This window comes from Rhipicephalus microplus, chromosome 4, assembly GCF_043290135.1.
Source record: "Rhipicephalus microplus isolate Deutch F79 chromosome 4, USDA_Rmic, whole genome shotgun sequence".
NCBI lineage: Eukaryota > Metazoa > Arthropoda > Arachnida > Ixodida > Ixodidae > Rhipicephalus > Rhipicephalus microplus.
The window spans coordinates 3,246,007-3,382,500 of record NC_134703.1 but is presented as its reverse complement, the minus strand read 5'-3'; the positions used below and the strand labels follow the sequence as shown (position 1 = coordinate 3,382,500).

Genomic DNA, 136,494 nt, shown 5'->3' with positions numbered 1-136,494 from the left:
TCGTCAGAGCCTAGAGAACACCGGTCGCATATTGTAAAGCTATGAGAACAGTTGATATGGCTCTACTTTTTCTTCTTCAGGGTGATAAAGAGAGCGAGAAATCGAGATACCGAATGAGTGTGACTGATCTTCAGTGAAACGACGTCAGATACGTTGACCAAGGAAGCTCAGTCTGCGACTTTTTCGTCCACTTCTCATTCATTTGTAATGGTCACGGCGCTCCAATGATGACCTGAAAGTCGTGGATTCGATGCGGGCAATGGAGATTGTGTGCATTTCGATAGTGGCGTAAAGCTAGATGTGCGTGTGCTGCGTAATGTACGCCTAATACGTTTCCCTCCTCTACGGGTCAAATATTCATATCGGGTTTTCGGCTTGTGTTATCTCGGATATTATTTCACTCGCTCATTTTCTAGGCTCCACAGCTGTGAAGAAAAAGAGGGACAAAGTTAAAATAATTTGTTATGATTACGTTAAATTTTCTACCAGTGGTATGTACACAATTTATCTGCGTGCTTTAGTTCTATACGACGAAAAATATTTTGACGATCATCCTGACGCACGACTTATTTCTGTTCATCACCAAACTTGCGAGTGGGCTTCTCGTGACGGCGTGCTATATTCCGTCTAGAGTAAAATGGGGTGCAATGCGACAAAAATGTGAAAATAGTGAATAAAGTTTTGAAAGGCAGAGCTCCCGAAAATGATAGTCACTATTTGCAAATTTTTGTCATGGTTCGTGACCATCTAGTTCGATGACTCACTCAACAGGTGTGGACGGACGGATGGACAGACAGACAGACAGACAGACAGACAGACAGACAGACAGACAGATAGATAGATAGATAGATAGATAGATAGATAGATAGATAGATAGATAGATAGATAGATAGATAGATAGATAGATAGATAGATAGATAGACAGACAGACAGACAGACAGACAGACAGACAGACAGACAGACAGACAGATAGATAGATAGATAGATAGATAGATAGATAGATAGATAGATAGATAGATAGATAGATAGATAGATAGATAGATAGATAGATAGATAGATAGATAGATAGATAGATAGATAGATAGATAGATAGATAGATAGATAGATAGATAGATAGATAGATAGATAGATAGATAGATAGATAGATAGATTAGATAGATAGATAGACGATTCATGGTTTACCGATAAAACGCTGCAAAGTTTCGCCCCATTCATCATCGTTCACTTCGTAGATACACTGTGATATTTCACTTTTTACTATTAAATATCCATGCAGAAACTTCTCTTTCGGTACAAAGTATGTGCTGCATAAATATGACCATGTGGCCATAGTTGAAATGGGTGTTTTGAAAATAAATAATAAAATCACCAGATATTTTGTTTTGCCCCAACCGGTGAGGCAAAATGAGAAACAGCATGAGACAAAACGAGACCGCGTAAAAAAGTTTAATCCCTTCATATTTTGCAGTAGAAATACCTGAATTTCACTCCGTGGGACCCCACCCTGTCTTCCCGAGCCCACTCCTTGCACTCCACAGAACCAGGCGTGGTGTAGCTCCAGAACTTCTAGCAGATCAAGTGATCCCAGTCTTTATTTTCGCTAATGGTGTATTTTGTTGAAAGCTTGCACTTCTCCGTTATTCATTGATTACGGGCTAGATATGTTCTCATGCATCTTCGTCGCCTTCTTTTTTCTTTTTTTCTTTTTTTTGGCTGTTTGATGCAGAGTATCACGGACATTTGTGGCTTTCAACTTCGTCAGCCGGGCTTTGTGAGGCGACAGATTTCGGATATCGCTTGTTATCTTTTAAAACTTGGGTATGAAAAAAAAATCTCATTAAAACCTGATTCCAAGACATGTTTGTGCACTTGGAGATTCTTTCAGTTTTTTCATGTACCCTTGGGAGCATAGAATATACTTTTACAGCGCAAACATAAAACGATCCACAAAGAAAGCGACGACACACACCAGCGCTGACTAACAACTGACTTTATTTCGGGATATGTCAATGCATAAATACCTCCTGGGCAACCTCACCGCACATGCGCCACACATCTCGACAGATAACAGACACTCAGAGGAACAATCAGAGTTGACAAAAGAAATGAAACCGTGTATTACATACGTGATGAAATGAACTGAAACTCAGATGGGAGCAGCGTCAGAGACGTGTCGCTTATACAAAGCTGAGCCCTTTTTCTGATATGATAGGCTTCCAAAGCCAGCAGCGCATGTTCATTGTTACTCCTGCCAAGGATCGACGTCCCTTCAAAACGTGGCTCACAATTGCAGCAAGAATTAATATGAGCCACAAGATGGGCTCCTTTATCTTCGTTCTTGTTAACTTTTTGAGCGTGTTCCCTGAGCCGCTCGTTGATACATCTTCCAGTTTTTCCGACGTAGAACTTGCCACACGAGAGCGGGATGGCATAAACCACGCCGACGGCACACGGGACATAAGTCACACCGTGTCGGATTTTGCAACCTCCTCTGTTCATACCGCAAGTGCGGGAGCACAGCTTGGAAAGCTTGTTCGGGGCAGACAGCGCCATAGCGACCCCATGTCTGCCTGCCACTTTCTTGAGCTGATGGGATATCCCATGCATATACGGGACCACCACAGGCCTCGCTTTGTCCTGTACGGCGTCCGCCCGCTTGGCAGTTTTCTTTTTCTGGAAGAGCGTTTCCGCCACTGCAATCAAAAGCGACCTTGGGAACCCCGCAGCCAAAAGTCGGCTGATCTGATTTGCGAAACTATCGTGCATCTTGTGAGTGCATGATTTTCTAAGCGCCGCTTCCATGGCCCCCATCGCAATACCTCTTTTCACAATTTTCGAATGCGCCGACTTAAAAGGTAACAAGTCCTTAGTTGCGCGTGGATGATAGGACCAACACACATGACGTTCACAAAACTCGAGCCTTAATTCTAAAAACTGTAAAACACCATTCTGTGGGAGCTCAAAAGTAAACACCAGACCTCGTCCTTCTCTGCTAAAATCACCTAAAATCTTAGTCACCGAGTCCTGGTAGGAGGAGTCTATAGATAATAAAACCAAAAAATCATCGACGTACCTAAAAACCTTTACAATCTTTCTCGCGCTAAAACCTATGCTTAAAGAGCAATCCACATTTGCTAAAAAAATATCTACAAGCAGAGGCGCCAGACAGGAACCAATACATATGCCATTACGCTGCAAATATGGCTGGTCATTAAAAACGATAAAAGTGACCTTAAGATAAAACTCTAAAAGGCTCAAGAAATTGCTCAAAGAAACACCGGCAAAATTCTGAAAAGGCACAGCCCCATAGGCCTCAATGCACGCTTGCACAGAAGACATAAGCTCATGCTGGGGTACAGAATAAAACAAATCTTCTATGTCAACTGAGAATCCATAACCCACATTGGTATTCCTACTCAAGAAGTGCACTACATCATCTGCATTTTTTGTACGAAAGGGATCATTGTACACCAGTGACTTCAATTTTTCCTGCAAAAACAGGCTGACATTGTGTTGCCAGCACCCCTTTTCACTGACGATGGTTCTAAAGGGTACCTCTGCCTTATGAGTCTTCGCCGTGAAAAACACAGTCAAAGAGTTCCCTCTGCTATTCTGGATGCTCTTCGCAAGCAATGTTAATTCCAGTTTCTTACAAAAATCCACGAATTTTGTTTTCACACGCACCTCCCGCTTCCCAACAGGAGCAAAGTTTTTTGACACAGCCTGCAGCGCTTTTTCGCTAAAAATGCCTTTTTCCACAACAACAAAACCACCCTCTTTATCCGCCTGCATGAGGCAAAGGTCGTTAGCCCTCAGAAAGGACACCGCGCGTCGGACACAACGATCTGAATGCCGGGGTGGGCCTTTTGGCACCGACTTTTCTAAACTTACTACGCCCTCAAGTAGGCATTGATCGCGGGAATCTTGCTTCGCTTTAGACGCGATGTTTCTATTCATTGCAATCAGATCATGCGCAGGAACATGCGAAGGTATACAGAATTTTGGGCCTTTCGCCAGCAATTGTTCTACGTCATCAGGCAGGTTAGCATTTCCAATCACCTTCACCTTTTTCTTTACAACCGGGGCAGATTTTTCACCAGAGCGGCACAAAATTCTCACCATACTGTTCCAATTAGCTTCCGTTAGTTGAGCCGCTAGTCGAACACAAGAGCGGAACTTCTTCAGAGCCAGCCAATCAGGATCAGTTGAATGACAAAGCACCCAAATCCAGTCCCTGAATAGTCGCACTTGCCGCCATAATTCTGAACGTAATAATTTGCATAGCCTCTTGACATGGGACCATGACGGGGTCACAGGGCCGAAAAACGCTCTCACATCTGTCGGCACAAGCCCCTTACGCAGGCAGAATCCATACAGTCTAGATCGGCACGTCGAAAGTACGATGTGGCTGAGGAGTGCATCGACGACAGCAGAGGAAGAAACACAAGTAGAGGACACACAGAAAGAGGGACCCACTGTACTAGAAAGGAACTTAAGTAAAACTTCTTTTGGGCCTAGTTGGTTCATAGCCATAGAATATACTTTTACAGCGCAAACATAAAACGATCCACAAAGAAAGCGACGACACACACCAGCGCTGACTAACAACTGACTTTATTTCGGGATATGTCAATGCATAAATACCTCCTGGGCAACCTCACCGCACATGCGCCACACATCTCGACAGATAACAGACACTCAGAGGAACAATCAGAGTTGACAAAAGAAATGAAACCGTGTATTACATACGTGATGAAATGAACTGAAACTCAGATGGGAGCAGCGTCAGAGACGTGTCGCTTATACAAAGCTGAGCCCTTTTTCTGATATGATAGGCTTCCAAAGCCAGCAGCGCATGTTCATTGTTACTCCTGCCAAGGATCGACGTCCCTTCAAAACGTGGCTCACAATTGCAGCAAGAATTAATATGAGCCACAAGATGGGCTCCTTTATCTTCGTTCTTGTTAACTTTTTGAGCGTGTTCCCTGAGCCGCTCGTTGATACATCTTCCAGTTTTTCCGACGTAGAACTTGCCACACGAGAGCGGGATGGCATAAACCACGCCGACGGCACACGGGACATAAGTCACACCGTGTCGGATTTTGCAACCTCCTCTGTTCATACCGCAAGTGCGGGAGCACAGCTTGGAAAGCTTGTTCGGGGCAGACAGCGCCATAGCGACCCCATGTCTGCCTGCCACTTTCTTGAGCTGATGGGATATCCCATGCATATACGGGACCACCACAGGCCTCGCTTTGTCCTGTACGGCGTCCGCCCGCTTGGCAGTTTTCTTTTTCTGGAAGAGCGTTTCCGCCACTGCAATCAAAAGCGACCTTGGGAACCCCGCAGCCAAAAGTCGGCTGATCTGATTTGCGAAACTATCGTGCATCTTGTGAGTGCATGATTTTCTAAGCGCCGCTTCCATGGCCCCCATCGCAATACCTCTTTTCACAATTTTCGAATGCGCCGACTTAAAAGGTAACAAGTCCTTAGTTGCGCGTGGATGATAGGACCAACACACATGACGTTCACAAAACTCGAGCCTTAATTCTAAAAACTGTAAAACACCATTCTGTGGGAGCTCAAAAGTAAACACCAGACCTCGTCCTTCTCTGCTAAAATCACCTAAAATCTTAGTCACCGAGTCCTGGTAGGAGGAGTCTATAGATAATAAAACCAAAAAATCATCGACGTACCTAAAAACCTTTACAATCTTTCTCGCGCTAAAACCTATGCTTAAAGAGCAGGACAAAGCGAGGCCTGTGGTGGTCCCGTATATGCATGGGATATCCCATCAGCTCAAGAAAGTGGCAGGCAGACATGGGGTCGCTATGGCGCTGTCTGCCCCGAACAAGCTTTCCAAGCTGTGCTCCCGCACTTGCGGTATGAACAGAGGAGGTTGCAAAATCCGACACGGTGTGACTTATGTCCCGTGTGCCGTCGGCGTGGTTTATGCCATCCCGCTCTCGTGTGGCAAGTTCTACGTCGGAAAAACTGGAAGATGTATCAACGAGCGGCTCAGGGAACACGCTCAAAAAGTTAACAAGAACGAAGATAAAGGAGCCCATCTTGTGGCCCATATTAATTCTTGCTGCAATTGTGAGCCACGTTTTGAAGGGACGTCGATCCTTGGCAGGAGTAACAATGAACATGCGCTGCTGGCTTTGGAAGCCTATCATATCAGAAAAAGGGCTCAGCTTTGTATAAGCGACACGTCTCTGACGCTGCTCCCATCTGAGTTTCAGTTCATTTCATCACGTATGTAATACACGGTTTCATTTCTTTTGTCAACTCTGATTGTTCCTCTGAGTGTCTGTTATCTGTCGAGATGTGTGGCGCATGTGCGGTGAGGTTGCCCAGGAGGTATTTATGCATTGACATATCCCGAAATAAAGTCAGTTGTTAGTCAGCGCTGGTGTGTGTCGTCGCTTTCTTTGTGGATCGTTTTATGTTTGCGCTGTAAAAGTATATTCTATGGCTATGAACCAACTAGGCCCAAAAGAAGTTTTACTTAAGTTCCTTTCTAGTACAGTGGGTCCCTCTTTCTGTGTGTCCTCTACTTGTGTTTCTTCCTCTGCTGTCGTCGATGCACTCCTCAGCCACATCGTACTTTCGACGTGCCGATCTAGACTGTATGGATTCTGCCTGCGTAAGGGGCTTGTGCCGACAGATGTGAGAGCGTTTTTCGGCCCTGTGACCCCGTCATGGTTTCATGTCAAGAGGCTATGCAAATTATTACGTTCAGAATTATGGCGGCAAGTGCGACTATTCAGGGACTGGATTTGGGTGCTTTGTCATTCAACTGATCCTGATTGGCTGGCTCTGAAGAAGTTCCGCTCTTGTGTTCGACTAGCGGCTCAACTAACGGAAGCTAATTGGAACAGTATGGTGAGAATTTTGTGCCGCTCTGGTGAAAAATCTGCCCCGGTTGTAAAGAAAAAGGTGAAGGTGATTGGAAATGCTAACCTGCCTGATGACGTAGAACAATTGCTGGCGAAAGGCCCAAAATTCTGTATACCTTCGCATGTTCCTGCGCATGATCTGATTGCAATGAATAGAAACATCGCGTCTAAAGCGAAGCAAGATTCCCGCGATCAATGCCTACTTGAGGGCGTAGTAAGTTTAGAAAAGTCGGTGCCAAAAGGCCCACCCCGGCATTCAGATCGTTGTGTCCGACGCGCGGTGTCCTTTCTGAGGGCTAACGACCTTTGCCTCATGCAGGCGGATAAAGAGGGTGGTTTTGTTGTTGTGGAAAAAGGCATTTTTAGCGAAAAAGCGCTGCAGGCTGTGTCAAAAAACTTTGCTCCTGTTGGGAAGCGGGAGGTGCGTGTGAAAACAAAATTCGTGGATTTTTGTAAGAAACTGGAATTAACATTGCTTGCGAAGAGCATCCAGAATAGCAGAGGGAACTCTTTGACTGTGTTTTTCACGGCGAAGACTCATAAGGCAGAGGTACCCTTTAGAACCATCGTCAGTGAAAAGGGGTGCTGGCAACACAATGTCAGCCTGTTTTTGCAGGAAAAATTGAAGTCACTGGTGTACAATGATCCCTTTCGTACAAAAAATGCAGATGATGTAGTGCACTTCTTGAGTAGGAATACCAATGTGGGTTATGGATTCTCAGTTGACATAGAAGATTTGTTTTATTCTGTACCCCAGCATGAGCTTATGTCTTCTGTGCAAGCGTGCATTGAGGCCTATGGGGCTGTGCCTTTTCAGAATTTTGCCGGTGTTTCTTTGAGCAATTTCTTGAGCCTTTTAGAGTTTTATCTTAAGGTCACTTTTATCGTTTTTAATGACCAGCCATATTTGCAGCGTAATGGCATATGTATTGGTTCCTGTCTGGCGCCTCTGCTTGTAGATATTTTTTTAGCAAATGTGGATTGCTCTTTAAGCATAGGTTTTAGCGCGAGAAAGATTGTAAAGGTTTTTAGGTACGTCGATGATTTTTTGGTTTTATTATCTATAGACTCCTCCTACCAGGACTCGGTGACTAAGATTTTAGGTGATTTTAGCAGAGAAGGACGAGGTCTGGTGTTTACTTTTGAGCTCCCACAGAATGGTGTTTTACAGTTTTTAGAATTAAGGCTCGAGTTTTGTGAACGTCATGTGTGTTGGTCCTATCATCCACGCGCAACTAAGGACTTGTTACCTTTTAAGTCGGCGCATTCGAAAATTGTGAAAAGAGGTATTGCGATGGGGGCCATGGAAGCGGCGCTTAGAAAATCATGCACTCACAAGATGCACGATAGTTTCGCAAATCAGATCAGCCGACTTTTGGCTGCGGGGTTCCCAAGGTCGCTTTTGATTGCAGTGGCGGAAACGCTCTTCCAGAAAAAGAAAACTGCCAAGCGGGCGGACGCCGTACAGGACAAAGCGAGGCCTGTGGTGGTCCCGTATATGCATGGGATATCCCATCAGCTCAAGAAAGTGGCAGGCAGACATGGGGTCGCTATGGCGCTGTCTGCCCCGAACAAGCTTTCCAAGCTGTGCTCCCGCACTTGCGGTATGAACAGAGGAGGTTGCAAAATCCGACACGGTGTGACTTATGTCCCGTGTGCCGTCGGCGTGGTTTATGCCATCCCGCTCTCGTGTGGCAAGTTCTACGTCGGAAAAACTGGAAGATGTATCAACGAGCGGCTCAGGGAACACGCTCAAAAAGTTAACAAGAACGAAGATAAAGGAGCCCATCTTGTGGCTCATATTAATTCTTGCTGCAATTGTGAGCCACGTTTTGAAGGGACGTCGATCCTTGGCAGGAGTAACAATGAACATGCGCTGCTGGCTTTGGAAGCCTATCATATCAGAAAAAGGGCTCAGCTTTGTATAAGCGACACGTCTCTGACGCTGCTCCCATCTGAGTTTCAGTTCATTTCATCACGTATGTAATACACGGTTTCATTTCTTTTGTCAACTCTGATTGTTCCTCTGAGTGTCTGTTATCTGTCGAGATGTGTGGCGCATGTGCGGTGAGGTTGCCCAGGAGGTATTTATGCATTGACATATCCCGAAATAAAGTCAGTTGTTAGTCAGCGCTGGTGTGTGTCGTCGCTTTCTTTGTGGATCGTTTTATGTTTGCGCTGTAAAAGTATATTCTATGGCTATGAACCAACTAGGCCCAAAAGAAGTTTTACTTGGGAGCATACTTGATTGATTGATATGTGGGGTTTAACGTCCTACAACCGCCATATGATTATGAGAGATGCCGTAGTGGAGGGCTCCGGAAATTTCGACCATCTGGGGTTCTTTAACGTGAACCCAAATCTGAGCACGCGGGCCTACAACATTTCTGTCTCCATCGAAAATGCAGCCGCCGCAGCCTGGATTCGATCCCGCGACCTGTGGGTCAGCAGCCGAGTTCCTTAGCCACTAGGCCATCGTGGCGGGGCTGGGAGCATCCTTCGGAACGTGGAACAGCCTTGAGAACGAATTGAGAGGGTCCTGTCCGCAACAGCAGTCAGTGCTTTTTTCATGTTTTTCACCCATGAAGCTCCATTTATTACCCTCTTGTACGTCCTAACCCTCCCAAAGAAAATAAAACTATAATACATATTTACTAAAAGTAAATGGTTCACTTAATGCAACACTCTCTAAGACATTTCAATGCCTTTTTGTCATGTTTTGCTCCTCCCACATACCCCAAGGAGAAGAAGCAGAACTTTATTATTATAATGTCCAGCGAAGTTGATTTGTAGCGGGTCTCGGCCCCAGCGTAGCCATCGGCCACAAGCATTCGAAAAAGCTTACGCTTTGACCCCGTGCACCAAATGAAACAAACTTTTGGGGGTATGTAGCAAGTAGCATAAGGCAACAAGATAAACAGGCGAGTTGTACTGAAGTCGGAGTACCTTCATGCACGGATCAAAAAATTTTGCCAATTTGTGAGAAACCAGTAATTGAGATAAACCTTAATGAACCGTTGGGATTAACCAAGTCACAAACACCGGAATCACATGTTTGAGCTTCCCTGGCTAACAATTTGTGCGAATTGGTAAGGCTGCGTTTTTTTTTTCATTAATAGCATGGCTATATAGTTAGAGCTTACAATATATTAATGTTCAACTTTACTGTAGAGTTGCGCAGTTCTTATTATCATTTTCGGTCAAGCGGCCTGTGACGCTTTTCTAATTATCATGCTCTGTTTTACAATATAACTTCCGTAACAAATACTGAACAATATTATGAGTCGGCAATCCATGTCATCTTTAAAGGTGGAGCATCAGTAACAACAATTGGTAGTGCGGTATTAAAGCAATTATACCGGGTCGGTTGGTTGCGAAACTTTATTGCAAGCAATCACATCGGAGGAGGAGGAACAAGGGAAGAAATGAAAGGCAGGGAGGTCAACCAGACGCATGTCCTGTTTGCTACTCTGCACTGGGTGAAGGGGTGAGGGGATTAAAGGAGACAATTACATCGAGTCACACAAAAAAACATGGCCAGATGTGCACGCACACAAGTAACCGCCGGTTTAGATGGCCAATCTCCCGCAGTGGGTACGAGCCACATGCAAAGAGGCAAGCAAGTAAGCAATCAAGCTCGTGCTTCCCGTTACCACGCGGCTTTCCACAACGACCACGGCAGCTGGGCGCTCGTCATTCAAATCTCGCTGAGACGTGCCAGGTGGTCTATAGGGTGGTCCGTTTCTTCAAGGCCGACATTTCGCGATACCTCACGGAATGAAAGACAACGCTGAACACCGCGAGACTAGCGGGCATCGTGGTCCCCGGATTTCACCCGAGCGGCTGCCAGAGCTGTTCGGCGCCCAATTCTTTCGCTTCTTGCCGGGCCTGGAAGCGTCGGGTGCCTCTGTGACGCAGGAGCCATCTATGTCGACGGCAAGTAGTAGTAGTAGCAGTAGTAGTAGTAGTAGCAGCAGCAGTAGATGTAGTAGTAGCAGCAGTAGCAGTAGTAGTAGTAGCAGCAGTAGTAGTAGCAGTAGCAGTAGCAGTAGTAGTATCAGTAGCAGTAGTAGCAGCAGTAGCAGTAGTAGCAGCAGAAGCAGCAGTAGTAGCAGTAGTAGTAGCAGTAGCAATAGCAGTAGTAGTAGCCGTAGCAGTAGCGGTAGTATTAGTAGCAGTAGTAGTAGCAGTAGTAGCAGTAGTAGTAGTAGTAGTTAATGTTGTTGTTGTTGTTGTTGTTGTAGTACTAGTAGTACAAAACTTTATTATATACATAAACCAGACAGGCTAGAACTCCAGTGCCTGCAAGGAATATACAGGATAAAGAGCGTAGTCTGTTCGGCAGGTTGGTGCCCCTATTCTAGGGCCTCACTGGCACGAGCCATCCGTTCAGCCCTGTGGATCAGTCACAGCTGATCCACCAGGGCTGGGCTAGACATCAGGCAAGCGCTATTCTTTCCGGTTGACGTGCTGAATGGCGCTGTCGTGGTTGCAACAGGCTCGATGCCTTCAGCAACCGTTATTGGCAAGGACATGCATCACCATAAACCTTATCTTTCGAAGATCGCGCGAAGGATCTGATTGGTCAAAATGGCTGGCTGGGCGTGTTGGCGATTCGTAATTACCTGAAATGCGAGTGCGTGACGTGGATAAGGATCAAGTAAGACAAGGTACAAGCGCCTTTCCTTGTCTTGCTTAGTCCTTGTCTACGTTATTCGTATTTCGAGTAATCATAACTATTAGTACGGGGCAAGCTATCGCCCTCTCTCCACCTACCCTCCCATTTCCTTAGGTGATTGTGGTTTGGGTGCCACCCCTGCCTTCTCCTTGTACGCAGACCTGCGTCAATTGGTAAAGGGACCGACAGCCAAGTTTTGTGGCGCCCATTTTCTTTAACGCAACGGAAAAGTTATTGGTGGGTGTATAATCGCGGAACCACAACGTGAAAGACGCGTGAAACATTTGTGATCGGAATTTTTCTATCTGCGGAAAATATGAAGTCGTAAACACAAGTGAGAACACATGCTGCAAAGAGAGAGCGCTGAAGGTGGTCGAACGGGGTAGTCTGATGCGCGCATGCGCCGTGACTCTGTGAGTCCAACTGGCTACCACAATGTCAGCGTCGCTTCTCAACGTGCAACTCTTTTCACCTCGTAAGTTGCACAAAATAGAGCGAAGAGCGATTTCAATTCACATACTCTCATTTTCAGGATTATCACACACGTGATGGCATCAGACTACGTGACTACGCTTGAAACATTGATTGGCCCCATGTCCAGACTTAACGCTCTTCCGCTAGGTGGCGCGACATACCAGTCTTTGTAGTTTTTGTTAATTTAAAACACTGTTTCAAAATATAAATCCTACCCACAACACGAAAAAATGCTGCAACGTGTGACTTTATTTCACGGTCGTTTCATTTCAGCCACAATTTAATCCCACATTCTGGCCACTTGTGCGTCCCTTTAACAACTGTTATGATGGCTCGGGGCGGAAATATATATTTGCATTGCGGGCTGTAAAACAGCAATGCACTTTTCCTCTGCTGGCTCATTTCGTAGCCTATATATAACTTTAATAAATACATCAACCACTCATTAACCTAATTATTTATTAACTCACGAACATGTACACGCCGTAGTTAGTTACGCATGGTCAGGTTACGCATTTGTGAGTCAGTACCGGTTAATTAGTTGAACGTAATCGACCCCAACCTCTATTTAGGCGTCCAGTTTGTCTTTTACTTCGGAGCCATACACGACTTTAGCATAAACCACACAGTCAAGCCGATTAGCCTACTTTTCTATTTGGTGGCTCTGTTGTTTGTTGGCCTATATAAAAGGGCATGCCTTAGGTGTTCGGGTAGAGATAATGTTCAGATTATCCCGGAAAAGTTACCACCGAATTACATATCCCGAATGAGTACACTTAAAAGACAGCGGTGAATTGGAGCATGTGGTAAATTACAGTAGAACGGCACCAAGGTACGGTAGCTAGCAGAGGTACTAAAGTGATAGCGTTGAAGAGCTCGTTTCGCAAAAGTTCCGGTGTAGGTGATGGTGTCGCTGGTCGTGAGCGGGAATAATCCTGTCCGTGACCGAAAAATCGATAAATAAAGCAAATAAAACAAATTGAAAAATATGAGCTTCGAGAGAAGATCGACTGCAGGCAGTCTGCGTGGCAAGGAGGTGTTTTACCTCAGAGCCTTGCTATTTGACGAAACTTCTTCGTAAACCAACACTTTACGAATGCCGCGTAACGGAAGAAGTCTCCTAACGCATGCAGTATTGCGTGGCAGAAGCGTATAATCGCAGCAGGCGTGAAAACTTGTGAACTGTGCAACAAGTGGGTGGTTTATAACGGCCCGCCCATAACATGGTGTGCTGCTGTGAAGGAGCACGTAGCACCTTCGGCACAGCCAATTTAAAAAAAAAAGAATTATCGCGTTGTGAAAACTTTGCAACTGCACTTGCAGCAGGCATTTTAGGATAGTACGAAGCGGCCAATGTAACGCACGCATTCTTTAGGTTTCTTACGACATGGCTGAGGCACGCACTGAGAACAGAACTCTAGCAATTGAGATGAGACGCTCTACCTTTAAAGGCGAAGCTCAAACGTCCTCCAAGTTTTTCGATGCATCTTCATTTTTACTCGCAGCTCCACCGAAGTATGGACCCCATAGAACGACACAGCACCAGTAAAGATGTGCAGCACCTGCAGATCAACACTATGAGCAAGTGGAAGTGCGACGCACAAAATGTTGTACTTCGCCTCCTCTGCTAAGTCATAGAAATAGTTTATAGTTTGTCATGTGTTTTGCTCCAGATTCTTCTTGTGAATATGCCTCGTACCTTGCCTGCATTGGGCTTTTGTGATTGCAGACAGCGTCGTCTTCAGTGGGATCTGCCGAATCCAGGCAGCTGTACAGTGTCCAGCTTCCCTCGCTGACTTCGGCCTCCTCGGGGATGGCGGGAAGCGAAGAGGAAGCCCTGGCTGTCGACTCCGGCGGCGGTCGCCAACTTCTCAAGGTATACAGTATTCCAACACTCAGCAGAACGTGACAACGAAGGAATAGCTGCTACATATTCGCGCATTTTCAGTGCTTGAAGGAGGGTCGGCGCCAGGATTTTGTTTTACTGAGGGGGAGGGGGGTACCCATTACAGTGAGTTCTTTCAAGGGGGCAGGGAAACTGGGAACGTATGCATCGTTTCTTTTTTTTACTATGTTTGATTTTGGGGGAGGCGGGGGAAATTTAGGGGGGCGGGAGGTTTCCAGCCCCTCCCCATACCCCTCACTGGTGCCACCCCAGCTTGAAGGGAAATGAGAAGTGAATGAGAAAACAGGGCGGCATATTTAGGTACAGCGCGAAAACGACGAAGACTGAGTAAAGCAGAAGGGGCATGGGCGGGCGCTGACTCGCTACTGAAAATTAAATAATGTTATCTTACCAACCAGCTTAACTTTCAGTACTATTGCAAAAGACAGGACGCCGTCTGTTTTTTCTTTAATTTATTACGTATGTTTTATCTGGCGCTGGCCGTGCACGAAATGTAGACATCGCAGTCATCTAAGTTCTGCGCAGTAAGATTAATACGTTTGTAGCCGAGGTCTAAGCAAACATGAGGAGAAATGCAACATTCCGGGGGGGGGGGGGGGATGCTGACAAAATAGGGCACATCACAGTGAGCCCCACTTCACATGAGTAATCTCACAAAGCACTGCTATAGGCTGTTGCTTTGTAGTGATACCTTCTTCCGATTCGGTTTTACTGCGAAAGCCGTTATGAGATCACAACAAGGATCGCATGCGCCGGAGTGGTCCGCCGCCGCCGCCAATGCCCGTAACTATATTATATCGCGCGAAATGAGAAAATACGAAATAAGTTAATACCAAACACACAATTGCAAACTGACTCTAAGCAAGTTAGATGTCGGGAAAGTAATCTCGTTAATATGAATAATAAAGCGTTTTAAACTGCAAATGAACAACCAGGTGTCACGCTATGGGAATTTCGTAACGAGTGGGTCGTCGATTGCTCCGACCCGTTACAACAGTGCTAGGCATAATTCTTCATCGTCGTCAGCCACAGCATGAAGGACTTGCACGAAATGTTTTGAAAGTGCGTAGCGTGTACCGTGCCTCTCCGAGGAATGACAAAGGATGACATGGTGGATGCCTATCTACTACAGAAAAATCTTGATTTATGGCATAGCGGGTACCCTGCAAGTGTGCTTGTGGCATTTATCTAAATATATTGTTCAAGAAAGACTTTGAAAGGCCGCTCTTCCAGTGTTTGCTCTGACTGTGTTACGCATCCCGCGCAGACTCAGCAGTTTTTTTTTTTTCTCGTTCTCTTCTCGCTCCTTCAAGTCAAAGCGGCGCTCTGCCCGCGTTATCAGTAGAGTCAGCTATCCAGGACGAGTGAATAATAGGAGTGTCGTTAAATTCCGGTGATGAGAATTCGCTACGGAATTATGGTCTCGCATTCTTTTTCAAAGTTCAGGCGCAGTTTTGCCATGCGCAGTAATCGTTCAATAATTAACCCAAGTTAATTATTAGTACTACCTTGATGAACCCGATTAGTACTTACTACCTTGGTGTGACAGTAGGACGAAAGACGCATGTGTGAAGCATCTCGACACCGAGGCATCACGATTGGTCTAAGTGACGTGAGGAAGGAAGGGATTTTCTTCTTCTTAATTACCGCAAACGTATCGCTACCGGAGATAACACTTGCACCTCGCCTTCGGATGATCTTCTCAAGGTGACCGCTCCAAGTGCTTTTTCATTTAAGTTTGTATGTCGGATGACTAGATCATCAATATACTCGATAAAATCACGTAGCGAAGTCTCTTGTGGGGGTTAACGTATCGAATTTCCTCAATTTTCGCCCTAGGGCTACTCCGCGGGATCGGTGGCCAGCGGATCGGAGGCGGACACAATGGACTCCTCGACCCGGACCTTTCTGGCGTAAGTCTAAATGAGTGGCTTAAAATTTAAAGTCATTTGTGCTGTGCTGTGCCAGAAAAATTCACTATACAGATATGGCGTAGTTTCTAACCGTATGACCAGGGTATTTGTTCATTACCGCTGAAACCCCCTCATTAACACCCTCTCTCTCGCCTTTGTCCCCTTATGATCCTGATAGTGTCATCCAACTGAATATGTGTCCAATTTAAGCTGTATTGTCGCACTGTACGCAGAATTTCTTTGGCGAATTCATGAAAGTTGTGAGTGTGCAAATTTTGAGTGTGGCACGAAGTACGGCAACCTTAAATTTGCAATACTCAAAACTTTTGTCCTTTGTCTTCATGCATTTGTATGTGCATGGGCTACAGCGCGTATTGTTTTCACTCTCTTAAAACCTGAACGGTGTACAAGCCTGCAGCCGGGGAGTGTCCATTATAATTAGGCCTTAGTCCGGTCACTGTTTCATGAAGAGATTGTTGCATAACAAGTTCGAAATATGCACCATCTTGAAAATTTGTTGGCTTTGTTGTTGTTGTTGTCGTTGTCGTCGTCGTCGTCATTGTTGTTGTTGTTGTTGTTTTTGTCGTCGTCGTCGTCGTCGTCGTCGTCGTCGTCGTTGTTGTTGTTGTTGTTGTTGTTGTTGTTGTTGTTGTTGTTGTTGTTGTTGTTGTTGTTGTTGTTGTTGTTGTTGTTGTTGTTGTTGTTGACATTGTAGTCTTTTTTAAACGTAGGGTACGCCGGAGCCGTATCCTGGGCATGCCGATGACCTATTACGCGCTCCTCATGGCCAGCATGGTGCTGTGCGCCTTCTCCTATTCCTACGCATCCAGGACGAGTGAGTCGTCCAACGTTGCCCCCGTGCACGCGCACCGACGCAGCTACATGCATTGAGGCGTAACTCCAGTTTCTGATAACCTACAGCTATCAATGTGATTCACTAAGCAGATAACATCACCACCGATACAACAGCACGACATAGCCACATGCTGTGCATATCGTATACATTCCCCTTATACATTGTCGGCCTTGAGTTAATGGGGCATGCGCAGAGCTAGGTTTAGTATGGGTGATGCCGCTCTTCATCATATACTGATAATCTGCTTGGCATTGGAGTAATTGTAGCATATTAATTGATATGACACTTGTATTATACTTATTTAATATCAGTGCGTCGTATGCATTTTGACTTGCTGTAGTGCGTGAGAGGAGCGCCAACTTCGCAGGCCATGGTCACGGTGTCGCCAAGAAGGGGCAAGGTCTGTTGCTGCCTTCCTCTTTTTTTCTCTGAACACGAGTGCATGTTCGTGTGTGTTTGTGTGCATGTTTGCGCTCTTGTGCGAATCTGCCTGAATATCGAGTTCAAATTTTGGCAGCTGTACGAGGTGGTGATGGTCGTGGTAAAACTTTCTTTTACCAACGAATTCGGACACGTACAGTGTAAACTTTTATGAAAGAGAACACGGTGACGCGTTGCCTGCGTGCTCTGGCGGCTGCTGGCAGCGCGTTCAAGCGGGAGCGAGAGCAACCACAATCTCTTTTCGCGTCATCTCGCGGCGAACAAAACAATCTTTCGTTGCTGATAAAGAACGGCAAGATTGCAACCCCCCCCCCCCCCTCCTTCAAGGCGATCACTGACTCTCGCGTAATCGCCTTCAAGGGGAAGGGTGTTGTTGCAATCTTGCCGCTGGTTTCATGTCATCAACGAATGGTTGTGTCGCTCGCCACGAGATGACGCGAAAAGAGACTGTGGTTGCTCTCGCTCCCGCTTGAACGCGCTGCCAGCAGCCACCGGAGCACGCAGGCCACGCGTCACCGTGTTCCCTTTCATAAAAGTTTACACTGTACGTCCCAAGGTTCCCACACGACTTCACTGCGCTATGCATTTATGCTTTTCCGCTATATTCACTTGTCAGTTACCGAGTACTCTTCTTGATGACGTTAGTTACAATCAGGGCAAATTTGTTAGAATAAATGTTTAATTTGTTGCGTTTATTCTTAATCTATTTATAACGCTTTGGTGGTCCTCGGCAATGATAACCTTGACAGCTTGATGAATTAATAAGTGGAGAGCTTTGAGAATTCCGCCCATGGTATTGTTGCATAAAGCTGCTCAGCACTTGCGGTTTTTCTCTGGTAAAGCATATCAAATGTTGAAATGGCTTATTAGCTATTTTTACCCACTACAGTAGTCTAATAGTGGCTAAGATACTCGGCTGCTGACCTGCAGGTTGCGGGATCGAATCTCGGCTGCGAAAATGCTTGAGGCCCGTGAGCTTAAATTTAGGTGCTTCTTAAAGAACCCCAGGTCGTCGAAATTTCTGGAGCCCCCACCACGGCGTCTCTCATAATCATATGGTGGTTTTCGGGTGTTAAGCCTCAACAATTAATATAAACTGTTTTAGGATTTTGAATTAAAATGCCGAGCTTTAGCTAGCAAGCTAAAATGTACCACAGTATGTCAGTCTTATTAACATACTTTCGAGGGAAGCATTTCTGCCAGAAACCATATATCGTTAGAGATGGACACCTGACTTAATCCGAGCCAACGCGGAACAATCGGCACTAAACAATTTCGCATTCCTATATTGAAATAGGTATTATTCAAGTTTTCAAAGTGCAGTTAAGCTTAATATGTATGCTTGACGAGGGAGAAGGTTGAGAAAGACTTTGCATAGAGAAAGCTTGGAAGACCCCTGACGCTTTGGATATATTATAGCAAGAAGGCAGCAGACACATATTAGAAAAGCAAAAAAAAATAACGGCATTAAGAAAACGCACATAAGAAACACCGCAGATGCATGTACTTAGTGGTGCCTACATAGGCGCACTTTGGCTACTCATAAGACCCACGTATTTCATGCGTGCTTGGAGGTTTACTGCAAATTTTGTCTTACATTCATGAAAACTTATTGCAAGAGCACGATTAGGTAAATGGTGTACCAGTTCAACCCACGGTACCTATAGAGCGTGCCAAACAAAGTACCTAGGTGGTGCAGTTAGAAAAAAAAATAGAATATAATGACTCCAGAAATAGCAAAACTAACTTGGAAAATCAAAATTTACCATGGCCAGAATTCAAGTGAAAATGTTACGCTGAGCTACGCTTGACATTTTATATCACCACTCATTTATCTTTATATACTTGCCAAGTCGGAACTTTCAAAGGCAGCATTAATCTTGTCTCTTAAATATATATTTATTCTACTTCCGTTCGTACAATAATTTCACGTGTCTTCCTTGAGGCTATTTGTTATAGGTATTCATGTTAAAAGACTGGGCGTTCAAACACGTGCACAAGAGAGAAACCAAGACAACACAAACGCCGACTGACAGCTGAAAAAGGCGCACAGTGGTGGAAAAGGAAATAGGTGCACAAACTTATCTGAGCATGTTCGAGCGAGACGCGATACATACCGGTTCGGCACGCGTGACTGTCTGCGTGAAAGACTACACTGTTCCGGCATTTGATTTCTTCTTTGTGCAAGTCAATCGATGGTTGGCACATGCATGCACTATACCACTACTGTCGATCTGTCAGTAGTCAATCACTAAAAGAGTTCCTCTAATGTACGTTAGGTCCGATCAGGTTAGGCTTTAAAGTTATGTTAGGTCAGGTTAAGGTGGCAAAATCTTTGCCTGTATAAAGCTGCTTCACAAACCGCAGGTGCCTTGCTCAAAGCGCCGTTACCACAGTCCTCAACCAGGGGCCAGGACCTCGCGTACGTCACGCGGCATGAGCACCTACCTAGTGTTCGCGTCCACGGCGCACGTCGCCGCAGTCCTGCGAAGGGCCGCAAGAGCAAGAGGTTCGGGCGGCACACGCCGCCCGCCTCGTCCCCCGCCGCAACGACCACGGTTGCGGCGGACAACGTGGACTCGACGTGGGACTCTACGTCCGACAGCGTGTCACCGGCTACCCGGCTGCCACTTGTCGTGCAGACGACGCCCAGCACCGTTGAAGCCACGGCGGCGACAAGGTCTGCACCCGCTTCACTGCCGCCGGCAGTGACTCTGACCAGCGGCGACGTCCCGCAAAACGGAACGTTCAACTCATCGGCGAACCTCGATGAGTGAGTATACGACGGCGCATGTTTTGTTCGTGCTGCCTCAACAGCTAGGTGTCGTTCTTAACTGAATAAACCCTTTGCAACCTGACGCGGTAAGATACAATCAGGTGACTCTAAAAAAACAATAAGGGCAATGAAAGCATAGGAAATAATAACTGTTGTCTTTTACTGCAGTGCAGGGTGATGTGAAGTAAAGTGAATTAAATTGGGGCAAAAGAAAAACCCCTTTCGATCAGTGGGATCCAAACCCACAACTATGAGTGTGCGCACGATGCGAACAATAGCAACCCCCCCCCCCCCCCCCGCTGCCCTCAATAAGTGTGCCCCGTACCTTTACTCAGTCAGACGTATCTCGTAATTTTTCTAATGTGCGAGGTTATGACCATGCAGGTTTTTTGACGATAATGGTGGCCGAGGACAGCTGATGCGGCATTCCAAGAGCTGTTTCTGCCCATTTGCAACCCCAGAAAGCCGGACACCAATGGCAGGTTGATATGGGAAGCCCTTCATTGCTATGTTTCCCCCTTTGCAACTATCCTGAAGCCAGCAAGCTTTTCTTTCGAGCGCGACCAACAATAGGGTAGGGTAAGGTGGGGGAGGGGGGATGTTGCTGCAGTTAGTGTTAGCATACGCTTTCTCTGGTCTAGTTTTCTAATGAGTTTATTTAGCTTGGTCCAACGAAGAAACGAGCCTCTCGAAAAATATTTATCCTTTTTTTAGTTGACACTTCCGCCATGTGGTATATAGCGGTCGGGGTGTTCGGCTGTTGACCTGAAAGTTGTGGGTACGATCTCAGACGCGGCGGTCCCTTAACGGTACTCGATAAGGGACACCAGAGGGTCAGAATTTCTGGAGCCCTTTTCGTAGTAGGGCGCACCTACCTCATAATCATATCGTGGTTTTCGCACGTGAAACCCCAGATATTATTGCTGGTCTGGCACGGTGCCGCGTGAGATGGACTGACAAATGTGAAGGTTTCTTTACCACACACATGTGCAGTCGCAACGCGTTATCTGTTCCTTGTCATCGCCAACCAGTGATTTGCGCCCATGGTGGAGTGATTTTCACAAAATCATACCTCACATAACCCGCTTTTAGGGGCGAAGTTCTTTACACTGTGGGTCATATGTCCCGTGTCGTCGTAGTAGCCAGTTGCATTGAATTGCCTGTCAATTAAAAAGGTGTCACAGCGTATACACAGAGTGAATAATGATGAGTGGGGCAAAGCGTCCACCAGTCCGTCCATGCGAACATGCGTCCCTCCGCGCGTCCATCCATGTTTCCGTTTGTGCTTCCGTTCGTCCATGCGTCTGTGCTTCGCCCCACTCGTCGTCATTCACTTCATGTTTATTTATTTATTTATTTATTTATTTATTTATTTATTTATTTGCAAGTACAGCTGCCCAATAGGCTATCACAGGAGTGGGGCTTCTCAACACGATAATACAAACAGCAAGGCGATGCAACACTGGAATAGAAAAAAAATAAAAAACAGAGAAAAGACAGAAATAACGCCCTCAATAAACAAAGCGCGATTGCATACATTCATTCAAGAATTCATCTAAAGGCAATGATCTGGCTGACCCAGGAAAGATGTTCCATTTTTTATAGTGTGCGGAAAGAAGCTGAATTGAAATATTTTTTCATAATAAATAATTTAGAACGTGGACGGAATGGTGTCAGATTGAGTTTGTGGCAATTTCTCGTGGGCTTAACTTTATTGGGAGACAAATATTCGTTGATGTGTAGCGTGAGGCATTGACCAGAATATGTAGCAAATTTAGGCTTTCGAGATTGCGTCGCTCGGTCAGAGTTTGTAGACGTAACGTAGCAAGCTGAGAGGAGGGTGAGGAGTTCCAGTCGTAACGTCGGGAAATGAAACGGGTGGCTTTCTTTTGAACCGATTCTAGTGCGTCGATTTCGGATACTTTAGGAGGGTTCTATACAGGGTTGGCATATTATACGATGGGATGGATAAGCGCTTTATAAGTGAACAATTTTGTTTCGAGTGGAGCATCCTTTAATGTGCGATTTAGATAGCCCAGTTTTTTTTCAAAAGCTTTATTGAAAGTGTATTTTATACCAAGACATGTTGGCTGTGAATATGAGGCCTAGATACTTATAATTGGACACACGTTTCAGAAGGGAGCCATTGAAAGAGTAATCGAACAAAGAAACAGAGGTGCGTTTGCAGAAAGAAAGAGCGGCTGTTTTAACAAAATTTATGTTAATTTGCCAAGTGTGACACCATCTACAAAATTGTGCAAAAGAATCATCAAGTAAAATGTGGTCGTCATTGGTATTACTAACACTATACATTACAGAGTCGTCAGCGTAAATGCGGATTTCGGCAGAGACATACTTAGGCAAATCATTTATGTGTAGTAAAAACAAAGTAACCCCCGGACTGAGCCCTGGGGGACACCTGATGTCACAGTCACAACAGACGAGTTTGAGGAACTGAAAGAAACAAACTGAGTACAGTTGTTTAAAAAACTAGCGATCCAGTCAACCAACCACGCTGTTATTTTTTTCCGAATTGTTCTTCAGAGCCACAGTCGTTATAAAGAGCTGCAGCTATCTCATATTTGCAGTTTAAGTGTAGCATATGGCACATTGTTGTCATACGTGCACGCGATGTATTCGCTTTTGATTCAACTCAATTAGCATAGGACAAAAGTCACGCACAACCTGCAATAATGGCTGACTCTGAGAATTTCCACTCGCAAGCTCACCGTCGCAATCCTCTAGTGGCGTGCTATAGACGCTCCTACTAATGAGGCCGTAAGCGTTACGCCAACATTGGTCTCTCGATCACACGAACGTGCCCTGTGCCCCTCCAGGTCATTCCCAAGGACGTCCGCTGACAGGTGCACACTCGTACTGGTTGTGACGAAATCCAGTCGAGTCCGCCTCCTTCCTTACAAGCAGAGGCTCTGCAATGCAGTGCGTGTCTGCGCTGCCATCAGGATGTCTTTGCATATAGCGAGAGGTCACGCTAACGCATTTGTTTACCGCTGAGCTACCGGTTTGTTCCGTGGTTCGCCAACAAGCGCCTACGGTCTTCGCCGACTTGTAATTGAGCGAGCAAATAGCTGCTTCGTGTGTTGCGCCAGATCACTCAAGGAAAGAGAATTTCAGTGATGTTTTTAAAGAAGACAGGTCATTCAAGGCTTAAGCTGGCTAGATGTTAGCACACTGGGTCACGCAAGACATGCAATGCACGTGGGTGTTCGTCACTGAGAGTGTTGTCCAGACAATCCTCGCCTCGATAAAGCATGTCGTTCCTTCTGATTATTGTCGGAGAAGTCAAATGGAGACTTAACGATGCATTTTCGCAGCTCTTGGCTCGTAGCCTCGAAAGTTATGACTTGAGAAGAGCACCGGTAGGACGATTCCAGTGCATTTCAGTATCACAAATTCTGTAATCACTACTAACAGCTATAGACTTCGCAATGTTAGACGGCTTGACAACGAGAAGCGATGGAATGGGGTGGCCGAGGGCAAACTCAGTTCAATTTCCAACCCACGTGTGTGTGCGTGCTCTCGTCTTCGGACAAGAAGGGAAATCTGGGCTAGTTAGTGATGGTTCGTTTTCGATAACTCACAGCGCAAAAAGGACGCAGACGAAGTGCACGACAACACGAGTGCTGACTCTCAACTAAAGTTTATTAAAGGTAAGGCACAAATATATACACAGGTCAACCCGCTTCGACATGCGCAGTTGCTTTGTCGTAGTGGGCTAACCTGTGCAAACGTTCGCGCCTTTCCTTTAATAAACTTCAGTTGAGAGTCGGCGCTCGTGTTGTCTTGCACTTCGTCTGCGTCCTTCTTGTTCTGTGAGTTATCTAGAATGAGCGTCTTCTGACGCCTCGCGGTTGCGGTTGCCCGTCGGCACTGCGTCAGGCTTGTGGCCTTGAGGTGCTTTGATCGTTGCCTCGCGAAAGCCCTGTTTGCGGGTACGACGGCATCGCGAGTCTTCGGATTCGCTGGAGGCGTTTTTATTCGCGTGTATGCACCCGCCCTGACGACGGCACACTTCGGTCCAGCCGCGCGCCGCGTGCGCCAACGACCGACGGGTCGCAGACGGGGGCGTTGCCTTGTTTTCTCACCTTGCCTTGTAAATGGAACGAGTGGGCGATAGCGTCGAGGGAACGTTAATTGTTTTTCTCTCATAAGTTGCTCGGTTGTGACAGCATCGATTTGCTGGATCTTTCTGAACTGTTACAAAGTTGAGCGGATGCTTAGGTTACTACATTGAATGAAACTGGAATGTGGCGTTGGAGTTAAGTCATCGTCCGGTGGTGGAAGTCGCTTGGGCACGCTCCTTATTCTCGGACTAGCGCGGCAGCAGTACAAAGGAACACGCGAAAGAGTGCTCGTGCAGGTGTGGAAAAAAGGTAGTGGGTGAAACTACGTATACCTCTGAAGAAAATGGGGGCATGATACCATTGATGAGCCATAAGTTTGATGGGGCGAAGACATCTAAGGTAGTGACCTATGTTCAACTTCGCGTATATTCGTACAGATCACACCCCATATAATCACGATTTCGTCCCTGAGTGGGTGCGCTATGTGATTCCCCAAATACACGCTTCGATGGTATATCAAGGGAGACTTTTCGACATAACAAACAGTGCCCGTTTATAAACATTGTGGGAAGGCTGTGAGCACGACAACCCCTCGTCATCTTCACATATTACCTGTGCACCTTCATCATCTGTACATAATCGTCAGTGTATCATATCGCAAGCTCTGCTGAATAAATTGGTTGATCATATGTTCTGACTGTAAAGCCTAGGTATTTTGTTGTGGTCTACATAGATCATTTTACTACGCGACCGAAGAATATACCTGAAAAGGGTATTTATATCTCACGTCAAAGCACTACGTCCTGCGAAATTTGTGAAAATTCTATTGCTATTAGCCGGCCAAGCTGACCTAAATACGTTCAGCAGCACGATTGCGTGAAGTTTATTTCTTACTAGCATATTTTCCGTCAGATTTTTCAGTGAATACGGATGTTTTCGTGAATTTGCCTGTACAGGCGTCATTGTTTTGACGTTTAGAACAATTGTGCTCTCGATGCACCCACCGCGCTTAGTGACTTGTTTGAAGTCACGCTCAGTGATTGTTCTGATGAGTTGAGGTTACGCATATGACCACGAGAAGGAACGAAATGAAAAGCAGAGACATCAAAAAGTGGCGCCAGCCTTCCATTGTTTTTGTTGTCTACTTTCATCTTCCGTTTAACGATAATATTACTTGTAAGCCGACCTTAATAGATATCTAGCTTCAGGGGAAGAGTTTGTCGTCGCAAGCTCCCTCTTCATCCAGTACTGTAATGAAAATTATTACTTCACCTGCGTTAATTACATATGCTGCAGCATTCACTCCAGTAAACTTAACCTAACTTTGTTCTTACCTTGTTCGTGCATAGTTAATCAATCCAAAGCGCATGAGCCTATCGTCCACTATAGTTTCGAAGCACAGCCTATATGCATCTAGTGCAGAGATCTGTCGAAGTACACGGACCTTTACTTGGATAATTTTCATTGATGTATCGCAGGTACGAGGAAGTGGTCGAGTACTACTACATGTACGACGACAACGACACGTCGGCGTCCAGCATGCAGCGGCCGACACAATACGCCGAGCTTGCTATTCCAATAAACATCTGATGCTCGGTACACTGCTTAACTATTGTGTACTATCCATGGTATATATTTTACGTGCTACCTGACATGACCAATAGAAACGAGTTGAATTAGTCTTTAACGCACGCTTACGTATAACATTCAAGTACAGAGCAGCGGCCACGTGATTGTGCCATGAAATTCACATCTTACAAAGCCCACCGTATGGTAGTATACTGAATGAATGTTGAAATAATGCGTGTTATCAAAGATCCTATACCGGTCCCGAAACGTGCCATGTGTTTTTCACCTTGACTTGGTCCCTGACAGCAACATGTTACCTGACCAGACAAACTTTCCTCTAGCTCTTGACACGTTAACGGGAGCTTGTTTCAGAAGTAAAAGTAATAGTGTGATAGCTGCGCTATAGCACTCTATAACTTTATGGTTAAATTGTGCGAAGCGTGTTCTGGAGCTCATGTCTCCAAGTCATGACAATGCTTGACCTCAATGCCCGTGCTTACTGCGACCGTCATATTCGATCCTTTAATGTGTACTTCGTGTTTGTGTAGATCGTTCGCACGGTCGCGGAAGGAATCTTCCAGAGAGTCGACTCGCTTGGTAGCAGTTACGTAAGAGAAATGTTGTATTGCCTCACTGACTCGCAATTGCAACCTCCCCAATTTGATGCTGTACTTAAATCGCCAAACGCCTTCGTCTAATTGCTACTGTTCTCGAACGCAAGTTTCCGCGTTCGCCACGATCAATCTTAAAACTTCTCTCCGTGACACGACAAATCGGCGCTCTATTTTACAACCCCACGATAGGAGCAGTGTACCAACGCGGACCACTTCTCCCGCTATCCACGCTTCCAGCACGAAGTGAAATGACCGAAACGTGGGTCCCACTTCAGCAGCTAACAAATTTTTGTTTCATTTCCTTCCGCCATCCCGTCAAGGTTCATTTTCTTAGTTTCTTGGCCCTTCCACCTCCACCTGTCCTTCTCACTTCATTACCCTCTTCTTCATGGGTATGGCCTGAGGAGGAGAAGGGGGGGGGGGGGGGGTATGCTCCTCTGTAAACTGACCTCAACCGCGGACACAGTAGACGGGCGAAGAAGAAGAGGCCATCCTAAATGTGATTCATTTCTACCCGCGGAGGCCGGGGGTAGAAATTCGAGGGCACGTGGTGGTCAGTTCGTCCAGCGACCGGAAGTAATTTCACCCGGATGCTGGGCGAGCACGGAATTGTGGAGACAGGGAGCTGCGTGCGGAAGAAGTCCGGTCATCGGCAACTGTACGCACGTGGCCCTCATCTGCAGCGTTGATCTACAGCGCTCAGAGTGAGCGCCTGCGAATTCTCGGCGGGTCAAGCGTGTATCGCAGTCCTCCCGCTTTCTTCTGTACGGCGTATGTCCTTTCTCGTTGGTTTCCGTGGGCCCACGCCGAATAGCAATGACACGCTGTGGCGTACGTCCTGAAAAAAAAAAGTCTATTGCGTTTCGTGTCGGGCAATTTGCGGTGCCACGAGCGTCGTACTGTCGAGGCTATTGGTGAACCGAGCCGTTTCGTAGCTGTGTGACAGAGTTATAAGCGGATGCTCACAATCCGCTCCGAACGCTTGTCAAGGCACAAAGGCCACAGGAAAACGCGCTTAGAAGTGTCAGGATACGCAGTGACCAGCGTGCAGATTACGAGTCGCTAATCATCAACGATAACTTCAGTTGAGCTTTCTTTTATGAAAGTGGTGGTATTGCATCACGTAGTATTATGTAACCTGTCGCTTGGTTTGTACTAAACTAGGGGAATAGTACGAGAAAACCGTTTTATGTATTATACACAACTAATGATACTGCTCTGACACGATTACTAATACTTCCACTCATTAAAAGCGCATAAATACCCCACAAAAAAAGTGAACGGGAGAGAATCTACCACCGTAGCTTACATGGTGGAGCGCCGGACGCCTAATTCGAAGGTTGTGGGTCTGGATTTCGCCGACGGAATGGGCTTTCTCTCGGCCACTTTAACTTATTTCAATTTAAACGAGAGTTATTACAATATAGTTAAGAAACCCAAAATAATGTCTCCAAATATTTTCTTAACTTCGGTTGTATGAATAGCTTGATTTGGTATCACATAACTTTTTCTTGCTCCTTTTTTCTATCTCTTCTAATCCTAGCTTGTTATGCCAAACGATAATGTCGGATGTACTGTACGCTTCATTGTTAAAGGAAACACTCTAATGAGCACTTCGCATGTTATTGGTCCCCAAACTGCATAGGTAGGCAGAAACATGCATTGTGAACGGCATTAGTCTGAGACAAGGAGTTGGGACTGTCAACCACCAGCAGTGTTATGTGAATCTATGCCTCTATGCTTGTTACAGAGAGCGAAATCAGGACATGTACTGCACGCAAGCCTTCCCTTTGACTCTGTACCTGTCTGTTTTTTATGTGTGTCAGAACTTCCTCTGTTCTTATAGGTGAGCTCTCATGCGTAATGTAAGAGGTGTCCTTGCACCGGTGACGCTACGGGACCCGCTCCTGTATATTTTTCCTCATGTGTAATTCTGTAGGTTTAGATTCAATAAACTCGATCTCATCTGCTTTACGTAGAAGAATATGCATTTATAGTATAATATTTGCTAGTTCATGTTGTAAAACCTAACAAAAAACATAAAACATTGCAGTTTTTCTTAGAATATTATAGTATACCATGCAGCAACAATAATTGTACATCGCTCTTATCTTAAGCTACCCCTAAGTGTCTTCGTGAATTTCGTAAGAAATATGTGCTCGTATAGCAGTGTAACTTCAGGAAGGTTTGATAATAAGCTGTCGGGCTTCACAACAAAGAATAAATTATGGCTCGCAAAGTGAATGCTCCAAACTTCACTGGAGCCAACAACTCTTCTTCTCTTCGCTCATAACTTGAACCTCTTTCTGGTTTTGCAAGCGTGCCCGCGGTCGCTGAAGCAGCGCCATTACTATTGGAGTGATTTAGTTGGACCTTTGTCAGCAGGAATTCAACCTCGCGCTTATTACCCCTGCTATATATTGCAATGTTAACTAATGAAGGAAAGATATACAATTAAGGGCTCGTTTTCTTCGTTAGACACAATATTATTGAGATCTAGCAGACGATCATTCCAAGAAAAGTATAGGGTATCGTGTTACAAGTAATTGTAATGTAAATGTGAAGAAAGAAAAGTGGACGAATAAATAACGCCGTAGGCAAGGACCGAATCTGCAACCTTCGAGTAAAGCGTATGATGCTCTACCAACTGAGATCCAACGGTGGCTATCGCCCCGTCCACTTTATGGTGTATATGTGTGCTTTAAACGTGCGAGCGTCAGTCAACGCCATCTGTAGCCATGACGGTGAGTGTGGAACACTCGATATGTGTCTGTTTGGCGTCCCGTAGCACGTGAACTTATTACGAGCTGGCAGCTCACCAATAATCCCTCGTATACTACCTGAAGGCACCTATAGTGTCCTATAAACTCCTTATACATTCCTTGTCATGATTGTCTGTTAGATCTCATTAATGCTAACGAGTGGAATTGTACAGTACCATGCTTCTGCCAGGTGCAGTTGCTCGACTTTGTCAATCGTCTTTGAATGGTTTCTATACGAGTGTCTTACAAAAATACATCTTCGATCAGCTGTTTTTTGTTGTTGTTTTTTTTTGGCGCCCGGATGTTTTTATTGAGACACCTACCCTCCACTACGCTCTTCATGAGTATACTTGACATTATAAGTATCGTGCTAGCTCTCCCTCACTGTCCCGCCTCGGAGTTCAGCGGCCAAGAGCCATCCCGAAAAACCGCTCCTGCAGCTAAGCCGAGGGCGCCAAGCAAACGCGGAAAAGTAGCAACACACTGCTCTTTCGGTTAAATCATAGCAGAGGAGGGCACCAGTTATGAAAGCACTCCAGGCGTTTGTATAGGGATTAGCGGTCCGGTTCGTACTTCATACCGGGCCCTCGACGAGCCGCGAAAGGAGGTCTCTCTTGACGCAACGACGCACAGCGCAGATCTGCCTGGAGGCGCGAGATTTGTTTGGCGTTCGCTCCTCGGCAGCTTTCCGTCGAACCGGCGATAGTATACAGGCAGGTAGACGGCCTTGACACGGGAAAACGTACACACTAGCTTTGCGCATACTGCATGTTCCCGCCTGTAACCCGACACCACAGGTCACCCATCGTCGTTGTTGCTGCTGCTGATTTTGCATCCTGAAAGCTACGATGGGGAAAAGATTGGCGTTCGCGCGCACTCTGAAGGCGGCGTTTGTAATGTTTCGTTTGCGTTCAGTTTCTAAACTACGTAGCGCAGTTTAGTAAGCACTCGTACAATTTGCAGAATGAAGGGTCACTAACGTATCAATCATTTTACGCAATTGGGGCTATGTGCAATGTCTTATTTTATAATGTTGATTCGCACAAGTATGCGTGAACTGACAGATGCATTTAACAAAAAAAGCACATTGTTGTCCATGGTAGTTGGAAGTGCTGGTTCTGTTGCTGATAATCACGATATTTTCAAACAATGCCGTAAGTATGTTAAGCGACCGCAAGTATTGCATCCATTTCCTCCTAGAGAACAGGTCGGCGTTGTTCCCGTCTCAGCGACTGTTGTTAGACCGCTCCTCTTCTGTTTGCATCTTCATCTATTGCATATGTAATTTTGAAATCTGATAACAATTACAATGAAGTGGTACTTTTACACGATGCCTATTTTTACTCCGTTGATGGTCCAATACTCTTTTTAAAGTTCTGTACCTTAACTACCTTGGCTTTTCTAGTGCCTTTGAGACAGACTTATTACCTTGTATTATTACAGTCAGTTTTGTCATTACCACGTCTCTATGTGTGTTCAAACGATAAAAACGAAACTCCCCAAAAACACCAAAATGTAGCTCGCAGTGCTGTTGTCCAAACGAGGAAAACAAAACTCCCCAGAGACCCTGCAGAAACACCGAAAACGAGGGTGTTAGTGAAAACCTCATTTTTAAGGGCGCTTCCCTTATTACCTTTGGGATGCATGCTGCAGCACGAGCCAAAAACACCTTAAAATGCTGAAACGTGTATATCCGAAGAAAGCGTTTCGAATAATGGCGTCATCGTCTCACTTCTTTCAGGTGCAGTTATCACGTACACGGCATTATGAGTACACGCGCGAGGCGTTTTCATCGGCCAATGTTCTCATCGATTGGTCGCCACTGCGGCTTGCACTTCGACGGCACTGTATTTCGTTTGACGCTTGAAGAACAGCTGCATTCAAACATTTGTGCCATGGGATTTTTTAGAGTTTACAAGAGGCCGAAGCAGCAGCAGCTGTCAATGGCGAAACTAGAAGGTGTGTCGAAAAGGCGGAGTGGGCGAATGCCCCACTCGGAATGTTCAAATGTAGTCTAAGGTGTTTATATAGACGCACACAGAGGCGCAAGCACGAACATACGCAAAGAAATAAATCGCACCCCCCACCCCTATGGATGGATGTTATGAGCGTCCCCTTTATAGCGGGGTGGTCACATGTGTGCCACCATGCAGGCTCGAAAAAAAAAGGAACGAAAAGACAACTTCCTTTTTACATTGGCCTAATTCCTTATCTACTTCAATTAAATCAATTTTATTATAACCAAGAAAAAATATGAATTCACGATCAATCTCTCTTCCTCTTCAGGCAGAATGACTTCATTTTCCCACTATTGATGTCCTTTATCTCTACTTTTCTGCCATCGATACTCTAACCGTCTCTTACTTGCATCTATCGCGGACGTGTTCAGCTTTCCGTAGTTGTCGCTAATATCCGAGGGTCGCTAATATCCGAGGCCTGATGTAGACTCGTACCCACACATAAACCTGGGTGGATATCACCACATTCAATCAGAACATGTTCCACCGTTTTCTTAGCTCCCACTTTCCGCATGTACATTGTTCTTTTTTATGGAAACTGGCTTTATAACTACGCGTTCTAAGGCAACCCGACCTCGCTTCGAACAGTAAAGCACTTCCTCTTGAATAATCATAAAACGCCTCCCACCTTATTCCGTTTTCGCCTTTTCGGTAGTTACTGAGAGCCGGCTTCTTTTACATCGCTGTCAGCCAATAAATCCTATCGGCTTCTCTGACTTTTCCCTTAATGCTCCTTGTTGCCATATCGCCCACACTGCCAGTCATATACTTGCTGGTGAGCCTCCTAGTTCTTTTTCTCCACTTTGCGTCCACGCTCTTCCTATACAAATACCTGAACACCTTCCCTGCCCATCTCCTCTCCTTCATTTTCTTAAGCCTCTCTTCAAATCTCTTTGTGCTCTGAGCTTCCCTTACTTCAAAGCCTGTCCAGCCCATACAGGCTCATTCGTCGTCTTCCCGTGTGCGCCCAACGGAGGGCGTCCCACAGTTCCATGATTTACATCCACTTCCTATTGCACACCTGACTTCATGCACACCACTGTGTTCCCAAATGTAAGCCAAAAATATTTCTGACCATGCCCAGTTGCCTGCATGCTTACCACTGCCTATACGCACGGAAGACAACAACCAACGAGCTGACTCTCCGCCATGGTGGTGATGCGGTTGCGGTGCTCGGCTGCTAACCCAATGGTCATGGGTTCGATCCTGGCCGTGGTGGTGGCATTTAGATGGAGGCAGAATAACCGTGTACTGTGTGACGCAAGTGCACGTTAACGAACACCAGATGTCAAAATTTCCGGACCTCTTCAGTATACGGCGTCTCATAATCATATCGTGGTTCTGGTACAGGAAAAAGAAAAAAAAAATCCCGGGTTATATTCCTAACAGAAAGACAGTTTATGTGTGGGTTGCAGCATGCGGCGATTATAAAGCAGCTAGTCACCCCCAATAGAGCATCGTACGCCAAGGAGGTTTTATATTTTCCTAGACGTACGCTGGGGCTAAAAGGGCGAGTAACCAAAACGAAGTAGACAAAGGCACTAGTCATGTTTTCTTCCTTTCTTAGATTTCTTTACCTTAAATGCGTACTAAACATTGTGACGAAACAGCGAAAACGACGGGACGAATGATATGTAGGACACAGCGGTGACCCGAAGGTCATGGTGTTGTGCCCTGTATGTCATTCAACCCGTAGTTCGCGCTGTCCTGCCACCATGTTCACGAACCAACTAGCCCACATAAAAACCATTGTGCGAACTAAACATTTAAAGTGGCTGAGGAAGGCTAAATCTTGATGTTTAATGCAGGATATGTGAATGCCCGGAGGGGAAAAGCTCTGTGAAAAACTTCGTTTACAAAATCAAGAAGATCGCCATGTCAGCTTCAGCAGAAGGCTTGAACTTTCCACATTCTCAAGACCATGCACCGATTCTCATCTGACACAGCTGTATATAGAATCAGAGGATCAGCAGGATAATCTAGTCAGTGAAGCGTATACCTTTTCTTTTGGCGCTTTCAAATCGCGCGACATATACAAATACACACAATCACGTGCTCGGCCTTTGACGATGACATCCCGCATCATCATGTGACACCTCTTCAGAAGTCGTTACGCGTCGGTCGCATTTCCGTTTCGCAAGCTGTTGCGCAAATGTACTTGCAAGACATATGTGTAAGCGTACAAACAGATATGCGCAAGCATGCTGTGACAGCAAAATAAAAGAGAAGCTCCCACATGCCGGAAATGCGTCTATAGAGGCAATGCGGGTAGTGATTGCGCTTATTTTTCTACAGGAAGTCGATAGCCATTTTTTTGGAGCTGCCCATTTGTAAAGGCATTGAAGAGCGACCGGCGTTTTGCGGAACCAAGCAATCACGCGTGCCCCGACGACGGGTCTTCAAAGTCAATTGGGGGCCTCAGTCTTCAGCTGTTCAGACGGGCGTGCTATGCGAGCTCTCAAACGGCTTCGCAAATGCCCTCCCACGGAGCCAATCTGCTGACACCTTTGACAGGTGGTGCAACCACCGTTTGTATTGAGGTCACGGAAGTACTGCTGCCGCTGGACTTGGCCTACGCAGGGCAATGTGTATCGGACGTCGTCCTTTCTTTTTATAGTGTGTACGTTTGGTGCACCTAGCTTTGACATGCGGGTGTTCTCGCGTATCAATGTAGAACGCGAAACAAGAGTGAACGAGGTTCAGCTTCACGGTAAACTGCTTGCGTATATTTGGAAGACTTTGTTCGTGCTTTGTTCTTGCCTTTTTATTACGAGGCATAAGTACACAAGTTACGAAGCGAAATGCACAAAACGCCGTATTTTGTCTGACTCATATTCTTGGTGCTCCATAAGCCTCCAAGTCTATGCCAAAGGTCAGCTCTCTGTTCATTTAGAGTGCGCAACTAACGGATGATCGTTGATGATAATTTTCGCCGCTGATACAAGTCTGATCAATCTGGATAAGCTCGTGACACAGTGTGATTTACTTTCTTTTTGAAGCATCCCAGACAAAGAGTTTAATAAATCACCGTCTAATATGCTTAAAAAAAACATCGCATGCTGAAGAGAATGCCCGAGTCATACGGCCTGTGCTGAGTAGGAATCGCCGAGTATTATTCTGCAGCCGATTTGGGTTTATTGTATTAATGATTCTCACAGAAATTGTCACGTGCTGGCTTCTTCGCATTCTGCACTTCAATTCGCTTGTAAAATTGAGATCTTCTGGTATCATTATACCTTTTTATTTTTTTATTTACGTTCAGTCCTTACAAGATTAAGCGGCTATAAATACTCGACTTCAGAGCATTTAAGCTTTCGTCACGTATACATGTCCCGTCTATGCACCAAGTTGGACGACTCTGCCCACTGGCGTTTCGGGTCACCGCATAGTTTGAGGCGCTCTCAGTATTTTTATTGAGCTACTTCAACATAAGAAAAGCCCGTATGGTCTCTGGCGCTAGTCTCTATGGGAGCTGCTACGCACGGCTCTTCAGTCAGCATGAGAATGAGGGGCAATACAACAGTGCCTGAAACTCTAGGCACTATAATAGCACACAAACTTGTCTAACCTTCGTTCTTACGACTCCGTTTGGCTCCGTGTGGCATGAATCCGCCTTGCCGGCAGACGAAGCTCAGCAAAGTTTTGGTAGTTACGCTTCATCACCTCCACCTTTTTAGGCTGACCGATTCATATCGGCTCAGGAAATTCACAATGGTCCTTTATTTTTCTTTAAAGACGGTAGTCTTTCTTGGGGACCTTCGACGCAGAAATTTTGTTCTGTCTGTCTGTCTGTCTGTCTGTCTGTCTGTCTGTCTGTCTGTCTGTCTGTCTGTCTGTCTGTCTGTCTGTCTGTCTGTCTGTCTGTCTGTCTGTACATTTGTCTGTTTGTCCGATCTTAACAGCATGGGGGTATTTCAGACGGCTGACCCCATCCGCAGCGCCCACCTATGTTGCTCATGCACCAGCGTTCATACTTGTGCAATTATCGATTAAAAAGCAATTATTGCGCGTGTCTGGGGCACCATAACAACACTTATATATTCTGCATGTGCGCCTTTTACTAGAAAAGGCATACATAAGTAATTTTAAGGACCGTAGCGCTTATCACGCTGCGCTGACCATCCAACGCTTCCACGGAAAGGCGAATGTTTCCAACGCTTTGCAAAAACGAGACGGTGGTGGCACCTACCCGTCGCCTTGCGTTCTACAACTTTTCACCTATGATGTGGGCACGCACACCTGTATCAGAGCCACGCGCGTTGTTTTTGAAAAAAAAAAAAAAACTGCCAGATGGCGGTCGTGTCTCACGTGTGACGTGACTTGATGCGCTCGTTCGCCTCCGCTGCACGCTCGAGGCACTCTAACGCAACGCCTCCAGAATAACATTCACCGATTTTCTTGTGCCGAACATCAAATAAATGCTTTGTTCACTCTCTCCACACGCAAGACTATCGTCTTTCGACGACATTTGCAGAATAAATGCAGATACGGGCCATTTTTTTTTTTCAAAACAAAACCAATACACAGCAATAAACAAAGCTACAAGTGAGTTGGAAGCCACAAGCACAAAAACTAGGCGAATTTGTGTACTATACCCATCATTCTCATGGCGGCTGAACGATTACAGCGCCAGATTTCCCTCCCTCTAGTTAATTTTAGAAAACTGTGACGTTGACGGCGTCTACAGTCGATTTTCGCGTTTGATGAGGCTTATCTTAGGCTTTCGATTTTAAAAGGTTTCCTTATGCAGGAAGTGTTTCTCAAGATTGCGCGTACATGTTTGCGAGCGTTGAAAGTGTGAATAAACATATCACACAAGGTAAAACTAAAAGATCACCTCTTCGTTCACTTTTTCGAGAACTGAATTCCTCGTAATACAAAATTTTCACGTGCACGTTGCGCTGTTCAACCGTTCTAGGGCACGTCACATCCTAGCTCAAAATCGGTACACATATACCGAGGGTGGAGCTGAATTTGCGAGCCACTTATCAAGACAAGGCCCGAAAACAACGATTGATTTGTGTTACTCACGCCGTCCTCAGAGTCTTCTTCTACTTCATTTTTTTGTATTATCTCTAAAGCTCTAGAACTGCCACTTTCCCAGGCAGCCCGGAAGGAAGTACAACTCATTCGTGGGCATGCAGCGTCGGCGTACGCGATTTTCACGGACCTAATTCTTGGCGCGCGTCGAAAAGAAGGGCATTAACGTTTTCGACGCTAAATTCTCTTCCGTTCTCTCTCTCTCCAAACCTTCTCACTCTTTTTTTCAGCCCATTGAATTGACCCCGCGTGGTGGCTGCCCCAATAATTGCTTGTGAGTGCTGTAGCTCACGCGGGAGATGACCGGATGTGCCCATCGGCGAGGTTTCCGGAAGTGAAATACTCGTGTGAGCCCGTTCACGCAAAGGCCGCTATAATTGTTTCCGGACGCTCGGAGAGGACAGTGCGTCGGCTCGGACTCGAGTGGACAGTCAATCGTCCATTGCTTCTGACGGCACGAAGCACGACAGCCGCTGCATCGGACATCATGCGACAAACGACACACTGTTTGCAGAAAGAAGACCCTGTCATGCGATTCTCCCTGGTCAACACTAGTCAATAGATAACAGCGTGGGTGAATTATTCACCCATTCAGTGAATCGCATTTCTCTCGTTCCTCTCCTGACAACCGAGGGGCAGGTATGAGAGAAAGTTTAATCGCGAAGTTGTGTTGCTTCGACACTGACAATAAACAATTGAAAAGAAATATGTTGCGCTGTAAATGTGTTTGTTATATTGCTGACGAGCGTCAGTGTTTGCGTCTTCATATTCTATGATATTGTACGTCTAAAAAAATGGTGAGGCAGGCACTAAGTTTCGCAAAGCTCTAAAGAGCGAAGCTAAATGATTCTGAAGTCCCTGATCTGGTTGCTTTCATGTTGTTTCGGGGCTTTAGCAGGGTGATGTTAGGTTATTTCTAGGTTGCTTCCAAGTTTTTGCTGGGCTTCAGCGAGGTTATGCTAGAATGTTTCTAGGCTGTTTATCAGTGTAGAGACAAGGAGGAGTGGGGGGAGTAGGAGGAGGAATAAACGTTTATTGTTTGAAACGGTATCTATCGTCGTGCTAGCACCACTTGTACCCAAAGTGAAAGGTCTTATTCCAGGTAACACCTGACGTTCGCTGCTTCCTTTATAACAAACATAACGCTGCTTCACGCTTGATAGTTCCAGCTTTCAGCTCACTACTTCACCATTCTGCATAATTTTGAAAGAAATGTTTGCCTTATGCAGCACCATTTAACCACATCATCTTCATTCTCTGTGGTGGTGATGATGATGATGCCCGAAAGAATGGCACTACCCGCAACTGCGGGTAGTGCCATTCTCTGTGGACGTGGTTGATTTTAGGGTGCCTGGATGCACGTGCCCTAGCTCGGAAGAGCGAGCATCGAGGCACTCTGATTGATTTATCACTCGAGCGCCACGTTGTCTTTGCAGGGCATATGGTGTCAGCTCCCCAAAGCCACGCTTTCCTATACGAGCTATCCATAGTAGAATTTCGCGAGGTTAAATTAGTTTGTACTTCATAGATAACGTACTATTTACGTCTTATTTATGAATAAGCATGTCGTATACACACATAATTACCCGAAGAAGAAGAGAACAAGGTTCAGTGTTTGGGCACGCGCAATCCTCGGGCAAATTTTGCAAGTATCGGCGGATAACGACTCTTTCGATCATCGGGAGGTGTGAGTACTGATCATTTAACACTCTTTGCGGCGCATTTCTGAAGTGGGACCCCGTTGTTCATTAGAAAGGAGGTATGCGCGCTTTCGTGATGTATCATTTGCTGATAATGGGCTAGCATGCGGCTGAATGCGCCTAATTACCATCGACGTATACAGTGAATTGCCGGCGTAAGCGAACTCTCGTGTTCTTTGATAAACTCTACGTCTATCCGCGAAGCTTGATGGGGTAGTTTCGAGACTTTTGGCTTGCAAGCACCACATAGCTGCGTAAGCCAACGTGTTATGCGACTACTGGATGTATGATGTGTGACTGATCGAACGTTGGCGCTGTGAAACGCTAACTGCAGCATTCATGTTTGAGCCATGCATTGTGGTATGCACAGCTAATGCATTGACGACAAACAGAAGAGAATGTTAAACGGAAACAAACGCATGAATACTAAAATATAAACTGGTTTTGCAAGGTGTTAAGCATAAGCTTATGACGTTGAAAAAGATGCACAAATATATAGGGTATTACACACCCTTATAAAAACATATTACTTCTATGTTACAATATATTTGACCTTTATTGGCAGTTACTTAAATATGCAAAAATGATGATGAAGCAAAGAACACAATAGATGGTACTGGTAGAACAGAATAAAACAGATCTTAATATATTTATAATATAGGTTGTAAGTTGAACATGGCACACTCCGTGAGTTATCTGTGTCGTCACCTGACATATCTGTGTGGCATACGTGCCCTTGCAGCGGCGTGTCCGTCGGAGGCGCCAGGGCACGCCATGTGACGCGGAAATAGGACGGCTATTGGCGAACAACGTAAAACGGTTGGTGTGTTCCCATTCTGTCAGCCTGTAGCTCCATAGTGAGTGTGTGCCTTGTCTGGCGAAAAAAGCAGTGAGTGAGGGAGTGAGTTAGTGAGTGAGTGAGCGAGTGAGTGAGTGAGTGAGTGAGTGAGTGATTGATTGATTGATTGATTGATTGAGTGAGTGAGTGAGTGAGTGAGTGAGTGAGTCATTTGCAACATTGCTAGGAAATAGTGGTTTCTCTTAACCATCGCAGGGCTTCTGTTAATGTTTGTTTACCCATCGTTCGTATCTACATTGTTATAAACATTTTATCTACATTGTATCTACATTGCTATAAAGTTCGGATTAAACGGGAGGGATGAAGGGCACAGCACCTGTTACTTTCTTGCAACAAACAACACGATCATTATTAAAAAGGCAGTAACATGAAACAGATGAGCGGAATATTTTGGATGTTCAAAGGACAGGATATCAACGCGCGGGCGCTCATTCGGCTGTATGGCTACGCAGCAATCATGTCCATAGCCACGGACGATGACTCTGCTTCCGGTGGCAGCTCGAGCAGGGCTGCGGGAGGCTCGCACCGACGTAACGTCGGCGGCGGCCACGAGATCTCGTCGGCAGCCGCCTCGGGTGACAGCGGGGACGCCAAGGCGCCGTTCTCGCGGAAGGGAGCGACTGTGGCGGCTATCGTGTGCGTGGCCGGCCTGATCGTCCTCTGGCTCCTGATCATGGGCGGCACCAAGAAGCCCACCGAAAGGCCACCGGTGCATTCGCCTCCGCCGGCTATGATGCGCAAGCCGTTCATGCCGCACATGACCGACAGGAGAGGAGCGGCGTTGCCCGCGCCTCCTCCCAGGCTACCCCAGGTGCGCTCTTAGGAAGGCGAAAGCGTTCGATGCCTAATCGAACGCAACAACTGATTGTCTACCTCTACGGTGTCGGTGCCGTTAACAGGATTGATGCGAAAATAATCAACATGGGATGTCGCACCGTATAACGCAATTGTGAGTTCCCATATCTCGCGAATATTGTGAAGCCACTCTTACGCCATATAACATGATGTCATGAAAGAATGTCATTGCATGATGACGTCATCGTCGGCGTCAACACGAATCGAAGAAGTTATCACGTGATGACGTTCCCAAGTCCCCCCGGGGCGTGCCACCGATGCCATAATTTGGAACATCACTATGACGTCGCATCATGACACTCGGTCACTATTGGGCTGACTCCGGAGGCACTGTAAAAGCACGTTAGGTGCACAAACAGGTCGGGGAGAGCAAGGTTGATCAATATAATTCACTCAGAAGGCAAAGGAGAAGCAGAAGATGGTTATTTGTTTGTTTATTGTTTATTTGATACCCACAGTGCCATAAGGCATTACAGTGGGGGGAAGACAACATGATTACAAGACAGAACACAAGCTCAATTTGCAGCAAGTGCAGTATTTATTTATTTATTTATTTATTTATTTATTTATTTATTTATTTATTTATTTATTTATTTATTTATAGAATAGTGCGGACAAAAAGTCCAAGCAGGGTGAGCATACATACTACTAAATAACAGAATGAAACAAGGTTGCAAAGCGTTTTTTACACAATTTCTTTGCTATAAGACAGAGGGGTTATGACTTTAAAAAAAAGTAACAATTGAACAACAAGGTGATAATACAATTCAAGGAAGTCACGGAAGAAGAGTATTTACACAAATGGTCAAGGGCGTTGAGGAAATGCTTTGGTTAGTTTATTCCAATCATCTATTATTTGTGGGAAGGAGTACCGAAAAGTATCAATCCTTGCGAAGATTGGCGTTAGGGACAGTACAGCCTAACCAGATAGTAGGAAGTACACGAAGATTGGCGTTAGGGACATTACAGCCTAACCAGATTGTAGGAAGTACACTGAATACACGACCTAACGGAGATTGACAAAAATGTACGAAAAATGCCAGCGGATAGCATACAGTAAGACGAAAACAAATGCAATGTGTATACCGCACAACAAAACACCCGTCATCAACTCAACGATTCACTATGGGAAGAGGATTGGTTTAGCCTTTGGCTTGTCTTAGGCAAACGCGCAATAGAGCTCGCGGCTCTTTGAGGAAAGTACCCGCGACGTGGAGCTCTATATGACGCAGCCACGTGTTGGTCCGAAGCGGCAAGTATTTGGGAATTCGAGTTTTGCTTCTCTTCTTTCTCTCGCAGCCCAGGAAGCCGCCCTCCGAGAATCTCGTGCCGCCGTCCCTCGTGAAGCCTGCGCACCCGGCGGCGCGATTGCCGCAAAGTCCCAGGCCGAACGACGAGCGCAGCGTGCCACTCGCGTTCCCGGGGAGTCCGGCTGCAGCCACCGGTGTTCCGAACTCGCTGCCCGAGCGCCCCTACTCTCCCGACGACGACTACCTGCCGCCCCCGCGCTCCGACTTTCCCGAGAAACTGCCGCTCTACGTGGTTCCCCAACACTACGACCTCATGATCAAGGTTTGTCGCAAGCGCTCGCCTTCACGGCGGGGACCCGTCGAACGTTTCTCGCGTACAGTGTTTTCTCAGCTGCCTTATCGCCAGCGCAGTACAAAAAGCATGTTCAAGGCGAACCGTCTTCATGAAAATCGGAGCCTCGATTACATTGCCTTTTAAAGGGGCTCTAAAGGGTCGCATTTAGGTATTTTATATCGATAAATGTACTATAAGAACTCTATAGAGTGATTAATTGCACCGTCAAAACTTTAATAATAGATGAGAAAATGAATGCCAGAAGCCTCGCTTTTAAATTTCTCGCTGAAATCTACGGTGATGACGTTACAAGTTTCAACGGTTTTCTTTGTTTTTTTATTGTTTTTAATGTCGTTTCATAGGCCCAACGAAATTTTCTGAAACTTGATTTGTGAAGTCGCTGGCTTTCTCAGAAGAAAACACACTAAATATTTACCGATTAGAAGCTACGTAATGCTTGTAGATGGCGTCAAAATGTACGGAGTGATGCCGCAACTTCAAAGTGACATTTTCAACTGCATTTTTTTTATTGGGTTTTCTCACTTACCATGCGTCTCTCGAGCAAGCGTGGTGTTTTTAGTATCGTGAAGGAGTAGTTTACTAAAACGAGTAAAAATGATTCGTCATGTCCCTTTCACATTGTCAAATGATAGTCACAGGAACTCAAGGGAAAGGCAACATGACATTAGCTATTTTTGTGACGGTTATACTCGCGCACTGCCTCTGTCCGTGTATCGTGAAGCTTTATTTTCACCCTCGTGAAAACCGTATTATTCTGTATCATCATTTTGCCATTTCGCTCGTTTCTGGGCATTGCTATGGAACAACTGAAAGAGTATAGCGTATTTGCACTGGTGGTCTTTTCTCGGCTCGGCTCTTCGAAGTAACTTTGCCTCTAATTTCTGTTTCTTCAAGGTTGTGATGGATGCGAACCGAGACCAGAATTTCATGTTCGGCGACACCTACTACCTGGGCAAGACGATCGTGCTGCTGAGATGTGTGAAGCCCACGCAGACGGTGTACCTGCACGCGGCCGGCTTCACCATCAAGGAGCAGCAGACGACGCTCGTCCGAGAGGCCGACAAGACTTTCGTCGGCATCGGCAAGATGGCCATCAACGACGACCTCGAGATGCTCAAGATCGAGACGGACTCGCCGCTGGAACTCAACGAGTCCTACTCGCTGTCCATCGAGTTTGCCGGCGCCATCAGGAACATACCGCGCGGAATCTACAAGTCCTACTTCATCAGCGACAACGAACGCATGTAAGTGGCCACATATAGTGGTCAGTTCAGAATAAGATTACTGAATTTGTTATTGTGATGAGATGTCATTGAACAGGGAATATCACTTGAACCAAAGTTTCAGCAAGTGGACTTTTCTTCGTTGAGGCAGCAACTGAATTCTTTAGCAGCGTGTATACGATAAGATGTGCTTACTCTCCCTGACCCACAAAATTGGAGGAGGAGCTCTTTCGCTTAACAGTGCACGCAGGGCATGAACCTGAAGACAATACTTTGGCACCAAGCCAAACTCCGATGCACAAGACATCCCTAAATTAATAACTTACATTCCGAAGTTGCGTCTGAAAACCACGACATGAATATAATGCACGCTGTTTCGGGAGACCAGGGAAGGGGGTTGGTGATCTTTGGCATAATTTTGGCAACATGATGCTTTTTGACGTACATCTAGACCTAAGTACATAGCCATCATCTCATTTCGTCATAGACAAAACACAGCCACCTGGCTGGGTATCGAACTTGCTTCTTTCAACTTAGCAGCGCAAAAGTTTGATATGTGGGGTTTAACGTCCCAAAACAACCATATGATTATGAGAGACGCCGTAGTGAAGGACTGCGAAAATTTTGACCACCTGAGGTTCTTTAACGTGCACCCAAATCTGAGCACACGGGCCTACAACATTTCCGCCTCAATCGGAAAGGCAGCCACCGCAGCCGGCATTCGATCCCGCGACGTGCGGGTCAGCAGCCGAGTACCTTAGTCACTAGACCACCGCGGTGGGGCTAGCAGCGCAAACGTTGTGGAGCTACCACAGTGGGTCATGCATGCTTCTATAGATGCGTCTATTCCAAAGCCACTCATTTTTTATAAAATCTCGAAGCTTGAATGGGGTTTCTTCATTTATATGTACCGGCAGCTTTGTACCAGCATAGGAATTAAGAATGCGCCTGTTTATTGAGGCATGACATATCGAAAATAGTGGTTGTGCATGCTTGAACATATCATCAGTTAACATGCATGAAGATGACATCAAGTGTCTTAACAGTTTTATTTCACGTAGACACCCCCTCGGACCCGATTGATAGGATCACCTATTACAGCGGCATGCGCAGATAAGTTTTCGTGCCTCCTTTCCTTTCCGCCACTGTCGGTCTCTTCAGATATTAGCGGGAGTTTGAGATGGACAGATTACTTTTTTATACCCGCGTTTGCATGCCCTCCCTTTTCAGAACAAGATAAAATAAGACAAATAGTAAGCACGCGTTTCTATTAGACACCACACCACCTGGCATGCCTGCGTGGTAGCTAAGCCACCCGATCCTACCGATGGTGACATCGCGCGCAATCTTCGCTCTACAGTGTACAGTCTAACTGTGCCCGATCGTGCATATACAGATGTCGGGTGCCCTAATAAAGTGCGTACTCCCGAGGATGAAGCCGCGCATCTCGAAGCTTGGCGTGTCTGTGGGCAGAGCTTGCGAGCGGCGACGGAGCCACGTTTTACTCTTCCAAGCTTTGTGCGACTAAGCGCAATCGTACCGAAACCTCGGGTAACTGCATTCCACTCACGCGAATTGTACAATGCACCCACGAAGGTAATGCATATGTGCGGTGAATTAAAAAAATGAATATGACGAAAAAAAAAACAGAGATGGTTGTGGTGACAGCCCTACTACACGGCCTGTTTTATTTTTTTCTTTTGGTTACGCCGGTTCGGGCAAGTATAGATTAACTCCTTCCCTGTGAACCTCGTCAAATCTCATGAGCCCCTCTGAGACGATGTACGACTTTACTCTTGCATCGGCAGTGTAATCGCAGTGGCTTTCTCTTCGTTGCCGATGAGATCACACCTCCTCCTTTGTTTCGTCACAGCACGGTCGTGGCGACGCAGTTCTTGCCCACGTACGCTCGCTGGGTGTTCCCGTGCTTCGACGAGCCCTCTCTGCGGACCACCTTCGACCTGGTGGTGGTTCGGCCCAGCCACTACCGCAGCTTCTCCAATATGCCACTCTCGAAAAGCGAGGAGAGGTAACCGTTTAACAGGTGCATGCCAACCTCTGCACCAGTTACTTTTTGAAAAGAAAGGGGGAAAAAAACATTGACTACATTCAACTCCAGCTTTATTTCCTTTTATCATGCCAATGTCCACCTCAAAACATTAAAATACTAACCAATCTGGATGCTGCTCATTCTATTCGCGAATACTGAGGACGAAGTGCAAAGATTACTCATTAACAAAAGTTTTTTTTTCTATACGTCCTGCAAAGCTGTGATTTCGTCACTGTGTACTTGTCGATGTTACTTATATTCATGGTTTGCGTACATATGCAGTTGCTATTGTGAGCTGTAGTAAAATTTAAAATGGTATATATGATACAATCAGCCTGTGAACAGTGGGGAATAAGAGCGGCATAGAATTCAGCAGAAGGCATCGCTATTATATCGTGACCCTAGACACGAAGCGGCTTCAGCAGCCCAATTCGCACATGCTTTATTTTTGTAAAATTAAGGATATCTGTCATTAGCCAACTGTCCTAGCTGCTACTTGATTCGTTATCAAAGTTTTTCGGTGTCCATTCTAGAAAACTTTACATTCTGCGAAAACCTTTGTAGATGTCGGCCTACCTATCTTTTGTTTTTTAACACCCTGCTCGTCGTGGGCCCGTTGGATTCTTCAGGAATATGTTCAGCGCCGCAAATGGCCGCAGCAACTCTTTCGTTATATCAAGGTGTAATATATAGCACCAGTCAATGTGTCAGCAGTTATATTAGTAATAATGGGGATTTACAAAGAAACGAAACGCCCCTACGGAACAAATAGTTTGTTCAAGCCCTGTGCATGGATTCTTAAGAACAATTGTCACCAAATAGTGAGAGTGACCATATTATTAACGCAAGCTCCTCGATCAACAATTAAAGATTCTTCTTTTGAACGAGCAGTTTTTTTTATATTGCCCTCAGAGAACGAATTCACAAGGCTTTGAAATGCGATAATTTATTCGACACTGACCAGTGATCTTTCCAAGTGATAACTGATATCGAAAATTGATGGTGCTTGTTCGTTTGACCTAAACACAAAAATTACTTTTCGAATACGGCCCTGGGTCACGTATTGTGTTGACTATTTGCGCCTATTTTTTTTACAGGTCCCGGGATTTCGTGGCCGACTACTTTGATAGAACGCCTCCGATGGCGACCCACAACTTGGGTTTCGTTATTGGGCAGTATGTGACAGCAGGAAATGGAATGGTCAGTGTTAAATCTTTTCATACGCGTTATGTACGTAAGGCATCAAAAGGACGACGTTTGCGATAACATTGTTTTTAATTGCACTCTAGGTTGATGGGAAGAAGCAGCACATTCCTGAAGTTTCACTTCAGTGTGTTCTTAAGCATCACATCTTTTGCACAACATGTCCTTTTGTTTCAGGAACCCTTCAAAGCCACACGATATATTTTACAGCATGATAATTCATCATCATAAGATGTCTAAAATATAAATACACTCAGGAGCTTTGTAACAAGAAGCACTCTAGTGTATACATCTTGCTATTTTAACAATACGCAATCATAGTGTCTCGGGGTCAGCTCAAAACGCAGGTTTTCTGCTAGCATCGTGCTTGATGTAGCAGGCTTATGTTAAAAGGTACGAACAAAAAAATGTGCGGTACCTTAAACTGAAGTGATTCTTAGATTATGAAGCAATACATTTTTTTTTTCAGATGAAAAAATCAGGCTACGCGCCTGAATTTTTTGTGTGTGGGGGGGGGGGGAGTGCACTTTTTTTTCTATACTTTGAGGAGAGCATCCCCTTGAGATAATCATATTTTGCATCGTAAACCATGGTGAAGAAAATTTAAGAGAGTGCGGTGCCAACGCGTGGCTATGCCCCTGGTGTATATGCTTGTTACTTTTACGAAACATGGAATTCTTAGAGGAACCGTAGTGTTGGCAAGCACAATTTTGAGTTCGATAGCAAATTCTGCGAAAAGTGATGAGCGCCACTATACTTCCTGGAACCGCAGTTCAATCAGACCACCATCGAAATTGGTGCAGCAGGGTAGTAACGCTTTTATCGCCAGTAAACGAAGTCTTTCTTTAAACATGTAATCAGTGTTTTTAGTTTTTTTTCTTCTGTAGGTTTTACTACAAATTTCAAACTTTCAAGTGATCGCGCTACATATTACCGCCTTCGCACACTTACTCACACAGGTTCCGTTTCCAACATGTGTTATGCATGTGGCTCTATCGTTTAAACCAAATCTCCTAAATTGGTTCGAGAAATTCATATAGTTTGGTGTAACGCAGTAAATATCGCTTATATATTGCGCAAGTGGAGCTTTAGTTATCTTAACAGCGCTAGTGCGCGCGTGCCACGTGTGCGCAACCGTTGGATACGTGTGCAAGCGTGTGTGGTGCGTGGGCAAGCACAAGCGCACGTAGTACAGTAACACGTGGTTGGTCGCATTGTACTGACGTATAGCTTTGCTTTCGCAGATCAAGGTGCACGGGACCCCGCAGCAGGTGCGCAACGCAGACTATGCCCTGCAGGTGGCTCCGAAGATACTACAGTACTGTCAGGAAACCTTCAGTCTCAACTACCCCATCCCCAAACTCGGTACGCAGTAGCAGTCAGAGAATCGATGCAATGGTCTGGAGCGTTCTAACACTGGCGGTTATGCAGCGACGCATTCGGACGAAAACGTTCTATAGGCGTATGATCATAGCTTTTAGGAATCTAAATGCTGTTGTGGTGTTGCACTTGTGCACGAGTATACAACGAACACGTGGTCACAAGCGTTCTTTAAAAACCGTGCTGGAATAGCAGAGTTAGACGCTTTTGATCATTCCGAAGAAGCTCTCGCTTGAGTTCGTCTTTCCTTCGCTATACGATGCGTTAGTCGGTTCTTCTGTCCCACCCGAGGGTTCCTCCTGGATGAGCAGTGAGCGCGAGCAGACAAACGGGTTCTCGTTGCTGCTGACATTCTATAGGTGACGTCATTGCTATCTCTGAGGATACCGGAAGGCCCGGAAAGAAGTACGGCTTTCTTTTTTTTTTTAATTGTGGCACATTCACAGCGCGTAGCGCTGCCATTCTCTGCTATAATCGTGTCGGCGCAATAACCTCGATGCGTGCTTGCTTGAAATGTTTCAAACGTCGAAGGTGGTTGAGGGGCCAGTAACGATAGTGTCACGTAGCATCCAGCCAGACAGATGACTGTGTTCGCCTGCCTAAAAACATAGCAGTTCAGATTTCGTTCGCGGAAACATAAAGGCGCTCATAAAAAAAATAACAGTAACTATTTTATGCTTAATATTAGAGCATAAAGACACAATTCAAGCCCAAGTTTGTTGCTCAAAGGGCTGCACGTCTGATCAGACCATTTCTTGGTTCAGCAATGAAACAGGGAGCCAACGTTTCTAGGGCAGTAATTGTACAATTCACCATACTTTCACGTATACGATAATGTGCCTAAAACGGGTTTATCGTGAGCATTCGATTTGGCAGTCAAGTGGGCGAACTGAAACAGCTTTCAGGTTGTTTGAAGTCTAAGCTTAAAGAAGAAGTAAAATAACAATATCTGTCAGGTTTAACCTCCCAAACCACAATAATATTACGAGGGATGCCGTGGTGGAGGGCTCCGGAAATTTCAACTACCTGGGGTTCCTTAGCGTTCAGCTCGATCTAAGTACACGGACATTGAGCATTTTCAGCCCCAACAAAAATGTAGCTGCCGTGACCGGGATGCAGTCTCGCGACCTTCGGGTCGGGTGTCGAGTATCATAATCAGTATGCTACCATGACCAGTCTCAAGGAAGGAAAAAGATCACTAAAAGAAGGTGACCGCACTGAGCGAGCACGAATGGTTTGAGGTTGAGAAGCTACGTTTCTACAAGGAGATGGGTTTTTCTTGTTCCAGGCACAAACGAAGATGGGTGCCCTGGGAAGAAGCTTCACTCCATACTTCCCATTTAGTTGTACAGTTTTAGATGAATCATTGCTGTATGACCATGCGCTTTAGAGACACACTGAAGTGATATAATGAATAAGTTTAGACTAACAAATTACACTCTGAAAACTCTGCAGCACATTTCACCTTAATAAGCTCATTAATGAAATAGAAAACCATGGTCAACATTTCATTTTAAAGCTTCACGCCTAAATCTCCACAAGAGACGTGACGGATTTCAAAAATTTTTATTCGTATTTCGGATGCACTGTCTCAACGAGCTTTTGTGAAATGCTTTCGGGGCGTAAAATACCAACAGTAATAAAAATTTTCTGAAACTTGGAATGCCAACACTCTGGCTCTCTCGGAGGACAATCATTTTACGTTTACACGTTTACGATCGGGAAATATAGTTCCCGATCATAAACGGGAACTATATCGGGTTTACCTATCATGTTTACCGATCGGGAACTATAGTTCCCGATTGGTAAACACGTTAGGTAAACCCGATCGGTAAACCCGATAGGGTCCACGTATACGTAGACCCTATCAGACGCTGTCAAAACATATGACATCATGGCAATCAGTGCGGAAACTCCATGGTATAAGTGGAGAGTTCGGTATTTTGGAAGAGTAGTTTACTAATACGAGACAAAATTTTTTTCTTTGGTACCCCCTTGAAGGAGTGGGACTAGGTAAATTCGATTTGATGATTGCAAGCGTCATTTTCTCGCAGACTTTGTGGCCGCCCCAATTCTGCCTGCGCCGGCCATGGACCAGTGGGGTCTGATCACCTTCCAGGACGTCTACCTGACATTCCGCAATGACGACACGCCTTTTCAGATGAAAGTCGACTCGCTACGGGTTATCGCCAACAAAATCGCGCAGCAGGTAACGAGCACATAGTGAAACACATCTCTACCTTACGTTAAACCACCCTCCAAAGCACTGGCAGGCGTAGATAGATGGCAGACGAGCACGTTTAGAGTGTTTATTTAATCCTTATTATAGTTTTTCTCTCTACCTTTTTCACCAAGTGTTATTCGATATGATACATCATCCTTGGTATTCTTCCTTGGCAGTGGATGGGCAACCTGGTCACCATGGCCTGGTGGGACGACATGTGGCTCAAAGAAGGCATCTCCCGCTACATCACCTACACAGCGGCTAACAGGGCGGATCCCCAGACGGACGTGGTATGGCAACAATAACGCGATTGCTTGCAGTTGCTCTTTGGCAAGACCGGCAGACACATCAGCGCTTGCGCACGTGACTTATTTAAAGTTAGTCTAACATAACAATGAATGACTTGATTGTGCCGCCACAAGTTCGCATGACTAGCACACCAGGCTTATGTGTATTTTGTGTTTTTCGTTATATTGCAAGTCTTCATGGGCAACGACGCAGGTGGGGCATCACAAGTCAATTTCAGACAGAATATTGGATATTGGCAAAGCGTAAATTATTCCAGGCAATGCTTTCCGACATTCAGGCGCGGAACGAAAATAGCTATATTTATATAAATCAGTGCTAGATTTAAGTGATGAAAATCATGACTCTGGGAGCCACAAGTTCAAGCGAATTGAACAAACTTAAAGTACTTATACAAGCGGCGACAGCGTGGGGAATTTATTGAGGGGTTCAGGAACATTAAACTTTCGTCGACCACCTACACCGCTGACACCGTTTATTAAGGAAAGTTTTTGCATTAAAAAGGTCACCGAATGTGGAGCAAATTAATATGAATATGTTATGGAAGCGAAAGTGCGTAAATGCATCTATAATCAAGAAAATGAGAAGATGGCATACAACTTCAATCGAGATGGAGAGACGAATAAAGCAGTGGGATACTTAGTTCTTGTTTCGCCTAGGGTTATGAGAAGATAGCTCGTAAAAAATACAAAAAGGAATGTACAAAGCATTCGTCCCAGAAATGACGTGGTTTGTGCGTTATTTAAAACGTGAATCCTATGCAGGGCTTTACAGTACTCGAGTCCGATGCTCACCTTGCCATGGAGGCCGATGGGTTCAACTCGTCTGCGCCTGTGTCGAGGCTTCTGAACACACCTGCAGACATTCGGAGGCACATCAACGCGGTCACATTATCCAAGGTGCATGTTCTGTGACCCTGTTCATCTGTACCAATGCTGACGAGACTTTAAAGGGGCCAATATAACTGTTCTCCAAATTACCAACATCGCAGTGAACAGCGAAACAATATCGAGCGTTTGGGAGTATTCCAGCTGCACAGATATAATCGTCATCTACCTCGCGTACTTGTGTTGCTACCATAGTTTCGGTACTTCACGGTCATGAATGGCGTGCGCTTTGTCAGCGTGACATGGCATTATTGAGAGGCATGTGGCAAAAGCCGGGTTTTCAGGGAAGGAAACACGAGAGCGCCAGACGGTGATCATAAGTCTGTGACAGAAGTAATTTTGATTAAAGTGTAATGTCACACTGTATCGTATAAGGGGCGACACAAAATAACATGCTGACGAAGTGTACATTCGTTCTAAATGCTGCAGTAGAGCGTACTTGCCTAGCCCTCTTAGACAGCTATCAACAGTTTTTTTTAAGTACACATACTTTGACTCTTTTTAAGGCATTCATTACATTATCTTTACCGAATGTTTTATTGATTAGTTAAGTGTGACGGATTACTCCGAGCTGTTTTTGCGTGAGCGTTTGCTTGAATGTCTCGCTATTTCTTGCCGTGCTGCAGCTCAACTATAGTGGGATGCCCTTTTGGTTGCTTCTTCTCAATCTTACTTCCTTGCTGCGCCGTGGTGGTCTAGTGGTTATAGCACTAGACTGCTAACGCGAAGGTCGTGGGATTGAATCCCTGCTGCAGCGTCTCTTATAATCACATCGTGGTTTTGGGACGTTAGACCCCAGATACTAATATTATTTCTTCCTTCCTTGCCGCGTTTCTCTCTTCAATTGCTACGATACTCCTGAACTTATGTACGCTGTTTCTTCAGGTCATTTTGTTTGGAAAATATTTCGTAGTACGACTGTGCTTTATAATGATCGTATTGCAGCCATCCAGTGCCATGTAGTAGGTCTTGCGAAAGAACGGGGGGGGGGGGGGGGAGCACATCTGACGTTAGGTTAATCGAATGACATCACCGGGTGCTCTTTTTGCACCTTCACAACACGTAAGATAACGGCACAAGATATGCACGGTTATAAAAGAAGAACAAGCTCAAGAAATAGCTGGCGAGCTTTAATCGAGTAGCCCATGCTTGTCTTCCACAACCGCTTAGCGATTCTCTCGCCGCACAAAAATAAATGTGAAAGTGTAGCCACGAAACAGCCAGACTGTATGCACGTGCCAGTATGTTGAAGTAAGTACAACATTGGCGCACTACTTATATGGATGCTGACGCTATGTTATAACGTCACCAACATCTCTTGTACTCTCAACGAAAACCTGTTTAAGCTTTTCTTGAAGGTCGACTGCTTATGGATATTCAAGTCAATGTTCAGGTTATAGCCTAACACTTTTCATCGACTCACGCCGATCATTTTTTCTAGTGCGAATTTTTGTGTAGTCTGTTGACGATAATGACTATGAAATTATAATTATTTGTATATCTAAAGTATATAAGTATGAGCTACCATCTCTTTCTCATTCATTAGGGCTCAGCTCTTGTCCGCATGATGGCACATATGGTTCCGAGCAACTTGTTCCGGCTGGCTTTGACGGTAAGCAAGCATTAAACTATTTTGGTCTGCTGCTCTAGGTCATGTATATTAATCTTTCAGCGAAGAACAAATGTTATGGGCCTTCTTCTGCTGTGCACACAAAAAAATGAGCAGATATGTAGGCTAGTTTAGGAACCTACAATTTGATTGTAAGCTGTTTACCACGAGTCATGTTTTTTCATTCTTTTTATTGTAAGTGATGTCATGAATTTTGTGCACGTGTAAATGATGAATAGTTCATTTCACAATGAGATATATTAGAAAACGTGCCGGCAGCTTTCGTACATTTGCATATGCAAAACAGTATCTGACTGCACTTTATGACAAGCTCCACATCGATCCGCCTGGTTTGATAAATTGCCTTGCAGGAGCTGTTCAAGAAGTACAGCTACCAGTCCATTCATCCTCAGCATTTATACAAGGAAATACACACGGTGAGCGTCAAGTATCAAACGTCGCCAGCGGCTTTTTCTCATTAACAACAGTGGCGCAAAATGCGTGTAAAACTTTACTGTTTGTATTTTAAGGACCGAATATTTTCATTCCAACATGCCGACAGGCTCAGAAGGCCATGTACGACCGGGTGACGGTCAACTTGACTACCGTGATGCGAGAGTGGACGTACAATCCCGGCTTTCCGGTGGTGTTCGCGAACCGTTCCTACGAGACGAACACATTCTACCTTTACCAGAAGCGCTTCATTTTCGGCGGCGGACCCGTTGACAAGCAAGTGCTTACCCCCTGTCTCCTTATCGCTATCAGATGTCTGGAGAACCAGTAGAACGATACATTAAAGGATCAATTGGCTTTTGTGGGTTTCCTTTCTGTGGGTTTGTGTGACAGGAGAGAGTGTAACTATTGGCCATGAAGTTGTCCACATTATCGAACTCTGGCCCCGCCCCCCTCTGCCCATCGATGTTCATACAATTTCATGTTTATGTCAGTGCAAGGCCTGAAACAACCGCTTCTAGTAGTTGAAATAAACGTCTAAAACAAATCTAGTCGTGAAGTCGTTATAAACTCTTGAAACAACGGAATAAACACAATGCTTAAGTCCAGAAGTTTTTTTTTTTTTTTGGAGCAACCGTGCAATGTAGTCGCCTCGAAATACTGACGTCCAGTCACTTGTCAGGTAACTTCACTTAGAGGCGCACGTTTTAGCTCTTGTTCTACGTTTTCGACAACTTGGAAGAGCATATAAAAGTACAAAGAAAGGCAATGTCGAAGAGATAAATGCGAAACGATGTTACAAATGTAAAGTCTACTTTTCTCTAGTTGCGCCAATGTTGATGAAACGGGAAAAGAAAGCTCTTAACAGTTGTCTCGTTTTCTTAAAGCTTACTTGTAAACATTTTCTGTTCATTACCTTCGACAGCACCATATGGCACATCCCAATTTCGGTCGTCACAGAAGACAAGCCGGACTTTACAGCTACGGCTCCGAAGCATTGGTTTAGTACCAGGACCTGTGAGTTTTTTTTTTTTTTGCCTTTGAATATTATTTTTGATGCGCTGAGTTGTACTCATGTTTAGCGAGCACTTCCCAAACAGCTATGTCCAAGGTGGCGTCAATGTTACCCGCGTTGTCCGAGTGGGGTGCAGTGTTGAGCACACTGACCTAAATCATCAGGCAGGAGGGGTCCTGACGTTAAGGAGGTCCTGATCCTCCCTGTATACAAGCTTTGCATGATCCACTCCTTGCAAGTGACCTTCCTCCCACATTCTCAAGATTTATTTTTCAAACAAAATATCTCCATTGCTTGACAGTTACGTATAGCACTTTCAGCAGTCTTTAACACCTCTATTTGTTTGTTTGTTTTTGTTTTTGTAGTTCATGTGTACCTGTGTTCAATACCACTCAGCTGCGTAACTTAGCTGCATTGAAATCGGAGCAGCTGTTTGGTCGGTTTTCAGAACACTCAATGGCACAGTGCAATGAGGTGTGAACCCATGCTCGTTTTTTAATACTTTGCTTCAAAGAATGACTAAATTTTATATACAGTTAAAATAAAATACATAATAGCAAAACTGAGATGAGTGCCATGGGAAGATGTGCTTTCTGTTTACCTCTCCTGGATTTTTTTTTTTTTTGAAATTACGCCACTGTGTCGGCATTATACTTTCCTGGGATGCTTCACCCCTTTTTGCTACTGGGTACAACGCTCCATCTGTTCACTTCACTCACTACTCTACTCACTGTTAAAGAATAAGAGTTAAAAAAGCCTAGTGCATTGCTTTTAGGCTTTCCCTCCAAATTAATTAAGCTAGTCATTAATCAATAAGTGAGAACTGAAGTTGAAGGTCTCGTTATTTACCCATGTTTCTTTCACCTCTCTGATTTAACCTTGTCCACCCGCAGCCCAGCTTTTTGCAGCGCCGAGCAAGACTCATTGGTTGCTGCTCAATGCTCAGGAGACATATTACTACAAGGTCAACTACGACAGAGCCAACTGGTTGTTGCTCGTCGGTCAGCTGGAGACGGACCACAAGGTGAGTATTCTCGAGTATAGGTGCTCACTGGATAGTGGCAAACGCTAATCGCGTTTCTTTTGTAGTGTCTGTAGCACTATTTTGCCTCCTTCAAAACTTCGGCTACAATTGATACAAAGTTCGATTATATTTGCCTGTTGTAACAGGTCACACTTATCTTTTTAAAGACTGGCTTACGCAAACAGGTCTTAGCCTCGTAATAGTACTGATGTAATTCAGTTGCTGTCAATATATTATTTTTAGGGACGAGGGGTCATCTTATTAGTAAAATTTTGTTTTCGAGAGCGTCATTGAAACAAGTACGTCTTCATCTTGGCTATCAGCACGAATAATGCGGGTGAAAAAGAGGATGGTAAACATTGCGCTGCGCTGTGTCTTGCGGCCCATTCTTTGTGGCTTCATTAAGCTCTCGTCAAAGGGCACAGACAAATGTGGTGATTTTAAATATAACTGAAAATTCTCATTTTTGTACCCAGTGTCCTCAAAATTTCGGGAATTGTCCGTCACTGTAGCGCCATTCTTAAATCTGAGATCAGTGTTGTACATGTTACCACAAAAAAAAACTAAATACGTTACTCGTTACACAAACAAAAAAGAACCTGTTATCACCCTGCGCTACCTCCAAAAAAAAAACGGTAAGGCGTTACCATTACCGTTACTGAAAAAATGTAACTGACGTTACCTCTGCCGTTAGTTCGCAAATGATAAGTTTTAATCAAGGTGCTTTTGTTGCAGAAACTCACAATAGGATTTTTTTTTGATGGAAAACTTATGCTTCACATAAAACGTCTTAGCCAAACAAGAATTATGCCAAAAATGCTCGTTTGACAAGAATAATTTATGCAAGTTTTATGTGCCAAAAAGTTTCGAGGTGCCTGTAGATTTACATGCGATGGCTTCTGACTCTGTGGCAAATGGTGAAGTCATTTTTCTCAATGTGACAATATACACGATATGAAATTCAATCATCTACGCTATCCGCAAAGAAATAATCGCCGAACTCTCATGAAATATACAGTAATCGGTCTTTACCGTCTTCGAACACTACCTCCAGTAAAGATGGTCCGAATGAAAACTGGTGGTTATTGGCCTCCAAAATTGCCCGGCGCGCGCTAGTATAGCACTAGCGGAGGCCTGTATTGGCGCTTTCTTTCTTTTCTTTTTTGTGGGGGGGGGGGGGGGGGGCATGTGCATTTTTGTTACACCAGTTTTCCCTTGGTCCGCATCTGTCAAGATTTGTCCACCAAAAATGATGCGAATGCGCAGACTACCTACATCTAAAAGACCCATTTTGATGGTGGGCTTGCACTAGCAAAATAGATGCGCCAATATGTAGTAATAAAAATGTTTTAATGTTCTAAAGAAAAATGATCCGAGCACAAACATTTCTTGTTTACTTCAACCTGTACATTTACCGCAAAAATTTGAGAGCGTTTATGTCAGGGTGCTCAAGTCCAGCCACTCTCGTTCAGGAGTTCGAAGGCCAGAAAATATAGCTGCCACTGAGAAAAAGAAGCAGAATTCGTTTTCAAAACAAAGTTAATAATGCTTACTCTACTTTAGAGCAACTGTCGGGCAGCAACTATCGAAAAATATCGCGTATTTATACATTATTCAAAAGTACTTTTCTTCGCTTTCCCAGTTTTAGACAGTGTTACTTTACTTTTTTTGTGCAATCATTTCATATACAAAATACTTTCTTTGTAATGGTAACATTTATGTGCTACATCATCGTAAACTTTCGTGCACGACGGGCAATGAAATTGGTCACTCCATGTAGGACACGTTCAATATTTTCTGCCTCCTAAATTGGACACTAGGAAAAGTAAATTCACTTCCGGGCTACTGGGTGCTATGTGCATAAAATATAAGATATACCCAATCAAATCTAAAGTGTCCACGTTCAGATCCATGTGGATCTTTTGTGGAATCGCGCATTTGCATAACCACGATAATGACACTAGCTGTTGTTATGTATGCCGTATAGCTGTGATTAGCCGTAGTATTATCGAGACAGTGGTGTTACTTGGGTTTAGTTGAAACAGAGACACCACGCAAATAAAAAAAGTGGCTATATATATATATATATATATATATGTGTGTGTGTGTGTATATATGAGATATAACAGACAGTAATGCCAAGGAATGTACAGGGGAAGCTATTAGAACCAATGGAATGTAAATAAGAAGAAAGAAGAAAGAAAAGTGGATGAAAGAATTACCAGCTGTGAGCAGGAATCGAACCTACGACCTTCGAATAAAGCGTTCGTCGTAGGTTCGATTCCTGCTCACAGCTGGTAATTTTTTCATCCACTTTTCTTTCTTCTTTCTTGTTATTTACATTCCATTGGTTCTAATAACTTCCCCTGTACATTCCTTGGCATTACTGTCTGTTATATCTCATTAATATTGTGTTAAACCACGGAAATGCGAGCCCTTAGGTATACACTTCTCTTTCTTATATATATATATATATATATATATATATATATATATATATATATATATATATATAAAATAAGGGAAAGAAGTGTATACCTAAGGGCTCGTTTTTCCGTGTTTTTAACACAATAATAATGAGATATAACAGACAGTAATGCCAAGGAAGGTACAGGGGAAGTTATTAACATTAATGGAATGTAAATAAGAAGAAAGAAAAGTGGATGAAAAAATTACCAACTGTAAGCAGGAATCGAACCTACGACCTTCGAATTACGCGTTCGATGCTCTATATATATATATATATATATATGCATGATGCGCAATGATCCGTCGTGGCGGACTCTCGATAGGCAGCACACTCGTAGACTGGTTGAAGTTAGCAGCTGCATTTTGGATGAGTCAGGATCTCGCAAAAACGTGTTTATAGTAATTGATATCCGTCGACGACGACGCGGAACCTGTGGTCATTCACCACGCTGTGCTCAACGAGCGTGCTCTTTTTTTTTTTTTACTAAAACTTTCATACGTCGTTTTTACGTGGTGGTGAATATAGGGGAAGCTCCTTGCTCTACCCAATCCACCTGCCAAACGAAGTGTCACAATAAACATAGGAAGCGAACCAGCCCATGCACTTTCTCTTTGGGCAGCCTGCTGTCTTCTTGGAACAGAAGGGCCAGGTGCCAGCAAGTCACCTGCTACCATCCACTTCCACGAAAAGATTGATTGATTGATTTGTGGGGTTTAACGTCCCAAAACCACCATTTGATTATGAGAGACGCCGTAGTGGAGGGCTCCGGAAATTTCGACCACCTGGGGTTCTTTAACGTGCACCCAAATCTGAGTACACGGGCCTACAACATTTCCGCCTCCATCGAAAATGCAGCCGCCGCAGCCGGGAATCGAACCCGCGACCTGCGGGTCAGCAGCCGAGTACCTTAGCCACTAGACCACCGCGGCGGGGCAAACCCACGAAAAGCATGTTCATGCTATTTCTCTAGGCGGATCCCGCGGCTTTCTTCAAGTGTTGTGTGGCGATGCACCCAACTTTCCGCACAGGCAGTCGGTGGCGTGTCTTAAGAAGTTTCTACCCGGAATTTTCACTAACAAAATCGATTCCAACCACGCATTCTTTGTCCATGCCTGGCAGGCGCAACAGCTGTCCGATGCTGAAAATGGCACCTACAAGATCAAAAAGTAACGAGTAACGTGACATCACACGTTACCGAAAAATGTTAACGTAAGTACGTCACCCGTTACAGTTACGAAATTGTAACGATGGCGTTACTAAGTTACCAAAAAAAAAAGTAACGCGTTGCCGGTAACGGCGTTACTTGTAACGCGTTACTGGCTACAGAGGCAGTGTCTCAGGCTGAGACACTGCTGCTGTGACTCGCCTAAACGTTGATTTATATGTTTCATACGTGTGTTTTGTTCAGTCATGTGTGACAGTATACGTTGAGCACATGCATAGTATGAGCATTGTTTCTGCCATTCTGTCTCCCAGGTAATCCACGAGTTCAATCGAGCTCAGCTCATCGACGATGCGCTCGACCTTGCCCGGTACGTTTTCATAATTTTTGTTCTTGCTTTCAGTGTTGCTTATACGATCAGTGCGGCCGCGATCAAACGATAGAGCACGTTCTTCGTCACGGCCCACGCTACAGTGCGCACAGACTATAGACGGCTAGCTGCTGCGTTAGCCAGCCTTGACGACAGACTCCTGTCATAGCAAACAGTGCACGAATGCGGACACATTCTGTCTTCGCACAGGACATCAGTCAAGGCCTTATTGAACTTCTACGTGGCGGTGGCCTATAGAATAGGCTATACCACACAGCCCTTTCTTTTTTTTTTTTCGCGCGTCTACTTTTCTCTTTGTTTTCCTTCGGCTCTTTGTTTCCCCTTTCCTTAGTGCAGGGTAGGAAACCGGATGCTACAATTTTGGTTAACATGCCTGCCTTTCTCTCAATTTATTCTCTCTCTCCTCTGTTTTTGCTTTATATTTGCTTTCTAAAAGCTTGTTTGTTGCTATATTCAACAGTTCATAAAAGTTTTTGCAAGTGCCGATTTCAGGTAATCCTGCATGATGCTGAAAATATTGTCTAGCGTCATGGGGTTGATTGTCAAAGAATCTTTACGAAGGAAAAGCCCTCCGAGTTAGGCACCTTGTCCTTCAATCAGCGTTTAAACCACTGGGAACTATTTTACTCACGTCTCATGAGCGCCGCCTCTTTGGGATATAAAATAATGTCCTCTTACTTTTTATATGTCGGGACGAGAAATGAAATATGGAATCTACCAAACCAACCATTTTCATGCCTACGCGTTTACGGCAGCACCATTCGTTTAGTTGTTGAAGGTATAAAACGAAGAGTGAACCACGCAATACGACGATGCCAAAATTCCGCAAAATTTGTCTACAGAAAGCACGGAGGCACCGTCTTGTTCAAAGGAGGCGTCAGCGGTGGACACGGCGTGGCTGGAGCCCACCTAAGTTAACTCTTCCGTCTCACCTCACCCCACCCCCGAAGAGCAAACATATAGTCAAAAACCAATGCCCTAGTTCCTCACTTCCCTGAAGGAGCTCGCTTCTCTTAAGTGCTTCCACCCCCAAAACCTCCCCCCCTTCCACATAGAAAAAAAATTCTGGCGCCAACCCTGGACATATCCCGTGCTCGCCCTTTATAGTATTGCAACCATAGGCGTGCGCGCGATGGGAGAAGTGGGCAATGGCACCCTGAAACTTGTTACCTAAAAGGGAGGGGGGGGGGGTGCAAAATCTGCTTCATACATTCACTTAAAAAGGAGGGGTAGCGCAAAATCTGGCCCATACATTGATATAATATATAAAGAGGGGGGCTTGCGATGACCCTTCTCCCCCCTCGCCTGATGGGGAGCCCATATCCGTACAACCACGGTCGTAAGACAAGTGCTAAAGGAAACTCCGTTCGCCTGCAGAGGCGGCCAGCTGCAGTACGACGTGGCGTTCGACGTGCTCGAGTATCTGCCCAAGGAGCGTCACCACGTGCCCTGGAACGCGGCGCTCACAAACTTCCAGAAGCTGGACCCGGTGCTGAGGCACACGAAGATATACACAAAGTGGAAGGTTTGTTTGTTTGCTTTTCTCTCAGCACGCACTGACAATACGTGCGCTTGCATCAACGTATTAGTTGCCGTCAAAGCGTCAATACATTCGCTTGAAGACGCTTCGATATCGTTGGAAATTCTACTGTTATCATCACCATTATCATCATCATTATCATCATCATTATCATCATCATCAAGAGCCACCACGGCAACAATCAATCATTTGTTTATTTAACGTGCCCTGGAACAATCATGCGGCCCTATAGTGCAGGCACACGCAAGAATAAAACAATCAAAATAAACAATACAATACACACAGACAATCTTCAGAAAAAGAAATAACATGAAAAGAATGAAAACACACAGACAAAAAAATCAGTGCAAAATATGAAGAATAAAAAGACAAGACAATCATAGAATGGGAGTGAAAAAATAAAGGGAAAATACACAACTATGTAGAAGGCTTCCTGAAAGACGGAAAGGAGAAGAATTTGTACAATGTGAAAAACTATGTTAACACAGAGCAGAACTGAGATAAAGACTATGACAGTGGACGGTGAAAAACATCAAGATCAATAAAGTTAACATTATAGAGACTTTGTATTCTGTGAGTGGTAAAGTGTTGAAAGAAGTTGGCAGGTACTTGAGACGGTCGATTCTCTCTGGTTGACTTACGAGTAATCCGAAACTTTGCACAATTGAGAAGTAAAGGGCTGGATATCATACCGTAAAGTAGTTTGTAAAGAATTAACAGGTCAGCGTGATTTCGTCGGCAGTGAAGTGATAGCAATGATAATAATCTGGCACTGTTAGAACGGGATCAAGAGGCATTTATACAGAAATGGTGGTTGTAAATGATTACGATTTTTTTCTGGACTCACAAAGTGGGGTCACTGCCAGATTTAGCAATGCCATTCTACATACAAAATGCATATTCAAGTTGAGGAAGAGGTACTGCGCTGTGGTGTACAATTTGTGGAAGGATGTAGGAGAACTGACTTCTCGAGGTATTCTGTAAAGACAGTCGAAAGAACGAAGGCCACGCATGGCAGCACATTTGGAGTGAGCAGAAAAATTTAGTGTGCTATCAAAAAGAACACCAAGATCACTGAATTCAGAAACCCTGCATACCATGTTAATAATAATAATAATAATAATAATAATAATAATAATAATAATAATAATAATAATAATAATAATAATAATAATAATAATAATAATAATGTTGCCTTGAAAACATGAAATTATTTTGCCGTCAAGTCAGAACCATATGTCCTACGCTGCTGATGTTGTTCAGCGTCCTACACCACCCATTCACTCTCTCACATTTTTCTTGCAAATCAACTTGTACTACTTAAATGGCGGCCAAGGTAAGCATGATTATATATTTATGTTCTGCGCGTACCAGTAAATGTTGAGCTGAGAGTCGGCGCTTGTTTTTTATGTTCTTTTTTATTTCATGCGCTTCGTCTTACCTTGTGGTGCCGTTTCAGTAGTATGAATTCATGCCAACTTGCCCAGTTGTCAATCATTCTTGCAAACCAGCGTAACATGTTTGCAGCATACCTGGCCCGAAGTTAGCAGCTGATAATTAGCAAGTGCAGCCTTTCCTTCTTTTGCTTCGTGAGAACGGCACGTACACCACGTTTGAACTCTGCTCTTAAACTCGTGCTCGGAAAAAACTACCAGGAAATACTTTTCATATCCCAATTCCGTAAACGTTCGACCATTGCCGATACGTCGTGTCCCGTTCTGACTCACTCTCCTTTTTCAGAGGTTCGTGAACCACCTGCTCTCAAATCAGTACGAGCGCCTCATGTCGGAGGAGAGCAAGGACGAATCGATGCAGATATCGTAAGTCTAAAGTGAGCACCTGTGTTGACCATCAGGCGAGCGATGGGCAAAAACTTCGCCTCCTTAAAAAAGACGCAAGATTTAAGCAATATTGGTCGCTTGACGATTATTATTGTGGTCGCCAGGTTGCCGTAATAAAAATGGCGGCATTTCATAATCATAAACTTTGCTGCCATTGCAGTGGGGTGAAAGAACCAAATGAGAATCTGACAATGCATGCTGTTATCAAATGTTCTGAGAAATACCATTCAATATTTATTGTTCTTGAACTGAGAAACTGCGTACAATGCGTCCTGTTCTCTCCCAGAATACTGCGAAGCTCTGTCCTGACGCTCAGCTGTGATTATGAGCATAATCCGTGCGTCTCGTTCTGCCGGAGGATGTTCAACAACCTCAAGACCAATTATGACGCCGCTTACCACATGTACGTATTCACTCATAGTAGCCAGCAGTTGATTTCATCTATGTATGTATGTATGTATGTATGTATGTATGTATGTATGTATGTATGTATGTATGTATGTATGTATGTATGTATGTATGTATGTATGTGTGTATGTGTGTATGTATGTATGTATGTATGTATGTATGTATGTATGTATGTATGTATGTATGTATGTATGTATGTATGTATGTATGTATGTATGTATGTTTGTATGTATGTATGTATGTATGTATGTATGTATGTATGTATGTATGTATGTATGTATGTATGTGTACGGGAGTTGCTCGGAGTATTTCGAGCTGAATGGTTGTGCCGCCCGTGATCTACAACGTCAGCGTAGCTTTCGTATACTGGTTCGCCCTGCGTGATCTGGTGATGCAGTGCAGCTCTCGCCATGTGGTGCTCCGTCCTCGGACTCCTTCGACCAGCTCCCATCTTTCCTACCTCCTTCTTTCGGTCGCTTGCTTTGTCCCATTTCTTTATCTATATCCTTACACTATTCTTTTATATCCCCATTTCTCCCATCTGCTACAAGGCGTCGAGTCGTGCTCCCACAAGGGCTGCAGAAAATAGTGCCCTTTTTTCCCCTTTTCCAACGAACCACGCATTCATGCGTGTGTGTAATGCTTTATTCTACGTAATGGCCCACATTGCCTACGGTACATCAGAGCTGACCTCGGCACTACGTGTTAGCCTACGTGCGTCCGTATAACAACACCCTCGTACACAGTTAATGCAGAAACACACTGAGACCCCGATTTGTTTAGAAGAGTGTGCCATATGTGATAACGCCAAACACGCACCTTTTGCCTTTTATAGTGAAAATTTTCAAATCATGGTCATTACTTTCTTCCGCTGAGCAAAACTTCAAGCGATTGATGCCGTAACAGACGTCACAAGGGCTAAGTTGGTGCAAGTGAGCCCACATTTATGCGCAGGGTGCCGCACTCGTACCGTCCCCTCGTATTCTGTCAGGCCATCAAGCACGGAAACGAAGAGGACTTCAACTTCCTGTGGAAGCACTACGAGTTGTCGGCCAACACCCAGGAGCGCGTGGTGCTGCTCAAGGCGCTGTCCTGTACCACCGACTTGAAGCTTCTAGAGAGGTTGGACATGGATGAACTTACCTTGAAGATTACGTCGACGTTGTTATGTCGCAAATTATCCACCGTCACCTGCTATTGTCCACATTCACAGACAACCCCGTGGTTACCGAATAAGCGGTTGTTATACTGCTGCCAACTAAAATCGTATAAAAATTAACCCACTCGCACCATTTATGCACGTATGCCTCAGAAACGCCTGAGACGATTCCTGCGTGATTTTTTTCATCGCAGGCTGCTGCTACAATTGGTGAACAAGAACTCCGGCGTGGAGACGACACAGAAGGCGGCTAACCTGCTCAACGCCATCTCAAGCACAAGCATATCGGGAAGCAAGAGCGTTATCCGCTTCATGACCGATCACCAGGACACCATGTTCAACCGGTATGATGGTGGTCGCAATTGGGTTTCCGAACAGCCATTTCTCCAAAAGTAAGAACAGAATTAGGGTATTGCATGTGATGAAAACTCACCATAATGAAGAGTTGGTCAAACGTCCGTACATTCTTCGAGCGTGGATACATCACGTTTTAATACAAGTGATAGTGTAGGTATGATCCATTAGGCAATACGAATAACATGGTGGAAATATGTGAAACAGCGCGAACACCTTGCGTTAGCCCGCTCTTAAATCGCCTAACAAGAGCCAAATCAGATTGTAGGCTAATTGGCAGTCATAATTTAAGAAGTTAGACAATGCATCTATCACCAGCGCTTCGTATTTTCTATCTACTTGTCGTGAAACAAATTTACTTGAAAATCAACACTTGGCCTCTGGACACGTATGTCCGGCAATATTTCGTTGTGCTTAGTTGGCGATGTCTCATAGGCCTATGGTTTCCACGCTGACCCTTTCAACACGACACTGCTTCGCAGGTTTGGCACGCTCCAAGGTCTTTTCGATTCCATCTTGCAGACGGTCGTGGACAACATCAGACATGAAAGCGAGCTCGAAAAGGTTGGTTAAGAGTCGTCCGAGCCATTTCCTGTTCAACGCTTAGACATGCTTCCTTACAGTTACACACATATTTTCTCTAGAAGCAGATGTGGCGATATGGCGTCATGGACGTCACATTGGTTCCTTATGGGCTGCGTATACGGTGGCTCTATAGCACAGCTTTGGATAAGTCGGGGATAACGGCATTAAAATAACCCACATATCTGCATCCTGCATATATATATATATATATATATATATATATATATATATATATATATATATATATATATATATATATATATATATATATATATATATATATATATATATATATATATATATAAGGAAAGAAGTGTATACTTAAGGGCTCGTTTTTCCGTGTTTTACACAATATTACCGAAGTCTAACAGACAATAATGCCAAGGAGAGTATAGGGGAAGATATAAGACCGACTTGTAATGTAACAAAGAAGAAAAGTGGGTAAAAAGATAACTTGCCGATAATAACTTGATAACTTGCCCACGGCAAGTTATCTTTTCACCCACTTTTCTTCTTTGTTACATTACAAGTCGGTCTTATATCTTCCCCTATACTCTCCTTGGCATTATTGTCTGTTAGACTTTGGTAATATATATATATATATATATATATATATATATATATTTTTCGAGAATAGTGCAGTATAGGAAACAAAACAATAAAATATTTATTTAATCCTAACAGTTTCGGCTGGTGGACCAGCCTTCTTCGGAGGATGTAAGTGAAATGATGTAAGTGAAATGATGTAAGTGTAATTTCACTTACATCCTCCGAAGAAGGCTGGTCCACCAGCCGAAACTGTTAGGATTAAATAAATATTTTATTGTTTTGCTTCCTATACTGCACTATTCTCGAAGTTTATAACTTTTATTACGGTAGCCGGAAGAAACTCTGATCATCTATTTCATCTATATATATATATATATATATATATATATATATATATATATATATATATATATATATGCTCAGAGGTTCATTTTCTGACCACTGTGACGGCTAAATTTTATCAGTACTTAGATATATAGATAACACCCCGACTAAAGTATGCCGCATGCGACGCTGTTATCCCGTTATTAACCATTCTATTGAGCTGTAGCTGTTCTGAAGAGGGTAAAAAGATGTACTATATTTGCCCGGGAACTTTGGCCAGTCCTGCACGTTCACGTTAATTGTTTTCATATACTCAAAGTTCATCATAACGAATGCTTTTAGATGCGTAGAACCTTAGGGTCGAGCTCAATCTGGTGTGCGGCGTGACCTTCCTTACTGCGCATGCACGTCCGCTCTCCCTTTTCTTCCATCCTACGCTCTCTCTCTCTCTCTGACCTCGCAACTCCGTCGCAGGGAGCGTCTTCTAAAGGCCTGACCCCACGTATCCGCAACAGTGCGTCAGCGCGCGGTTTTTTGACGCGGCGTCGTGCCCTCTCCTTATGGGGTGTGTTCCAATACTCACCGTAGACGGCTAAACAGACAGCTAAATGAACGGCGGCCATCTTAAGTCCCATTCCGATTCTCACGTATCCGGTAAAATAGACAGCTCCGAGAAGACCGCGTCGTAGACAAATACGATGCAGGCTACGTTGCTGTCTAAACAAGATGGCGGCTCATCGAATCGCTCAGATAAATCAAATCTCGCCGGAATGGTCGTCCGCACACAAGCAGACGCTTTCCCAGAACGCCCAATGTTCTTTTTTTTTAATTTCAACGCGAAATAAGTCAGGAAATACACATATTACGTTTGTTTATTTTAGCTATTTCTTCTCGACACGAGGTGGCGCATCGTCGCGTTAAAGTCATCCAGAAGTGTTCCAATTCTCGGACAGTGTGGGCTCGGTGCCATCTTCTAAGCAGTATAAGTAGACTGTCTACGTGCTGTCTGAGAATTGGAACACAGCCATAGAGAGAGTGGGCGCGTGGCTACGTGAAGCCGCGCGCTCTCTCTCATATGGGAAAGGACTCGACACCGCGTTAAAAAGACGCGCCGACGCGCTGCGACGGATACGTGAGGTCAGGCCTTTAGTGCCCGCTGCTTCGCATCTAAACATGGGTCCCTTTATCGGGAGATGGTGTCATTTTTCTTCGACTTTTTTTCGACTAATTATTTTATCACAAACACTTCCAATTACACTGATCATATGCTTCGCGTATGAATACACACTTGTATAGTTGGTGAGCGAAGTGTAGATGATTGGCAAACGAGAGTGGATGTGAAAGCAAAACTTCGTCTACGCAGCTTCGCGAAATCTACGAGCGTACCCGAGACGTGCTACCCAGTGAAGAGGAGAAGGTGCTGCACATGATCCAGAACGCACGCGAGCACATCCGCTGGACTACGTACTATTATCGGGACGTCGAGTTGTGGCTCGACAAGCGCTTCGTACTAGAACACCGGGAAAGTGAACACGTGAAATAAATTGACACACATATAATTTGTGTCCGAGAGGGTCTTGTCTATCACAGTATAACTGGACCACACAGGCCTTCGAGATTACTTGTAGTACGGTAACCACAAAGATATTTGACCATTTCGCACCTGCTGCGTTTCCGGCACAGTTGTTGGGTTACAATATGCGTATGACACCAGTGGTGCTAAGAAGTACTGGCACGAATTCTAAATATTTTCAGATTGCCGCTCTAAAAGAAACATTCATGCCAAGAGCTCGAAAAAGGGAATTGTGGTGCCTGGGAGTGCACAGAATATAATTTAACAGCAAAGCTAGTCATAAAAACTTGTGGGGGCTAGTTGAACTGAAACATACTATATTGTAGGTAAATTTGTGCACTTTGGCTGGGTAGTCTAGTTTTTCCGGCCTTTAACTTTTTAGCGCTTCCTTCACCTACAGTAACGGTTCTTTGTCAATGCTTTCATGTCCGGGGTAGTGGTAACCCTGACGACGTGATCCATTTTAGGGTATGTTCCACAGCAATTGGGTAAATCCTACCACTCACCACTCGTACACTAAAAACTAAGAAGAAAACCTGATGCTGCGCCGTTCATGGCCCATTACCCTTTGTGAGCGAGCGCTATAGTAAAGTTGAACTAGCACAGTGACGGTGAGCGCCATGGATACAAAAAACATCATCATCATCATCATCATCAACAACAACAACAACTGCCGCGGGAACGGCTTCATGACTGTGATAGCCACTATTGCGTTATATGACAGGTGATGAATGTGCCGATTGACGTTCAGACAACTATAGATTGCTTCCTAGAAATAATCCTGGTGACGTTGCCCATGACAAAGAGCAGTGATGCAGCATATCCGAAAGGCTTGCACTGCATATAAATGCATTAGTCTCACGAAACGAAGGCAATCAGCTTCGCTGTTTCATTGATCAGTGTTCACGAAACAAAGCTGGTAAATTTTTTTTTCGAAACCTTTGTTTTCAATATCAAGGGGGCGGCTCCTTGGTGACGCGTGTTTTTAGTGTGATATCAAGGATTGCAGCAACACGTTACGTACCAGTGGCAGATCTGTCATCTGCTAGTAGTAGTATTAATCTCTGACGCCATGCTGACTTAGAAGTGTGGCAGCTTGGGCTAGTTGGTATGGCATGACGATAGTTATAGTGCGAAAACAAAACGACGACACAGATACAAGAAGGACACGAAAGACACGAGCGCTCGTGTCCTTCGTGTCCTTCTTTTCTCTGTGTCGTCGTTTCGTTCTCGTACTATGACTATCGTCATACCATGCTGACGTTTAGGTGCACAAAATTTGGCACGAAACTTTAAAAAAGTAACATTGACATGTGGGGTTTGCCGTCCGAAAACCACCATATGATTATGAGAAACGCCGTAGTGAAGGGCCCCGGAAATTCCGACCAGCTGGGATTCTTTAACGTGTACCGAAATCTGAGCACACGGGCCTACAGCATTTTCACCTCCATTAACAATTCAGCCGCCGAAAACATTGACTTTCATTCACTATTCGGTTGATGAACCTATGATGTTGAAATTAACGACTGTGGACTTTTTAAAGAGTAAATATGAGTCTAAATTGATACATTGTATTGCCTTAGTGCCTCTTTAAGAACAAAATGCTCCCGAAAGAATGGGGATAGGAACCTGAGTTTTGTAGCCGTTTCAAAAATTGAATCTTGTCGTACGGCGCATGTAAACCATGTGGTGATTTCATTGGTTGCCAGCACTTGATGCACTTAGTATGATTCTTTTTTTTTTTTTTGCAAAAGGGACAGGAACGTCAATGCACACATGGAACCCTGGCGCTGCTACGTCGGTCATGTAGCTATATGGGGGCGAAGTGTAAACACATGAGTTTACCCAATCTTCGTGCTTTTGCAGACATCACGCTGTAAATTTTCAGTGGCTGAATTTCCGAAAAAGTCGTATTTCTGCTCACTACATCATTGCGAACTGCAGCGCTCACAACGGGCAATTTTTCGGGCACACAGGCATGTGCTGTCGACAAAGGAGCCGGGGTGCTATTCTGGACATTGTCGAATTCCACCATGTTGTCATATTCCGCCATTGATCGATGCTAATTGGCCAAATGAGCTGCTACGACCTCTCCAATTGGCTTAAAATGCCGCCCTTACGAAATTTGACAATATGGCGGAATTAGTGTCCAGAATAGCACTCCTGTTCTGTCTGAGGGAACTCTACAGCTTTATATTAATATTGCAATAGCATATGCTCGCTCTTGAAAGCTGAGCTTGCCAAGCTAAAAAAAAAAAACACATGCAAACGCTTCCCAAACGAAACCAGAACCATTTGCATCCCCCTAATAAGGTGACCATTACGTGTTCCCGGCAAATTGACGCCTTTGAAATAAAAATTCAGACTTCTACCCTGTTCTCAAACTACAAATTTGCTACTGCAAAAATAATGGTAGCTATAACTACTAGTACTTCCTTCTATTTTATGAGTTGTTGTCTTTGCACGAAACGCTTGCAACCATAGGTGACAGTAGTACGAAACTTTCTACTTGCCATTTTCACCGCAGTCGATCACAGCGGTAACAGAATAGCCAGCTGGCAACCATATCTACCATTTTCTTTTTGGTGGTGTTTGGCAGCGTGGTGAGCGCGTTTCGTGCAAGAAATGGCTCAGAAAAAAGTGATTTCGAAAAAAAAGGAGCTTGGACAGGTAAGTATCTCTAAATTGGACTATGCACGTGACGGTTTTATTACGATAGTGCCTTCGACAGCCGCGTTACTTACATAATGGTCCCTCCAGCCGCGGTTCAGTTTTGTGAACGTGCTGTAAACACGTGATTCTGGTACGGCTTAGAAGTGTGGCAGCTTGGACTGGTTGGTATGACATGACGATAGTTATAGTGCGAGAACAGAACGACGACAAAAAGACAAGAAGGACACGAGCGCGCGTGTCCTCTTTGTCGTCGTTCTGTTCTCGCGCTACAACTATTGTCTGGTACGGCCAGTATCTTGTAAAACATGATTTAATTGTTTGCTTCATTATTGTGGTGTCGCATTCCTGTGAAGTTTAATGAATCGTGTAAACGGTGAGAATTGACGTTTACTATGTGTCTTATTTGTTTTGTTAGACCCGACAGGCGCCGCAGAAGGAGCAGAGACGTGGCGTTGTCTATGTCAGTCACATTCCGCATGGGTTCTACGAAGAAGAAATGAAAAAGTATTTCTCCCAGTTCGGCACTGTGACAAAGCTCAGGCTCTCACGAAGTGGAAAGGTAGGTTAAAGTTTTTTTTTAATTTCAATCCGCTGCTGTCGTCTAGACACTGTTTGTTGCTGTGGTGTTTGTGGCGCATTTGTGTAGACCATCATCGCTTTTGCAAAGCAGTGCATACATAGCTGTTTGTTACCAGCTTTGATCCACGCCTCCATGGTAAGTGTAAACTGCTTGTCCCTGTCGGGGTTGGCTGTAACAACTAGTTGAACGGGATCGCAGATGCCTATTTTTGTAAACTTCAGTGCTGAACGTATAGATAGGTTGGCCGTAGCGTGGATCGTCAGCTGAGTTGAAACTCTAATGAATAACGTGAGTAAGGTGCTGTGAGATGTGATCAATCACCTGTGGCACATCGTTCAAAATATTCAGAAAAAATGAAGTGTGAACGCTGATTCTGTATACCATCTAGTATCGCAAGGGTAGTGCTGTATTCCAGAGTGACTGATGGATTGACAGTAATAGGGCTACGGTTAAATAGGTTGCCCTTGTATTAAAGAAAAACATTTCCATCTTGCTTGAAGTTTCAAAAGAAATATTTTAAAGCTTGTGTAGCGTGGCAGCTGTACTCTAGCATGAGCTATGACAGCTAGAATTTCAGAGCTATGGTTATTACTGTTACCTATTCACTGTTTTACATTAACGTAGCCATGCTGTGATTGGTGAAATTATACAGTGAATTCCTTGGATTCTTTAGATGAAGCATGCCTAGTGAATGGCTGGTAAATATTGTGTTTAAGTTGCCTGTTGCATATTTAGATTCAAGGACCAAATTATTTGCACAAGAGCTGCAGTTCTGCACAATACTCGATCACATGAGTCTCCATTGTACTGATCTTTCTCCCTGTAGACTAAAAGAACTGCTGTAGGCAATTGCAGTGATTGAATGAAAAGCCTATTTGATAACTCTGAGTAGTAAAATCTTTAAAAAAAAAAAACATGGCTGATCCCTCTTTCTAAGAATCGTTATAACTTGAAAGTGAAATGTGTCTTCACTGAGGCATTTGAGCAATCATTACGCATTGTTTCGTCACAAGGGCGAAGAGATGAATGCTGCAGCAGTAAATTGCAAAGTCAAGCGAAAAACGGCAAGCAGCTTGAAGCTTGCAGCGCGCACTTCAAGCAGGAAGCGTGCATGAAATGAGCGTATGCAGGACGAGTGCAGACTAACAACTGTTACAGCTGGACACCTAAAGCACGCTGTTAAAACAGAAAGATGCACAAAACAAATGCACAAGTATACACAGGACAAGCGTGCACAGCTGCCACAATTCTTACTGCTTCGTGTGCGAGCAGGATGCTCCTTTCATAAATGCGAAGTGAGGTTCGTGCTCTCAAGAATCACGAGTATGATGAGCGGGCACGCAGGAAAGACCACGCTCTGTGGAGCCCGCACTCGTCGAAACATGAGAGATAATGATCTTTAGTGCGCTCCCAATGCGAGCCCTTCGCGGTATCTCGCTACTGATGCCGAAAAACGCACTAACGCTGCAAAGGTCTGAGGACTGCCAAATGGTATATGGTGTATATAAATGGCTTGCCGTTTGCACCTTTGGCGATGAACACTCCATGTTTTATGGTTAGATCCGCGCACTGTCGAGCAAGAGGTCGTTGGTTCGACGCCTCGTGGCAGAACTTTTTCTTCTAGTTTTTTTTTTTTGCTTAGAAATTTGTATATATTTTACTACGTCATACCCGTGACGCAAATACTTCCGTGGAGCTGTGGTGGACCCCAGGATAAAACGCTTTCATGTTAGTAAAATAGTAACAAAACTGTTCAATACATATCTGAAATTGGGAACGTTTGTGCACCTTTCATAATGAAACATAAGCCACTGATACAAAATGTGCGTTGATGTCACCGTGTCCGCCATATCAGGGCACCTGCTGGTGGAGGTGCCACGTACACTCTTACTAGAATACACGGAGCAAGAAACTGTGAAATCAGTAGTGTCAGTGTCCCTCGCGTTTCGTTGTGTTCACTCTTGGCGCCGCTGGTGAACAGAAAAAAAAAAAAAACGGGGGCGGGGGGGGGGGGGGGGCACAAAAAAATGTGAACGACTGCGTGTCGTCTCCTGCACTCGCCCTCTCTAATGAGATAAAAAGTCACGGTGACCGTTATGTCTGGGTACCCAGAGCCGAGAACTGGTCTGCGACGTCACAGGGACGCTATGTATAAAGAATTCATTGGGTGACTTGCCAATCACTTTATAGTCAGATAAAACTTAAGAAGTCGAGAAGACGCCTCACCCAGACGACTGAAGCGCAAGCCAATGATCACCTTCGCGAGTAACAAAATAGTCCCACACCGTGCACTTGGCAATGTTCTCCAAAAGAGGGGCCATCGGCCCTCTGACTCATGACGTCAATCTGAAGTATGCGCCCATTGGTATAGGCATGTATGCATCTGCCTTTGAAGAGCAACACACCGCTGACTTCTAAAGCTGTATCCGACTGACTATAGATTGGTCAACTTCAATGTTTGAAGAAGCTGGCAGATTTATGGACTGTCATTGACAATTTGCTTTTTGTTTCTATTGTCTGGGCCCTCGCCTTAGTTTACTCACTGCACGTTAACGAGAAAACTGTCTGCAAAAAAATTAAAAAGTTGAACTTTATGTTCAAATACTTTTGTGCCGCCTCATCTATTTTCATGTGAAGACTGGCGGCAGCCGTGGCTATGCATTCATTGAGTTCCTGTCTGAAGATGTTGCCAAGATTGTGGCTGACACCATGGATGGGTATCTCTTCTTCAACAAAATAATGAAATGTGAGTAAATTTTTTGAGGCTATACTAAATGAAAATTCTGCTTTTTATCAAACATAGAATCCATGAAGAGAGGTTAGATTTACAATGCTTTCTACAGCCGGACATCTCTAAAGCAGTTTAAAAATAACGTTGATTAACCTATATCAACTACACAGCTGCAGTGAAAAACACTAGATTTTTGTTTTTGTTGCAAAGCTTATATTTTTACTACATTCATTTAATCTTCAATGAAGCAGCTAGAAGCACTAAAAAATATATTGAGAATCATTTTAGCGCTCCAAACTGCTGCTCTTCACAACACTGACTTGTTTCACTGGTCCAGCAGCACAGTGTGTGAATTGAACTCACGTGGACATGTGTTTTTCGTGTCCTGTTTGGAGAAGCTTATTGCTGTGCGTTTGCTGACACACGTTCTTGCAATGGTAGAGGCATCTAACAGAAAATTGGAGCTGTGTGAATATAATAAACTTATGAGTGCTGAGTGAACTATAATAAGATAGTCTTGAGTGCAAATAGAAAAATTCTTTAATACTGCAAACTTACATTATAAAAAAAAAAAGGTTGAAAAGAATAATTAAGCATGTTTTTACATGGTGGAAAGGTGAAATTTTTTTTTTTTTGCTAGGTTCTCGAAACACTGGAGGGGGGATTTATTGTAGGTTTCCTGAGGAAAGGAGGAAAAAAATGCGTTGGCTGAAGTGCGTTTATTTTAACGGCTTCGTAGAACCAAAGCAATGTCGACAGCACGTTACACGTAGGAGTGGACGTCACTGTCTGTGGAAAAGGTCGCTTTTCCTGTGAATGGCTTCTGTGGACGCTGGATCAGTGCGAGTGTGCAAGAAATAAAACTGTTTTTCCAATACCGCATTTTCAGTTTATGTAGCCCTATTTATGTCGGATTTCATAACATACTCACTAGCAGTGGGCGAATATTTGAGCCTTCGAATATTTTGATAGCAGGCCTTTAGTGGTGAACTGTAGGCACATTTATCAGAGAAATGGCAGAGCTAAAACCGACTAGCTGTCAAGCAGAGTTAGCGCGAGCAGCAACAACAGTCTTCATCCTCTTGTTTCGCTGTCACTCCTGTTCGTTCCATATATTCATGCTACAATTTATTTTTAATAGTGTTCGTTATTTGATTTTGCACTGGAATTTTACCATTTCAAGTATTGGAACTTCCAGAAAACAAATAAATCGGCGTGCAGTGGGCTTGGTCTTGCGTTTTGGGGTGCCAATGGGCAAAACTGCTAACCGCTTCCAGTGGTGCTCTGAATGGTTGCTGCATGTCATGATGCATGATGTGCTGGGTCAGGGGGCTCTGCTGCGGAGCCAGCGGGCGATGCTATTGCTCTGCTGCATCAAGTGATGTAAAGCCGAGTTCGAGTCCCTAATTTAGGCAGAGCTCTTTGGAGGAACAGTATTTGATGCATGGCTGTTGTTACAGGCAGGGTGATACCGAGGGAGCACGTGCACGAGGGTCTGTTCCGGCACTTCCGCTACCCGTTCCCTTTGCGCAAGGAAGTGGTGCGCACCGTCCACAACCGCCGCCGCACAGCCGAGTCGGAGAAGCGCAGTGCCCGTCGCCGCTTGGCCACTCTGGAGCGAACAAAGGCCCAGCTGCGCAAGATGGGTGTAAACTGTGACTTCGTTCCTGAGGTAAGCGATCCTCTGCCTCCTCCTACTCTCTTCACTTGTCTTGTGGTTCGGACATGTTCGATTACTATTCGGTCAATTGGGATTTGTTTCTTTCAGTATTTATGGGCCCGTTAAACAATTTTTGAACATGGTCAGGAAATACTGCTGATTTGTAGTCGAGACTACTGAGAACATGCGAGCCAAAGACAGTCGCCGACTGTTTGGACACTGCAAATTCAGACATGCTCGTTTATTCTACCAGCTTTGTGGTACCGCCACAGATCTTTTTGAAGTAATGTAAACATGTGACTGAAAATTGAGACTCCCCACAGTGCGTCATTTGATTCTTTGGACTCCGGCTGGCTGATCGAGTGCAACATCGAATTCCCGACACACTGTCAGTGATATTTAATATACATTTTTGCAGGGCTACCAGCACTGCATGTGTGCACTCGCTATGACTGTATGGCATGCCATTGTCCAAATTGCACAAATTACGATTGCCGATTTCGAAGGCTGTGTTTGTCAACTAAATGTTGTGGTTGTTTTTTGGCTTTTGCCAATAAGGAAATTATCGAATAAGTCGCAGGCAAAGCTAAGCCACGCGTGGAACCAGCTTGGTGTGGTGTGTGCACAGGAAGGCATTTGTTGAGACGCGTCGCTCGGCAGAGCTGCACAAGTGAACAACTCGCGTCCCAAACAACAACTGACTTTTATTATCACCCTTCCTCTCGAAGATAACTTTCTCGTGCGGGCGCATGCGCTCTCTGCACCGCACACAGAAGCACCGCTTTGCGTCGCCACAGTACTTCCCCCCTAGTGAGTGCGCGCACAACGGCCGCACTCGGACGACCCACTGCGGTTCATAAGTTCATGCGCACCGGAGGTGTCGTACACCGTCCACTCCGCGTAAACCGTTTGAGGACTCGTTGGGGCTGCGCTACGTGGCCTGCCGGGGGTGCCTGCGAAGATGGAGCTCGAGGTGGTGCAGGTGCTTCGCTGTCAGAGTCCACGTGTGCTGATTTTACGCGGTCTAGAGAAATCACGTCGTGACGACCACCTCTGTCGATTGTAATGTGCTTGTCTGCCCGTCGCAGCACCTTGAAAGGCCCGTCGTACGGGGGCCGGAGTGGAGGCTGTACGGCGTCGTGCCTCACAAACACGTGAGAGCAGGAGGAAAGTTCCCGGTCCACGTAGACTGGCCGGGCTGCAAGCGGACGCGGAGGAACAGCGCGTAGCTTGCTCATGATGTCTCGCAGTCGCACGGCGTAGTCCGCGTACGCGTACACGTTTTCGTCCTTACTGGTAGTGAAAAACTCCCCTGGGAGGCGAAGCGTTGTTCCGTACACCAGTTCAGCGGAGCAGCATCCAATATCTGCTTTCAGAGCCGTCCTAACGCCCAACAGAACAAAGGGCAGTGCCTCTACCCAACTGTGACTCGCAGTAGCGGTCAGGCTCGTCTTCAGCTGGCGATGGAACCTTTCCACTATACCGTTGCTTATCGGATGGTAGGCAGTTGTTCTGATGCGGTGAGTACCCAAGAGCCGGGTGACGCTTGCGAACAGGGCGGACTCAAACTGTGTTCCGCGATCCGTAGTCACGGTTGCCGGCACTTCGAAGCGGGCCACCCAGTGGAAGATAAATGCACGGGCGACGGTATCAGAAGTCATGTCTGGAATGGGCACGGCCTCCGGCCATCGCGTGAAGCGATCGATGCAGGTTAGCAAGTAGCTTTGCCCCTGGCACAACGGCAGTGGTCCCACAATGTCAACATGCACATGGGCAAATCGACAGTCCGGCAGAGGGAAGGATCCCAAGGGGGTCACAGTATGTCGCTGAACTTTGGAGCGCTGGCATGCGATGCACTCTCGTGTCCAGTATCGGACATCCCGGTTTATTCCTGGCCACACGAACCTCGCTGTGCATAGCCGTTGCGTGGCTCAAATCCCGGGATGCGCCAAGCTGTGCAGCAAGTCAAAAATGCTGCGACGGAGGTTCGAGGGGACGAACGGTCGGGCCTTGCCTGTAGACATGTCGCAGCATACGGATCCTGTGGGTTGTGCCAACCATTGCAGCTTCAAGGCGCTGGTTGAAGACGTCATTAGACGCTTCAATTCTCCATCGCTGCGTTGAGCCGTCGTAAGTGTGGTGAAGTCCACGCCGCTTGGCAGGCTGATGGCATTCACTGGACCGCGCGAAAGAGCGTCGGCAGCAGCATTATCCAAGCCACTAACATGGCGTATATCTGTCGTGAATTCTGCGATGTACGACATTTGGCGGAGCTCCCGTGCTACGTGCGCACCAGAATCGGAGTTCGCGCGCAATGCGTAGGTGAGTGGCTTATGATCCGTGAGCACAAAAAATTCTTGTCCTTCCACATAATGTCGGAAATGCCGGATAGCCGCGTATATGGCCAGGAGTTCCCTACCGAAGGTGCTGTACCTTCGTTCGGACGGGCTCAGTTTTCTGGAGAAGAAGGAAATTGGTCGCCACACTTCGCTCACCTTCTGCTGCAAACACGGCTCCAATCGCTGCATCGGAGGCGTCCACCATGACGCACCGAGGAACACCCAGCTGCGGGTACGTGAGCATGGTAGCATTTGCGAGAGCTTCCTTTATCATCCGGAATGCTTGTGTGGATTGGTCGTTCCACTGAATGGCAGTTGCCTTAGATCCAGATGCCGCAAGTAGGCTGTGGAGAGGGTGAAGGATGTTGGCGCATTTCGGGATAAACCTGCGGTAGAAATTCACGAGTCCCAGGAACTCTCGAAGCTGGCGGAGGTTTTTCGGCTGTGGAAGCAGCCGTACTGCTTCCACCTTGTCCTTCTGGGGCTGTACTCCGGCACTTGAAATGCTGTGGCCCAAAAATGATAGTGTCAGTACCCCAAACACGCACTTTGCCGTATTGATAACGATGCCGTTCTCTGTCAGTCGCTGAAGTACGTAGCGCAGATGCCGCTCGTGCTCTTCAGGAGTGCTGCTAGCAATCAGAAGATCATCGAGGTATACCTTGCAAAAGTCGAGGCCACGGACAACGCCATCCATAAACCGTTGAAAAGTTTGGCCGGCGTTGCGTAAGCCGAAAGGCATGCGTAGGAACTCGAACATTCCGAACGGCGTTGTTATTGTGGTCTTGGGGATATCCTCCGGTGCTACGGGTATCTGATGATATGCTCGCACTAGATCTATTTTAGAGAAAATGGTAGCACCATGCAGGAAGGAAGTCATGTCATGAATGTGTGGGACTGGGTAACGGTCTGGCACGGTTACCCAGTTCAGCGCTCGATAGTCCCCGCAAGGGCGCCAATCACCGTCTGTTGATTTTGGGACCATGTGAAGAGGTGACGCTTATGGGCTGGATGAAGGACGAACTATCCTGAGTTCCATCATGTGGGCAAACGCCTGTCGAGCCAACCGCAGCTTTTCGGGTGACAGGCGCCGTGGTCGCGCATAGACCGGTGGGCCTGTGGTTTCGATGTGATGCAGGACGCCGTGCTTTACTTCTGGAAATGCCTGTGGCTGTCGTGTCAGCTCTGGGAACTCTTGTAGTATTGCGGTGAAGTACGCTTCTCCAGCCGGACTAAGCAAGGCCGGGCTGATAGGGGGGTGCCGACACGGCGTGCCGTGTACCGCTCCCCGAGAAACGGGATCTTGAAGCCGTTTGTTGCGGACGTCGACCAACAGACCGAAGAACTGGAGAAAGTCTGCGCCTAGTATGGCGAATTTGACATCAGCAGCTATGAACACCCAGCTAAACGTTCTGCCGAAACCGAAGTTCAGTGACAGGGAACGATGGCCATATGTTGTTATCACCGTGTTATTGACAGCTTGCAAGGGCGATGTACTAGGTTTCTTTCTTTCAGCTTGTGACCAGCTTGTGAGCGTTATACCAGCTTTCAGCCGGTATAACGCTCACCTCGGCGCCTGTGTCCACTAAGAAACGTACTCCGTTGTTGCGGTCGGTAATAAAAAATACTGAGGGACGACTTGGAGGCAGCGTAGTAGCACTGGTCGCCCTCAGTGCCTGCCGCGGCTGTTTCCCGAGTGCGCGCACGGTGGGACACATTTACGCGCACTACTTCCGAACCTCCGATGATACCAGCAGATATGCTCGTGCTGCTCTTGCGATAGCGGCGTGTTAGGCTCGGTTATCGTTTGCGCCCTCCTGCTAGCGTGCAAAGCTGATACTGTTTCGGCAAGTCGAGCAATCTCCTCACGCATCTGTTGAAGTTCGTTTAGAGGCTGTTGCGCTTGCACGGCAGCCATGGGTGTGGGCGGTGTCATTGCTACCAGTTTGTCAGCGAGTGGCGGCTGCAGTTAAATCCTTGTGCTCTGAGGCCGCGATGACCATGCGGAGGCCTGAAGGCAACTTTTGCAAAAAAAAGTTCTCGGAGCAATACTCCATCTATCGTGTTTGATGTTCCGCCAAGCAACTGTTGCATGTGCCGCAAAAGCTGACTAGGAGTACGGTCGCCGAGTTCCGTGCCGTGAAGCAATTGCTGCAGTCTTTGTGGTTCGGAGGGCGTAACTCGGCGAATAAGGGTTTCTTTTAGCGTTGCATATGCGTTTTCGACAGGTGGTGCGAGCAACAGATCCCTGATGTCACTGGCTATGGCGGGCGGCAGACTGCTGACTACGTAGTGGTATTTCGTAAGGTCTGCGGTGATTCGTCTGGCTGCGAACTGACATTCCACTTGTATGAACCAAAGTGCGGGGTCCGCAGTCTAAAAAGAGGGCAGCTTACCGTCGACTGAGGAGACTGTCGGAGGGGCGTCGGTCGTGGACGTTGAATCCATATTGCGGCTGGTTCGACACTCCGGTCGCTGTGTCTGTATTCCGAGTCCGGGTCACCAATGTTGAGACGCGTCGCTTGGCAGAGCTGCGCAAGTGAACAACTCGCGTCCCAAACAACAACTGACTTTTATTATCACCCTTCCTCTCAAAGATAACTTTCTCGTGCGGGCGCATGCGCTCTCTGCACCGCACACAGAAGCACCGCTTTGCGTCGCCACACATTTGAGGCTTCGCATTGTATGCAGCATCAGTTGTTTCTGTGGTTAGGCTCGATCTGTGTCCCGTGCCTTTTGTCTCGCTCTCTTTTTTGTTGCTCGGTGTGCGAGGCCTGATCTGCTGAAGTGGCTCCGGCAGCACTTGTTCCATCTGCGCTTTTAAAACCAGTGAAAAAATGTCGCAACTATAAGATGCGGATGATGGCATAAAATGCACCACTTACTTGCATGGTGGAGGGCAGCTCACCTCAATTCGAAACTGCTTGGCAGTTGCTGCTGCAGCAAATGTAGATAGTATCATACGTCAGGCCCTCGAACCAGCTCAGGTGGACAGTACACTAAAAGCTCGTAAATTCGAATTTTATGGGGATGCTGAGCAATATTAAAATAACAAAATTTGAAATAATGAAATTGAGCAAAAATTGGTGTATTTCGAGGGTGGAGGCACAAAATAATATTTGTTAGCCAAAAAAGTCGGTAATGACCATCTGCTTCTTTTCTCTGAATGCCATAGCTGCAGCTCTTTGTTCCAGTGCGCGAATGCGGCACAGGGAACCTTCTTCACTCTCTTCAGAGCTAAAGAACAGATGCGTCACATTAAGTGTCTCTATCATCTCAGAAGCTGACAAGCGCCCCACTGCGGTGGTTTAGTGGCTAAGGTACTCGACTGCTATCCCGCAGGTCGCGGGATCGAGTGCCGGCTGCGGCAGCTGCATTTTCGTTGGAGGCGAAAATGCTCTAGGCCCGTGTGCTAAGATCCGAGTGCATGTTAAAAAACCCAAGGTGGCCGAAATTTCCGGAGTCACCTACTACAGCGTCTCTCATAATCATATGGTGGTTTCGGAAGTTAAACCCCACATATCAATCAATCGAAGTTGACGGGCGCACAAGCACTTCGTCACCTTCGTCTTACTCATCTTATGGCTCTCAAGCAACAGGCTGTGCACCGGCTACTCAAGCAATAATGTCCTCATCAATCAGGGCACCACATACCGATGCACAGGTGTCAACTTCTATACTATCACATTAATCAGCAAAACTTAGGCCCTGAAGAGTGCCGCACAGTGCCTTTGGTCTGAGCTCCTCAGCCCCGTTGACCCTGATGTCACAACTTTCCTGCGCACTTCCAGCTGGAAATCCACCGTGGCGGAAACAGTTTGCAATTGTGGTTGCTGTGACCTGTTTTCACGTGCACCAACATGTGCATGGCAGTGAGCAGCGTAATGTTAAAAGTCCTTCCTGTCGCCTGCGCACAAAATCATTCTTTCCAGCTTGTGATACCTATAACAGCACTTGATATTCCTCGTCACAACCTGGTTCATTAGCTGTAGGGCCACAGTCGTGTTTGCTGGAAGGAATACAGTAAAAGCTCTAATTCGAACTGCTAGGGGAAGCCAACAATACTAGTGAACTGCTAGTGAAGAACAACAATAGTACACTGCGGGTAGGGCATAACAATTTATTTTTTGAAAAAAAAAAAAAAAAGCTGTGGTCGCGGTCTGCCTTCTTTCCTTGAAAGCGACAGCCAGCACTTTTTGCTCTAACGAGCGAATTCACCGGAAGGCCTCTTCTCCGCCTTCTTCAAAACTGAAGAAAAGACGGGCAGCATTCAATCCGGCCATTACTTCCGCAGCAGAGGGCCGCACTGGTGCTTCGTCCTCCTCCTCACCATCGTCACTGGCAGCGACAGGTTCTGCACTTCTCACCTGACATATTATGTTGCCATCCGTGAGTGCACCACACACCATTGCACTTGAGTCCACATCGACGTAGTCCGCAAAGCAGACGTCTTCCAAAACGTACTCCATGGGGGCAGTGACACAGTGTTCGAGCACTGGTGGCTCGTCAGCTTGCAGAGCTTCGGTGCTGAAGCCACAGTGGCGAAAGCAATTTGCTATCGTAAGCGCTGTCACTTGCTCCCAAGCACGCACAAGCATGTGTAGTGCACTTAGGAGCGTCACTTGGTAGTTATTGCATAAAATAATTCGTTCCAACATATGACGCCGATAATATGATTTTAAATTTCTAATTATACCCTGGTCCATGGGCTGCAGTACCGCTGTCGTGTTTGCTGGAAGGAAGGCCAGCTTGTCGTGTTTGCTGGAAGGAAGTGTTTTGGCACGGTATTTGCCGCGGGCTCACGCCATCAAGTCGGAGCAGCAGAATCGCTACAGACGGGAAGCTACTACCGGCGCTACCGCAACAAATGTTAGCCGAGGCCTAACACCAACACAAAAAATTGCGACAGTCGGAAGCTACTCCCAGCACCAACAACCGAGGTGTACAACGCATGCCCGAGACAGACTGCAGAGAAGGCTGGGTGAAGCTACGACGCACCCGATTTGCTGTGTGCTGGTCATGCCATCTGTCATCTAACAGCGACAACTACGCAGTATTTTCAAAGGCTCCGAGATTGGCGCTTAAAAAAAAAAAATCATGGAGGTTACGTAGGACGGAGAGCGGGCAGCCGCCGAGTGAGAGAGAGATTGTGGGGGGAGGGGGTGAAAAGTAAGTGGCGCTATTTATTGCACTCTGGCCTCTGTGCTAGTTTCTCCGTTTTTCTCTCCGCTCCCTGTCAACGCCGCCTCGTAACTCGGCAGTCACCCTATTGAGTGACTAGCCAAGCCGCCGGCGCGGTGGCGCGTAGTTCGAATTATCCGCGACGGAACCTACTCGCGTTTGAATTAATGGGTTTTTTTTTCATAGGCTTGTACAAAGCTTGGCCAGACCACAACTTACAGTTAGAATTATTCATAATGTGGTGAAGCCTTCGAACAGTGGGTCGTCCTCTCCAGCGCCTTCTAGTGGGTTGCCCTTTTTAGCAAGAAGAAGAGCAGCTCGTGCAGAGAGTCGGTACCCGCATTGACTGTCACTGTCAAGCATCGTCGACAACCGTCCGCCAATAAACGTCTCAACAATTTGGTGGAGAGTGCTGTGCCCTTCTAACACCTTCGGTTAGCATTTGATGCCCCTGGAGCTACGATCCCGCACCGTGCCTTCTACCATGCACCAAGACGCCGCACAGCAAACGCTTCCTCCTGCGCCGACGCCATGTTCCGGTGTTCCCCGCATCCGGGACCCTCCTGTCTTCACCGGCGCGGATGGCACCGACGTCGAGGACTGGCTTGCTATGTACGAACGCGTCAGCGTCCCCAATCATTGGGACGAGGCAGGTAAACTTGGCAACCTGGTTTTCTACCTCGCGGGTGTGGCCGGCATGTGGTACAACAACCACGCATCTGATTTCCCCACTTGGTCCGCTTTTAAAACCGCCGTCGTCGACGTGTTCGGCCGTCCTGCCGTTCGTAAGCTCCAAGCCGAACAGCGGTTACGTGAACGAGCAATGCAGACCGGTGAGTCCTTCACAAGCTACATAGAGGACATCCTTGACTTGTGCAAAAAAGTGGACGCGAGCATGTCAGAGGCCGACAGAATTACCCATGTTCTAAAAGGCATCGCCGACGATGCCTTCACCATGCTCCTGGCCAAGAACCCTCGCACTGTAGCAGAGATCATTACACTTTGCCAAAGTTACGAGGAGCTGCGACGGCAGCGCTCGATGACCCGTCGACCACCCTCACGTGACGCTGATCTCTCGGCCTTGTCAACACTTCCGGACCACACCGCCCTGCTTGCTGAAATCAAGACATTCGTGCGTGAAGAAGTTGCCCGCCAGGTCTCTTTACTGGCCTTTGCTTCCCCGCACCGTGCTGAACAGTCGTCAAGCACACTTCTGCCTCCCCTCCGCCGAGCCATTCAGCAGGAAATCGCGGAGGTCGTTCCAGAATATCACCAGCCGCCTCCAGTATCTACACCACTCAGTTACGCCCAAGTTGTCGCCAGGCCACCCCCACCGATTCCTGTGACTGGCCCTCTTGGTTACACCGAAACCATCGCCAGACCCCAGGCCTTCGGAGAAACTGTGCCGCCTACATATACCGACGTCATCCACGTGCCCCGTGTGCCGCCCACTATGCAGTTATATCAGCAGCCGGCTCGCCCATCGCGTTCTTCGACATGGATGGGACCCACGAACCGATGGCGCACTGCGGACAATCGCCCCATCTGCTTTGCTTGTGGTTGCGTCGGGCACGTAGCACGCTACTGCAATCGTGTGCAGCGACCGCAAGTCGCCTCCAATTTTCCCAGCCAATCGAGCCGCTTCTATGACCAACCGCCACCTACGTCACCGTCGTCCCGCCCCGCTCCATCTACCCGCCGCTCACATTCTCCGCGACGTCGCTCACTGTCGCCGATGCGGCCACGTCCACTAGAGGGTGACCAGGAAAACTAGTCGTCGCAGTCCACGAGGCAAGGGCTGCGACGCTGTCGAACTGCGGAAGCCCTCAGGAAAGACCTTCGAACGTGATAGACGTGCTTGTGGATGGTGTTCGTGCATCTGCCCTTGTAGATACTGGAGCCGCCGTATCCGTGATGGACGCAAAGCTTAGCCGAATACTGCGCAAAGTGACCACGCCACTTTCCGGGCTCTCCCTCCGTACAGCCAGCGCCCAAAGCATTCACCCTACAGCGATGTGTACAGCCCGCCTCATGATTCAGGACATGATGTATGCCGTTGAATTCATCATAATTCTTTCATGCTCTCACGACGTCATCCTAGGATGGGATTTTCTCTCCCGCCACGACGCCGTCATTCATTGCGCACCAGCAGAAATAGAGCTAACACCATTCTCTTCTTTGACGCCGGCCGACAGTCCATCTACTGCAAGCAAATTACTCGTCAGGGACGACACGCAAGTGCCTGCAAACTCGTCCGCGGCGGTGTCGGTGTACTGTGCCAGTCTTTCAGACACCGCTGCACTCCTCTCACCATTTCATCGTGTTTTCACCAGAAAAGGTTTGCTGGTTCCTTTCGCGACCGTGCAAGTAACTCGCGGCAGCACCACTATTTTTGTTCTGAACTCATCCCCGTACAGTGTTACGTTGGTGCGAGGGGAATGTCTCGGCAGCGTGGAACGCATCGAAGACGCACAAGTCATGGATCAACCTGATGACACGCACTGCCGAAGTTCCAATACGCTTAGTGCTGTTTCTACATCTGTTTCATCATCCGCTGATGTATTTGGTCCTTCCATTGCCGACAACATTACGCCGGTCCAGCGCTCCCAGCTTCTGGCCCTGTTGGAAGAATTCCGCTCTTCTTTCGATGTCTCTCAACCTTCTCTCGGCCGCACATCGACTGTTACGCATCGCATTGACACAGGCGCACAACCACCACTACGGCAACGTCCATATCGCGTATCTCCCACAGAACGCCGTGTAATCAACGAGCAAGTGGACGACATGCTACGCCGCGATGTTATTCGACCCTCTAACAGCCCCTGGGCATCTCCTGTCGTTCTCGTCGCGAAGAAGGACGGTTCTGTGCGGTTCTGTGTGGACTACCGACGTCTCAACAAGATCACTCGTAAGGACGTGTACCCACTACCGCGTGTGGATGACGCGATTGACAGCCTGCAAGGAGCCGAATTTTTTTCATCTCTAGATTTGCGCTCAGGGTACTGGCAAGTACCTATGGCTGAAGACGCTCGACCGAAGACCGCTTTCGTCACTCCCGACGGCTTGTACGAATTCAACGTCATGCCGTTTGGGCTGTGCAATGCGCCTGCCACCTTTGAGCGCATGATGGATACCGTCCTGCGTGACCTGAAATGGCACACGTGCCTGTGCTACCTCGATGACGTCGTCGTTTTCGCTCCGGACTTCTCAACGCATCTTCAACGCCTGCGGCATGTTTTAACGCGTCTGAGTGACGCCAGTCTGCAACTGAACCTGAAGAAGTGCCGATTTGCAGCTCGGCAGTTGACAATACTCGGCTACGTCGTGTCCAAGGACGGAATTCTCCCCGATCCAGCCAAGCTTCGGGCCGTGACCGAGTTCCCCAAGCCGACATCCATCAAGGAACTGCGCAGTTTCTTAGGACTGTGTTCTTACTTTCGGCGCTTCATCCGAAACTTCGCGTCTATCGCATCGCCGCTGACAAAACTCCTCGGTAGTAACGGGCCTCTCCATTCGTGGTCATCACAGTGTGACGACGCATTCACAACGCTTCGCCGTTTACTGACGTCGCCTCCCATACTCCGCCACTACGACCCTACTGCCCCTACAGAGGTACACACGGACGCCAGTGGTGTCGGTCTCGGCGCTGTCCTTGCGCAGCGCAAACCAGGGTTCCCGGAATATGTCGTGGCGTATGCAAGCCGTACGCTTACAAAAGCCGAGACTAATTACACCGTCACTGAGAAAGAATGTCTGGCAATCGTGTGGGCCCTTACCAAGTTCCGACCTTATTTATATGGTCGCCCATTTGATGTAGTCACCGACCATCACGCACTATGCTGGTTGTCCTCATTGAAAGATCCCTCAGGCCGTCTCGCCCGGTGGGCACTTCGCCTGCAAGACTACGACATCCGCGTGCTGTACCGCAACGGAAGGCAACATGCTGACGCCGACGCCCTGTCGCGCTCTCCCTTGCCTGACGACAATGCCCACGACTCAGCGTCTCACCTTGCCGTTTCTTCCATTAGCATTCATGCCGTTGCTACTGAACAGCGCAAGGATCAATGGATTGCCTCACTGATAGACTTGCTGACTGATCCATCCACTCCATCCACTCGCGCGTTGCGTCGTCAAGCCCACCATTTTGCCGTTCGCGACGACCTTCTCCACCGACGCAATTACAGCGGTGACGGCCGCCAGTGGCTACTAGTCATACCCCGCAGTCTGCGCTCTGACATATGCGAATTCTTTCATACTGATCCGCAATGTGCGCACTCCGGCGTATCGAAGACTTACCAGCGCATTCGCCAACGGTACTTTTGGCGCGGCATGTACCGCTATGTGCAGAAATTCGTTCGCTCCTGCATAGAATGTCAGCGCCGCAAAACTTCAACGCACCTGTCGCCGGTAGGTCTGCAACCTCTACCTTGCCCTGCCAGGCCATTTGGGCGCGTTGGCATTGATTTGTATGGGCCACTTCCACTAACGTCGGCCGGTAACCGCTGGGCCATTGTTGCTGTGGACCACCTCACGCGATACGCCGAAACTGCCGCTCTCCCCGCGGCTACAGCGAGCGATGTGGCCTCCTTCCTGCTCCAACGATTCATGCTGCGACACGGTCCACCTCAGGAACTGCTCAGTGATCGAGGCCGCGTCTTCCTGTCTGAAGTCGTCGAAGCCATTCTCAAAGAGTGCAACGTTGTTCACCGCAAAACTGCTGCTTACCACCCGCAGACGAATGGCCTTACTGAACGCTTCAACCGTACGCTCGGCGACATGCTCTCCAAGTACGTCGCCGCCGATCACACAAATTGGGATTCCATTCTACCCTTCGTCACCTACGCATATAACACCGCCCCTCAGAGCACTACTGGCTTTTCACCTTTCTTTTTATTATATGGAAGGCACCCGTCGCACACCATCGACACTATACTTCCGTACAAGCCAGATCCGTCAGAGTGGGCGCCTATTTCTGCTACAGCCAAGCTTGCTGAAGAGTGTCGAGAGCTCGCAAGGACCTTTACAGCGCATGATCAAGAGCGGCAAAAAGGCATTCGCGCTGACACCAGCACCACTGCGCCCATGTTTCTCCCTGGAGCGCTCGTCTGGCTCTCGATCCCTACCACTTCAACTGGCCTATCTTCAAAACTATTGCCCAAATACGAAGGCCCCTACCGTGTCGTCGAACGCACTTCCCCTGTAAATTACTTGATCGAACCCATCGAACCATCTTCGGACATGCGCCGTCGAGGGCGCGACATTGTCAACGTGGAGCGCCTCAAAGCCTACCACGACCCGCTCATAGTAACCAGCTGCTAGGTCGCCAGGCGGCTCCCTCTTCGTACCCGGGGTAGTTGTGGTGAAGCCTTCGAACAGTGGGTCGTCCTCTCCAGCGCCTTCTAGTGGGTTGCCCTTTTTAGCAAGAAGAAGAGCAGCTCGTGCAGAGAGTCGGTACCCGCATTGACTGTCACTGTCAAGCATCGTCGACAACCGTCCGCCAATAAACGTCTCAACAATTAATTCGAATTATTGAAGTTCGAATTAACGAGCTTTCATTGTACTAACTTTGTTGCTCTTGGCTCAACGTCGACTGTGTGCGCCAAACAGTTGTCGACGACAGGAAGAGCGTGTCTGCCGCCCAGTTCCATGCATCTGTCGAATTTCAGTAGCCACTTCCTGAATAGGTCACCTGTCATCCAGGCTTCTTTATTGTTTGCGGTTACTTTGTCGGGAGTGACCGAATATTTTTGAAGCACCGTGGCTTGTGCACTTTGCCAATCACAAAAAGGGGGACCTTTTTCGTACCGATCATATTTGTGGCGACCAGAACAATGACACGCTATGCTCTTTGCTGGACTTGCCGCCGGCACAGCTGTTTCCTTTGTGAGTGATTGTCTTGTCTGGCTGCAACTTGAAAAATAATGCTCTCTCGTCAGCATTTAACACACCCAGTGGTGAGTACCTCTCCAAGTACTGCTGCAGGGTGTCGCTTCTCCAAGTAGCACATGTTTCGGCGTCCACTTCCTTTGCTATGAGATTTTGTGACTCCCTTAAACAATTAAACTATACCTAAAACGCTACCTAAAATGATAAAACGATGAAATGATCCCTCGGAGGTGAAAAAGTCTTCAAAGTCCATGCGCAGGTCGAAATCAGCTGCCTTGGCCACTATGATAGGGCTGCTCAATGCAATACTATGGGCTCTCATTTATTTATCCCACATAGTCAAAGCTGACTCCAGTTCCAGGAATTTTGCTGTCCTTTGCCTTTTCCGACTGGCGCCAAAATCCTTGGCTTCATAGGTGTTTGAATGGCCACCCTGTTCCTTATGTATATTGACAACCTGCTCGGAGGTATGCTGTGCTTCCTTGTAATTTCATATTTGCTCGACTTCTCTTGGTCTACCTCTCGAAAAATCTCCACCATCTCCTTGACAGTCTCTGCACAGTACTTTTCCCGCGGCATCTTGCAACTTTAATGCGCAATAAGATGGCATTGATGGCTTGAACAAACAACTCGCTCAAAGAAAAAAATCGCCACCGGGTGGGGCCTAGGACTTCTTCGCCACTCCGCTGCCTCAGTGCCCCGCGTATACAAGTGGCGCCAGGCACTGAGATAGCGGGAGGGCTGTTGAGAAGCACCAGGCATCAGAACTTGAAAGAACCGGTCGTACCACCTATCGTTTGGCCATAAAAGCTTCTACTGGTGTTTGACGACAATGACGATCAGTGGCGCGCTCTTCGAATTATCCGTAGAGATGGCATTTTCTGTTCGAATTACCGAGTTGTTTTACACATGATCTCCTATGCTTTGTGGACCAGATAGCGGTGACCATTTTGAATCAACGAGGTGTGAATTAACAACCTTCACTGTAAATCCAATGATGACGCGCCACCCACGCTACAGCCATCAAAGGCAGATTTCAGCGCAGGATGTAGCAGCGATGGCCTAATACACGATGACCAATATACGGCGACTTGGTTACATATAAGCATGCGTGTGTGACTATACGCTTTTTTTTCTGGTGAATCTTTTTTTAGACGTTCAATTACCGTATTTACTTGCATAATGAACACACTCACATGATAAATGCTCCCCCAACTTCAGTCGTCAAACCCGGGAATTTTTTTTTATTCCGCCAAATAAACGTACCTTGTCCGCTGCAGTCCCGCTAACCGACACCTGGCGCATCCTTGCCCATTGGATTTCTCGTTTTTTATTATTATGCTGACACCCTTCGGCCACATCTGCTCCCTCCCTTCCCCCCTTCGCCTGCTGCCACGCGCTGTAGAATGGCAGTGAGGAAAAAAAAATAATGAAAAATAGAAGGCAGCATAAAGCCTTGCAGTGAGCTTTCGCACGACGACTCTTTCCGGCACCATTGTCTTCAGATATGACCGCCTTTGAGGGTCCAAACACTCTTTTGAAATGGTAAAAGCCATAAATAAAATAAGCAATTACCACTATGATGTTTCGTTGCATAAAAGATAGCTTACCTCAACTTGTTGACGCCACAATATGCCACAAAAGGTCTTCCGTCTTTTCAGTAACTGCTGAGACAAGATTAATGAACTTATGCTTTTACAGATAAGCATCAGAAAAGAGCAAAGACTTAGGGATTAACGATAAACCCGCCGTAATGACCTGTCGCCGACAACCTTGTCTTAATTGTCAACAGCTATCATCTGTTTGGTTGCACGTGCGGCATACCACTATTGTGCAGATGAACGCGGTAGTACAAGTGCCATGCTCCTGTTTGCAGATTTGCTGTTGCCACATCTGCTGCTAGGCTTTTTTAGGGGCGAAGCTCCTTAGAGCGTGGGTCTGCCCATCCTCCGTTGTTATCGTACGTAGCCACCGAGATGCGAGATGGCGGTTCTTGGGGTGTTCACTAGATGGACGCTCAGACGGACAGACAGACAGACTACAAGACAGATGGACAGACGTACGGCCGGATGGACGCATGGATGGTCGCGCGGACGGACGGAAGCAAGAACGGACGAACGGACGGAAGCATGGATTGGAACAGACGTTTCACCCCACTCATCATCATTCACTCCGTGGATATGCTGTGATTTTTTCAACTGCTTGCCTCTTTGTAGAAAGGAGAGCAGCTTTCTGGGGCCTACACTCTAAAAAAATATCGAGTAAAAAGGGTGTCTTTTTGTCCCACAACAATAATCCTCATCATCCTTGCGTGCGCTTCCTTTCTTGAAAACTCGGCGCTGGCCACTTTCCTATCGAGAATGCAATGTAACCTTGATAATGGGCATGTCTATCATGACCGGAATATACCGGGCGCGGGGCGATAGCGCAAGGATGGAACGCAATATAGATGACGATTATTGTTGTGGGACAAAAAGACACCCTTTTTACTCGCTCTTTTTTCAGAGTGTAGTTGAGGCCACATATTATTCTAAAAAATGTCTAAGCACTGACAAGCCCATTGCATGTTTTTTAGGTGACAACCCAAGCATGTCATGCCTTGTCGTTAAGGGCCACCAGAGCACCACTGAGACCTCCAGTGTGTTTTGCTTTAAGGGGAGACGCTCCTCGAAAAAGTTTTTTTTTTATTTCTAGTAATAGAGACTGGAAAAGTTTGTTATTAGTATAGTTTTTCATGCAGATTTCAAATATGCTATCATTTTTTGTGTAGCTGCTATAATTATTGAGTTATGCCATAAACAATAGCAAAAAGTTACATTTTTTGCGGGCACTCTTTTATGTACTAAACTTTCAGTAAAACCACTGTGTCTGATCTTATTTGACTCTTGGTAGATTGAAAAGTGCAAATATCTATATAGATATGTCACAGAAATATTGGAACCAAGAAAAAAAAATTGTATTGAATGACTTATTATTTTCAATCTCCCTTGAAACAATAAGCTAATATTTTCACAACTAATGCTGGTAGGCATTGCAATTTAGAGTAGATATTTGCATTCTGCATGTGTTGAAGAACATGTGTGCCAAGTTTCGTTACTATACAATGAATATAAGTTTCTAAAAGGCTGCCCAGAAAACGTGAAACTGTCAGAAAAAATGAAAATGAGAAAAACAAGTTTGAAAGTTCGCAAAGTTGGCATTTATTAGGAAATCATTCTTTTTGCATCAAATTGGGGCACAATGAAAAGTACCTTGCCTTGAATGCACTGCAAGTGTCTAGAAGTCCCCTGCACCATAGCTTGGTCCTTCACGGCTCTTGCGGTCAGTGTCCTCAACACGAGCTCTCTTCGCTGTGTTGCGACGGTGTGCCCTCGCTTCTGCAGTTTGCTTCAGTTTCATCTTCCTGATGCGCATGACGTCACAGTGGTCACCATGTGTGGCCAGATCTTGTGAGGGGAGAATTCCAATGCCTTCGAGCACTTCTTCAAAGGCCCTGTGGCCTTTGTTGTACCAGAGTACAGCAAGAGCGGTGGCTGTCTCCACAGTTGTTCTGGAGGCGAACTTTGTTTTTGGACATAGCAGCCATATCTTGCTGTTCAGCGATTCGGCTGCATTCTGTGTCTTGCCATGAAGGCACCGAATAAGGAGTTTCTCCTCTGTAAGGCGCTTGTAGATAGGCATAATTGCCAATCCTTGAGCCTTCGTCAACAGTGGGGTGTGGCGTGGTGCAGGCTCCTCCAGTGCTTCCGCACGCTTGTGCTTGCACCACGAATTTGGTCCCGCGGGTCAAAAGTTGTGGCTACTGGCACCATCACTGGAGCAGCAATGAAAATACGATGCCCATATGGCAGTGTACATATTTCGGACACTGTCCTTGTTGCTCGTGATGGCGATCTTGTAATATGTTTGTAGTTTTATTATTGTCGCATCTTTCAGTTTTTCGCCTCGTGGCAGTGACGTTGCCAATTTCCGTAGGGCAGTTCCCAAGCGCTTTGCAACGTGGTTCGTGCACTCTTCTTTGTCAATGGGGGTGTCACAGTATACATTTGCCTCGCAGACTGCAGTGTAGGCCTTGCTGTCACCATCACTTAGGAAGCTGGTGAATCGCAGTGGAGTTTCATAAGACAAGGTCCTCTGCCATATATTGACAGCTGCCGCAGGTTCCATTGCATGGGATGAGCAGTCAGTGTTTTTTTTGGCAAACTGGAAGATGAAAAGCTCGCCATATCTCTTTATCCTCCCCAAGGTCCCTGTGTATACTGCAAGCATGGCAGTAGTTCGAAAGAACTTCAAAATCGAGGCAGAGCCCCGTGTCCAGGGACACGACTGTGCCCACTCCATTGTGGCTTTTATGACCTCTTTTCTGCCAGGTGCCATCAAACATGACTGGCACATCTCTGCTGCCGACTGCGTCCTTCGTGATGTTTCGTGCCTGGTGCAAGTTTTTGCTCACTGCCGTCATCGCCGCACCATGGAGCTTCTTGCAAATGCCGTTGAATGTCTTGTGATGCATCGGGCTCGGAAGACCGAGAATCGCACAAAATCGTGAAAGTTGGTCGTGGCCTGCGCCTATAGTGCGTGCTGCCAGAACTGCCTTCACGTTTACAGCAAAGCTGTCACGCGAGCTGCTGCTGTCAAAACGAGCGCTCGTTCCTTGGTCCCCGGCCGAAGCAGTACGTCTCGACGTGTGCGTGAACGAAAGTGCAGATTCAGGGCAATCAGAATTTTGACAGCCCAGTTCGAGGAATGCCGAAAGTCCTTTGCGCTTTCCAGCTGCCTCTCGCACGCCGAGCTTCCGTTCGCGGCAGGTTGGGCATTGCGCACCCGCCACAAGTGCCGTCAGCGCATCGATTTCGCAAAGCAGCATGTTCGCAGTAGCAGCATCTACCGGTCTACGTTCACTCTCGAAGAATCCAATCTTCCTTTGGGATGCACTGACGAATTCCACGGCAGCGGCTATTTCACAACCACTGTCGCAGGGTTCGGTGACGGTGTTAGGCCTATCCGAAGTCGGAGCGTTGGTCGGGGGCGACATCGTCGTTCGCTGTCGCTTTGCGAAGCGTCTGACGCCGTTTCCCTCGATACTTGTGGCGAGTTCTGAACTTTCGATTATCTGAACTGCACTTCTTCGGGCTTGCCATGACGCAAAAATGCAGAGAAACGCTGAAAAACTCGATCGCGGCGTCCGAGGCTTCGCTCTTTTGCCGGAGAGATAGGAGGGGGAGGAGCGTGGAGCGCACCGCCGTCCAATGGCGGCCTCGCGCTGTGTGCCGCGATATTCAAAACTCGTGACGTACGCGTTGTTTTTCTCGTTTTTTGTTTGTTCTGCGTGAAGGCACGAGACTGGCTACTAGTGGATTTTGAAGGATACGGCCTTCGCAGCATGCGTGCACGATTGCAAATGGCGGCCAACGCGTCGTTTTCGCGACAGGACGACACGAACTTCGCCGTTTTTCGCGACTTTCGCGCATTTCTCGCGTCACCGCTGCCCACTAGGAAGCATTTTTTGATAATTTCTCGTGCGAATTTCAGCTTGATATTTTCAGAAGTAATAGATTATAGTCCAAGGATGCCAATACAGCCGGAAAAAAAAAAAGCGAAAATTTTCCGGAAAACCGTGACTTTTCGACCCGCGTCTCTCCTTAAGCAAGCTTGCCATCACGGCGTTGAACCAACAAGCTACCATAAATGTATGGAATATAGGTCGACCCCTCCCCCCCTAACTTTGAATCTCGGAAAAAAGAAATTTTTAAAAATTTCAATGTATGGCGGCGCACTCTTACCTTGATTAACACGCGACACAACCAGCTGCACTGTGGTGACATTTTTATTTGGACACTAAGCTTGTGTAGGTAAACGCCAGAAGGCCACGAAGCGCTGTCACTCAGACTCGTCCGAACTTGAGTCGGACGACGTTTGTTTCTCCGTAGTAGCGTTCCCGAGTGCATTGTCCTTTATTCCATCCAGTGCGTTGCTGATGCAGCATTTGCGGAAAGACTTGCTCACCATCTCCTTTGGGACAGATTTCTATGCTGACACCCAGCCACAAACGGGCATAAGCGGTCGTCGTTGTAGGCGGCCAGCGGAGGTCCTGGGATTGTCGCCCAGCATTCACTCATTGTAGAGCTTGCACACACAATCTTTAAAAGGCCACTCACCAGGCTCCTAAAATACAAAAAAAAGCATAATATTCTCTCCTGATATATCTTGTCCTTGCAAACTTCTGTGACGCAGACAGTACTGTGACGTCTACAGCATACATGCTGTCGATTGATTTATATACATGAAATTACACGTGTGATTTGTCTCCTGCACTGCTTTGTCATGCAACCGCCCATCTGTTCTTTGTTTTGCATGAATATCGTGCACAATCAAACGATCAAACTTCATTTTTTGTGTTTGCAACTGCGCAAGCGGCGATAACAGCGTACAGCCGAAAAGCTCGAAATCCTGATAGGCTGAAGCGCTTAGTGCTGATATTGTTCACGTACATTCAAGAACTAAGGGGCGAGGAGGATGCATTGTGTGTATGAAGGCGAGGAGAAAATCACCCTAGTCTTTAAACGCGGAGTGGTAAGTGGCCTTCTGAAGGGTTTATTTAGCACTATGTCTAGTGGCTGGAGCATTGATGTTGGCCCCCAGGGATCACAACAAGGTGTGTCTTACCATTGGACAGGGCTCCCTTGACATCGGTCATGAGGTGGCCTCAAAATGAGTCGAGGACCAACATGCTTGGTTGCTGAAAAAGTGCACCGGGTTGTCAATTCCACTCGAGCCAAATCTACTCAAGCATGAGAGACTCATTCATGAACCATTTTTCATTCGCTTTTACGATAACATCCCAAGGAAACTCTTCTTTCCGTAGCTTTTTTTCTCTTGAAAATGATATTGGGGGCTGCTTCTTTCCATCGGCTGTGCACGCGATCACCACTGTAAATCGCAAATGCTCGTTACCCGTTGTCTAGTGCTTTGCGTGCTTGGGTTTTTTACTGGTCACAATCCGGTTCGAGGGCATATCAAACCAGATTGGAGTTTAGTCAGCGTCGCCTACATGTCCCATCACGTAGCAATGCTGTCGGCGAAGCCCGATGACAAAAAGCTGATACTAGACCAGCTTGTGATCGAAATCTTCGGGCAAATATTGGTGCACGGAAGCATCCCTCCTCAGCGTGCCCACGATGGCGCACCCAGGATGGCGAGCCCTTGAATTGCGCCTTTGTGAGCCAAGACTCATGCTATCTTGAGAGCTTTCACGCGGATGCACTCCGCAGCGACCATGCACGCAACTCCCGGATCAATTCGGATAGTAGCATTTCCAGTTTGGGGTGCATTGCAGTTGGTTCCCGAAACATTTTTTTTTTTTTGGTTGCTGCAGGATGTGAGGCGCTGCTTTTGGCTCCTCCAGTATCGGACACTTTTCTCCGCTCACTGAATTCCCGTTGTGCTGACAGGTTACCGTGTGCTTCGGCACACTCAATAACTTTTTTCTTAACTCTTTCACTACCGTGCCTATTCAAATTGTTCAATGTGAACAATGGATTTCAAGTTTAAATTTCGGCGTGCTTGCGGAGTTTGCAGGTGCTTAACACCATCTAGATAAGAAAGTAGAAAACGCACAACGACATCCGTTATGGTTCGGTTGGTTTTCACTCTGGGGAAGTTTCCTCTCGCCGCTTTAAGTTACGGGTTGTTGTGGAAGTGCGCCGATCATGGCGTTGTTTTCCCGTGTGGATGCTCCTAAAACACTACGTGTTCCTCGCGAATCGAGTGCATCAACAGCAGATTTTAAGGATAAAATTAGCAGCAGTGAGCCTGAAGGAGATGTTGACACATCAAACTTTAGGACTGATGACGATGATGCGTCAAGCCGCAACGTCGAGCGAGTGAGTGTTGGCTGTATGTGTGGCGCACATTTTGTTTTCTAATTAGTAGTTGCGGGTGGCAGAGAGTGTACTCACAGCAATTTTACTCATTTTGAAGGCCTCAATTTCCTACGAACGTGCTTTCTTGTCGTGTGCAGTTTTTTTCGCTTAGGGTCAAAGTCGAACTCGTGCTCTAGACTAATGCACAGTGCTCTGTCCAGGCCGTCAATTTCTTCCAGCTGTCTTTCACTGCGCAGCTGACCAGCATGATCTGCAGCTACACCAACAAATATAGGTGAATACATATTTTAGAGAGGCAGACATACACGGAAAGAGACGATTCGTGGAGGAACTTCAGTCCTGATGAAGTGATGAAGTGAACTGGAATCCTCATCTTCATGGAAATTTTTGAATTGCCTCGTCTTCATCTCCACTAGCATACCTCAAAGTCATTGTTGTGGCTCATTCCTTTGAAGATTATTTCCAGAAGCCGTTTTTATTGCGATAGCAAATATATGGACACTCTCGGCATCGATGTCGGCGTCGCCATCACTCACCGTATATGTATACGTGTCTATATATATGAAGATGCAAGAAAGAAAAAAAATCCAGAAAAAGACTCCGATGCATGGAATCGAACTTGGGTCCTCTGAATCGTGAGTGCGAGGCGTTAACCACTGAGCCACCGAGGAGCACGTACTTTAATGATCAAACGGCGAGCTATTTATATCCACCACTTACCGCTGCTGATGGGCATTTCGGGGGGAATCATCGTGTTTTCAGCAAGCAAGATGGCGGAATGAGTGCGTGCCGCCGTGCAATACGACAGCGCGCTCTCTCTTCCTCTATGCGTACTTTGCCCCGCTTAGAGGAGGCGAGCGACGCTCCCTCGGGTGCCCTTATCTCGCTCGTGGTGGAAAGAATCATACGTCTTGGCTGGCCTAGGGCTTTACCTGGAACGATTCGTTTTAGTTACGGGGCGCATAAAGGTCACTGCAATTATTACAGTCTCCATTTGCAAAAAGCGCGCGCTTTTCAGACGCAGTAAAGTAACAACTGAGACGCTTATTCGCGTGCATCTGTACCTGTGAGTACGTTTCGTGCGTCATTTGTGCGTGAGAAACGCGGGGCATGTTTCACTCTGCTTTCCATTCTGTACGTGACCTTCCAATTATTTGCTATCGCATTCACTGCTTTGCCTTTATGGCAAAGCTGTGACTTTTTTTTTTTTCATTCCTTGCTTTTCTAAGTGTCATGGACTCTGAGCAGACAAATCCCGTTCGCAATGGCAAGCTGCACTTGCTTTTCTAAGTGTCATGGACTCTGAGCAGACAAACCCCGTTCACGATGGCAAGCTGCACAAGATAACCCATGTACTGCTGCACCATCACTTTCTTTTTTGTGGAAAGAACAGTTCTTGTTAATAATTGAAGTTTGTGCAACCTTTTTGCAACATAAGAAGTTACAAATTGTGTATCTTGAATTCTTTAAATGCCAAGCATTTCTTAGCGAACTTCGGTGACTGAGCGTATCTATCTATCTAGCCGCTTACGACTTTTAGTTCTCCTGGCCGTTTTGATAATGGGATCGATACCAAACACGGTATGGCATAATATAACTGTAGGAAAAACACATTTGACTAGTCATAACATGAAAATCATGACATTTATGTCATGAATGTCTTGATTTATATTTCATGGTCCTGCAGCTCTTGCGATGGTTTCGTTCACATGGCATGTTACAAAACTGGTATGGTATGGCATGATTGCATGGCGAACACAAGCGACAGACCCTAATATAAAAATCACGACATGCGTGTCATGTAACAACATAACTACATGCCACGCTCATGATGCGCTCGCGGCCGTTTTGCTAGTGTCACATATATGAAATTTGGCATTACAGTACCTGAATGGATGACGGAGGTATGTGACTGGTGTGAACATGATAATCATGAGATGCATGTCTTTTGCATCCGCCTCGCATGCAAGAGGTCCGTGGTTCAAATCCTGCTGCCGCTCAGTTCCCAACCGAAAAAAAAAAAAAAAAAATCCGCGTGTTGCTGGAACTGCATTAAGAGGCCTGGGGTGCGGCCTCACCGGTAACCACCGCCGGGAACGCACTCCCTCACCAGAGAAGGATTGGCCACCCTGGTGCAGTATCTGGCCACTACCTCCCACATGCATACGTCAAATAACTCACGGCCCTCAGTTCCCAGCAGCTGCGGCGCAACTGACAACGGCGGCGGTCAGATCTGCAACGCAGCAGAGGGTGCTAAGAATCTCTGGACTACAGGCCACCTTTGGAACCTGAACTTGGCAACGTTTAACGCTAGAACCTTATCTAGTGAGGGAAGTCTAGCCGTACTATTCGAGGAGCTAGAGGGTGTTAAATGGGATATAATAGGGCTTAGTGAGGTTAGGAAGACAGATGAGGCCTATACTGTGCTACAGAATGGGCACGTCTTTTGCTATCGGGGCTTGGCAGACAGAAGAGAACTGGGAGTGGGGTTCCTAATTCACAGAAACATAGCTAGAGGAATACTATAGCATTAATGAAAGGGTGGTAGGTATTGTAATTAAACTGAATAAAAGATACAAGATGAAGGTAGTACAGGCTGACGCGCCTACATCCAGCCATGATGACGCTTCAGTTGAAAGCTTCTATGAAGACGTGGAATCGGCAATGAGTAAGGTAAAAACACAGTATAGTATAAGGATGGGCGACTTTAATGCAAAGGTAGGGAAGAAGCAGGCTGGAGACCAGGCAGTAGGAGATTATGGCATCGGCACTAGAAACGCCAGAGGTGAGCTACTAGTAGAATTCGCAGAACACAATAATTTGCGGACTTTGAATACTTTCTACTGAAAACGAGACAACCGCAAGTGGACATGGAGGAGCCCTAATGGCGAAAATAAGAACGAAATAGACTTTATAATGACTGCACACCCAGGAATCGTGCAGGATGTGGAAGTGGTTGGCAAGGTGCGATGCAGTGACCATAGAATGGTACGGTCTCGAATTCGCCTAGACTTGAAGGAGGAATGACAGAAACTGATACTCAAGAAGCCAATCAATGAGCTATCACTGAGAGGGAAAGTACAGGAATTCAGAGTGTCGCTGCCGAACAGGTACTCGGCTCTTAGTGAGGAAACCAACCTTAGCGTAGATACAATGAATGATAATCTAACGAGTATCATTACGGAGTGTGCAGTGGAAGTTGGAGGCAGGGTAGTTAGACAGGACACTGGCAAGCTTTCCCAGGAAACAAAGAACCTAATTAAGAAGCATCAAAGCATGAAAGTGTCAAGTACAACAGACAAAATAAAACTGGTAGAGCTTTCGAAGTTGATTAGTAGGCGTAAAGTATGCGATGTAAGAAGGTATAACATGGAGAGAATTGAACACGCTCTGAAAAACGGAGGAAGCGTCAATGTAGTGAAGAGGTAACTTGGGATAGGCAAAAGTCGGATGTATGCACTAAGGGACAAAGAAGGCAAAATAACTACCAATATGGATAGGATAGTTAAAATAGCGGAGGAGTTTTACAGAGATCTGTACAGTAGCTGAGACAACCCTGACCTTAATACTATAAGAACTAGCAGTAACCCAGATGACACCCCACCAGTAATGATAGAAGAAGTCAGAAAAGCTTTCGAGAGCATGCAAAGAGGCAAAGCTGCTGGTGAAGATCAGGTAACATCAGATCTGCTGAAAGATGGAGGACAGATTGTGTTAGAAAAACTAGCCACCCTGTTTACGAGGTGTCTCCTGACGGGAAGGGTACCAGAGTCTTGGAAGAACGCTAACATCATCTTAATACATAAGAAAGGAGATGACAAGGACTTGAAGAATTACAGGCCGATCAGCTTGCTCTCTGTAGTATACAAGCTATTTACAAAGGTAATTGCTAACAGAGTAAAGAAAACATTAGAATTCAATCAACCAAAGGAACAAGCAGGATTTCGAACAGGCTACTCAACAATTGACCACATTCATACTATCAATCAGGTAATAGAGAAATGCTCAGAGTATAACCAACCACTATACATAGCCTTCATAGATTACGAGAAGGCGTTTGATTCAGTAGAAATATCAGCCGTCATGCAGACACTGCGGAATCAGGGCGTAGATGAAGTATATATAAACATTCTGGAAGAAATCTACAGGGGATCAACTGCTACCGTAGTGCTTCATAAAGAAAGCAACAGAATACCAATCAAGAAGGGTGTAAGGCAGGGGGACACAATCTCCCCAATGCTATTTACCGCGTGCTTACAGGAGGTTTTCAGAAGCCTAGAATGGGAACAGTTATATATAAGAGTTAATTGAGAATACCTTAGTAACCTGCGCTTCGATGATGACATTGCATTGCTGAGTAACTCAGGGGATGAATTGCAACTCATGATTACGGAGTTAGACAAGGAGAGCAGAAAGGTGGATCTTAAAATTAATCTGCAGAAAACGAAAGTAATGTACAACAACCTCGGAAAGGAGCAGCGCTTCGAGATAGGTAGTAGTGCACTTGAAGTTGTAAAAGACTATGTCTACTTAGGGCAGGTAATAACTGCAGAGCCTAACCACGAGATTGAAGTAACTAGAAGAATAAGAATGGGGTGGAGTACATTCGGCAAGATCTCTCAAATTATGACAGGTAGATTGCCACTATCCCTCAAGAGGAAGGTATATAACAGCTGTATCTTGCCGGTACTTAGCTACGGAGCAGAAACCTGAAGACTTGCAAAGAGGGTTCAGCTTAAATTGAGGACGACGCAGCGAGCAATGGAAAGAAAAATGGTAGGTGTAACCTTAAGAGACAAGAAGAGAGCAGAGTGGATTAGGGGACAAACGGGGGTTAAGGATATCAAAGTTGAAATAAAGAAGGGGAAATGGACATGGGCCGGACATGTAGCGCGTGGACAGGATAACCGCTGGTCATTAAGGGTAACTAACTGGATTCCCAGAGAAGGGAAGCGGGTTAGGGGGAGACAGAAGGTTAGGTGGGCAGACGAGATTAAGAAGTTTGCGGGTATAAATTGGCAGCAGCAAGCACAGGACCGGGTTAACTGGCGGAACATGGGAGAGGCCTTTGTCCTGCAGTGGACGTAGTCAAGCTGATGATGATGATGATGCATGTCATGTAACAACATCACTACGTGCCACACTCATGACGCGCTGGCGGCCATTTCGCCAACTTCAATTGTACCAAACTTAATATTATTCGACGCAAAAGGACGACATAGGTAAATGTCACATCCAAACATGATAATGACAAGCGCGTCATGTAACAAAATGACTGCATGCCACACTGATGATGCGCTCACGGCTGTTTCACTAGCTTCACATGTACCAAACTCGGTATTACGTGACGCGAACGGACGACGTAGGTAAATGACACATCCAAACATGATAATCACGACATGCGTGTCATGTAACAACATGACTACATGCCACACTGATGATGCGCTCGCGGCCTAATCGCTAGCTTCACATATGCCACATTTGGTACTACGTGACGCCACTGGATGACGAAGGTATGTGACTGGTGCAGACATGATAATCATGAGATGTGTGTCATGTGAGAACATGACTGCCTGCCACAGTTATGGTGCCAATACATTTCGACGCTACGTGGTGCGCGAGCTTGCCGGTGTTCATTTATAGTCGCGGCACGCCGGCGTTGCCTCACCAGGCACCGGTACTGCCATATACTCGCAGGCGCTTTCCGCACTGCGTTGCTTTGACGCATTCGCGTTTCAGTGCATCCGGCGTCCCTCCGTCACGAAAAGAGGGAGATGCAGTGTTGTTTGGGTAACGCATCAGCGCGAAATGCAACATGCTGCATTTCGCGCCGGTTGCTGTGAGGCCGCACCTACAAACGCTGGTTACGCCTGGCGTCAGACTATAGAGCGCTGTGCCCAGCGTGCGCGCACGTCAACGCTACATTAGAGTATATTAGGCCCTTCATAATGCGCTCGCAGCTATTTTGCTAGCTCCGCATATACTAAATTTGGTTTTATGGAACGTCAATGAATGACAAAATGTATGACTGGTGCAAACATCCTAATCGTGACAAGCGTGTCATGTAAGAACATGACAACATACCACGCTCATAGCGTGCTCGCGGCCGTTTCACTAGCTCCGCATATACTAAATTTGGTATCACGTGACGTGAATAGGTGACGAGGGTAAACGACACATCCAAACATGATAATCATGACACGGAAGTCATGTATGGCATAATTTACCTCCACCTCGTAAGTTTGTGCTGATATTAAAGTGACATATCAACATTTCTCATTTGTACTGCACATATCGATTCCCACTGTACGTGGGATCTGTCAATTTTTTTAACCTCATTATTTTTTATGTTATTCTCCTTTTTATAGCGTTAATTGTATAATACTGTATAAACTTTTCAATATAAACATTTCTTTCCTAGTGTTTGTATTAAGTATATAAGAAACGTTTCTGTTATTGAACAGAACATTTTTTTTAGCTACAGTTTGGTACCAAGGAATGTAAATAAGGCATTAGTATCTAGCGCAAAAATGTTTTTACACTCAGTAAAAGTGGCCCGCTTTCCCACTGTAGCGATAGAGTTAAAGCCTATTTCAAACTGCCATCGACTACCACTTATTTCTGAAAGAAATAAAAAAGAAAAGAGCAGACTGACAGCAGATAACCGAAGCGAAATGGTGCTTTTAGAACACTGTAGGCCTTGCCGAACGGCGCTGCTGCTGATGCTCACGATGGCAATGGAGGTGTGGCAGCTTGGGCTAGTTGGTATGGCATTACGATAGTTATAGCGTGTGAACAAAACGACGACACAGAGGCAAGAAGGACACGAAAGACACGAGCGCTAACAATGACTCGGGTACGCTCATCTGTGTGCTTGTACAGCGTCGCTGTGTACCTGAAGAGGGGAACACAATCGCACTCAGTGCAGTGCCGAGCAATAAAACCATCTTTCCCGTTTCTAACATTGTTAGCGTGTTCTCTCAGCCGATCGTTCAGACACCTTTCGGTCGTTCCGACATAAGCATAGCGCTCGTGTCTTTTGTGTCCTTCTTGTCTCTGTGCCGTCGTTTTGTTCTGGCGCCATAACTATCGTCAGGCAATGGAGGCTTTTGACTTCAGCTGCCCATTGTTACTTCTTTTCTTGTAAGATGCAACTTCGTTGTATTGAGCTCTGAGTGTATGTAGAGATAAGCCGTTTGTGAAGTGGTATCTTTCATACTTCAGAGCTCCATGCCATGTTATGTTGCTCCACACAAACATCCCGGAAACTGAAGCCATGGCTTCCTTCTGGATGTTATACATCCTGTCATGATGTTGACAGCTAAACCACAGCCCATGACGATCATTTGGCCTTAGAGACTCCTTCTATATGACTTTTGGCGAAGAATTTTCTATGTGCCACCTTTTACGAGATCAGCTGAGGTTTCTCCTACTGTCTTTAATATGTAACCATAAAACTGTGCCCTAAAGGTCTTTCTTCCCCCTCTCCCGAGCCTCGTTTTTCGCTTGCTCATATACAGCAGAAAACCTCTTGTCAACATTGTCCTTCAGTGCCATCTAGAGTAACTACATTAACCACAGAGCGGTTTAAAAAGAACTGCCCTGTCATCGTGTGATGTCTTACGTTGGCATCCTACAGGTTGCTTGTTTGATACACATGTTGAACAGGCTGCATGTTTGGAACTCCAGCGGGCACTTTGTTTCGAACGCTAGTATTGCCGAAGAGCTAATTCATTTAACTGAGCTAGCAAAACATCAGGGTCAGGAGTTACATCTATGGAAGAAAGAAGTGGAGGTTAGACGCCAATGCCAGTAGTGAAGCACTGACGTACTGCGCTCAGTGCAGTAAGCTGTAGAAAAACAGTGTAAAACAAATCGCAAGCAAATCAGAAAATCACATGAAAAGGACTAAAATTTGTTTGAAATGCCACATAATCATTCAAGAGCAGGGAAGCAGCAGATGAACACAAGAGTGCAAAAGGACAGGAAAGATTAGATAACCAGTACAGAAACCCATTTTAATTTTTCCTGTCTATCGGATAGGTTGCCGATTTGGACACCTCTTAATGCAAGAACAGCCCATTAAGAGCTGCGCACTAAAAACGGCACTTCAACTGCTTCTGAGAGTAAAACATACTGTGGAGCGTTACAGAACCCAACCTGTCATTTTGGCTTCTCCGCCAGCAACTGTCCCCACCGCACTCAGTAAATTTTTGCACTTAGTTTAATCAATCGGGCCTTCTCTCCCACTGCTCTCCTTCCTTCAAGTCACCACCACCCTAGTGCTACAAACATATATGTCAAAGTGAGCTGCGCCCATTAGTAAAAGAGCAGCTGTGCTCAATCTACCTGGAAGGGGCCTCTTGCCGAATTTTTGGAATTGGGGAAGAAAATGGGGAGGTGAAGAAAATGCACAGTTCTAACAGTTTAGGCAGAAGTGTGTGTGTGTGACACACCAAGACGAAATATTTCTACAATCCGCTGTGCATCGCTACGTGTGTAGTGCTGGCGCTTGTTTTAATTCCGTATATTTCTCTGCTGTGTTGGCTTAGGACTTATAACAATAAGGGATGAAAAATGCATTAAAAAAAACCATTAACAGCTACGCATGTGTTGACAGCATCTGCTCATTGTTATGCACAGGTTCCCGCAGAGCTCTTAGAGCCACTGGATTCCAAGGACACGAGCAGAGCTAGCGCAGCCGATGACTCTGGTTTGCCTTCCTTTGTGCTCGACTCGAGTGATGACAGCATAGATTTCAAGACACCACCTGGCACAAAGAAGAGACGCAAGGTAAAACCTGTAGAGCCGGCCGCAGCCCTTGTGGATGTGACGCCTGGCCGGCGTACTACGTCACCGTCGCCGAAGAAGTCTGTCAAGCTGCTCGCCTCGCCAACCCCAAAGACACGCCGTCGGGGTCCAGTTGTGTCCACACCTCGTAATGCCACACCCAAAGTGAGTGGGACTATATTATCGCAATTAATTTATTTCAGCAAAGGGACACTTCCAATTACATTAGTGGATGCACTAGGTAGACCTCATATTCAGGCTGTATGAAGCTCATCAGCAGAAAGAAGAAAAAAAAAAAAGAGGAGAAGTTTCACTCCGCTGGGGGCCTACATACAGCCTCATGAAGCCAACAGATAACCATGTGAAACAGTGAAGCAACACGCATTAAACATGGAGGAAGATGACTGTTTTTATTATTTGAAAATGTGTCAGCCAAACGTGCACTGCCCAGATAATGTGTACATACCTACAAATTTACTGTAAAATATAAGGTTTCTACATTAAAGCTCGTTTATGATGGCCGTGTAAGCATATTGGAATAATATTGTTACGTTTACCGTAGGCACCGCGGCACCAGAGGCTTTTCTCACGAGGAAAAGCTTCTCTTCAACTCTAACCTCCCTGTTCCCCGTTACACAGATTCTCATACCCAAATCACGCATGCATTTGTTCGTGTGTGACTTAAAGCAACACTGATTTTACATCAGCACGAGTACACCCATAATTGAATACATTTTAAAGCTTGATATTTAAGCCCATCATATTTAGACTTATCCATCACACTGACACTTATGTACTTGCTCAACCGATGGGATGGCAGCTGCAGTTTTGGCTGCCATTACTTGTGCAATTGTGGCGGAGATCATTAATCTTCAAGTATATTACAGTGGAAGGCTTGTTGATGGCATAAACATTGGTGTACTTTGAATAAGCAACCAGTTCATGTATTGAAACTTGATTTCATGTGCATAATGGAACATATTTTTCATCTGCCAAGCTGCTGAGGGCACAATGTATGCACTATACATCCCATGTATTTTACTGGTTGTTTACAACCCCTTTTCTCTGAAACTACTCTTATCTAAAGCATTCAAGTACGTTTTATTCTATTTGTTGGCATGTCCTTGCAGTGGAACTAGAATTTCATTTCAAGTGTTGACATTTGTGCAATTTTTTTCGGTCAGGCAAGTAATTTTTGTCATTATAATAACTGCAAAAAAAAAAGAAAACTATTCCTCATACGTACACTATTCTAGTTCAGTAGCTTTGTATTGATGTTTGTCATATTCTGGTTAAAAATAAGCACTCTGTTTTTTTCCAGTTGTTTTGATAATGGGGCAAACGTAACACTAAATTGATTTCGAGATATTGAGAGTTAAGAAGTTAAAGGAGCACTCACATCAAATTTCAAGATCGAGATGTGCCCATCATTCGATCACTTGGTATGCATAGCATACCTGCCAAGTCTTCCGGATAGGCCTGGAGACTCCCGGATTTTCACCGTTTTTTCTGGTTGTACGGTTGTCATCAAAATCTCCCGGAAATCAAAATTTATCTGCGTGATCTGGCCGCATTGACAAAAAAGCAGCTCAATCCAACTCAGGTTTTTCGAATCGACCCCATTTTATTATAAATGAGTATACGAGGCGTTCATGTAATCGTACGGTATAATCTCAATTATGCGAAACCGTGGCAGATACGAATTCTTGAAATTCACCAGCCAAATTTTACTATGTTCATTGGGCCTCAATTCGAATGTTTCGAACTCATTTCCTAATCTTGGCGGGTGATACGAAATTTAGTACGGAAACCATCGAACGAAGGCCGAGAGCAGCTTACTCGGAGCTTCGAAAGTACGCGTGCGACCGGCGCACGCACTGTCTTCTACAGTGCTTGGGATTGTCGTTGCCACAACTGCTGTGGACGAAACCACGGTCGCTCTTGACACGATCATGTATGGCCACAGCGTAACTGACAGAACCCCGTAAGTGCGCACTCAACCAGTCAAAGCAACGCTGCTTTCTGCAAACTCTGCGGACAAAACTGCGGCAGATGCTATCGTAGATGGCATAAAATGACTTAGTTTTGAAGGCGCATGCGCAGCCAAGCGCTTGGGTATTGTAAAATTAACTACTGTTCGCCGCAACCGCCGTGCACAATACCGCGGTCGCGGCGACGCGATAGCAATGTACGAGCTCCGAGGGCACGCAGCGGTAGGTTAAAGGCACTAAATACATAAGAAATAAAAAAGCTACAGTTTTGCCGCAAGCGGAAGCAATAAATGCTACAGCAACAACTTGTAATGTAACGCTCAGAACGGCAAGCAGATTGAAACGTGCAGCGCGCTGCTCCCACACAAATGACGCATGAAAACGATACTCGCAGGACGAGAGCATCGTAACTAACAACGTTTACTGCTCGACACGTAACGCGCTGTTTAGGCAAAAACGATGTATGATACGTAATCACGGGTACAAATGAGTACAAACTAACAAGTGTCCCAGTTGTTATACCTCGCTGTGTATGAAAAGCACGCTATTTTCGCAAAAAGGGCCTGTGCAAAAACCAAAGTGGCTTTTGTGGGCCCGGCAACTAACTTTTCCGTTTCAGTGAAAGTTTAAGGCATACGATTCCCCCACCAAAGGATAAGCCCGTGCGCACAGGCATCCATCTATGGGGCAAAGTACACGTGAGAGATAAGCACGCAACGGTGCATCGCGACGAGCTCGGCACCGGGCGCGGGCGGCTTTTTTTCTTTGAGTGTTCATATATATAGATACGTATACATATCCTGTGAAGGACGGTGGCGGTGGCGATGGCAAAGAAAACAGTGGACTGTCCATATAATTTCTATCGCAATAAAAAGGGGCCAGACGCGTTTTGGTGTTCCTGTCAAAAGAATGTAGTAGTGAGCAAAGCTTTGTGGCAACCAGCTGCGCCATCCCGTCCATTCACGTGTGTCCGAGGAAGACACACGCGAGTTGTTTTGAGTGAAATAGATTCTGCTGGTTGTGTTGATTCTTTGAGACTCTCACCTTAGTGAAAACGTCTACCTTTGTGTGTTCGGCCACTCCTAACCACTATAAGACCGCAACGCTGATGTTGGCGTTTGCGATTGAGACTCCCCTCCCACTGCCTTTTGTTTTTCCTGATGTTTTTTGTTTGTATGTATGTCCTCTTTTTTTGTGCGGCATGCACCCCCCCTCCCCCCCTCATTGCGGAAATCTCCCGGATTCAGAATCCTTGAACTTGGCAGGTATGGCATAAGTCTTCTTGGTCTTCTTGGCCAAATTTTAATGGCATCTATCGCGTGGAATTTATTGTAAAATAGATGTCAAACAAGTAGAAAAGCTAAGGAGAAAAAAGGGAAAATAGACTGCCCTGCGACATCGACACTAGTGCCGTGTGTTCGGTGTGATACACTCCACAAATACCATCCTGAGTGACAATGCTCTAGTAGCGCTGACAAGTACCATCCGGGTGTTCTTATCGTGGCGTCAAAGTGCAGAAACGCACTCGCTCGTCGTGTCTGATTTTCGACGCACCGGTTTGAATGATCTTGTGAAATTATCAAGATAAAAACCACCTTTAAAAGAGCGGCAAAAGAAAAAAGCATGATTGTCGGTCAGCAAGTCGGGGAATCATTGTGAGTTGCAGGTGAGTTGCAGTCGTCTAGTTCGAAGCATGGAAATTTCATATCACATATGTGTTACACATGAACACGACCGCAAGCTATCTAAAGTGGAACAGATATCATTGCTAACAAGTAACACGCAGGTGTCGTTGAATTTTAGTTCATCAGTAGACTTGCATCCACGTAAAAGTGGTAATACCGTGTTAACCGCGAGAGGCTGGATAGGTGGTGCCATCTGGAAGTGCAAATAAGAACCTGGCAAGCAGGAAACGTATTCCATTTCTCCGCTAATGCTCATTCATGATAGCTATAGTGCAGTGACCCCTCTGCGTATACCTGAATGCTTTGCACGTCAAAACACATTTATATAGCTAACTGAGACACACGAGCGAACATGGCTGAAGCGTGCATCCTCGAGCACCTCTGCAGTGCTGCTTGGAACTGGGTCTATTTCGGAGTCACTGTTGTGCAAAAGGTCGATCGAAGCAAAAATAATTTGCAACGTCGCGAATCGCGGAGATTCTAAGCTCCAGACTATTATATTGAACCCGAGTCGACACTTTTGAACTGCGATGACAGCAATGCAGGTGACAAGGCATGACTGAATGTGTCCGCTTAGCAGACGAAATGTTTGCGGAGCAGCTGAGCCTGATCTCACTCTTTTCTGTGAAGAAGTGGTAAGCTGTGGCGTGATCTGGAGGTGACCACGAAGTAGCGCCACTGCTGGTGCTCCTAGCACTAGAAATGGCGGGATTGCCGGCCGTTTTGAATAGTCCTAGATACCAGTGATATAAATCAATAAAAGTGATAGTTATTCATCCCTCAGTTGCATTTTACATCGCGAATCGCTGCTACGAGGCCTATAGCTACTCGCTGATGCAAAAATCTTGGCATGAGTAAATTTGATGTCAGTGCTTCTTTAAAGAAAGTTTGTTTCATGTTTTGTTCAAAAATAATGTGTACTGAACAATTTCATTAATAGCAACGTGCGACATAGTAAGCACAGGAATCAGCTTATTACTTGTTATCTTGGTTTCTGGGCTTGTTTTTTCATATCTCCTTTCTCTCTAATAGGCGTATACTGTCGATGGCTGTTGACCTCATCCAGCCACATAGTAACAGTATTGAGCCTCGCTCCTATGCCAAATGCAATGGTTATCCGACTGCGCCAGTCATGCCAATAGTGCAAAAATGTTACCGTAAAAACCAGAATATAAGTCGGACCGTAACATAGGTCGACCCACCAAACATTGAATCTCCGAAAAAGATTTTTTTGAAAATCGCAAAGTATTGCGGCGCACCCTTTCGTTGGTAAATGCACGGCACAACTAGCTGCACTGTGGGGCCACATTTTTTTTCATTTAGACACTAATCTTATGTAGTTAAATGGCCACTCACCAGGCCCCATAACAAATTTTAGTTAAACTGAGGAAGTTATGTGCCCGATGAGGAGCATTATGCCACAAAATTTTTTCATTCAGTTAATTACGAACTGATAAAATTGTTTGTTTGTTTTTTTCAAGCAGCGCAAAACGAGGATAAGAGGAAGCGAGCTCAAACCTTTGCCACTTCCCCGCGTAGGCCTCATAAGTCCAATTTCTTCCCTGCCCCCTCCGGCAGCCGACCAAAAAGTCACGTGCTCATGACGGGCCCGAACAAGCCCAACCCCCAAGCATGCAAGCAGCATTGTTTTACAGCGTTTTTTTATAGTCTAGTCAACTGCCTGTTCCTGCGGGACGGTTTGGAAACGCTGTCTTAGACACTGTAGAATAGATAAACATAATAAGTGCTCGAACGCGCAGCACCATTAATTTCTTTTCCAGGACAGGCACCAACTGCGGGGACACAAACGCATGCGGACGCATCTCGTTCCAATTCACAGGCGGGGGAATGGAAAAGACGCTCACATTTCCTTATTTCGTCTCATTATTTATCTCAAGTTTTATTCATCTATTCAAGCAACAGATTACATAAACCACACATGTCGTGTTAAATCATTTTTGCCATGTCACGCGCTACTGTTGTCAACAACAGAACGCAGTTTTCTACGTAGAGGACCAATGTCACAGCACTGCCGTGTACGTAAGGAAATTCATATGTGTTTGTCATCACGGTCATGCTCTCCATTATCTCGGCGCGCGCCCGGAAAAGGAAGAGAGAGCAGCATTCATATTGAAATTTGACCCATTTTCACAGCGCATAGCGTTGCAAATTTTGGCAGATGTGATCGGGAATGCCCCATCTATGCACTGTGCTTGTTAGCTCAAAATTTTCGAACCTGGTGAGTGGCCCTGTGAAAAGGCCACAAAGTGTTGTCACCCAGACTCGTCCGAACTTGAGTCCGGCAATGCCTGTTTTTCACTAGTAGCGTCACAGAGTGCATTGTCCTCCGTTCCATCCAATGCATTACTGATGCAGCATTTGGGGAAAGACTGAAGTACGCCACCTCAGCGCAACGCCATTCCGCTTCGTAAATCAGCGCACCCACAATGGCGATACCTTTAATTGCACCCTCGTGAGCACTGAGTCGCGCTCTATCTCGAGAGCTTTCACGCAGATGCACTCGGCTGTCACCGGGAAGCGACCTTGCCCGCAGCTCCTGGACGAATTCAATGAGTAGTGTTTCTAGTTTGGGGTGCACTGCAGTTTGTCCACGAATCGATGTTTCTTTTTTTTTTTTTTTTTTAGTGCAGGTTGTGATGTGCTGCTTTTGGCTCCTCCAGTATCGCACGCTTTTCTCCTATGCACCGAATTCTCATTGTGCTGCCAGGTTGCCTTGTGCTTTGGCATACTCGATAACTTTTTTTTTAAAACCTATCGTAAATTGCTGTCGACTACCACTCATTTCTGAAAGAAATAGAAAAAAAAAGAAAACAGTGGACTGACAGCAGATAACTGAGGCAAAATGGCGTAGAACACTGTAGGCCTTGCCTAGCCTTGCCCAACGGCGCCGCTGCTGATGCTCACACCGGCGATGGAGGCTTTCGACTTCAGATGCCCAGTGTTGCGAGACTTCCACATTTTTCCTGCCAATGACTGGTATATAAGACGAAGGTCGGCTTTTCAGTGCGCTTTTTTTTTTTAGAAAAAAAAGTTCATCTTTATTTTGGTTTTCACAGTAGGTTAGACTAGTCGCATAAGTCCTCAGCACTTGCTGAACCCTAAAATGTCTTTCCCGGGCCCAGTCTTAGACCCCTGTTACGGCAAATCCAATCCGAGTAGTGGGGATTGTAAGAACAAAGGGGGGTTCGGTTGTTCACACCGTGCCTTCCCTCCCTACCCCTAGGACCCCCAGGAAAGAAGGGAGAAAAAGAACCGCCGACACTCCTTCCACCTCACTGGTCGTTGCCTGTCATCTGGTATATGTTTGTGGAAAGCCATATTTTTCGCTCAACCATGCAAGTTGCACTAGGACTAGCCCACACCTAGTCGCTCCTTGATGGCATGTTAGGTGAAAAGTTTGTGAACACAAGGTGTCACTAAAGCCAATGTTTCGACAAGTGAACTATTCTTCTTTATACTTGGCAACGTTTACAGAACCAAGTTAATACTTAGATTGATCACCAGCCTTGGCTTTGTACTAGTTCATTTCATACCACCTTTATTTTTTACAATACTTTTTCTGAATATTTGGAAAAATTGGAAGTGCTCAACCCAAATGACCTTAGCAGTGAAACGACTATGCCACTCAGTGCTTACGCCTCTAAAAATGATTGAATACGATGGAACTGATCCGTAGTGAGTTGTGGTGAGTGACTGAATTCGCTATCTGCACAGGAATTTTCAAACAGTATGTACTCATGCACCACAAGTTTTCTTCGCCTTCTTTCTTTAATTGCTTTAGTGCTGGTTTTCTGGATAGGACTTTTCTTTCTTTTTGTAATGATCTTATGACGCCTTTCATTCATAGATAGAAACTGTATGTGCAAGCTTGCCTTGTCACAAAGTTTACACTTCAACACTTATCTTGTGTATATAACATTGCAGCGAAACCAGACTGTGACACTATTTCGTGCTAAGAGCTTGATTAATAGCCGCCGTCTAGGTGTTGGCCTTGTCTTTTTGTTTACATTGCAGCAGTATGGCCAGTACACATAAATAAGAATATTCATGGAAAATTTGGCCGTGTACTGCTCCAAATGATCCTAAGCTCGATTTTGTCGGCTCCAAACCTGCTGAAAAACACATTTCCTTCTGCTTTCAATCCGCTCCAAAACCGAGATTTTCCTGCTCCAAAAATTGCTCCGCATCCTAAACTGGCTAAACAATCACTGCAATGGCCTTGAGAATGTTTTCTCGAGCCACGCAGGCCTTTTTCGTTGTTAAGGCAGTTTCAGCCATGGCAGGTCAAAGAGCTTCCATTCCAAAAAACACAACACGTTGTATTCTCTACGAGTGGCACGGTTTCTCCACATTCTCTGCAGACACTGTTACTGGTAATCGCAGTTTAGCCATTGTCATTACAGGTAACATTTTGTCCTTGCAGCAATGCATAATGAGCATAAAGTTTGCTTGCCGAAGTGCTTGTACAAGTGCACCTGGTCTTGCTTCTGTTGGTAGTTGAAGTGCGTTGATTTCCAATTAGTATATTGTGCTTTCTAAACGGTTTCTTTCACCCCCCAACCCGAGAATACGTTTGGCGCTGCTGCAAAACCAACAAAGGCGCCACCAAACTTGACATAAATGCAGAGAACCACGTCTCTGTGCGAGTCTTGTACACGCAAGCCAGGTCGGCTCGACAAATGTTAAAAAAAACTGCACCATGTGCTTTTAAATAACCGGAATACTTTAACACCTGCTAAGCTACCAGTTTTCATTTTTGAAAAATTTATGTGAGAAAGCTCAAGTTATGCACAGTCTGATAAGAAGGGGCATGACTGTTCATCAGTTGTTCCCAAAAGGGATCACTAAAGGTCCACATAAATGTGCAGGGTGCTGGATATTGTTAATAAAGGCCTTAATATTCTGAACAAGCAAAAAACAAAATTACGATTTTTTTCAAAACATTTTTATGCTACCCTGTGTCAATAAATCGAGTAGTAAGATGTCTTTTAACAAAAAACTTCCATTGCCCCCCCCCCCCCCCCAAAAAAAAGGGGGGGTGGGGGTAATTGCTATTGCCATAGCAGCCGCCATAGCCGCATGCCGCCAGTGTTAAATAATATTCCAGCCGCCGCGTTGAGGAGCAGCCACAGCTTTGCAGTCACCTTAGCAACTGCCGCAATTTTTTTTCACTGTGGTTTGGGGACAGTGGTCTTGAATTTGAACTTTATTCAGACAGTCATTGTCTAAATTCAGGGTGCTAAAGGCATACAGAAACTGCCTTCAACACATTCAGGGTGTCAAGCTTCGTGTGTATGCCTGATCTGTCCTTCGCCATTTCTTGGTTGCGTCTTCTGCAGCTAAGAACACTAGACACTAGATCCAATCGCTGCCGGCATTGGGATTCTCGTGCTGTAGCACAACAAGCTGAGGATCAACCTGCTTCACTATGCCAAGCTTTGCGCAACTTAGTGCAAACTTTCTGCATTCTTTATATTCTAAGATTGGTAGGGCCTGCACCTATGATCATCACACCTATTTGCCCATTAATGTTTCAATCAAAAAGGACCTTGAAGAGAATGCAATGTTTTCACTGGCCTTGTATTCTAGTGTTAAAATTGTCTAATTCTTCGGGCTAGTAAGTGAAAGTTGAAGCTCCTGTTATTTACTTTATGTATGTCTTGAAGATATTACCTGTGATGTTGATGGTACTACTGTCAATAGACATGCTTCTAAGTCTTGCTTTGCTTGCGCAGGCTGGATCAAAGAAGGCTCCCACACCGAAGGCCACGCCACTCTCAAAAGGTCTCGAAAAGAAGACGCCAATCTCAAAAAGAAAACACAAAGCCACGCCAACCAAGACGTGAACACTTTTTTTTCTAGGAAATGTGTGTAAAATTAAGACAGCAAGTAAATGAATTGAAAAAAAAGTGTGATGCAACACCTTTTAACCCTGGTTATGCCTCATTCATTGCCCTCATAGAGATGTGATGCTTGGATGCAATACAGGTAATCCTAGAAAATTGCAAGTTTAGCAAAGAATGGCATTTTTCTCTGTGCAAGCTAAGCAAGCTATTCTCATTTAAGGGCTGCAGTTTTTATGGTCCGTCTAAAGTCAGACAAAATATCTTTGCCATGCTCTCTGCAAGTGTTATAAATTAAAATTTCTGTTTTGAAAAAAGTACTACACTGTAGCATAATCTGGTCCTGTTCACATCGCCTCCTCCATCACTCACCTGGCTTCATTTCTCGTTAGACACTTAAACCATGGCACATGGAAAGGAACATCTGTGTGCGTAAATTCAAACTACTATCTTAGAGTGCCTACGGCAAGGACTGCTACAAAGTGCCCGCTGCGCTGTAATTTTTCCTTTTGTGATTTGCCGATGTACCTATATGCATCTGTACAGCTGCCCACCTTGTTGATGGTGCTGATAATGATGGCTAATAATGCCAGAGCCAGGCCTCTAAATCACGAAGTGATTGTACAATTCACACGTTCTGGCTCCTGACGAAATTCTTCGAATCCGCTATACAATATTACATGCGGCATTGATAGAAGTGCCGCTCTAAACTGCTGCAAAATAGAAATGCTGCTCCAAATTGCAATCTTTGTTAGTAACTGTTCCGAAAGTCCTGCGAAATGGTGTTCGGGGAACGAAATACAGCGAAGTTAAACCATGTGACCACCCAGCGACCCTAACTGAAAACAAAAACAAGTAGTATACCTTCACTTCACTATTGTTAATCAAGCTTATTCATTATTACTCACAAGTCCGTATACTATTGCTGTATATTTTGTAATTACCCCATCCATGTAGCCATAGGAGGTCCCCCTTTCAGTTTCTCTGAAACTTTGGGACCTCCTGCTGTAATAACGCTAACCATGTACTCAACTGAACTATTTAATAAACTTGACTTAGTATACAGCTTGTATAGTAGCTGTACACTAGAAAATTGGCAATGCTACACGTACTGGCATTTTCTATATATACAGTTCAAACTGCTTGTAATGAACCTCCATATAACGAATTCCTCGATATAACGAAGTTTTCAGTTCCCCGTCATCGCTCTATGGAAGCGCATGTATTTGCAACTTATATGTAACAAAGTAACTGTGGGAGACAAAATTGATATAACGAATTTTACCACAGACAATCTAGGAATTTCGCTCCGAATTTTGGCTTTTTGGTACGAGCGTGCATCTTCTGCGGCTGCTCCGCTGTCGACGAAGCTACAGCGTACTAGAAAGGGGCAGTGGAATGAACGAGGCGGCCCCGCCGTATCTTGGTTGATTCTCCAGCGGGTGACAGTAGTGGCGGCGCTGGCGTTGCAAGGTACTGAAAATCTCGGGAGCGTCTGCATTGGGAGCGCCCACAAGTAGCCCGCGAAAGCGTGTATTTGCTTGTTTTTAGCGCGTTCGATGCATTTCAGAGCCTTTATCAGTGTATGCACACCTGCTAACGCAATGGAGCACGAGCAAATATGCAGACACGCCAAAGTTCTGTCGAGGCATTCACTATTTCAAAAGCCTGCCGACAAAACAAAAAAAAAAAACTTGTAGTACAATCAGAATTTGCACAGATTCGCGTAGCTTTTCTCTCAAGCAGCACTTTGAGCTGCGATACATCATAAGTGGCTACTGTCGAACTACAAAGAGGGGAGTATCAAAACCGCGAATAAATCATGCGCTCGTTTTGTGTGCAGTTTCTATATCGAGAGCACTGTACTTCATATAAGTCCACATGCACTCGATTGTTTTACGAGAAACCCGATTATAAGTAATGTCGTCAGAACATTTATATCGGTGAGGACTTAGTTTTATCATGTTAGTTTTGCGGAAGATAATAATTAATGCTTTCTGAAAGGCTTTCTTGTTTTAACCGCGTGCTCTCGTGCTCACTTTGCTTCTTTTATGCAAGCTCCAGGAGGCCGAGCCAGAGAGCCGAGCTGAAAGAACGCCTGTACCTTCTAGTCGAGAACTCCATGCGAAGGGGGTTATCTTATATAAACATAATAAAGAGTGCCAGTTGTATAGTATACATAGCCAGTCTGTTACTCTGCACAAATTCACTGTAACCAGTTCTAATTTTGCATTGAAAGCTTAAATTGTGCTGCTTTCCTAATATTATATTCGCATAACGCCCTTGCAAGCGAGAAAATTTATTACGATGTTTAGTATTACAGGTGTAGTTCTTTTATTAAGTGTCAAATGTGTAGGCAGGCGTTGGTGCATTTTGTTTTGAAAAATATAACTTGTACATGTATACAGTAAACACACACACACAAACATATATATGTATATATATATAAAGTGTTTTACGCCGTGCATTTTCTATCCAACTACGTTAGACTTGAACTAGTCTTGATACCTCATACTGTCGAAAAGGTGAAATTTACAGTGCGCATTAGTACAAAGGCACGCTATATTCAGCTTCGCCAACTGTAAACGTTTGGCACAGGGCTAGCCAGGATTTCTTTTTTTTTTTTTTTTTTGTGGCGTGGAGGGGGAGGTGCAGCAGAACGACTAACTTTGGCAATTGGTGGTCGCTGTGAATACGTGTGAATATTTTAGTATACCCTGAAAAGTTTAATTACGAAAACAGTTCCTGGTGTAGGGGGTTCAGATTCCCTTCCTCGCCCCTCTCGACTTAATTACGGCCTCCTGGTTCTGCGTGCGTTTGACACGGTATTTGTTGTTCATCTCACAGCTTTTTTAGCGCAGCTAACTTCCAATAAATCGACTCAGTTATTCTCGATATTGTAGACGCCTGCTCAACGAAGAAAGAGTTGAGAGAAAAGATCAGAGTAAGACATGCCCTTTCTAAATAATTTTCTCTCTCTGACGAGGACTTTTTGGAGCTCAAATTAAATGGACTGGCGTGTCATACTTTAAGGGTTATGACATTATGTGCTAGACATGAATGATAGGCAGGTACGAAAAAATCTGCATCAAAAAAGCGCACCGGAGAAGCCGAAGCGCATAGCAGTTCCTGCACGTGGCTCTTTCAGTACTATTCGACTGTAGCGCCGCCGCGACGGGCAACGCGGAAGGCATCAGGCGGAAAGGCGTGGTCTCGCCACTCAACACTTCTAGTACCTTAGAAGTGTGGCAGCTTGGGCTAGTTGGTATGACATGACGATAGTTATAGCACCCCCCGCTCAACTTTTAACTAAAATGAAAAGAAACTGAAAAAAAAACACAAGCATTTCCCCGTGGGTGAACATGGTTAAGTGCGAATGCACGGGCTGATGTTATGAGGGGGAGTAAAGTTAAAATCTGTTGTTATTCGCCAGTGGGTTAACGTAAACTCCCCCGTGGGATCACACTGCGATTCCCAAGAACCATTAGACCCTCTCGGAAAATCTTGGTGAGTTTACGCGTATATGTGAGAGTAAATTCGCACTATAATGATGCTTATGTCTGCGACGCGCTTCGCCCGCTTGCGCTCGGCCACGACTTTCTGTACTCCTGACCTGCCCAGCTGGTGGCGGTCTACGGAGCTGCCTGCGCCGGCTCGGATGCCGAACTTCGCCACATAGGGGCGCTCGAGTTACCCCAGCTGAGCGCCGGTGGATGCATATAAATGCATGGGTTGCCGCCGGTTTGAGAAGAGTTTCATGACGGTTTGAGTAAATGTGACGGGTATCTTAAATCATTTTATTTCATGTGACTTTGAGAATCTTGTTTTGCATTTTACATGACATTTCAGAGCAGTATGTTTCAAATAGAACCACAAATAAGATGCAAAAACATGTATCATCGTGCAAAACAAGAAAGAACGATGACAGAGACAGGTTGTAAAAAGTGCTGGCGCTCTAAATGTTTATTTAAGTCATGATACCGACTATACGTGTATACAATGGTAGACTTGTCGCACAATCAGGTGGATTGAATTTACTGTCTGGACAAAAAAGTGCAAGGACTATGACATTTGACAGTGGCCGCGGCATCCAGCGCGCATAGAAAACAACCCAATACAGATATTTTTGCGCATAAATATTTTCGTCTCAAATGGCAAATGTAGATCGCAGGTACATGAATAATCAATAAAAAACACTCTGCAACTGTTTTGAAACGAAATAGCAAACAACAACAGCAAACAACTTTACCTGCAAGACTGCAGCGTTTGCTCTTTTGGAGAGCAGATTAACCTCTGAAACTTCACGGTTCAGCTTGGCTATTTGCGCGTTTAATTCAGCATTATTCCTTGCCATGGTTTGGCATTTCCGGTGCGATTATTTTGCGGAAGTCATTACACGGCGCATCTTCTGGCTGGTTATAGTTGTTTGCGTGGTCAATGAGCGTCGGTCGAACTTTTTTTTTACTTTGTTGCCAGGTGCAGTTTCAGGTGGTTCTGTGCGTTCAAATTCGGTGAGAGGGTGCATAAAGTCTGAGGATGGTCCTGAAGTTGTGTTTGCGGATGGTACTGATGACATATGTCGCTCAATGTCAAGCTCTGCTGCGCGCCGGGGCTGAACCTGTTTTCTTCCTGCATTAAAGAAATTGTGTTCTGTTATATGCATTTCCTTGAAGTTCGTTTTTATTGGTCCAATTCGTATGCAAGAGCCGTGGGGAGACGTCAAGCATTAAACATTGTTAGTCACTTTTTTTCTTTGGGCAGGGTCCATGTTCCTGAACATTTGAACGTTTCAAGGTGCGGTGGACTTTTGCCACGGGCGGCACCATGTACTTTGGATAGTGTGGATACACTGACGGCACAGCATTCGCTTTCAGTCTTTTTATCTTTAGTCCCGGCTTATAGTCGGTTGGAGTCAAGTGCACACTGCACACCTTCGACCCGTCATTTGGCAGCCAAACTTCATTGCCAGCACTTTGAAAGGAAGAAGATGAACATTCAGTGAAATATTGTGAATAAAATACAAAATTTCTTGTTCTTTTCTAAGGAGTATATCATGTAATTAGAAGTTTATACCATGGTGGTGAAGTGAATAAAACACAGTTATGAAGTGAGCGTATGACTTCACCTCGTTAACCATGTGACACAGGTAACTGGCTGAGATACATTAGCACTAATGTATCTTATAAGCGTTAACGGATGATCCGTTAACAGATTATAACGGATTTATTATAAGCATTAACCGATGACCACAAGAAAGAAGACAAGGACACACGCTACTCACAACTTTTCATTAGGAGAAAAGTTTTCACGTATATGTCCTTTTGTCATGCATGCGCGTAGACGTGTAAACTAACGTTTATGTCACACACGGTAGCACATAAATTCAAGTTCGAGGTCGAACTAATTAAGCGAAAGAGGATAAATATTCACTTATGCAACGATCTCTGCTCTTTTTGGTAATGTAATTAAACTACCAAAGCAATCTCGAAGAATCTGCTTCTTCCCACAATGGGTGTGTTTGAAAACCTAGTTGCATAACCCCATGTAGTGACATAGCTTCCATATGTGCACTCTTGTCATCTTTTCTTTTTTTTTGCTAATAAAAAGTTGTGAGTATAGCACGTTGTCATTTACTTTCTTGAGGTTGTTGGTGTATTTTTTTTTGCGCTAATATGCGTCTCAGTCTGTCATGCACCACCAACCAGCCCAGCAACTCACTCTTTTAAAGACACGTAGTAATTTACAACCCATATTACATTTTCAACATGCCAGACACCGCCCAATTGAGCAGACTTACCCTTTCTAGAAATCACCTTGATCCATTTTTCACCAACCTCGATCACTGCAAACTCATGAAAAGTCACATCAGAAGTCTTCCCTTGCCTTGATTCGCAGAAAGGCACGCAGCACACACCATCGTGATGGTTCATTTGCACCAAGAAACCTCGCTTCGCTGGTGTACAAACTTCACCTACCTGCACGCTTCTATCGCAGCTCGGCACGAGGAGACGGTAGCAAAAGATCGTCATTATACTTTTAAGTTTATTCAAAAAGAGGCTTTTATTCATTTTTTTTCCAATCGTCCAGAGTGTATGCACGCGTAAACATTGCTGCTTTTCTCCCAGTGTCGCGCTAGCAGACAAAAAGAAAAAATTACGGCATATTCACGGGGTGAATGATGATGAATGGGCGAAGCTCCGGAGGGATTCATCGGTAAACTGTGAATCTTCCGTGTAATTCGCCCAGTCGATCATCATGTAAAGACGTGAGAAACGCTGTGTGTGTATGTACACAAATCAACTTTTATTTGTTCTTAGACGATGGATGGCTTGCGATGTCCCTTCATTATGACGGCTTTATGGTCTGTGAAATGAAGGGAGAGCGGTTCCTGTATGGGTTGCAGTGGGCAATTTGCAAATACTTCACGGAGCGCTTCTGCCTCGCGCGCTCGCACATCGGGATTCTGTCTGCGAGCGCGCGCTGCTGCCGCCTTGCGCTCTCTCCGCTGTGCAGCCTTATCCATCCGGCGACTCCGAGCGCGCGCCAACAGCGAACGATGGATGGATGGATGGATATGGCTGTACCCTTTAGATCGGGCGGTGGCTAGCGCCACCAAGCCGTAACACCTAATGAACCAAAAACTATATTTATTTTTTTTCCTTAAAAAGTGAGTTTGAGGATTCGTACTTTGCAGTGAAGAGTTTAATTTTCACTTGTGTCTTGACTTTAGCCACCAATCAGATAACCTCCTTCTGGTTAAGTCTACCCGCCTAAAGTTTATTTTGCCCTCCCGGTCCCTAAACCCCAGTGCTTTGAAAAACTCTGCGCCATCATCCTGAACTATAGGGTGAAGCCCTTTACAGAACATTATCAAGTGTTCGGCAGTTTCTTCTTCCTCTCCACACGCACTGCATACTGTGTCTACCCCTTCGTATTTGGCCCGATATGTCTTGGTTCGCAGTACTCCCGTCCTGGCCTCAAACAGTAGAGAACTACCCCGTGTATTATCATAGATCCTTTCCTTGGCAATTTCCTGCTTAAAAGTTCGATAGATCTCTAGTGCAGACTTTTTAATCATGCCCATTCTCCACATGTCAGTCTCCGTTTCCTTCACTTTCTTCTTAACCGATAGTTCTTTTTGGTTTGGCCACCTGCTGTTTTCTAAGTATTTACCAGTCAACTTCCTGGTTCGCTTTCTCCATTTTGTATCGACATTCTTCATGTACAAGTAGCTGAAAACCTTCCTAGCCCAACGCTCTTCCCCCATTTCTCTCAATCGTTTCTCAAATTTTATCTTGCTGCTAGCTTCCCTGCCCTCAAATGATGTCCATCCCATATCACCTTGTACTCCCTGATTTGGTGTATTCCCGTGAGCTCCTAAAGCAAGCCTACCTATTCCACGTTGCTTAATTTCTAATCTTGCTTGAACTTCTGAACTCATGCACAAGACCGCATTGCCGAACGTCAGCCCAGGAACCATGACCCCTTTCCATATTCCTCTCACAACATCATACCTATTGTAATTCCACAGTGCCCTATTTTTCATGACTGCTGCATTCCTGTTACCTTTAGTCGTCACGTATATTTCGTGTTCCCTCAGATACTCGGTCCCATTGCTTATCCATACGCCCAGATATTTGTATTTATCTGTTATCTCTAGCGTGATTTCCTGTATTCTAAGCTCACTACCTTCGTTGTCATTGAAAATCATGACTGCTGATTTTTCCTTACTGAATCTAAAATCTAACCTATCTCCCTCATTACCGCAGATGTCCATCAATCTCTGCAAATCTTCCTTGTTGTTGGCCATTAGCACTATATCATCTGCGTACATTAATGCTGGTAGTGCCTGATCAATAAGTTTTCCCCATTTGACTAAAGAGAGGTTGAAGCCCAGTCCACTTCCCTCTAATTTTGCCTCTAATCCTTGTAGGTACATCATGAATAATAAGAGTGACAGGGGGCACCCCTGCCTAAGCCCCCATTTTACCTCTGCAGGCTTGGATACCTGTTTTTCCCACTTTATAACTACCTTGTTACCTTTATAGATACCCTTTAAAAGATTAGTGACTACATGTTCCACGCCTAGTGTGTCCAGTATTCCCCACAATTCCTCTTGAACCACGCTATCGTACGCTCCCTTGATATCCAAAAATGCTAGCCACAGGGGCCTGTGTTCCTTTTCTGCTATTTCGATGCACTGCGTCAGTGAGAACAGATTGTCTTCCAACCTCCTGTGTTTCCGAAACCCATTCTGCAGTTCCCCCAGCACCGGATTTTATTACAACGGATTTTATTACAACGCTCCCCCTAGCGTACGTCGCCGCACTAAATCGAACGATTGCCTTCAACCAATGACACGCGCCATATGTGACATCATTCCTATTTTATAAGATCTCGCGTCTTTCATCAACTACAAGTACCGCTTTCTAGTTTATAACATCTTGCATCTTTTCATCATCAGCTACAAGTACCACCATCTAGTAAACACTACAAGAACTAAACGAGAAGTGGCTACATACAGGAGACGGTACCGCCATCTAGTGAACACTGCAAGAACTAAACTAGAGGTGGCTACATACAGGCAGAGTCCTTCAAGAACTGGCAGAGTCCTTCAATGAAAAGTATTGAAGGACTCTGATACAGGGGATGGTACCGCCATCTAGTGAACACTGCAAGAACTAAACTAGAGGTGGCTACATACAGGCTACAGGGGACGCACAGCCCACGCCCTAAGGAGCTTCGCCCCTAAAAAGCGTGGCGGCCTATGTTTTGGCCGTCAGCAACTGGTGCGGATGGGGTAAGTTGCAGCGCTACAAGACGCATAGCGGCAGGCGCCAATACCAGAAAGGGCGTGCTGGCGCTTCGCTCGCTGGGCAGGTCAGGAGTACAGCAGGTCATGCGCTCGGCATCACGGGCCCTTCGCCGCGCTTCCTTGTCTTCAACCTGCGCAACCACAGAGCGGAAGACGGAGCGTGCGCAATCACGTGGTGTGTGACGTCGCTGCGCCGTTGCTACAGATGCTCCTTTCCGCTCCTCGCGCCATTGCTAGGGGAGAGGAGGAGGCGCACCGCGAACGGCGGATTCAGGGTCGCTTATAAAGTGCATTCGCACTTAAAACAAGAAAACTACTTTTGCGCGTGCAGTGCCACGCTTTTAGTTAGCGTCACATATTTGGGGCCGCGTTGTTTATGGAGGGCGCTTTACCGAATAGTTTTCCGCGGTATCCGTGTCTGTGTCCGTGTCGTTCGCTCTTCGTTTTCGACGCCGCGTGCGCGTGCAGTTTCCTTGCGGCGCACGCCTGGTGTGGCCCCGACGATGTTCAGCTTTTTTTTTTGTCTTATTGCGATAGAAAATATATGGACAGTCTCGGCTGAACCTCGTTCTTTGGCCGCCGCCATTCACCGTACACACACACACACACACACACACACACACACACACACACACACACACACACACATATATATATATATATATATATATATATATATATATATATATATATATATATATATATATATCGCGTGTCCCACGAGTTGGGGGTGGGGGGGTAGAGGCTTGAACGCGCGTGCGCTTATCCTTCAGTGGGGAAAATCACGCGCCTTCGGCTTTGACCGGAATGATTGCGTTTAGTTGTCGGGCGCACAAAGCTCTCTTCGCTCGCTGGGCAGGCGCCGTTTGCGAATGGAGTGCGCTTTTGAAACACAGAGCAGTAACAAAATTAACTGGGGCACTTGTTAGTTCGCACTCATATCTGCACCTGTGATTGCGTTTCGGGCCTCGTTTTTGTTTAAACAGCGCGTTAAGTATCGAGCAAAAATCGTAGTTAGTTCGTTCTCGTCCTGTGTATGCCGTTTTCGTGCGCCATTCGTGCGTGAGCCCCGCATTGCACGTTTCGATCTGCATGCCGTTTTCAGCGTTACATTCCAAGTTGTTGCCATCGCATTCATTGCTTCGCGCTTGCGGCGAAACTGACTTTTCTTAATTTCGGACAACTGTGTCTTCACCACCGCGGGGATGTCAGATTAGGCGCTGATGGAAACTCTCCGTGACCACGGTGACGACATATCTTCGGAGGTCGGCTCGTAACGCGCTTCCGTTTTGCGTCGCGCCGCGAGTTCGCAGTCTGGTAGCTTTCTCGATTAGCTGATTGGGTCTGGCAACATGTTGGCGCGTTGAACGCAATGCTATGAACGCGATAGCAAAAAAATTGTAACGTTATAAGAAGTAAAGCGTGCAGCCAATTCTTTTTTATCCGATATCGCGGAACTCGTACAAAACGTTGGTGTGAGCAAATACGGCCGCTCCAGGGAGAAGAGCTCGTTCAAGACCGGTGGTTTACTTTCTGTCTGAGCATTCGACGGCAGTTCTAACACACGGGAGATGTTATGCAGTTTCCGGGCGATATGGGTTGTGCCGACTCTTATGATCCCTGCTTCAACAGCGCTCGCGCGCTTTTACCCGCTCGTGAAAGTTACGATGCGCGGGGGCATGTTACGAAACATGGCGGCGACGGTGAAAACCCGCCGAGAGTGTCCGTACAATTGCCATCGCAATAATAACGCGTTTTCGTTACTGTCAAAGAAGTGTTTTTGCTTAGCTCTGTCTTCAGTCTCCCTTTTGTTTATTTGTGCGTTTATTTTTTAAATTTTTGGGCCGCACCTGCATATAACGAAATCCTTTTATAATGAATTTTCGGGGAACTTATTAGTTTCGTTATATCCAGGTTTACAGACAAACACACACACACACACACACACACACACACACACACACATATATATATATATATATATATATATATATATATATATATATATATATATATATATATATATATATATATATATATATATATATATATATATATATAAGGGAAAGAAGTGTATACCTAAGGGCTCGTTTTTCCGTGTTTTTAACACAATAATAATGAGATATAACAGACAGTAATGCCAAGGAATGTACAGGGGAAGTTATTAACATTAATGGAATGTAATAAGAAGAAAGAAAAGTGGATTAAAAAATTACCAACTGTAAGCAGGAATCGAACCTACGACCTTCGAATTACGCGTTCGATGCTCTAACCACTGAGCTATTACAGCGGCACTCCCTCCATCCACTTTTTTGGGTTTATCTGTGAATTTAGAAGTAGGAGCGACAGTCAGCGCCATCTATAAGCCAAACAACGAGTGTGAAAACACTCTTATGCGCATGTTTGGCGTCACGTAGCACGTGAACTTGTTATGAGCGGGCAGCTGATTAATTGTCCCTCTTATACAACCTAAACACACCAAGTCTGCCAGTACGAGACCCTCGTTCAATGAAATAAGGGAAAGAAGTGTATACCTAAGGGCTCGTTTTTCCGTGTTTTTAACACAATAATAATGAGATATAACAGACAGTAATGCCAAGGAATGTACAGGGGAAGTTATTAACATTAATGGAATATATATATATATATATATATATATATATATATATGATATAGTTGTACCTTATACGCAGGCTGTCTTGGTGAAATGCGTGCGAGACGTCTTGGTCGTACTAGCTACTGCTGTGTGAACTTTGATATGTGATTTGTTACACTTGGCACTATCGTCAGCTTTGACCTCGTTTATGTCGCAAGAACAAGCATCATAAATGTTCATTTATTCAGCTTATTTGATTTTTGAAAATCTCAGTGTGGATACTTTTGCGAAATACAAAAACAACTCTTACAGATCAGAGATCATCTATCTGCCTAATTATTATTCTTGCAATTTGCAGTGAATATTGTTTGTGCAACATGTTTAATAAGAAAACTTCATATATATTTGAGGCTGAAATGATGCATTAAACTCCGGGAGTCGTTTGGAATTTTTTTTTGCTACCAGCTCCAAAAACAATCAAGGCTGCTTCAAAGCAACGTTTTTCCTGCTTAAAAATCTGCTCATAAATTCATAATGTCGCTTCCATCACTGCACTTCACTTGGAAGTCATGAACTTTGAATGGTGTCTCGCCGAAACAGAATCTGGTTAGGGAAATCTGCAAGGATTCTGAAGAAAAAGTAATACATAACTCTACAGGCTATTCTTAGGGTGCAATGTGTGATGCCTATCTGTTGGAGAAGTGTGTGAACTTCAGCTTGTTGGTACACAGCCATAGTAAAAAACAGCGTGAAAACAACAATTCGGAGTGAGAGAAAAACAGGACAGTGCGTTTTGTTCTGTTTCTTCTGTCTCTGTCTTGTAGTTTTTGTGCTGTTTTATACTATGCTTATTCTTTTCTCATCCTATAAACAGACGAGGAAATCTATTTCTCCCGTTAGCGAGGAGATCCGCCGTAGTGGCTGCCCCTTAGTTTATGCTTCCTAGTTATGTTTTCAACCACTTGAATTTCTTCACAATTATAACACAGTTGCCACGAACAACATCCCCAATGCTTCACTTTATAGCATTTGTTGTCTGTTAGTTTTCACAACGTTGTCTGATTTAAAAAAAAAAACGATCCCTTAAATTGCCCTTTTTTCTTCCATGCTGTCACACCTGTCCCGTTTATTAGGGAGGCGATCGCCGGGCTAATTCCAAGAGCCGAAGTATCGGCCCCCCGAACCGCACCACGAAAGCGTGGACAATTTAGAAGTGGTCCTTATTGGTGCGCCAGCGGACGCCGGCTGTGGCCCAAAGAACAAGACAGAGCCGAGAGATGATAAACAAACAAATTATATTCTCATTAACGGCAGATCAAAAACAATACACACGTATGCACACTCCACAATAGTTACATACAATACGTCACCAAACAGACAATGTACTACACAGTACAATCAACCACACTTGAAACAACGGACACAGACAACAATACGCACTACGATGCAGTCACATGCATTGAACAACCAAGACACTTAAGGACTAAAGAGATAGAAAACCTATTCAGTCCAAAGTCCTTGGAACAAAAGTCTGAATGATACTCTTCCGAGAATCACTCACTCAAAGTCCAGCGTTGTTGTCGTTCCGCAGCTCTCTGAAGTTTCTCTTCCAGGAAACCTCCCGTCTTCAATTGGCCACTCTTCAAACTTCAACTTCTTCGCCGGAAATCCGTCGGCTTCACACACGCAGCTGTTGCCCGCGTCTTCGCTCGATAGCGGTAAACTCACGCTCTTGCCTGTAGCTCGAGCCGTCCCTACGGACCAAAACTTCGCCGACTACACGGCGGACTCTCTACGCACTCTGGCGCTCACTTCCGTCTCCTCCTGTCCTGTCACTACGGGCAGAACCTTCGCCGACTCCACGGCGGAATTCCTACGCGCTCTGGCGTTAACTTCCGTCACCTCCTGTTCTGTCACTACGGGCAGAACCTTCGCCGACTACACGGCGGAATTCCTACGCGCTCTGGCGTTAACTTCCGTCACCACCTGCTTTCTCGTCTCGGCCGCTCGATTAAATACCTTCCGCGCCACTTTCCAGAATTTTCTCGTCCTTTCGTCGGCGCGATACGCAGCGAAGGCTGGAGAGAGGCGAGACGGTTTGTCAGCCCTCCGCGTCGGGTGACTCAGCTCGGCGTAGCCACGCCTCCTTCGTTCTGGAAATTTCTAGCGCTTGCCCGGCCGCCGCTGTGGGGTGAGGAGGTTCGTCTGCGAAGCCGTGCTTCTGCGGGGAGAGCGCGCGCCCGGGAGCCTTGGATGTTGGCTTTCTTTTTTTTTTTTCTTTTTACCTCGCGGCGTTTCTACCGCCCGTTGTCGCAAGGATTTGGCGGCGCGCTCTCTTTTTAGCGCTCGTTCTGTGACACTGCCCCCCACTTTAAGAATATTATCTCATAATATTCAAAACCACACAAACGAGCGCGAAAGTCACCACACATTCTCACAGACTGTAACACAATCCGTCGCTCATGACACTTCACATTCACAATATATCACTCAATACAATCGTACATTGTAGTTCAATTCCACAACACATGAAATATAGCCACAGGTACATGCCTACAACACTTCATCACACATTCTAAACAATACAACCGTACAAAGTTCTGTCTATCCAACAATTATACAACACTATACATCACACCATCGCACAGAACACTGACTCACTCGACATACACTTGAGACACAGGATAACAAGAATATTAACACAACATATGTCACTCAGCCCTGCCGAACACATTCTGATTCCACCTCAGCACCTATCTTGAGTACTTCGAACAGCGCTTGCGCCCCTTTTTGCGGTGCTCGCTCGATCTATTCTTGTGTTTCCACGTTCTTTTTCGGCGAGCCCTTTCCCACGACGATATCTGAGGCGTCGTCTCAGCCATCGTTGTCTCTTCCGACACCGTTAACGCGTCATTACATTCGACGGGTCCTGTCTGTTTATTTACCCGCTTGATAATGCCTCTACATTTTGCCCGGCTGGCCAACTCCGTCTCCTTTACACTGTCAGTCGGTTGAGGTCGTGCCGACGTACGTCCGGTTGCTCGGCCCGTGAACTGATTCGACACGATCGTCTTCTCCTTCGCTGTCTCTTGCGCCGCAGCTTCACCTTGGGCTCTAGTGAGCTCCGTCACGGGATGTTCCTCCACTGTATCTCGCGGCCGCTGTGTTGGCGAGGGCTCTATCTTCGGGTCTTCTCCCAAACATTCTGGATCACTTGGCCCTCGCGCCCCGCCGATGTTTCCGATGACAAGGTCATACAGGGGGGTCGTCATGCATAACGCAGTAACCTTCCCGCTGAAGTACGGGGTTTCAACCTCGATTTCTGCTTCGGGAAGCATCCGGACCGTACGGTCAATTAGGCAAACCGGTTTCGTTCTGCCTGTCAACTCTCTTTCCCGTACCAAATTTCTCCTCACGATAACCGTGGAGCTACCGGTGTCTCTTAGAACCGTAATCTTCTTGCCTGCAATCTTTCCAGGAAGCGTTGGCATTCCCTTCGTAACACCGGTTGGCTGTTTTGACATTACAGCACCCACAATAGGAATTTTCTCCCCATTCTTCAACTCTACGAATCCATCAGTGACGGCATTATTATCAGATTTCGGTGCCGCTTGCACACAAGATACCTGGTGAGTTTGACTCACTCCGTTCCGACAAGCGTCTGCTTTGTGCCCAGTCTGACCACACTTAAAACATTTTACAACCGTAGGGCTCGTAAAGATCGTTCGACAGTTTTTCGCGCGATGACCCACTCGGTTGCACAAAAAACATCGCGGAATGCTCTCTGGTGCACGCTTCTTTTCTTCGGGAGCCAATTTCTTCGAATCGTCGGGGCACTCCTTCTTTACCTTGGCCAAATTAGTGCCACCTTGCGCTTCCAAGAATTGATCAGCCAATTCAAGCATTCCTTCAAATGACTCTGCCTTCCTCTCTTTCAAATACAGCGACAGGCTTGGGTGGCAACTAGTAAGAAATTGTTCTCTAATTAGGAGCTCTCTAAGCTCATCGTACTCCTGTGCTGTCCCTGAAAGTTCAATCCATCTGTCGAAATAATGGCAAAGTCGGGCAGCATACTGCGTAGCTGTCTCACCATCAGCTGGCTTTCCTGTCCGAAATCTGTCCCGGAATCCTTCCACGGTAAATCTAAATCGCTTCAACAAAGCAGCTTTCACCTTTGCGTAGTTGGCTGCATCGGTCGGCGTCAGCCTACCGTACACACTGAGCGCTTCACCACTCAAGCAAGTACTCAAAGCAGTCGCCCATTGATGTTCCGGCCAATTCTGGCTCCTCGCAATCGTCTCAAATCTGTGGAGGTACGCGTCTAGGTCGTCCTTCCTTTCATCAAACGCTACGAGCAGCTTGCTTGGGTTCAAGCGGAAGCCGTGATCTTCCCGTTCGCTGCTTTCAACTCTAGCTTGGACGGGAGTTTCGTTTCGCTGTTGCAAACGGAGCCGCTCGAGTTCAATTTCGTGCTGCCGCTGCCGTTCCCTTTCAGCCATCTCCGCTTCTCTTTCTTCTCTCGCCCTTTCGGCTGCCAACTTCTCTCTCTCCAGCTCCAACTTCAATTGCTGCTCTCTTTCTTCCTTCAGCTGTCGCTCTTTTGCCTCTCTTTCTTCTTTCAGCTGTCGCTCCTTTGCTTCTCTTTCTTCTCTCGCCCTTTCAGCGGCCAGCCTTTCTCTCTCCAACTCAGCTGCCTTTTCTTCCTTGGCCCTCTCTGCCGCCAACCTCTCTCTCTCCAACTCAGCTTCTTTTTCCGCTTTGGCTCTTTCGACCGCCAACCTCTCTCGTTCCAACTCAGCTGTTTTTTCTTCCTTGGCTTTCTCAGCTGCCAACCTTTCTCTCTCCACCGCCTCTTTCTCCTTCTGGCTTACCCATTTCCGTAGTTCGGCGCCGGAAAGACCCATCTTCTCACCAAGCGCAACTAACTTTTCGAGATCCATTGTGTCTCGCAACTCGCAAATGAAACTTTGCCGCGTGCAAAAAGTATCTGCCTAAATCAGTCTATCGGAACACTCCCCTGCACTCGTTAACGAGAACACTGAACAACACACAAAATCGTTCCGATAGCACTATCAACAACTCGGGGCTCTTTCTCACTACTTTGGACACACTGTGCCCCAAAAGGTCCTGTCGCGGACGCCAGATTAATTGTCACACCTGTCCCGTTTATTAGGGAGGCGATCGCCGGGCTAATTCCAAGAGCCGAAGTATCGGCCCCCCGAACCGCACCACGAAAGCGTGGACAATTTAGAAGTGGTCCTTATTGGTGCGCCAGCGGACGCCGGCTGTGGCCCAAAGAACAAGACAGAGCCGAGAGATGATAAACAAACAAATTATATTCTCATTAACGGCAGATCAAAAACAATACACACGTATGCACACTCCACAATAGTTACATACAATACGTCACCAAACAGACAATGTACTACACAGTACAATCAACCACACTTGAAACAACGGACACAGACAACAATACGCACTACGATGCAGTCACATGCATTGAACAACCAAGACACTTAAGGACTAAAGAGATAGAAAACCTATTCAGTCCAAAGTCCTTGGAACAAAAGTCTGAATGATACTCTTCCGAGAATCACTCACTCAAAGTCCAGCGTTGTTGTCGTTCCGCAGCTCTCTGAAGTTTCTCTTCCAGGAAACCTCCCGTCTTCAATTGGCCACTCTTCAAACTTCAACTTCTTCGCCGGAAATCCGTCGGCTTCACACACGCAGCTGTTGCCCGCGTCTTCGCTCGATAGCGGTAAACTCACGCTCTTGCCTGTAGCTCGAGCCGTCCCTACGGACCAAAACTTCGCCGACTACACGGCGGACTCTCTACGCACTCTGGCGCTCACTTCCGTCTCCTCCTGTCCTGTCACTACGGGCAGAACCTTCGCCGACTCCACGGCGGAATTCCTACGCGCTCTGGCGTTAACTTCCGTCACCTCCTGTTCTGTCACTACGGGCAGAACCTTCGCCGACTACACGGCGGAATTCCTACGCGCTCTGGCGTTAACTTCCGTCACCACCTGCTTTCTCGTCTCGGCCGCTCGATTAAATACCTTCCGCGCCACTTTCCAGAATTTTCTCGTCCTTTCGTCGGCGCGATACGCAGCGAAGGCTGGAGAGAGGCGAGACGGTTTGTCAGCCCTCCGCGTCGGGTGACTCAGCTCGGCGTAGCCACGCCTCCTTCGTTCTGGAAATTTCTAGCGCTTGCCCGGCCGCCGCTGTGGGGTGAGGAGGTTCGTCTGCGAAGCCGTGCTTCTGCGGGGAGAGCGCGCGCCCGGGAGCCTTGGATGTTGGCTTTCTTTTTTTTTTTTCTTTTTACCTCGCGGCGTTTCTACCGCCCGTTGTCGCAAGGATTTGGCGGCGCGCTCTCTTTTTAGCGCTCGTTCTGTGACACATGCATAGTGAAGATCCCGTTCTGGCAGACATGATGCCTTCAGGTTCAAGTTAAAGAAACCTTTTTTTTTTGTGCTGTTGCAATTATTTTTTCTACTGCCATATTCAAATATCCTTCCAGCTCATCCCCTGTAAAAAGAGAAAAACAATCCTTTGCAACTAAGCCCGAAAGGTCTAACCTAAATGTATGAAGTTGTTATATAATAAACTTCATTATTGATTTCACCAAATTTGTTAGATCGAACTCTATCGGCTGTGAACGCCTGGGCCACTGACCTCGAAAAACGGGAGAAAAGGACAAAGAAAGTTGTTCACGTTTAAATTGGTTGTCTAACATGTCACTCACTAGCTGCGCAAAGCTACCTGAACAGGCGGCGAAAAAGGTGTACGAAACATGGTTCCTATGGCAAATCTGAATATCTGCTCTGTTCAGGCATTGCACTTCTGATCTAATTAATGTCTATGTGGTTTCCAAAAACAATCACGGGGTGGTGCCTTTAACATGAGCTTCTTATCATCGCCTTGTGATATAGAGTCGAGTGGACAGCAGTTCTTCCTTGAGTAACGTATATGGAGTCTGCTTAAAACCGCTACTTTGCAGATTTAATTTTAGACCGAAAGTTCTACGTCTTTCTCTTGAGATCATTAATCACGTCGCCGTGACCTTGAGGCACAGGAGCGCCAGTGTTGCAGGCTTGGCGTTCATGCCACGGTATTGGCTGGCTAGGTGTCGCAGCTGCATATGTTTGGAGTTTCGTCGGGGGAGTACCACGTGACCAGGCCTTATGAAGTGTGCGTAGTTTTTGCAAAATCAAGCCAACCATACCTTCCGCTAGGTATAACTAGGTTCACAAGTGCTAAACCACAGGTAATTGTTTACAAGACATATATGCATGATGACCAATTCCCTTTGCTTTCATCTTTCCGCGTTATTCGTTTAGGTCGGATACATTTGCTCAGATGACAGACACTGTACGTCGATAAAGTTTCGGCTTTCCACAAATGGCTTGAGCGACCGGCTGTGCAGCTCTACATAATTACTATTTCGTAAGATGTCTATTGTAGACCTTGGTGTGGTGCAGCTGCTGCAGCGACGTATACTACCCTCGCGAACCAGTGACGACAAGCCTGCGGCTGAAAGAGCGATAACAATAGGTTAGAAAAGAAGCAAGCACAAAACGTGCGATATGTGAGACTTGTTCAGCCGCTTGGTGCGCGTGACGAGAGGACGGCCGTGATGACTTCCTTTGGGGCCGCGCTATCTTATTACGCGATGTGAGGACTGCGGCCGGAGAGGCTTCTCACGGCCTCAATTCGGTCGTATCTGCTCCTACCTCGCCTATATTACGTAACGCCGGTGGCTTTGCTACCTGAGCACTATAGCAGAACTATACAATAGAGGTGTTCTCGCATGGCTTGCATGGTCTGAACCACGGTGTTGGAATGTCTGAGCTATTTCTGTCATCTCAATGTTGGGCCTTGAAACTTCAGGCGGTCTGCTGGCGGCATCTATAGTCGGACATGGGTATTCTCTTTCAACGTGACGTAGCGCGTACGTCATGCAGGGGCGTAACCAGAAATTTTTTTCGGGGTTGGGGGGGGGGGCACTTCTTTGATTTCGGAGGCGGCACCCGAAATCAGGGAGGTGCTGCTGGCGGCACCCGAAATGTGGCAACGGCAGATCACGTTGGCCAGTCGAGTGAACTGGCAGAACCGTGATGTACAGTGATAACATGAGAGTCTATTTAGTGGTGGCATCTCTCTAAAGCCGCTCCGGTAGCTGCTGGTTTGTATCCCTAGCTCTATGTCACGGTAATAACGACACCACCCTTTCGGTGATTTTTTACCTCTCGTCATTCAGTTGCTTTCCAAAGTGCAAGCCACTGCTGCACACAAACGAGCGTTCGTCCCTACAGCCGAACACCAAAACCACGTGCTATTCCCGCGACGGCTCAATGCAATCGACAAGGCCCATTCAGTACCGGCAGTACTCATTTCACGACTGAGAATGTTAAGTAGTTAGCGTACGGCGTCATTGCAACTAAAGCTCCCTGTAACCGTCTATTTCACTTTAGGCTGTGCTTCCTGTTTGGCCTCCCCAGTATTCGCTCTCTATATACTGCAGGGCCACAGTGGACGGTAGAAACAAGGCCGAGCCGGCACACGTACAACGTGATTCTACAAGCACTGTTTCAATTCATTAACGGGCACCCAAAACCACGGGTAGGGCACCACCTGTCGGTGCAGGCCCACGGATCTGGCCGTCGCGCCCTAATCCTCGAAGGGGCTTACAGTGTTGTACCTCCGGGCGCATCAACTCGCATTGCAGCAGCTGTCCGGATAGCCACGTCCCGCGACGTGCGCCCTTCTACTGCCTACTCGAGTGCAGCCTCACCAACTTTCCTGTAATTGGATCAAGCTTCTTTCCTCAGGCCCCTGATATGGTTGTGCGCGTGTACCAGTCATTGTGTGCGGAGATCTTTCCTTCCTCCCTCTTACGTTGATACAAGGGTTCCATAGCGACTTGGTTGTTTTCATTCTTATTGTTTCACTGTGGATGACTATACTGTTGTGTACGCTGGGCGTAGTATCAGATTAAGCCGTATTGGGCCAGTTCATTTGTGTGACTCGCCGCTTGTATGGAGACCCCGTAACGAGCGAAGCCAATAAAGGTAAACAAGGAGCAGCTTTTTTTTCTTCTTTTTTTCTTTGTGCCAGGATAGGTTAGAATGGGCGGACGTTTGTTTTGTTTACAGTTTCTTATTGTTTATTTGCGGGTGTGGCACGTTCAGCTCTGGAAAATTTGACGGTAGAGCCATGGGCGTTTTCTATTTATAGCTACCCATATTATTCCGAAAGCACTACACTAACTACCATTGCACCAAGACAGAGGGGGGCATTGTTGAAAAAAAAAAAAACGCTCGTTGCAGTCGCTATCTATCTATCTATCTATCTATCTATCTATCTATCTATCTATCTATCTATCTATCTATCTATCTATCTATCTATCTATCTATCTATCTATCTATCTATCTATCTATCTATCTATCTAACTGTCTGTCTGTCTGTCTGTCTGTCTGTCTGTCTGTCTGTCTGTCTGTCTGTCTGTCTGTCTGTCTGTCTGTCTGTCTGTCTGCCTGTCTGTCTGTCTGCTCGGTCGATTGATCGATCCGCCTGTTCGTTCTCTCCTCTCTCGAAACCAAGAAAAAAGAGGGAGTTTCATTTTCCAATTACTTAATCGAGTTATCTTGCTATTGGCAAGGCTACTATTTAGAAAGGCTTCTAGATGAGCCAAGCAAATTTGGTGATCATGTTTTGGTCTCCAACTTTTTCTGGGCATGTATTCTAGACTAAAGCCCCCCAAAATTGAGGGGTTTCACCACTTTAAGACTTATTGAAGAGTTCATTCTGGATTACGTGCAGCAACCATGCGTTGAAAATGTTTTCGGGCGTCTTTTTGAGGACCGCAAAACGGTTTCAGTGTCAACTCGCCTCGGCATATAGCTGACATATCAAGTGATGAACGCCTGAAATCTCTCCGATGTTTTCCACGAAAGGCGAAGAAGTTTATTAATTTCTCAAGAATCGTAGAATACGAGACGGATCGTCCCGCGAACAATTTCTGTTTTGCTACTGGTTCCGAAGTCATGGCAATGATGGTGATGATAAGCCTCATTTATGACGCATGCGAGGTGTGCCACGCATCAATGAAAGATCTGAAAGCGGAGATTGTGGACGGCTCTCCTGTTTCCCGCAGCTCCCTCTTGTTTACTTTGTAAAGAAAATAAATAAAAAGCTGCCAGTTTAAAGCTTTCTTCAGTCTCTCATTCTCAGCTGTCCGACACCTTGACGCTTCGAATATAGTGCCAGCCATGTTCCCTCAATATCTTTCCTGTAGTTGGTGTTTTTTGCATTTTAGGTCCTGTATTTTAATTGCATTCCATAAAGTAATGCACAGACGCGACAAAGGTACGATTTCAACGTGGAGAACTAAGCTCGTTTCTTTCCTTCTCTTACATCCTTGCGAAAAGCTATACCGTCATTAGGTGACGACGATTTTTTCAACATCTATTAAAAATCTTTAAGCTAGTGTCATTCATAGTGTGGCTAAGCCGTGGAAAGAATGGATGTCATTTCAACCGCACTGAAAAGGCAGGTTCCGCTGATGAGATTCGTTGAGCCAGCAGGAAAGATTACGTTACTCTTCATGTGGTTGAATCCCTTTCTTACCTGTCAGTAACTTTCGGAGTCTGCTTAAGAAATATCAGTAAACGCTAGTGTTTTCGTTGTAAGCATTCTATCTCCATGACATGTTATCACGGGGATAGGTTTCGTCGTAGCTGCGTATACTTTTTTTCAGCAAGTGTTGTTACTGCGGAACAATATATAAAACTTCCGCGTGTTCAGGAAATTTTATTATGGTCTCCACGGCGCTGACCGTTTACAGCGGACGCTTCATTCGCCTGACAATCTCGTTGTGAAGGCAACCCCTCTCCTTTTCATATATCAGCTGCAACGCTGTGGAGTCTAGCGAGACTTCTTGCAATATAGTGCGTTCGCACCGAGAAATGGTCGAATAATTTTACCACCCAGGATATAAATCATTTTTGTGTTTGAGCTCAGTAGCAAATTAAGATA

General features: G+C 45.8%; 3 protein-coding genes across 5 annotated transcripts; all 3 read left to right on the top strand.

Annotated features, from left to right (window-relative positions):
- The first annotated feature begins 13,788 nt into the window (after positions 1 to 13,788).
- On the top strand, positions 13,789 to 25,640 carry LOC142813845 (uncharacterized). Its single transcript, XM_075891806.1, has 6 exons — positions 13,789 to 13,930; positions 15,800 to 15,873; positions 16,605 to 16,708; positions 17,070 to 17,129; positions 19,538 to 19,943; positions 25,510 to 25,640. Exons 1-6 carry the CDS (start codon positions 13,868 to 13,870, stop codon positions 25,619 to 25,621), a joined length of 819 nt encoding a protein of 272 aa, XP_075747921.1. The 5' UTR covers positions 13,789 to 13,867; the 3' UTR covers positions 25,622 to 25,640.
- An 11,982-nt stretch (positions 25,641 to 37,622) lies between these two features.
- LOC119172598 (aminopeptidase N) lies at positions 37,623 to 66,769 on the top strand. Of its 3 annotated transcripts, none has more exons than XM_075891803.1 (24): positions 37,623 to 37,721; positions 38,477 to 38,553; positions 39,046 to 39,404; positions 40,748 to 41,020; positions 41,948 to 42,297; positions 44,150 to 44,305; positions 45,424 to 45,526; positions 46,774 to 46,894; positions 48,964 to 49,118; positions 49,310 to 49,423; positions 50,204 to 50,338; positions 51,873 to 51,938; positions 52,307 to 52,372; positions 52,498 to 52,664; positions 53,314 to 53,405; positions 54,297 to 54,427; positions 58,374 to 58,429; positions 59,828 to 59,975; positions 61,731 to 61,810; positions 62,118 to 62,234; positions 63,194 to 63,361; positions 63,593 to 63,742; positions 64,235 to 64,316; positions 66,574 to 66,769. In XM_075891803.1, the coding sequence occupies exons 3-24, from the start codon at positions 39,051 to 39,053 to the stop codon at positions 66,751 to 66,753; spliced, it is 3,264 nt and encodes a 1,087-aa protein (XP_075747918.1). In that variant the 5' UTR covers positions 37,623 to 37,721; positions 38,477 to 38,553; positions 39,046 to 39,050; the 3' UTR covers positions 66,754 to 66,769. The 3 variants fall into 3 exon arrangements, with proteins under 3 accessions (XP_075747918.1, XP_075747919.1, XP_075747920.1); XM_075891804.1 differs by having other exon boundaries at positions 38,477 to 38,557; XM_075891805.1 differs by lacking the exon at positions 63,194 to 63,361.
- A 2,541-nt stretch (positions 66,770 to 69,310) lies between these two features.
- Positions 69,311 to 114,133, top strand: LOC119171895 (MKI67 FHA domain-interacting nucleolar phosphoprotein-like). The gene is made up of 6 exons (XM_037422770.2): positions 69,311 to 69,453; positions 69,872 to 70,015; positions 72,674 to 72,782; positions 74,228 to 74,439; positions 104,360 to 104,671; positions 113,939 to 114,133. The coding sequence occupies exons 1-6, from the start codon at positions 69,409 to 69,411 to the stop codon at positions 114,047 to 114,049; spliced, it is 933 nt and encodes a 310-aa protein (XP_037278667.2). The 5' UTR covers positions 69,311 to 69,408; the 3' UTR covers positions 114,050 to 114,133.
- The last annotated feature ends 22,361 nt before the right edge of the window (positions 114,134 to 136,494 follow it).

What these genes read in the sequence shown, in the direction of transcription:
- LOC142813845 (XM_075891806.1), top strand. Translation starts at nt 13,868, where the DNA reads ATGGCGGGAAGCGAAGAGGAAGCCCTGGCTGTCGACTCCGGCGGCGGT. An exon ending in TCGACCCGGACCTTTCTGGC is followed by an intron (nt 15,874 to 16,604) that starts GTAAGTCTAAAT and finishes TTTTAAACGTAG; the next exon opens with GGTACGCCGGAGCCGTATCC. An exon ending in TTCCTACGCATCCAGGACGA is followed by an intron (nt 16,709 to 17,069) that starts GTGAGTCGTCCA and finishes GACTTGCTGTAG; the next exon opens with TGCGTGAGAGGAGCGCCAAC.
- LOC119172598 (XM_075891803.1), top strand. Translation starts at nt 39,051, where the DNA reads ATGTCCATAGCCACGGACGATGACTCTGCTTCCGGTGGCAGCTCGAGC. An exon ending in CTCCTCCCAGGCTACCCCAG is followed by an intron (nt 39,405 to 40,747) that starts GTGCGCTCTTAG and finishes TTTCTCTCGCAG; the next exon opens with CCCAGGAAGCCGCCCTCCGA. An exon ending in CTACCCCATCCCCAAACTCG is followed by an intron (nt 46,895 to 48,963) that starts GTACGCAGTAGC and finishes ATTTTCTCGCAG; the next exon opens with ACTTTGTGGCCGCCCCAATT.
- LOC119171895 (XM_037422770.2), top strand. Translation starts at nt 69,409, where the DNA reads ATGGCTCAGAAAAAAGTGATTTCGAAAAAAAAGGAGCTTGGACAG. An exon ending in CTTCAACAAAATAATGAAAT is followed by an intron (nt 72,783 to 74,227) that starts GTGAGTAAATTT and finishes CTGTTGTTACAG; the next exon opens with GCAGGGTGATACCGAGGGAG. An exon ending in CTCGTAATGCCACACCCAAA is followed by an intron (nt 104,672 to 113,938) that starts GTGAGTGGGACT and finishes TTGCTTGCGCAG; the next exon opens with GCTGGATCAAAGAAGGCTCC.